The sequence below is a fragment of the Amblyomma americanum genome, chromosome 5 (assembly GCF_052857255.1).
Source record: "Amblyomma americanum isolate KBUSLIRL-KWMA chromosome 5, ASM5285725v1, whole genome shotgun sequence".
NCBI classification, from domain to species: Eukaryota; Metazoa; Arthropoda; class Arachnida; order Ixodida; family Ixodidae; genus Amblyomma; species Amblyomma americanum.
The window spans coordinates 171,168,738-171,288,687 of NC_135501.1; the positions used below are offsets into that span (position 1 = coordinate 171,168,738).

The 119,950-nt window shown below is 46.4% G+C and overlaps 5 protein-coding genes and 4 long non-coding RNA genes across 9 annotated transcripts; all 9 read left to right on the plus strand.

The window, feature by feature from the left end:
* Nucleotides 1-1,225: 1,225 nt before the first annotated feature.
* Nucleotides 1,226-3,138, plus strand: LOC144135281 (uncharacterized). The gene is made up of 3 exons (XM_077667997.1): nt 1,226-1,323; nt 2,637-2,921; nt 3,048-3,138. Exons 1-2 carry the CDS (start codon nt 1,248-1,250, stop codon nt 2,891-2,893), a joined length of 333 nt encoding a protein of 110 aa, XP_077524123.1. The 5' UTR covers nt 1,226-1,247; the 3' UTR covers nt 2,894-2,921; nt 3,048-3,138.
* Nucleotides 3,139-32,005: 28,867 nt separating this feature from the next.
* On the plus strand, nt 32,006-44,443 carry LOC144135282 (uncharacterized). The gene is made up of 5 exons (XM_077667999.1): nt 32,006-32,238; nt 33,394-33,475; nt 38,098-38,202; nt 41,143-41,418; nt 44,277-44,443. The coding sequence occupies exons 2-5, from the start codon at nt 33,472-33,474 to the stop codon at nt 44,429-44,431; spliced, it is 540 nt and encodes a 179-aa protein (XP_077524125.1). The 5' UTR covers nt 32,006-32,238; nt 33,394-33,471; the 3' UTR covers nt 44,432-44,443.
* Nucleotides 44,444-48,198: 3,755 nt separating this feature from the next.
* On the plus strand, nt 48,199-49,666 carry LOC144135283 (uncharacterized). Its single transcript, XR_013315433.1, has 3 exons — nt 48,199-48,306; nt 48,713-48,845; nt 49,616-49,666. It is a non-coding gene; the product is annotated as an uncharacterized LOC144135283 (long non-coding RNA).
* A 3,737-nt stretch (nt 49,667-53,403) lies between these two features.
* Nucleotides 53,404-71,316, plus strand: LOC144134334 (uncharacterized). Its single transcript, XM_077667271.1, has 6 exons — nt 53,404-53,498; nt 56,593-56,696; nt 61,069-61,215; nt 64,220-65,038; nt 66,170-66,298; nt 71,249-71,316. Exons 1-6 carry the CDS (start codon nt 53,404-53,406, stop codon nt 71,314-71,316), a joined length of 1,362 nt encoding a protein of 453 aa, XP_077523397.1.
* Nucleotides 71,317-73,600: 2,284 nt separating this feature from the next.
* On the plus strand, nt 73,601-75,186 carry LOC144135284 (uncharacterized). The gene is made up of 3 exons (XR_013315434.1): nt 73,601-73,802; nt 74,133-74,183; nt 75,114-75,186. It is a non-coding gene; the product is annotated as an uncharacterized LOC144135284 (long non-coding RNA).
* Nucleotides 75,187-80,235: 5,049 nt separating this feature from the next.
* On the plus strand, nt 80,236-84,228 carry LOC144135285 (uncharacterized). Its single transcript, XR_013315435.1, has 3 exons — nt 80,236-80,426; nt 82,356-82,532; nt 84,072-84,228. It is a non-coding gene; the product is annotated as an uncharacterized LOC144135285 (long non-coding RNA).
* A 61-nt stretch (nt 84,229-84,289) lies between these two features.
* Nucleotides 84,290-89,483, plus strand: LOC144135286 (uncharacterized). The gene is made up of 3 exons (XR_013315436.1): nt 84,290-84,488; nt 85,478-85,605; nt 89,274-89,483. It is a non-coding gene; the product is annotated as an uncharacterized LOC144135286 (long non-coding RNA).
* A 4,376-nt stretch (nt 89,484-93,859) lies between these two features.
* Nucleotides 93,860-103,184, plus strand: LOC144135287 (uncharacterized). Its single transcript, XM_077668000.1, has 7 exons — nt 93,860-94,092; nt 95,245-95,326; nt 95,877-95,958; nt 97,172-97,275; nt 99,678-99,771; nt 99,831-99,906; nt 102,895-103,184. The coding sequence occupies exons 3-7, from the start codon at nt 95,931-95,933 to the stop codon at nt 102,905-102,907; spliced, it is 315 nt and encodes a 104-aa protein (XP_077524126.1). The 5' UTR covers nt 93,860-94,092; nt 95,245-95,326; nt 95,877-95,930; the 3' UTR covers nt 102,908-103,184.
* Nucleotides 103,185-111,122: 7,938 nt separating this feature from the next.
* Nucleotides 111,123-113,100, plus strand: LOC144135288 (uncharacterized). Its single transcript, XM_077668001.1, has 3 exons — nt 111,123-111,200; nt 112,516-112,797; nt 112,924-113,100. The coding sequence occupies exons 1-3, from the start codon at nt 111,125-111,127 to the stop codon at nt 112,989-112,991; spliced, it is 426 nt and encodes a 141-aa protein (XP_077524127.1). The 5' UTR covers nt 111,123-111,124; the 3' UTR covers nt 112,992-113,100.
* Nucleotides 113,101-119,950: the final 6,850 nt, after the last annotated feature.

A 119,950-nucleotide genomic window follows, 5' to 3' on the forward strand; every position in this document is an offset into this window, starting at 1 on the left:
AATGCTTCATGGACATCAGGGTAAAATGAGCCCCAGGAAGGCCTCGTATCGGCCTCTATCGGTAAAGTGCGTCTCCCTGAGATTTTAAACCTTTAGACCACGCCGGCCACGATGTGGGTGCAGTTCCAGAGTTTCACAGGTGTCGTCAGCTCTTTGTGACACCGGTGTAAGGGTCTTGCACTATGGACAGAATTACCTGTAGGACATGTGATACAACTTGCGTGATTTCAAAAAGGTTTGTTTGCGTCACCTGCATTTGCGTCTGTGATTTGGACAAATGTGGTAAGTTTGGAAGTCGTAAAGCGCGCTGGCAACACTATCACAGGAAGTAAGACGGTGGTGATGGGCTACCGAGTGGGGCATGAAGCATTTGATATCGCCTCTTCGTCTCAGTGAAGGGCTAAACTAGACAATATTTCAAGCGAAACCCCTCTAACAGTGCTCCTCAATTATCATTGGCATCCATTTGTCACATGTGACATTACGAAGCCTTCCCATCCCATCAGGTTTCCTAATTTCGTTTTTCCACATGACTTTTAGCATCCTTCGACGGCGGTTATTATCCTCTTGCAATCCACATTGTCGCTTACGAGAACGACAGTTATCTTTCCTCCGGATTACTTGCCCCACAAAACGTATATTTCTTAACTGGCTTTGCGTTAGGACAACATATGCGAGAATTCCGTAATCGCCACCAGTCCGTTTAATAAGGCTGACACTAACGTGATATTTTATTCCTCAGTTATATTTCGTGTTTATATCGGCGCTGTTCCCAAAATTCTAACTCTATTTGCATTCGAGTTATATAATGAAGAAACTGTTGCCTTCCTTTCGAAGGACATCGGCAGGCTGCCGAAGGAACGTTGAGACCTGCAGCTTAAAGCACTCCGACTCACCCTAACATGCACCCTGTTTTCCTTCTCATGGTGAACATCTCCACTGTCTTTCAGAGTAGGAAATAAAGATAAGTAGGTTAGTGTTCTGCCCGTTAGAAAGAAGAGGCGGCAGGGACTGACAGAGGGGGTCAGAGGCTTAGACAGATATATATTAGAGTGCAGAGAAACAGGCAGTCGTTAGGCTGTGCTTAAGTCTCGCCACGAGTGAATCGGATGCCTACAGATTGACCTTCATTGTTTTCACACCGCATTACTCACAACCACTGCCTTCCAAAGAGCTTCCCGCAATGACGTGAGAGGAAATTTCGGAACTAATCCTGCAGGGAGGACCGCAACCACAGAACGAAGATCATGGCTGTCGTTTTCTGCCTTCTGCTGCTGGGCTTTACGGCACTCGTTACCTACTCCGTGTGGACCACAATCGACGGTGAGGACCACTTCAACAAGACAATTGTCAAATGAAGAGTGTGCATGCGCAGGACGTCAAAAGAAAGGACATACAAGGATACGGCCACACAGCACTCGCTTTAAGTAAAGTTTGTTCTTTTGGGCAACCCAGGTCCAGTTTTGAGTTAAGGCCATGCTTCACTTTGTATTTCGAACATCCCTATGCTGCTCCTTTCAAAATGCAAATCTAACAATCCCAAGCAACTCCACCATCTGCGCATAGAACAATTGATGGAGGTGAAATTCTAGAGGCCCGTGTGCTGTGCAATGCTAGTACACGTTAAAGAACCCCAGGTGGCCGAAATTTCCGGAAACCCCCAATACGGTGTGTCTGATCGCTTGAGTCGCTTTGGGACGTTAAACCCCCTAAACCAAACCAAACTAAATACTTCCAGTTGCCACGCCGCCATAAACTATACCATTTGCGACTTCTTGTACAGATGGCCACCGGGAAGGTACTTCGATTGATAAAACCAACAAAAATTAGACTGGTAGTTCAGTTCCAGCCCCTTGTTGAAGTGCAAAAACAAGGCAGTTTGCGTGGTCGTAGGCGTAAGCGAGCGATTACATCGTAGCCCTATCTTTTACAGCTGTCAATATGGCAGTGCAAACCTCCAATTGTTCCGAATGATCAAAATTATTTTTGCAACTTCAACAAAAGGGCATTAAGCCTGAGACTGCGCATTTGGTGGAACAAACAGGACCGCGAAAAAAAGTTTCTCAAGCAGTAAATGCAGCCGCCGCTATACTCCAGATGAGAAAGTCGAGAAAAGCTTATGTTAAAAACTGTCATCAGTAATTTAACCTTAATTATGATGATGATTTTTTAATAAAGATGGGCAGTTGTGTTCATAGAACTCCACGGCGCCATGACTTTTTCGTTTACATAAGGTTGGGTCAGACTACTTTTCCAAACATATGACCGCAAAGAAGCAGATCACCATACTACTGGAAACCGCTAGGTACCAGGGCCACTAGAGGTCAAACTCCGCCCATTCCGCATCCGAGTTTCATGCTCAAAACAAGGATCTGCCGTTGTGTTCCTGCGCCTAATGTAGTGAGTGTTGCTGATGTCTTCATATGAGACAAACTAAAAAAAAACCTTATTCGCCTTATTTTCAACATTTGCCGCGAGGAAGTGGTATTCACCTCTCCGGAAAGGCGGCAGCTAAAGCCCGAGAGCCCAAACGACGCGAACGCGAAACAACGCTCCGTGCTCTTTTCAAAATAATGTCTTCCACTCCTACGCCTCATGCTTGCGAGTTACATCCTACTGTCTAAAATGCCACGCAGACGCCGATACCATAGACATCGATGACGTGGACGGCGACGAGACTATGCAAATCACCTACAGGAGTGCACCGGGCACCCCCACCCCAAGAGTCGCTCCGTCCACGCAATCTGAACATCACGACACAACTCTAAGCCGCTCTTCGACGCTGTCGGTAGGTGAAGATACTACGTCATCCGGGCCAGGCATTCTGACAACCCTGCCAACGGTTCCGAGTTCAACAAACAGAAGAGGAGACCTTCCACCACACGCAGTGTAGCCTCGTCTCTTTCCTCCACAGCCGTCTGGTGAGTGTGTTATTCCAATCACCTCATTACCAAAACGGATACTGGTAATTCCGGAGGCAAGCAGGGAACAAAAGAAGGTGGTGCCTTCACATTTGCGACTTGTGTCAATTGCGCGTTTCCACGCAGTTCTTCGACTTGGCCCTTCTGAGGAACACCTTGCATGGTCCAAAGCCACGCGACCCCCACCTGCACGACCACCTTAGCAGATGCGTGCTGAGGACAAAGACGTTTTACATCATCTGCTATGGATTCCAGTCGATGGCAAGCTCTGCCTGCTCAGTGGCTTCGGAACCCCCCCCCCCCCCCCTTTCCTTGAAGAAACGCCTATGCAATGTGTATATCATACTGGGCAATGCAGCCCGCTCTGATCGTGACAGAACTGCTTTCTACGTATTGCGAATTCTCCGGCTGTGTCTACATGTTTCCTTACAACTCTTATTGCTGCTTCGCACACACTACATTGTTTATGTTTTTTATGCCAATGTTTTATGTTTAGCAACGTAATTTGTATAAGATGTGAAGGCCATACCGGCAAGTAGCCCGCTTTTCTCCTTGAGGTGTCAGCCCCAGGATTGTATCTATGCCTGATATGACAGCATCACATATGTCAACTCGAACACGTGAGTGCTATTCATTCATATTATTTCCGCTACCCTTAATAATAAATTGCCATGCTCATCGGCTCGTTGCGGATGACTGCTGGCAGACTCCTAAGGTTTGCTTCAGCTTCGCACGACACATTCACTGAAGGGAAGAGTGTCGTACATCGCGCGCAAGTGCAACGATTTTGTTGTTGTGTGCCCAAAAATCTATAGGCAGTTTGTGAGGAAAATTATATTAGCTGGGCTACATCCACTAGAGGACAGAAGGCTTGTGCAGAGGTCCGGCATTAGGTCTGTTGTGCACCTCACTCCAGCAAAATTTGTAATCTCATCTTCCCACTTGACTCTACGGCGCACTCAGCTATGTTTTTCATCTGTTTTTATTACCAGGTGCGCTTGTGGCCGCTTTCCCAAGGTAACACAGGAGTCTCATTGACATCTAGACGACGGTTCCGGAAAGCAGCATACACGTAGAAATATCTTGCGTCAAATAATCAGATTCAGTAATTCGCGAAGCTCCTCTTGTGTGCGCCACAACATTGAAAATTAAGAGCTCCGCCAGCCCCACATCTGCAGCTCATCGAGGTAAACAAAAAAACGTTATTTCTAGCGTGGTGACACGCTTAACACAGTATAGACACCTAATCTTGGTGGCATTTCTTCACCTCTGCAAAGATGCGGAATACACTACTACGTCCACTACTCACTGCACACACACACACACACTCGCACACACGTGTGTGCATGTGTGTGTATGTGTGTGCAGTCAGTTCACGGGTACGCGACGCGCCACCTTTGCTTCCCTAATATGCCATAAGTGCCTGTTGTGTTCCGTTCTCCCCGCCTCCCCCTCCCCCTTTTCCTTTTCTTTATTTTTCTTCATTTCTTTTCTTTTAAACCCTTCTGTGTGTCAAGTCCCATGCTATAAAAACAGGCGCCCTTGCACTGTATGGTCACTCTTGAAAAACATCGGTCCTCCGATCGAAACGTTGAGTAAAATAAAAATGTTTCCTTAAATGAATCGTTAACTTCGAGGTATATATATATATATATATATATATATATATATATATATATATATATATATATATATATATATATATATATATATATATATATATATATATATATATATATATATATATATATATATATATGTATGTTCCGTTCTCCCCGCCTCCCCCTCCCCCTTTTCCTTTTCTTTATTTTTCTTTATTTCTTTTCTTTTAAACCCTTCTGTGTGTCAAGTCCCATGCTATAAAAAGAGGCGCCCTTGCACTGTATGGTCACTCTTGAAAAACATCGGTCCTCCGATCGAAACGTTGAGTAAAATAAAAATGTTTCCTTAAATGAAGCGTTTACTTCGAGGTATATATATATATATATATATAAATATATATATATATATATATATATATATATATATATATATATATATATATATATATATATATATATATATATATATATATATATATATATATATATATATATATATATGCAGCACCATGCAGAAACTAGGCCCAACAGAAGTGTTATTGAAATTTATTCGCCCGCAGGTGCGATATGCCTACAAAGAACAGACTCTTTCAGAAGAAACTGAATTATTTCATATCGCGAACAAAAATCAAAATTGCATTAGTAAATCCTAGATATGTTTCTGAGATGAATAGCTCGCTTTGATTAGTGCTTCTTGATGGCTGCGCGGAGCTTTCATTCTTTTTTATTTTTATGACCTCTTGGCACTATTGTATATTTTGGGTTTTTTTCTCACCTAAACGCAATGCCTTGGAAACAAATGCTTTATAGAGGGATAAGGCCCAACCTATTATCTCTATGAACTCTTCTTACGCACTTCCTCTGCTCTGTTTGCCGCTACGAATCGCTACCAACTCGCCCAACTGACTGCACTGCTAAGCGCATTAGCTGAACAGCTTAATATCGACCGTCCAGTTTGCGCTTGTAACGAGTTGCGGCATAAAACGTTCTGAATGAAGACTGCGGAGAAAAAATGTTGCAGCGATGGTGAATGAGGGTGTTTACTTGGGCATCAAAAATTACCAAATTTTCTTAAAGTCTGTAAACTGTCCACAAATTTGCTCTATAAATTTTACACTCCTTATACACAAATCCTACAGACTAGTGTATATGCAATATAAGCCCTTTATATGCAATCTATAGACAATCTATAGATTTATGGGCATACACCTTTCGTAGACCTTTTTTCGATAGCGAATTTATAGATCATGAATAAGCAAAAAGACATATATATAGGAAGGCAATAGTTTGTGTATGATGTCTATTGGCTATTTTTGTACGGATATATATGCATGATTTTCTAACCGGAGGGGAACTTTGACAGAGAAAAATACGATGCAGGAAATGAAGATGGAAGTATAGCACGGACTACAGCCAACCATGAGCGACGAAGAAGCTGATGATGACAAATTCGAACCTTTTTTAAGAAATCCGACGTGAGTAATGGTCGTGAAAGGTTTTTAAGGAACTATTTCAAGGGGAAACAGCGTTAAGACCAAAACGAATTAATGTTTCAATGTTGGCAACGCATTTACATTGAAATTTCATTTATATTCGTGATATACGTTTTCCTGTCCTCTCTTCTTCCCTTCTACGACCCTTCTGTCTCGAGGCTTGATGGCAGTGTACAGCCGCAGCTGCGCACTACCGCCTACGAGGAAGAAGACAACTTGGTGTGGACGAGGCAAGGTGCTCAGGTCCGTTCAGCTTGTCGATCAGCCTACGTGATATTTGCTCGGTTACCTTGTCTCCAACCCCGCGCCTTTGTCTTATCGACTAACCGTCATCTTGGCCTTCTTCCGGGAAGGTCCTAAGCTCCACCTTCCTGGACATAGCCCTTCCGCCGCCTCATCCTCCGGCGGCGCCTTGCCAAACTGCAGCACAGGTGAACTGAACGTCGTCTTCTGACCGCTGCGTGTCGGGCAGTTGCGAGCGCTCACGCGATTCTTCACTCTAGCCGCTAATCGGACGGATTCCGGTAGAGATAAGGGCGCATATTTGATTACCTGCACGCAAATGGCAAGCACACCCGGTGTGAATCAGGGTTTTACGAACGTGGGCATAGGAAGCATAAACACAGAATACGGATCATTTTTACTTTCTTTTGTAGCGAGAAATTTATGGAAGAAGTTGAGAAATAGCATTACGCAAACATGTTTCCAGTGATATAAAACCACCTTGTGAAAACAGGCTTTCATTTTGCCGCACGACCACAATAACTCACCATTGCGCTTTTGTAGTAAGCAACATGTACTTTCTACTATAACTGCCAATTATTCACTGAAATATGTGGTCATTATACCCGAAAAAGTATTTTTATTTCTATCATTTTATTTTAGCGTTAAGTATTGCTGAGGCTGACAAAATATCAGAAGTCTAATCAAAGTACGCTTTCTACAACTCGGCTCGAGTTCTGAGTTAGCACCCGAATAAAAAAATTGCACCTGCGTATATTCTCTCAATAAATAATCAAGGAACGAATAAAGTAAATTGTGGTTCATTTTCTTGAAAACACCTCACTGAAAGCGGGCAATGCAGTGCAGAGTCGTGAATTCTGTGATGCGGGCATCGCTTTTGTGCCCTGCCGGGAAGCCGGCCTCCGTTCTTATCAGGTCGAATTCAACGAAAAACTATTTACTGTCGCACGCCCTTTGGAATGATTAACTGGCCAAGTAGAAGATTTGGAAAGTGATGACCGCACGCTGTTGAATATGCCAAGAGCAGTCTCTGCACCCGCCACTGGTGAAGCCGCAGCGATCTGGAAAGAACACGGCAAGAAAGAGGGTGAGAAGAGAACTAGCCTTAAAGAAAGGAAGCAGCATGGTATTGCTTGTAGTTCTCGCTTCAGCTTAAAAGATCGTCGGTGTGATTCGCTCGAGCTTTGACTTTTCAAAGCTGTTGTCAGCACTCTGCGTGGCATCGGAGATACACCAATTCGCAATTTTGCCTTTAATGTTCGGCGCATAAGAGCATGGTCCTGTAACAGGGAGCTTTAAGAAAAGACCGAATACCGTTCATAGGGTCCCGTCTGGTGCGTCGCCGAAAATAATGCTAATGCGCTGTATAGGGCGCATATAATAAAATATAGTGTTTTCGGATAGATTGGGACAACCAATATTTCAGCATGGGCGTGTGTTCTGAAACGTTGACACTAAACAATACAATGGTCAGCCGTAAAACGTTGGGCTTGATTGTATCCATGTGTATTGAATCAATGCGTGCTGAGTGTCGCTTTGGACTAGTGCAAAATAGTTTTGCACTCTTTCTCGTTACAGTCGCAATCGCAGCTCTGTGCCCTCGCTAACTTAGCGACTCTACAGGGTATTACCATAAAAGCTCCCAGGCTCTGTTATAAAACAAATTCAGTTCCCTATGTCAACTGCAATATGTTTGTGCAGGGCTTCGGCTGGTACTGCTTTTTCTAGTGGTCATCGAGAGCCTGCTGGCATTACTCATCGGATTGTGCTCCAGTACCAATGTCTCTCCCGCCTGTCGCTTTCTTGCCAACGGGCTGCTAGCACATCATCATGGGTGAGTGTACTACTAATGGCGCCTCCATGGCGTGATCACCTCAATTTGCCTTTCAGAATTTTCGAATTTCACTTTCGTATGCAAGCCCTCTCCTCAAACAAAAATATATTGCTCACACTTGTGGCTTCTTCCCCTCCCTTAATAAATGTGGCATTGGTTATTACTGCGTATGAATATTATGCTGATGTTTAAATCAAGCTGTTAATAACAAATAAAACGTTTCACTACCATTTCAAAGAGCATTCTGGAGGATGCCTTCTTTTTTAGCTCTTGAATTCTCATTCCTCATTGACCAGTTCTTACTAATCTTGATATCCGCTCCTTATTCTAGGAGACACACCGGGATTTCAGCCCGGGATGCCCCTAATGGAGGGAGAGCCTGGTAAGGATTTGCGAACCCTTAAGAAGGGAGTGAAATTGACGAGTATCAAGGCGTTCAGAAGAGTGTACACAGAAGCATTTAGCAGAGCAGGATGGCCGATTCCTCATTCAGTAGCAAAGCCGCTTTGAAAAGTATGCACAAGGACAGTTTGTATAAACTCTGGATAGGATTGTTGTTTTAAAGCGCTTGTGTTTCGGAAGGTTCTTAAGCAGTAAAGACAAAACAGGAGATAGGGCCTTCCTTTCGACTACATCTTGGTACAGCTTCCTCTGCTTACAGCCTTCATCTTAAAAGCACTACATAAATATGCCATGCAGCGGCCACTCCAATACCGAGAAGAAAAGAGGTGAAAATAGTTTGCCCGATGAGTAAGCGCTGCGTTTGATCCACAACGGTTAGCAGAGAGATGAAATTTGTACATAGTAATGGTAGCATCTCTTTCGTTTTGCAGTTATTTCTTAGCGTTAAAGATTACCCTACAGTGGTGGCCCTTATGAGCTGGGTTATCAGAAATTAACGACGTCCTTGCCTCTCTGTCTCCATCGTGCGGGTGTGTCGACCAGCGATACACAGTTAGCGCAAACGCCGGAAGCACGCAAAACACTGAGCTAACAACGGGTCTTTAACCATCATAATTTCGGATCTGATATGTTGGGCCCAAGAGAAGTTTCGGGGTTGGCAAGGTCGAAGTGCTCTGAGAGAAGATTAACATAACGCTATGACTGCGGCCCGACAACAGGCTCCGCTCATATTGCCTTCTATCCTGCCGGATGGATTCGATTCGAGCCACGGATTTCTTCTGGGAGCAATTGGTCTTGGTCGAGGAGGACAATCAATCAGTCGTTCAATCAATCAATAAATCAATCAATCAATAGGTTTATTTTCCATATAAAACTGGAGGGTTTCCTATTTAAAAGCTGTCTGAGCAGCTTGACTGGGTCCAGAAAACCCATGCATACAATATCTCACGAGCAGTACAGGAAACGTGCACATCAGTCAGTCACAAGGAACAATAGACATACAGAATACGAAAAGAAAACATCCTACATATCTTTCGGAGATTTGAAAAAATGAACAAAAGTATGGTGATACATATGTTTAGTAGAATTATTACCGACAACCAGATGATGTACAGCAAAAATATTAAATCACAGTTCAACAAAATATTTCTGCAGTTCTGTATTGCCAAGTCCTTTTTTTATGCGTGCTTAAAAAATTGGACAGGTTGTGGGATAGCATTTGTTATTTATAAATAGTACGAAGTTGTTTATTACCGTTTTAAATCGCAAATTTAACACAATATTTTCTCACGATATCTCTAAAACGTGAGAAGAGCACAGGGGGGCATGATTGCCACCATCGAAATATTTGTTTTCAAACTTATAGCTTAGAAAATGGGGGAAACAACCACACCTCTGGGCTAAATGTTGATCTGGTTAAAATGAGCTTCTGAATAAGGCAAAATCAAACTCGGCAGCCCGGTTTTCCTGCTCGAGCATAGCCGTCAACTTTTATCTTAAACACGGACGTTTAACTCACGTAGCGGCCCAAAACGCTGCCCAAACAGAGCACGACGTTAGTTCATTAAGGAAGCTTAAGAGCGACCAGTTATTATAGTACTCTTTACGGCCGAACGAAAGGAAAAACGTTTTGTGACCAGCCGCGCTTACGATGGGTTCTAAAAATGGTCGCGAAACTTTTTTCACTGGCTGTTAATCGAACTGCTTAAGGTACGGAAGCTAAGACAGTGGACAAATGCCCTGTTTCTTTAGGCGCTCAAGAACTAGCGCCTTCTAGCACTCATTATTATCAACAGACTGCTTTCCAAAAAAAAAGGAGTGCATTTATTAAGCGAAGGTAAACAAATTCTACCTTTTAGAGCCAAAGTAGGGTGTGCGTTCTTAAAGCGAGTGCAGTCATTACGCGACTGATTACTAGAACAGTTACTCGGTCACAGTTCGCTTTGCGTGTAACTGGCGTTGTGTATGTTTTTAATTGTATACAGGTCACAGATGCCAATTTGGTGACCTTTTGAAACACTGTTTCATGACATTGTTTTCATTCATAGATCCAAACGAATTAATCCGTAAGTATTGGGCAGCATTTTTCTGGAGGGCGGAATAAAAAGGGCCTCCTCATGGCGGTGTTTGCAGGCGTCTGTTAATGATCACCTGAGCGTCGATTAACTTTTGTTGCACCATTAGGCCGGGAAACTGTTGGTGCGAATTTATCGGCTCTGAAGTTGCCGCTTTCCTTCTCTGCGGTTCGATACCATAACCGCTTCGGAATACCTCTGACAGATAGCCAGCTGACAAAAGCGCTTCGGGCTCAGAAGGGCCATACAAAGCAAAAATTTCTCCCGAGCTTGTTGGCGAAAGCAATTGTGAAACTTTTCAATGATGATAACGTTGAGGGCATGGACGCTCACTTTGCGATTATATCCACACGTGGCGCAGCAAACCTCGGTAACTATTCTTCACTCATTCTTGGCTAGGGCGCAGTGCGCCGTCCGTCGCTCGTCGATATGACTCCCGTTGATACAGAGGACTTGTTAACTATAGACATTCTTTACTTGAAGAGATCTTTCTAAATGTATCTTTTGCTCTTTAATACGGAAACATGCTGGTAGTAATGATATGGCGAATATTCATGCCGTCCACTTGAGCCCATGTATGCATTGGTTGTTATTGGCCGCAGCAAAAAAAAAGGGTCTCCCATCCCCGTCAGATTATTCTTTTACTGTGCATTTAGCTCAAAACACCAGCGAAACGCAGTTCAAATGGAAAAATTGTTTATTCGCAGTCATTGTTTTTTTTTCGGATTTCATGCATTGCAGAACATCTTCGATGACGATTTCCATCTCGCGTATTACATGGCTGTCTGGGAAGAAAACTTTATCAGCAGCTTCTGCACTGTTGTAGCGCATTCACCAGCTTCCAGCCGACTGGGTACGGATATGTACTCTCAGTATTTTGTGTGTGAGCAGTCGTACTAGTGGAAACATCAGCAGGCATGAGATCTCTTCGTACACGTCATAGATCTTTTGACGGTTCAAAGTGAAGTGCAATTTTTAATGGCGACCAGAATGATACACTTTGAGGGCCATAAATTTCACTTAATTTCTGATTCACTGTCGACCGGCACACAGGGAATCAGAAGATTTTATTGATGTATTACTTGTTCTGAATATTTCGTTAAGTTCCATAATTCGCTTTAAGGACGAGTCGCCTTATCGTCACTATTTCTTCAGTGCAGCAGTGTCTTATAATTAGGCCCAGTGTATGTGCCCTAGGAATCAGAGCACAAGTTTCAGGTAATTATAACTATGCTATGGTTAGGCCTAGGTGTCATTGCTGTCGGCTACCCTCAGTGATGTGTCTTATCAGCCCATGCACAATAGCGGGCGCTTGGTGGTACGGGCTACCCTAGAATCACGCACAGCCCGAACTTGCGCTGGGCTCACATCGCTTCCTCTCTTCAGGCATGATTTTGATATTAGCCATGCAATTTCTCCCACAGCGAGAAAGAGCAATGAGGCCCTGCGTATTCCGTAACTTTATATATGATAACCGGCTTACTAAACTCAAGCAGGGACACGTTCAGCGTACGCTCTGTGCGAAATGTATGTATAGATGTTTGTAACTGCACGCAACTCGCAGTTACCTACCCGGTATCATTAAAACCATTATTTTATTCCTTCCCCTCCAGTGATAGACTTACAGGAAGAATCCAGTGAGTATTTCTTCATGTTATTGGAGAATTGCCGTTCTCTGTAATCGCAGTTTTCAACGTCGAGTAACCGTTGTTACACAACTGAACATAGAAGCCTAGAGTACATAGCATTTATCGAGATGATACGAACTCTATTTCCATTTAGTGGACTTAGCCCATGCAGGGCTTCATCAAACGCCATAATTCCGTTTTTCCCATCCCCAAACTGTGCCACATGACATAGACGAGCAATTTTTTCCAGTAAGAGAAACCACGCTGTATGACGTTCAGAACCCTCGCCCTCCTGATTCCTCATTTCAGCCATAAAAGACACGTAAGTATTTTCTACGCTGCGACATATCGCTGCCACAGGAAACCACACGCGCAACGAACATGTGTGTAGTCACTGCATACCGGCTCGGAATGCCTCTTAGAGCCAAGTAGGCTACCGGTGTCGTTAACGGGGCTTACAAAGGTCGCACACCGCTCAATTTCCAGCTGGTGGTTAGTGGAAAAAAGGAACAAAGGTGCAATGCCGATACCACGGCGGACACAGGCAGAGTCACCCAACATATGGCGTTCCGCGAGCCAAACGCAAAAGACTGTCAACAAGGGGCACACTAATCTTGTTAGGCTATTGCCGGCTTATGTGCACTGTATATACGTGCAAGATTTATGTTTAAAAACTCATAATCGCCATTGCTTTAAACGTAGCCCTACATGGGATGGCTGTGCGGTGTCTTTGACAAACAGCTCGACGGTCGACGTGACATCTGTAGGTATGACTTGTGCTGGTTAGTTAATTAGTTTCAGATTACCAACACCAATAGAAAGTAAAACGCAAGAGCAGGGGTGATGGCATGCGCTGGTTATCATTGCTATACACACTGTTATCATTGCGATTACTTCACGACAGGAGAGGATGAACTGATGTCCCTTCCTCTTTCTCTAAATTAAACCTGCCTTGTGCATTTTGCGACCCTTGAACCATTCCCGCAAGATTTCCTAATTCATCTGTCCAGGTTATTTCTCAAAAACTTCGACTGTGTTTATAATTTCGCGGAATCCTTTTACGTTACCAGACCGTCGGTTATCTTTTCTCCGCCATGCATAACACGCAGAACTCCACTTTATTTACTTTCTTGTAGTTAACATATTTATAACATATATATAATCATCTGTCTACCCAGCTAGGCTTCTACAAGGGTAATACTTTCTAGACCTCGTTGCGTTGTGGTCTTAACATCAAGCTCTTCCTACGCCTGAACCTAATGAAGAAGTTACCATTATACTTAAAATTTTAAGGACATTGTTAAGTTACTGAAAGTGCCCTCAAAGCATTTGCCGAATGCCCTTGAACTCGTTCTTCTCTACACATGCATTTTCTTCTTACCCTCCCTAATTGCCGTGAATACTTCGGCTATAGAGAGAGACAGGAGACCGGAATGGATATCCAAAGAGAGTCATCGACAGGTATTTAAAGAAAGAAAAACGGGCAGATTCCAACACTTAAGCCTCGGCACTTCCAACGTGGCGGTTCTTAAGCTCTTACACTATGAACCCGGTGCTTGTCCATAAATTTTTCACTCCGCACTTTTCAGCGCTGGTTCCTCCCAGAGAGCTGGGCGGCACTCACCTCACGTGAAATTTGGGAACGAATACCGCAGGGAGGACGACGACGACGGGTTGCTCGCGGCTATCGTCTTCTGCCTGCTGCTGCTGGCACTGGCGGTACTCTCTGCATTCCTCCTGGCTGAATGGTTCAACAGAGGTGAGAATCACCTCGGGAACATTTGAACGAGGATGAAATGTGCGGAGGCGACAAACAGGACGTCAACGAAAGTAACATACCATACCGTGCGGATATACCACTGGTGTGAAAAATAACCAATTAGATATGACGAAACAATCATTGTCCTTTCGTATGCAGAAATATAAAGGTTGTAGTTGAGACAAGCGCTGTCGTTCAAGGGGCTAAATTATTATACGTGATCTTCATACGCCGTATCGTGCAACTAATATCATCGCTCGCTTGTACTGAAAAATGCGGTCTTTCGAAAAAGTAAACCATCTATGGTGTTCGCTTCTAAACCGTATTGAGAACCCTTTCGGCACCCCTAGAGTCCAAAATATCTCCCAAGGAAAAGACCACGGTCCTCCTTTACGTTAAACACATTCAAACATTTAAGGGCGCCATATACTTTACAGCCTCCACTACTAAGAAACAAACCCTATTTCTTTGTTACATTTTGCAAGGAAGGTATGACAAGTACCTTTCTTTACCTGGCCCGACAATGTAACAGCCAAAGTCAGGAAGCCAGGAGTACGCTAATGCCAATCAATGAGGCCATTTTATCGGATAACAACACTTTTATGGCGGTGTGCGGTGCAGATGATGACGTCAGTGACACCAGTGACGTGGACAGCTACACCGAGAACGGGGACAACAGCCAGCCTAGTCATCTGCCACACATCGTAGTACGCACTTCAATCCGTGCTCTTGCAGTGCCGTCACATCCCTTTAATCCGGAGACGATTGGTGAGTGACTTACATTAGCCGGCCGATTGCCATAAACAATAGAGAAGGTTCTCCACCTGCTGTAACTGCGGGCGCTGAGTAGAAGACAGCGCGAGTGCGGGAAGAGGCCAAGAGGAGACAAGCCCAGCATCTAGGTCTACCCACACTGCATGTGTCGCAACGCCCAGTAAACGCACAAACATTTAGAATACGAGAATTGTTCATTGCAGCCAAAGCCTATAATGTAATATTGCTAAGCCAGATAAGCATTACGCACCGAGTTTATTTTTCCCCACTTGACTAGATATTAATGCTTTCAAGGGCGCCCACTTCGCGTCAAATCTGAACAGCTTGGATGGCACGTTTGTAGTGCCGCAGGGATAAAGAAAGAAGACGGGAGGCAGGTTACGGGTTCCGTTGTGAGAACATGCTGCTTCCTAACGTTTGAGCGAAAGTGAATGGTTTATTCTCAGTGGCAATGTTCAACGGCCGGCGCTCGAGACAGTTTATGAAATTACGCACATATGTAGACTTTGCAAGAAGCTCGCGGCCGAAGGTTCTGTTGCGGCCTTCAATTGGTGAAAGCTCTGTTTAGAAAAACAGCGGCGGCTGTCAGGAATGATCCTTGATATAGTGGAGGATGGCTTTGCTCCTTATTCCGGAAGCATCTCTCATCAGGTTAAAAAACGCGTCAGGTGGGAATTGGTGAAAAAGGTGACATTTAATCAAACCTGCAGGTGGTCGAATGGTTTATGAAAGGCCTCTAAATGTTTACTATCTTAAAGGAACTCTCACAGCTTGCTAATAAAATTGTGCTGCACAAAATCATCCAATATGCCTTTACTTTTGTATGAAGAAAGTCGGACTGAGGTCGGTCGAGTAAGTTCGAGCCTGTTGATAATGTGACCGTATCCGGTGAAGTACAGGAACTGTGGACTGGTAATTTAAAACGCGAGTGTTTATCGTTGTTAAATCGTTCACACTGTAACCCAATCGGAAGTGTAAATCACAGGTCCAGCTTTCCACAAACTGTTGGCACATTTGTTTCAGTTAAGGAGGCCAAAATGGCATCAGATATTTTCAAGCATGCCAAAAAAAGTAACGTTGGTGGTTTCGGTAACTAGGATCTTTCAAACACAGTTTGATGGTCGACCTCCACCAGGTCTCTCTTTAGAAAATGACGGCACAGTGTAGCGCAGCCGTGAAACCTCCGAAGTGAGGAAAAGAATAAAGGCCCTGGACGGTGGCGTTGTTTAGGGTGCGGTAATCTTCGAGTGGCCAGCAATCTATTGGGAGTTTCTTGAACATAACGTTTAGTGGAGATGTCTGTGAGCTGAACGATGGCCATATTAGGGCGAGTGCAAATATCTCCCGATATTGATGCGGGCGGCCTTATGCCGGTCTTTAACACGGCGACGAGCTTGAGAGCATGTGTTGGCGGAGCGGTGGTTGCGATGTAATGCGCAACCTTATTGCCTCTTAGCGGCTGGATTGTTGAACCCGAAGCAAGAAAAAGTATTCCTCGAGAAGTTTCCGACCAAAGCCTACTGTAGTTTTTTAGTGCATCAGGCAAGCGCCTCTCAAAGTACAGTTCTTTTACCTTGAGATTACTCGGTGCGTGCTTGAGTACACTGCAGTGCACATCTGTTAGCAGATAGTATGGTGCCGGAAACCAGCCCCAATATTAAATAGCCTTCGTCTGACATGAAAGGCTCCGACTGAAAAGCACGTAGGATTACCCAGTTGAACGTGGAGGATGAGTTAGGGACGTTGCCGTCTGTGATATGTCACCAGGTTTAAATTTTTTTCCTGAGTGGAGGGAGGGTGACAACGCATACCCGAACCTCTAGCTCCTCTTACGAGTTTGCCTCGAAACTCCCGAGAAAGCCCAGGGAGGTGCATACTGACGCGCGTCCTCACTGAAGGTGCCGTGGTACCTGTAGTCGCCGGTGTATAGGCTGGTGCAATAAAACGTCGCCAATGTGACCGCCGCGGGCCGGACGTTGAGCGATGGTGGTGTGACGGATGCTGCTGCGAAATCTGGTTATATCACCAGTGAATACGTCGCGGAGCCACTGTTCGTCTGACAGGGTGGAATCAGGTTAGAGGAGCGTGAGAGCCTGAGGGAGTGCGCCCGTAAACACCATGGGACATATTTCATCCTTGGCTCGCTCCTCGCTGAGCTTGGTCGGTCATGAGTACAGTGAGAGCAGGCAATGCAAAGAGCAGACAGGAAAGCTCAAAGATCAAACCTTGGCGAAAGCTGCAGCCTTTTCCTTCATGAAAAACAGGAAGAACTGCAACAATTTCGGAGCTTCCACTCACCAGCTTATTCTTCAGAAATAAGCTGCAGCAAGCTCTCTGGCTCTTCCGCCGCTGTTTTCTTGATCAGCTAAGCAGTTAATGTGTCGCAGGAGACCCATGTTAGTAGCGCCGAGATGAGGTACCGCACATCGACGTCATTCTCCTGCTCTATGGTCGCAGCGAAGTGCTGGGCTATTGTTTTTCTGGCCAAGTAACGTGATCCACTGGTGTGCGACAACAGTGCGAGGCTCAAGCATAGCTCGGCTTCACCTCGTCGGCTGACTGGGGGTGGAGCTGCTGCGCTCTTTTCGTTAGCCTTGATGCCAGCGTGAAAGAAAGAATGTTTATGGAGATGAATTTTGTTTCATATAACCATTACTCTAAGATGCGCGCCTTCGGTTGATGCACGTGATTACAAATGGTGCCAAGCACACGTGCCAGTCCGGGCCATAGTCAAAAATTTTATTACCATTTTTTTGAGCCAGTGCAATTGAGAAATATTTTGCGCGCATATCATGTGGCGGCAGGCATGCAGCTGAATATTTCTTTCTGCATGGGGGCCTCCTCTGCAGTGCCCACGGATTCTACGACGGCTACCAGCACAACCAGCTGGACGAGCACATTGACGAGTATCCGCACTACATCAAAGCAAACCTCGACGACTACGAAAATGACGACACCAACATCAACCACTACTCAACCGACCACACGAACAGTTGCCTCAACAGTAAACCAGACCACGGCGACAGGTAAGACTTGAAGCGAGAGAAGTGGGCATCACGCTGAGCTTCACAGCATGTGGTCTCCGGGAAGTCCGTGACAATCTCATAGGAGACAGCGGTGACCTGGTGGAGCTAACGGTATGGGCAAACATTTCGCGACAGAAGTCTTTCGGAAAGCACCATGCGGCGAGATGGCAATTAAAGCAAGACGAGAGCGCCAGGGGAGAAAGTGAATGTGAAAGTGAAGCAAGAGAATGTGAAGCCATGCTGTGAGGCCTGCGATGCTTGTAGTCGTAATCGCGCCGGTTGGCGGGCGTGTTGGCCCGGGCAATGCCGTCGTATTCAGAAGGCTGTGAAGTAGGGGTCTAAAGCAGCGCGTCCAAAGGTAAGTTGGGCTGGCGGCCATGTAAAAGGTAGAATGGTGAGTGACCGGCAGTGTCATGACGGGAGCTGTATGCGAAAGTCACGTACTGAAGAGCGATATCCCAGTCTCGATGGTCCGGTGAAACGTACATTGCGAGCATATCGAGACAGTGCGGTTGGCGCCACTCTGAGAGGCCGTTTTTTTTTAAGGCGATAGGTGGTGGTCAGCTGATGTTTAGTGGAGCTACAACGGATAATGCTGTCGACAACTTTAGACACAAAGCAGCAGCCGCAGTGGGTGAGAAGTTGGCGGGGTGCACCATGACGTAGGATGCGGTCGTACAGGAGAAAGTCGGCGAACGGTCGCGGTGCTGATGGGGAGGGCTCGCGTGACTGCGTAGCGAGTGGGATAGTCTGTATCGATTGCAACCCACCTGTTTCCGGTAGTGGACTCAAAAAACGGGCCTAAAAGATCGAAGCCTACACAACAAAAATGTTCAGGGGCAATGAAGAGGTTAGAGCATGCCCGCTGAGAGAGTGGCAGGGTGTTTCGGTGCTGGCACTGGTCGCAGGCACGAACATAGCTGCGCACAGACTGCCAGAGGCCGGGGGGGTGGGGGGGGGGGGCAAAAGAAGCGACGAAGCACGCGGGTGTAAGTACGCGAGACACCCTGATGTATAGTAGAGGGGGGTCATGGAGCTCACGGAGGACGTCCGTACGCCGATTCTTGGGCACAACGAGCAGGTCGGGGCCAGCGGGATTAAGGCTTCTGCGGTATGAGTGTCATGATGCAGCAGGAACGGGCGCAGAGCCGGGTCAGATGGGAGGAGTAGAGGAGGCGAATAATGAAACGCAGCTCGGTATATCGTCGCAGTTCATCGCCAACGTGAGTAATAGGACAGAGCAAGAGCAGGTCGGCTTCGCAGTCAAGGCCAGGATGATCAGAAGGCTCAACGGGATTTCGGGAGAGGAAAGTGGCATCTATGTGCAGCCGACCGGACTTATAGACCACAGTGTAACCGTAGTTTTGGTGGCATAAAGCCCAGTGACCGAGCCGACCCATAGAATATTTCTATGGGGAGAGCTAGCAGAGTGCACGGCGGTCTTTGACAACCATAAAAGGGCGGCCGTATAAATACGGGCGAAATTTCCCAAAGACCCACAGGAGGGCCAAGCACTCGTGTTCCGTGGTGGAGTAATTCCGCTCTGATGTAGAGAGGCGTGGGCGATGGCACAGTCAGACCCAGATTGACGCTGAGCGAAGACAGCACCGATTCCAGGACCGCTGGCGTGGGTGCGAACTTAACTGGGAGCGGCAACATTAAAGTGTGCCAAGACGGGCGAGGTGGTGAGCTTCGATATCAGCGCCGAAAATGCGCTTGCTTATAGGGGCCTCCAGAAGAAAGTCCTGTCCTTTTTAGCAGATCTCTGATGGGCGGACGATGTCCGCAAAGCCTGGCACGAATCGTCGGAAGTATGAGCACAGCCCCAGGAAGCTCCGCATGTCGTTGCAAGAACGCGGCACCGGGAAGTCTTTCACGGCTCGGATCCTAGCTGGATTAGGGTGAACACCCGTGGCGTCATCGACATTGCCCAATATTGTGATCTGATGACGCACGAATCGGCAATTGGGAGAGGAGTTGAGCTGCAAGCCGGCAAGACGGTAAAATGAAAGAATCTTGGAAAGTTCATCCAGGTGAGAGGAAAAACTGGGGGAGAAGACATGACGTCGTCGAGATTGCAGAGGCACGTGGACCATTTTAATCCGTGCAGAATAATGTCCATCATACGCTCGAAGTTCGCTGCCGCGTTGCATAAGCCAAAAAGCATAGCTCTGAACTGACCTACCCCATCATGTGTCACAAAAGTTGTCTTCTCATGGTCCTGGTCATCCGCTGCTGTCTGCCGATAGCCGGAGCGAAGATTAATGCAGGACAAGATTTTGACATCGTAGAGGCAATCAACGGCGTCTTCGATGCGTGGAAACGGGTACACATCCTTTTCGGCTATCTTGTTATGGTGGCGATAGTCAACACAAAAAACGACATGAGCCATGCTTTTTTTTTCGCAATGACGACTGGCGATGCCCAGGAGCTGTAGAACGTTCATACGATGTTCTTAACAAGCATTTTCGTAACCTCGGCGTTGATGACCAGGCACTCAAGGTGGGAGACCCGATACGGTCGACGGCGGATAGGAGAGGCATCCCAGGAGTAGATGCTGTTCTTCGCGGAGAGAGCTTGGTCCAGCGGGATGTTATTGAGGTCGACAATGTCCGAAAAAGTTTCGAACAGGTCTCGAAACTGTGGTGTTTGGGCGGCGCACGGATCAGAGGGCATTTGGTCGCGCAGGCATCCGTAGAAAGAGAGGTAGGCTGGTGATGGGCAAGCGATTATGAATGGTGATGTCGATTGCAGCAACTTGACACAGAGCAAAGGGAGAGATCGTAGCAACGCGAATGACGGACGGAAGAACTTGGGGAGAGAAGCCGAAGTTTAGGAATGGCAAAGAGTGCGTTCGTCTTGACGGAGGCGATGGTATAGGGCAAGGAAACGTTTTGGTTCAGTAGGCGCTACGAGGTACTCGCTATCGGGAACGGGGGAGAGGGGGTCAGTGCAATGGAGGCGGCTTGAGACGACAGGCGAGCATAGTCTTCACTGAACAAACGGAGAGAGGGATCGACGTTCTCTGAACCGAGTAGTGGGAGATCGAGTTGAACGACGCCTTGCGGGCAGTCGATCCGTGCTCAATGGTCGGAAAGGAAATCCATTCCGAGAATAAGATCGTGGGAGCACGTGGTCCAAACTGTGAACTGAACAGGTGTACTGCAGCAGGCAACAGCGATGCGAGCAGTACTTAGTCCGTCGACAGCAGGTGTGCCTCCAAAAGCGATGTGCACACGGGACGTTGCAGGCCTGAGGACTTAGCGGAAGCAACGGCGACGGGCGCAACTCCCCACGGATACGGGCGCACCGGTGTCAATGAGGGCGCGCACAGGAACACCGTCAGCCTGTGACGTCTAGTAGGTTTGGTCGGGTGGTCGTTAGAGGATTTCTGGTCGGGTCATTGATGCAGCGTGACCTCCGGGAGCTTCATCAGGTAGCTTTCCAAAGTGGAGCTGATGTAAAGGGCAGCTGCCCAAAGACTGGGCGACTGCGGTGTGCGTGAGTGACGGCCTTGTGGCGAGGGAGAGTGAGAACTACGGAAGGCGGGTTCAGACTGCTCTGGCTGGGAGCGGGACGAGAAGCGGCGCTAGTGTCAGGTCGGTAGTGGGAGAAGCCACCGCTTGAAGGCGAAGTCCATGGGCTGCGGCATTGTCGAGAAATGTGTCCAACGCGGGGGCAGTGAAAGTATATGGGTCTGTCGTCGGTCGTGCGCCATTCAGCCAGGTTGCGGTAACGTGACGGGTATTAGTAGGTGGCACGGAAAGCAGGGAGAGGAGGCCGGGCTTGACAATATATATGAGAGGAGAAGCGCTCGAGTGTCACTAGATAACTTCAATTAGATAGAGCGTTTTATAGCAAAACAACAGGCGAGAGCACCTACCAAGGGCGTAGACATGAAGGGGGAAACGTGAGAACACTCGCTGAAACTCGCCTCAGATGATTCGTCCCAAAGCTCGTCCCAAAAAGTCCTAAAGCTGCGATTGCTCTTGATCGCGAGATAGAGAGGCTCACCGCGATGCAGGTGTTTCCGAAGTTTTAAATTCAAGCCCCTGTCAGGGACGTAACTACGCATCATTAATTTTTGCAAAAATGAGTGCAGAATCATAGTCACAGAGATAAGCGAAAAATTTTTAAATTGACCGTCTTATTTACTCTCTTTTAAATATTGATTCATACCAGAACGCGCAAATCAGCAGTCTGCAAAGGCACTTTATAGTAATGCTACTAGACTCACAATTTCACAGGAAGAACTTTAAAAGGGCGGATTATCTAAGTTAAAGAAAGAGAGTTCTGGAAAGTGTAGTTTCCAGGCTATTTCTGAGAAAAAGAGAAATGTGTAAAGAAAATAATAAAACATGCTGAAAAAATGTCACAAATCTCTATAACCGCAATTTTTCATCGTTCATACTCCCGGTATCAGTTTTGTAGGTTTAATTATGTCTCTCGTGCTGAATAGTTTGCTAGTTATGCTCTGTATCTTAGCCCTGCCTTCAATTTTTTGCATTGTTCGCGTTCGGGAATACCTGCAAAAAACACTTTTTCAGACTTTGTGGGTTTATTACACACCACCAAAATATTCTTTCTTTTCTCCCAACCACTTCACTTCATAACATAAAAAATCTGTGTTAACCTCTGACCTTTCTATTGGCGACCATTGGTCACTACAATCTTTGCTCTACAAAAATTCGTAGTCATGGCCATCATGACCAAACCTTTAGCTCATTGCTATGACGGTCCTAAACACGCATGGTCTAAACACACATGGTCCTAAACACGCAGGATTAACGACCCACAGAACTACACCAACGACCACCTCGACAACTGATCGGCCAACCACTCAAACCATCACCTCAGCAGCCACCCAAACTCCCACTTCCACGACTCTTCGGATGACCACCCTGTTAACTAATCGCACGACCACATCAAAGAAAACGACGGCAAATACGCGAACGACGACACCAGCGACAACCTCTACGACTACTGGGTCGACAGATGGAATCATCACCTCAGCCCCTACCCGAACCACCACTTCAGCGATCCCCTGGTCGACTACTTTGATGACCACCCGGCCGAGTACCTTGATGACCAGCAGGATAACTATTCCCATGACCACAGATATCACAACGCGCCCGCCGACCCGAATGACTACGCCAAACACGACCACCCCAATCACGACAACAGCTAATCCGCACTCAGGTAAGCACATGCGTATTGTGGGAACAACGTCTCTCGAAAATTAAGACTTAAAATACGCTAGGAGAACCGCACAAGTTTCACTACATTTCTTTGATTAGATATTTTTTTTGAAAAACAATAGGTAGATGCATGCAAGAGGACAGCAAATGCTTCACAGAGGCAACTTGTTACAGAAAGTTTTTAAACGAAGCCCCTCTGCGGTGGTTCCCGAAAGTCCCGAAGTGGCACTTTCGAGGAAGATGTGTAGGAAGTTTTTAACTCAAGCGTGATATTAACACAACGAGCAAATTAGCAGCGGGGAAAACCAGTAAACGTTACCCTAGGTAAACTAAACCCGCAAATCTGCAGAAAAACTACATTTAGTAGTATTTTTTTTATTTCATATGAGTGACATAACTCAATGAAAATGAGCTGAGGAAAGTGAAGTTCATAAGGTATTTTTGAGAGAAGACAGAAATGTGTAAACATAATAATAAAGAAATTGTGTAACATTCGTTTGCAAATCTTCCACGTGTTTTGCTGTAACTTCTCAGCCTTATTTGCTCCTGTTTCTCTTTTGTCGCTTGCATTTTATAGCGACTGCATTATATTTTGTTAGTAATCGTTCTAAATCCTCACCTCGTGCTTAATTTTTTGCATTGTCATCTTTACGGAATGCCTGCATGAAACTTTGTTTCCGGAGTTTGTATTTTTCTTACACAATACTACAATTTTTTTCTGGCCTCTCGACAAATTCACCTCATAACACAAGAACTCAGTGTGGTCCTCTTACCTTTCTATCGGCCATTGTTGGTAATTGCTGTCTTTGGGCTATAAATATGCATCGTCGTCGCCGTCATGAACAAACCCTTTGCTCACTGCTATGATAGACTTGAGCATGCACTCCTTTCATGGCATCACCCTCTGAATCCGACCTTCACCAGGTATGCGCACTTTAACCTTCGACGCTTCGTGTAGGTGGATCCACCTCGTCGTTTGGGCCGCCTACCCCACCAACTCTTGTAACGGTTACTACTCGCGGCCCACGTCGTGACGACGTTGATCCGGAAATATAGGGCCGCAGCCCTTTCGCCCACAGCTGTCCGGTGAGTGAGGACCGTATTAATACGATAGCCTTAGAACGCACGTTCGTCAAGGACGCCGAATGCAAAACGAAATTCCTCCGTTAGCCAAACCACGCACGCACAAAAATGCTACATTTGTCAACGCGCTCGTGACACCACAACCACATGACCTGAAGCGAGCACCCCACAACGATGACAGAGTACTAGAGTAATGACGTCACTACACAATTTCTCATTGGTCTACAGGGTCGTGACGTATTTCCGCCAGAAAAACACAGTGCCGCTCAAGAAATAAAAACATTCATTGGAGGCAATTAGATATCTCTTAACTGCGAGAAGGTGAAAGCCGTTTGCGACTCATTGCACTGATTTGAATTTGCCGCGCTTGAATTCATTTTACGACAGATGAAAAGAGCAGCTAGCTTGAGCGTGGCACCACGTGACCTAGGTCACGTGACCTAGGTGGCGATGTAACGCACGGACGTTCACCGCGAATGTGAGTCTTTAAAGGCTATCGCCTTAAAAGAGTCTTTATCAGACCATCTAATATTGTATACTTACGAACTATATCGCATTACACTTTAGCGGCTACTTAAGCCTCCCCAGGGTGTCTTCCAATCCCAGCGGCACGGGAAAAGGAACGCGGTACTCTGAAAACTTATCCACTGACAGTAATCGACGTCAGAGCCGATGTATAATGAATGAGTTTGATATTTCTTTGATGTCGTCGCTCCGCCGACGGCGCACCTCCCACTTCGCGTCACGTGCGGCACGCAGAAAACCAATGTACAGCGTCAGGAGGAAGTCCGCGTCAACTCAAGGAGCTGGGAACGAAAGACATGGTCGAAATGTTTAAATGGCCGCCATTTCACTCGCAAACAGAAAAACTGCGTTGCTCTAACTTCAGAGCACGGGTCAGCACAATTGCATGCATGCATTGGAGTAGTTTAGGCGTATCACGGATTACACCGCTAATCGTTTACGAATTCAGAAGCTTCAGAAATTCGAATGTATAAGCCTCTCGGTAAGGTATGATTTTTATGTTGGGTGGGGGGGAGGGGGCGGTAGAGTAAGAAAGACTGTTATTGAAATTCCGGCTCCTTGACGTAACAGCAAAGACTTGCTGAGAAGCTTACTGATGACGTCAGGGACAGTGCCATATAAAATTTCTCCTGCATTCACCCATATAGAACCGTGCCTGGTGAGAAGCCGCCGATCAACGCTTAGACAGATTTGGCTTCTGTAGGGTTGCTTTTTTGCCATCAAGGCAAGCGCCTGTGCGTTGGAAACGCACAGAAATAAAAACGTATGTCTAGAACGACCAAACTGTGCGTTCCGCAGCTCCAAAAGCCGCTGAGACCAGAAAGGCAAAAAACAACCTTCAATCCTATGACAAAAAAAAAAACTTCACACGCTTACATCCAGAGCATTTGTAACCAAACGTTCAGCCCGAAACACGTAATCTAGGCAAACGTTTCCCCCTGTGTACCAACGCCGTAGATGACATATTTCATTCCTAACCAGGTCCTCTGATCTGCGGGAGAAGCCGTAAAGCCGTCGCTTTTTCGACGACTATGCCGCCATTTCAACTGCTAGCAAAAAGAGATGTTTCATACTTTACCAGAACGCATCCATCATTTGTTTGCTTCAAACTCTTTTAAATCACAAGGAGCTGAACATTACAACACCTTTTTTTTCAGCCGTAACTTTAGGATGCACATCCAGGAACCATACTACTGGCATAGCACGGCATCGATATTTGTTATGTCTGAATTCGCACTTTAATAAGAAAAGGAGGCAGGCAAAAACCAATCCGCAGGAAGCCCAGCACAAAGCGAACTCTTTGTCGTTTCTTTCCGACGCTTTGTCGGTTTGTGAGCGCAACTCGAGCGAGAAAGCTTTATCGCCTTCCCGTTCGGCGTAACTTATCGCCCACCCCGCCTCTGCGACCGCATGAATTCTAATGGTACATTGTCGAGGCTTTCCTGCTACTGGCCGTGCATTTAATTAGTTGAAAATTTGAGGCAGTCCAAGTTCATTGGTGGGAAAAGAAGGCCCACGCTGGTGAGTTTACTTTCGATGGGCAGGGCTTCTTTTTCTCATTTTTTCTTAGTCCCAAAATAATGTTTTTTCAAAGACTTGGGGGCCAATGTGCTGTAAGCGGTGCAGGCTGCAATTAATATTTCTTTTATCAGCCCATACAGCCTCTTGTCAAAGGCATGGCCGCTCGGGCTCGCAGAATTATTCGCATTCCTTTTTTTATCTGCCCACAATATTTTATTTCACTGTCAAGGAGGCTGTTGGGCTTTAGGTTGTGCGGGATAGGCAATATTATATTTATTTATTTTTTACTATCCATAATAATTTGTCGAAGTCATTACTAGTTGTACTCTGACGCCTGGCTTCATGTCACATAAACCCATGTCGCGTGAAATACAAATTTTAGCGTGGCAGCGTTATGAAGCTCGTATCGCAGAAAAGCCGGTGTCGTCGGCGTCTTTGGCCGTGAACGAAAAATAGCGCATCTCGGTGGACACTTCAACCGCGCTGTAAGGGAAGGAATTTTCCTTCCCTCACAGTGCGGTACGGGTGTCCAGCGAGAATTGTGAGACAGGGGTCCTTTCCTTTCGTTAAAAAATTTGTTTCATTTTCATTGCCTTACTGCTCGATTGAGGTGTCCTCCAAGATATGTTTCCTTTCCTTAAATTGTCCGGGCAAGGGGTCGCACCGAAGGACGATGGCATTCCGTGGAGTCCTTGGGAATGCTGCAACACGCCGTCGCATCCTGCTCTTAAAGGCGAAGCTTAATTGTCCTCCAAATTTTTTTTTAGTAATATCGAGGGACAGAAAAGAAATACACCGTTTTTCACTTCTAACAGGCGAAAAATTAACTGCGTGAATTCCGTTTATTTTTTATACCATTCAGTAATGAATGTTTTTGCAGCCGACAATCTCGATATAAAACACACAAAGAAATTCCTAGGTGACTGACGAGTGTCCAGCAGAAAAAAAAAAGACATTTCAGGATCACTAAACCTGCCTTGAGCTTAAAACGTCTTTTGCCGAAAACTCTGCACTGGAACGCTCTAATAACCAAAACGTGTGCTCAAAATATACATGCCAGGCCTTCTAGGGGACAGAGAGAGACAGATATGTTTATTTTGCAGCATCTACAGCTTACCACTTGGGCATCAATCCTGTAAGGGAGGGAAGAAGGAATGTGAAGCCCTTGCTCCTCACAAAGTGAAGCTCTGGCGGATTGACGCATTATAAATTGTCTATCCCAGAATGTCGCGGTGTGCTCCGATACAGAAAACGGATGTAGAGGTTAATAGAAACTATTATAATGCGAGGCGATTTCGAAGGTAAATGTGAAAGAACCCTCTCTAGCTTTGAGCCTCAAAAGTGGAATTAAGGGCTCATGCAGAACTGTGATTCTGGACTGCAAAGTGACTCCTGTGCCTAGTGGCTTTGTTTTCGTCTAAATACAAGTGGCCTCATATGTACAGTCTTTTTCAAAAGACCTCAGGCCAAATGCTTTTTCCCTGAGCAACATCAAGAATTCTTTACAGCCACTTTGAAGCCCAAAGTGCTTGAAATGGTAGTAGAACGTTTCTTCTCGTTGTGGAGACTCTTATTTGGAAGGCCCCTCTACACGGAACATTACAAGGGCATTCATTTCGCTACAAGTGAACGATGTGGCCTGAGAACTTAAGAAGAGGGTTTACATGCGAGACTTTGAGCGTCGTCAAAAATCGGGAAAATATGTGTATATGCGCTCACTCGACGAGGCATGGCTGAATTTGTTTTGACTGTCCTCGTCATTCGTGCGCTTCTACGCAGATCTTGAACTAAGCCTCTAGGAAGACTACCTTGTGGCACCAAAACGCGCAGCTGGTGTTGGACCTCCATATGGATGACCACGTCAGCAAATGCTTCTCAAGGGATAAGACGTCGGCCTCAATGGTTCGGAAACCTGCGCGTTCTCCGAGGCCTCACGCAGCCCCGCCACAATTGACTCTACAATCAACACGCGATACCGTATACGGTGCTACCCGCCCACGTTGTGGTGATGGCGTGTTGGTACACATAGAGAACAGCGTACTACGTAGCGCGAGTTGTGGGTGTGAACCAGCACCTTTTCTTGTGACTCTTATTGCCGCTTTGTGGACTCTGTGTTTTATTGACGCTTCTGTTTAATTTGTCTGCCATTCGCGGCACAATTTGTGTAGCCTGTTAAGACCATAACGGCGGGTGCTTGCGCTGCTGTCACCGAGGTCGCTACCGGAGATAAGAAGCATATCGCTGGACCATAGACCGCGGCTAGAATTAGAGTGCGCTATTAGTTTCTGTTATTTTGGTTATCATTATTAATACAATAGCAAGTGCATTCATCATTCGTTGGTGCTGATTATTATCACTGGTCTTTTTCATAAGTTTCCTTAAAACGTGCACGTTGCAGCTGCATTGCCTAAAAGCCCCGGTGTCGAGCATAACGTGTGGGCACTCAATCAGCCCACGAGTCATCAGTCAAATTTAATGCTGCCAGACAACGGGTAAGTGTGCAGTGAGAGTTATGCTACTGGCCAAGCTACGTCCTCTGCAATACGGACAGCACTCAAGCTGATACCTGTAATCAGTTTTATTTTTTTCTTTCGCCAGGCACGATCACACCTGCGCCACAAACACCCCCCCCCCATTATACCATATTCCCACCATAATCTATGCCACGCTCAGCTATGCTTGCGTTCTGTTGTCACCATGGGGTATGCTTGTTGGTCGTTTTCCAGTGTCACAGGCGTGCCTCATTACCCTCGCGAAGAGAAGTGTTCGTGATCGGCCACACTAAAAGGCCTGTACGTGGCACCAGTTTGCTGAACGAAATCTGTGTTTCGAAGCGTGCATTTTCGGCTGTGTGACAATGAAAGCGAGAGAAACTAACAAAAAAGCGATCAATTCCATATAAATCCGCAGCGATTCACGTAAGCGTATCTAGACGCGCCTAGAGCTGATCTCCTCAGTATAGCATTCACATCAAGCCTATCTTTCCAGCAGCTTCTGAAAAGCGTAGAGACTGGCCACCAGGTACCTGTGTGTAAGACTCGACTGTTGATGTTTCTTCCAGCTACGGGGCGAGACATTAGCTATTATGCACTAGACGTCTCGCACTACCTAACGCATTAAACGCTGCGGCCTACAGCAACTCATAAACGTGTCACCTGTCCACAACTAAAAAAGATAGCATTAGATTTGAGCAAAATCAGCCGTCCGATGTAACAAAATTCGCCGATTTATAGAGAGGTCACGTGACCTTGTGGCATCATCAAGCCCTGCCCAGCTGACGCATCCTGATAGGTTTAGTGAGGTGACGTGACCTTGTATCGTCATAACCTGCACTCCGGGTTGTTAGCAGCCTAGTTTCTAGACAGCAACCTAGATAGCCTTCCCATGGCAATTATATGTGACGAAATTCGCTGTTGAGAGGTATCACGTCACAAGATCGTGTGACCCCAAAAAATATGATCACAAACTACTTCCGTGAGAGGCTGCTACGAACTATACTGAGCTGCTTCGTCAGGGTCCTGTGTGCCTTCTATCGCTTACTGATAGCTTTTCGCTAAAAGCCACGCCCGCCTCTCGGCAATTCTTTTTCTTTCCTCCTGATTTTGTGGCTATAAACTTCCGAGTCACTGAATAAACACTCTTTTTGCACCGACTGCTTGCCTGGGTTGCTTCTTCTCCGGCGCTGCTGCCGGGCAAATTCAAAAATAGATATAAATCGATAATTGATTCTACGTTTTTAGACGGATATTAAGAGAGATTAATGTGGATTATCAAACTCATTATTAAGGACTAGTAAGTAGATAAAGACTAAAATTAAGGGTAAGTGCACAATCAATAATGGTTATCACGCCACTTCCGCCTCCAGTGAAAGGGAAATAACTGCATAAATTCCACAAGGCACGTACACAATGCTTTGGTGCCTTGCATGAAGTTTTCAGAACTGGTCTAAGACTAGCTTTGCCTTCAGGTGGTCTCACCAAAGAATGTTTTTCGACAAATCGCAACTCCTGCATAATCTTCGCTTACGGTAAGAACAAAATTTTGGAGTAAAAATGTAAAACGCGCCGTGTAACTCGACCTAAAGCCGCGCTAGAAGCGCTCTAAGAAATGATACCCTAGCGACTGTAATTTCGGAATCGGACATGAATGGAAGATAAAGCAGAAGACCCCTCGAAAGAAAACGGGATGTAGATAGATTAAGTGCCTGAGCTCGAAAAACGAAAACGAAGTAAAATTAAGAAAATAGCGATATATGCGAACGTCGACATAGCCTAGGTGATACCTGCTACTGCAGCTATCACTCCGACTACTTCACTTCATGAACCTGTTGATTCCAAAGAAACTGTTGTGAACGCAGAAGCGGTAAAAGAAGCTGCGCAAATGTTGAATCTAATGCTAACACTTTACATTTTTTAGATTACTTTATCGCCTTCGTAGTTTCTTTTTTTGGTTACGGAGGAGGCGATAGAAGAGTTCATGACTATCCAAACAGGCAACGATTCAAAGACTATTGCTTCCGAACCGTGAACGCCATGGTGGTGCAACGTGCCCCAATAAAAACTGAGCAGCGATACCTGGCCGATAATAAAATATTTTCCAGAGGGGGTAGGAGCGCCAAATAAAAGCGTGTTTTAAATTGTACCCTACAGGAAAGGTCGAGAAGGTTTGGTTTCGTTTAGGGGGGCTTAACGTCCCAAAGCGACTCAGGCTATGAGGGACGCCGTATAGCTAAGGGTTTTGGAAATTTCGACCACCCGGGGTTCTTTAACGTGCACTGCCATTACACAGCACATCAGCCTCCAGAATTTAGCCTCCTTTGAAATTCGACCGCCGAGGCCGGGATCGAAACCGCGTCATTCGTGCCAGCAGCCGAGCACCATAACCACTCAACCACCGCAGCGGCTGAAAGAGCGAAAAGGCACGATATCTCAAATTTGGTGTGCAGAGTGGGGAAATTCGGGCACGAGGGGCCATAATGGATGCGGTACAGCCTGAAACCCCAGGTGTGGTGGTGCTATATGTTCGCACACTGCAAAGCATGCGTGATTGTTGAACCTCCTGAGGGCGGTATAATGATATCAACATAAAAACGCATATATCAGCACCAATAAACCTTCCACAGACGAAGATAGAAATGGTGAGAACGAAGCCCACGAACCAGGTAAGTCGACGAGAAAAGGGATATTGAATACCTTTGGCGAAATCATATAATAGTGCTACAGCCCAACAACCCAACACGGTTGAGCGTTTCAGTTTATCCACAAGTAATTTTGGTGTCACTAATTGCAAATCGTTTTCGTTATGTTGAGCTTCTCAGCGTTTTTTCTGCCCGACATTATTCGAGATGCAATCGCAGCCAATGTAGCCACGCAAATTTTAGTGCAACGCCACGCAGGCCACGCTTAAAACACGCGTAATATTATGCATGTTTTTTTTAGTTGTAGTCGTTATAGACAGGAAGTTTTGGCATCAGTGTTATGAACGAAACCGATACATGGAGAAACATGCAGCAGTGATTACGGTATTTGTTTCGGAATTCATGAAAAACATGCTTGGAAAACTGGAGGACGACCTGAACTGGGACGAATGGAATTCTGGTGAATGCGACGAAAAATACATCAGGAGGAACATTTCACTACGTACGGAAGACAAAGGAGCAGATAACAGCGGTACGCTCGGATATCCGACAGGAAGTCGACGTGAAACGACTGTGGAAGATATTTAAAAACCTGCATAACAATCAGAAAAACACCACATCCAAGCATGCATATTCGCTTCATCGGATGCCGAAACAGTTTTCTTGTCATAATTTTCAATTATTGCATGTCATCTTTGTCCCATTTTACCGTCTATGTCGAGACTTAATCCAAGCTCGCGCGCCGTATTGTCTACGAAGCAGAAGAAGAAGAGGAGAACCGGACGAGGTGAAGCTTTAATGTCCGTAGAGCCCGTTTTGTTGCGAGACTTTGTACACCGTGGGTAACATTTGCTTCGTGTCCCCTTCCTAATTTGCTCCCAAACATCCTTCCAATCTCCTACAGTCAGCGCTCTCATCGGAGGCGTCTTCCAATAGGATTCTTAGTTCACCGGAGTCCTCACCTTCGGCCTGGTGCCATCGGTCTTCGAACTCCCCGCTTCACCAAACTGCAGCACAGGTGATCAGAACGCCTCCATCTACCTTCAGCGTTTCGGGTTAATGCATATTTGCGCTCAGGGATCGCGGACTGTCGGGTAATTTCTGTGCGAGGCCTAATTCCTGACGACTTCTCAAGCGTATAAAGTTGACTGCGATAAATGTTCCCGCACGTGACCCTTACTTGAAGCACAGATGCTGCCTTTCTGTACTCTATCGTTATCAAAGGGAACAGCGACCCATGTTTAAAAAGCGTTCACTCAGTGCAACTTCGTCAATTACGCATCGCAGTGGAGGCGTCGTAGTGATGAACGCGTCGTGTCCGTCTCTGACTAGGCACAAAAACTAAAAACTCTCTTTCCTTGTTTAACCAATGTAATCATCATAAATGCATGTAAAATATTCCAGCGACCTAACTGCATGCTGTGCTAGGCACAAAACACGATTTCCTCAGCCACCAACGTAGAGCTCAAACGGTCTCGTAGGAACATAACTATAGTAGTAGTAATTTATGAAAAGATCTATCCTAATCGAAAGATGCTGCTCGCAAAGGCTTGTAGCTCAGTGTCAGTGTCATTTGGTTCAGCATTGGCTTTACAAGGCCTGTTATTTATCAGTAGCTTAGGTCTTGTTGCAACTACACCAATTCTCAATTTCTGCTCTGAATTCATAACGCACAAGAGCATCTGCTTAGGTCGTTAGCATGCCGCCCTTACAAAAGAGAAACGCACATTTTCCTAGTCGGCCGCATCGGTCACAAACGGGTGTTAACAGGCTAAAAAGGACTTTAATAGCATATTACATCACGAATGCTGGGTATATAGCGCCATCGCTGCCTGTTATTTCAGCATCCCCGCATTCATTCTAGACACTACTCTAAAGCACCGTGAGGCAGGAGAGGGAATGTTCAGCCAGTTGGTACTGTCCCACTTTAGATTATACCCTCTCTGTGCGTGTCCGCCTTTCTCGTGTTTGGTGGGTTTTTAAAAATGTGTTGCCCATTGCAGTGATACGGTCAGAACATTCCGCAATCCCTGTTTGCGTAACAGTAGTGAATATACCTTACCAAAATCATGCACATCTGCAGTAATAACATAGTACGTGCTCGATGTTTTAACTGCAATACTTTCGTGCACGGCTTTGTAAATACACTGCTCTTGGGCTTGTCGCCGAGCAGCGGAAGCCAAGAGCGAGCGACTTGTCCTCGGACATCAATGTCGCCAGAGCCCGTCGCTGTCCCTCCAACGGACTGATTATGCGTGAGTATACTGTGAATGCTGATTATAGGTTGGATGGCATTTATTATTTCGAATAATTTACGTTTTTGTATTCCAAGGTATAACCCCTGCATGAACGGAATTAAGTAGCACACACTCAGTGCAGGTTACCTTCACAAAATAATGAAGGTACAGGTGAAACACCGACCACTGAAGACGAGTGCTTGCCGTTTCGCCTGCGGTACGCAAGCCTTCCGTTGTCATCAGTTTTCAGAGTAAAGGTGGAATAGTCAATAATACATATGATTTTTACCTCGCACTTTCATAATGCATTTAGTAACTATTATACAGTTTGTCCAAGATTTGAGGAGGGCATCATCGGCCGATCGAGCGAGGGCTGATCAAGCGAGGGCAAGTTTACGAAGAAGGTAGGATTTGAGATGCTAAAGCGTTCAGCAAAATAAATAGCGACTCTTTCAGCATACATCTGGTAGGAAACGCTAGTAGCTTGGTAGAAAACACATGTTTCGGATCTGTCGAACACGCCTCCGCTCGCAGATTCGTCCCTCCAATTTTTTTATTTTCGGTTTCATTCTTCTTTCCCAGTGTTGCAATCATACGAAGAGTGAAGTGCGTACATAGTTGAAACATCTTAGCAGCATGCGGAATAACCAGCACATACTTAAAGGCAGCATTTTATAACCTCTTGAATGTCAAATAACCGTTAATGGTCACCTTCCTGAATCGGAAACTGGTTAGGCTTCTAGACATGGTTGTGAATGTGTCAATACCATTTCATTATACGTCGAGAGCACATTCCGGCTACAACTTGTTCTAGCACTCTGCCGTACCCAGGCTCAAGCTGCGCTGCTGAACTTAAAGCAATATTTGCGATAAACACGTACTCGCTTGTATCATGCTCGGAACGCGCACTCTCTTCTTTCGCAATTTCAGCCTCAGAAATGGTGTAAGTATTTTCCTTATCCACGAGTGATTGCTAGCTGTGGAGCAATTAGAGGGGCCGACCTTTTTTATATTCACTACGCTCTTTCAGAATAAGCTACCTCTGAGACACTGCCTAACGACCCATGGTGTTACGGGACACGAGAGCGGCTTACAGTGCAGTTTCTGGGGCAATGATTGATGAAGTTATATGATTTATGTAAGTGAGGCAATATGAGGGATATGTATACGCCAACCAGATAGAACGTCAAAACCCACAGTATCGTCGTCGTCAGGCAAGGTGGCGTGGGCTCAGTTGGTATAAATAGGCACCGTGTGGTCATGTGGTTATTGACTGCACGGGCAACACTCGGGGTGCAATGGTCAAGCGTTGGTACAGACAGCTCTGTTGACTCCTCTTCCCAGGCTAAACAAGTGCCGACGTGCACAGGACCCCACCACACAAACTGAGTTGTCACACAAGTGGACGTCGCCTACTTGAGCGACGACAATATGCGCGGGACCGTTAGAGTTTCACCTATGTAAGCGTGGTATTGTGGTCTTTACACATCTACGCACAGGAGCGGGTTCTTGAGACTCTTACAGCGCACTCCAAAGAAAAACACGGGCGGAACAAGGACATCAGCGTGGGCATGGAGTCACTTCAGCGCTTCCACTGCCAACTCAATTTAGTGAAAAACGTGCCACAAGAAACGACCCCGATTCGAAGACTGTGCCAATAGAAAATATGCAGACAAAGGCAGGGACGGACAGGCAGACAGGGACAGGCAGGGGTGCAGATTGTAATGACTAGTTCTGGCCAATTTCGATAGAAAGGCTAGGGCACCGTAGCGTAGTGTATGCCCCTGGATTTGTCGCTACGTGCCGCTGACCACTGCCGCCTTCGAGGCCCTGCACGCCAGTCATGTCCGATAAAATTTGGGGACGAATCCCGCAGGGTGGACGATGACAGGGGGAAGATGGCAGCCGTCGTCTTCTGCCTGCTGCTCTTGGGCTCTACGGGACTCGTTACCTACGTGTTGTCTGGGTCGATCAGAAACGGTTAGAATGATTCCGAAAAATTTGGAACAAAGTTTAAATGCGCGACCGAATTTGTACAAGACGTGAAAGGAGCGGTCGACATGTGCATACAGGGATGGATTAAGAATGTTCTCATTAAGGAGGTAAGCACTGTAATGTTGACAATAATCCGATCAGTAGAGCGATAGAGGGCACACGTGACCCTGACTGGGCAGCTCGGTAGTTTGTAGCATTCTTCTCCCCTTTGAATCCATCTTTCCACGCGTCTACGCGCACGCATTGGACGCCGTAACTCTGGACCCTTGGGACAGCTGCTTGAACGATCCGCGCTTCTCTAAGGTTCTGTAGCTGGGGGGTCCCCAGAAACTGCACTGTAAGCCGCTCTCGTGTGCCGTAACACCATGGGTCGTTAGGCAGTGTCTCAGAGGTAACTTATTCTGAAAGAGCGTAGTGACCACAAAAAAGGTCGTCCCCTCTAATTGCTCCAGAGCTAGCAATCACTCGTGGATAAGGAAAACACTTATACCATTTCTGAGGCTGAAGTAGCGAAAGAAGAGAGTAGGTGTGTCCCCATCCACGATGCGCACGCGGGACGCTGCAGGCGTGACCACTTTGCGGAGGCAACGGTGGAGGGCACAATTGATCACGGATACGTGCGCACCGGTGTCATTGAGGGCGCGCAAAGGAGCACCCTCGACTGTGACGTCCAGTAAGTTCGGTCGGATGGTCAGTAGAGGATTTCTGGTCGGGATCATTGATGCAACGTCACCCCTGGGAGCTGCATCAGCTAGTTTTCCAAAGTGGAGCGGACGTAGGAGGCAGCTGACGAAGATCTGGGCGACGGCAGTGAGCGTGAGCGACGGCTTTGTGGCGACGGAGAGTGGGAACTACGGAAGGCGGGTTCAGACTGCTCTGGCTGGGAGCGGGGCGAGAAGCGGCGCTGAGGGTCAGGTAGGTAGTGGGAAAAGCAACCGCGGGGAGGCTTAGACCACGGGCTGCGGCATTGTCGATAAATGTGTCCAACGCGGGGGCAGTGAATGCAGATGGGTCTGCCGTCGGCCGTGAGCCATTCCGCCCGATTGCAGTAACGTCACGAGTATGAGTAGGTGGGGCGGAAAGCATGGAGAGGAGGCCGGGCTGGACAATATATATGCGAGGAGAGAGAGAGAGATAAAACGTTTATTATTTCATTGAAGTGTTCTACGAGTTCAGGACTCCGGTGGCTTGGGCGGATGCCTGGACCAGTCTGATGATGCGACACTGGTCTTCCAGACCATTGCTGGTCAGGGCTGCCTCCCACTGCTCGTATGATGTCTGTAATGTTTTTAGATGAAGTGGTTTTTGGGGACAATTCCAGGAAATGTGAAACAGCATAGGCTTTTCGCCGCACCATGGACAGAAGGGGCGGTATTAGGAAGGGTGAATGAAGCTGTACAATTACAGGTAAGGGAAGGTATTCGTTTGTATCGCCTCCAAAATGTGGCTTCTTCTGTGGTGAGTTTAATATGGGGTTGTTTTTCAATAAAACGCTCTATCTAATCGAAGTTATCTAGTGATACTCGAGCGCTTCTCCTCGCATATCGGGCAAGGATCCGCTCGGCTCGTGAGCTAACAAACCGAGCGGATCCTTGCCCGATATCCGAGGAGAAGCGCTCGAGTTTAACTAGATAACTTGGATTAGATAGAGCGTTTTGTTGTCAAACAACAGAGGGGAGCACCTACCAAGGGCGTAGACATGACGGGGGCAGCTTGTGAGAGAAGACTTGCTGAATCCCTTATGAGATGATTCCCGAAATTCCCAAACCGACTGGCGATTGGTCTTTATCGCGGCATAGAAAGGCCCACTGCGATGCAGATGTGTTGGAAGTTTTAAATTCAAGCCCTTGTCACTGATGTACTGCGAATCTATACAATTTACACAAAAGATGTGCAGAATCAGTAGTTAAAGTGATTTGCAAAAGGTAGTCTTATTTTGCGCATTTCTAAAATATTACTTGTAACACAGCGCGCAAATTAGCAGTCTTGAAAGGCACTTCATAGTTATGCAACTAGCCTTACAATTTCGCAGGAAGGACTACATTTTGTAGTAATTTTCATCGTTTTATAAGGATGGACTATATCAGTGAAAAAAAGAACTAGTTCTAGAAGGTGTAGTTTCCAAGCTATTTCTCAGAACAAGATAAAGGTATAACGAAAGTAATAAAATTTGCTAAAATGTTTCACAAATCTCCCTAACTGCAATTTCTGATCACTAATGCTCCCGTTTTCACTTTTGTAGGTTTAATTACATGTCTAGTGCAGAATAATTCCTTAGTAACGATCTTAATCCTCACCCTGCCTTCAATTTTTTGCATTGTCAGCTTTCCAGAATACCTGCAAAAAACTTTTTTCATACTTTGTGGTTTCATTACACACAACCAGAATTTTGTTTCTTCTCTCTCAACCAATTAACCCAATAGCACAAAAAAATCTGTGTTGACCTCTGAAAATTCTATCGGCGATCATTGGTCACTACTATCTTTGCGCTACAAAAATTCGGTCGTCGCCTTCACGACCAAACTCTTTGCTCAGTGCTATGACGGTCCTAAACACGCATGGTCTCCATGGAATGACCCTCTGACACTGCCACTCACCACGTGTGGAGATTTTAACCTCCAACGCTCCCTGTATATTCGTCGCAGGACCGCTTACCCCGACAACTCTAGCAACGGTTACTCCCTCCGACCACGGTGGCGACATTCCTTCACCACCAGTGGGACCGGAGTTCTTTCGTCCAGAACTGTCCGGTGAGTGAGTGAGGGCAGAATTAACTTGGTAGCCGCAGAACGGACGTTCGTCAAAGACACCGGGTGCACAATAAAATTCCCCCGTTGGGTCGACGTGGCACAACAAAATTCAACCAGTCTGCAACACGGTCGTAACGACAAAACCACAAGAAATGCTCTAGAGTTCACCTTTAGCGCAACAAAGTCACGTCTCGCGATTTTCAGCGGTTCCACTCAACAGGTGCTTACAACGCAAGGCCTTGAGGTACCCAGCCTGGCTGGCGTGACACAAATATCTAGGGGTATAAGGAGGCGAAGGACAGAAATACATCTTGAAAAAATTGAACAGTCTGTTAGGGCGTAAGGGCTGAAAGGTGCCGCGAAAATGTAGCATAGTGCATTATGAGGTCACAACCCGTATGAAGAATTGCGTGGTATTTGGAAAGAAGTTTTTGTGCCAGGCCTTATTTATGAAAATGCGGTTCTCTATCCAAGGACCCAAGTTCAGTCGCGACTAGAAATAAATTAGCTGTTGGAAGATTACCGCCAGGTTCCCTGCAGAACCCCAAATGAGGCAGTACAGGGGCACATAAAGTGGGCAGTGTGCGAAGCGCGGGATGCTCCGAGTAAAAGGTCATATGTAGAATACCTGAGAAAATTGGATGACAACAGGTGAGCAGCTGCGCTATTTGCATACTTATAAAGAAAGAACTTTAGCTCAGAGTGGCAGAAAATATTAGTAAACAAACTAGTCAGCATGCGGGAAATAAGGATGGAGAAATAAACAGCTTTAAAGGGCAGGAAAAACAGAGAAGGTAAGAATTAGATCCATTCCAAGAAATCAAGCAGATTGTAGACCTACATTGCAAGGTAAAAAGTCAAAGGGATCTCTATATGATAACTCAAGAGGCAGCGCCTTGCTCTGTGAGACTAGTTTAGGTTCAGTTAGGAAGCAAAGCTACAAAAAGAAAATAATCAAGAAGACACGCAAAGTTTGTGGTAAATCTTCAGAAACAAACATCTCTTACTTTAATGTGGCCGTAACCAACTGAATGTCGATGCAGGCTCTGTCACTCTCCCTGAGGCCCTAGGACTAAAAGATAACGGAGGCAAAGTTAATGGATATCCAGTAGAAGTTAGCAAAGAGGGATTTAAAAATTGTTGGCTCATAATCGAGGCGGTGACTTAAGGTTACAAGTATAAGATTAACACTTGTATTGAAATAAATAAGGCGTATAAATACAATAACAAAAATCCGGCATGGCGTCAAGTGCCACCACCCCGTCCATCCATCTATCCCGGGCTTCAATTTATTCAAACGGGTCTGCAGAGACAAGTGAAACTGTTGACCATCGTATACTAAAATGTGAAAGTATCCAGTCGGATATCGATGCAGGCACAAAAAAACTACCGCACGTTCTAGGATTTAAAACGTTTAGTAGATTGGTGGCTTAGAAGCAGGCCGGTTAGGCAAGATTAAATTTGCCTGTAACCGAAGATCGCAATATTACAAGTCCACGATTAAAACTGTACTCAAAGATAACTGGCGAATTCCTAAATAACATAGATAGGTTTGTTTTATTAACAATGAAGGACGATTTAGTGTGGATAAGTCAAATGCGAAATGGCCCCCTAGCACTTCGGTTTTAACTTCAGTATCATTTCCAGGCTCGGATTTCAAGTTCAAGTAGGCTTCAGACGAAGATTCGCGAAATCGGTGAGTTGGGGCACTAGTGCTAGTGCACGAAAAATTTCGAGGAGAGACACGAGACACGACAAGGGTACGAGACGATAGCTTTAATGAGTTATTCGCCATATATGCAGAACGTCATTCTATACTTTCCATTCATAGATCCTTGGGACTCGTCATATCCCTTCTGGCACACAGGTGCAGCGTTTAGGTGATTCTCCATTGCCCTGCGATGGCAGCTGCTGCCAACAGAGCACATTGCTCTTTCCGAGCAACCAATCAATTATTTAACTGCCGCCTGCCACGGTGGCCAGTTTGCCATTAATCCGGTGGGCAGGTTGTGGTGACGCTGCAAGGTCACGTGACTTACACGTGACTTGTAGGTGGCCGACGTACCTTCTAGGTTGCTCTCTGGGCACCACATGCCAAGGTCATGCTCGTGGTTTCCGCCCCCAACGCCGATTGCGGATTATGTGAATAACGGGACCTTTAACGGTATCGCGTTAGAAGTGGATGGTACTTCACTCCAAGTGGAGTGAAAGCACCAAAGCTATGCGTTATTGGTGCGGCGCGATAGAGTTAATGGATTATGGCCATCTACGTGAAAATTGGCCTTTCTCTGTTTCACATTCATAGATCGCTGGGAGTACTCATAACGCTCTTTGCTCATTGATGCAGCGATTAAGCCGGTCGCCACTACCATGCGAAGACAGATGCTGCCCCTGGAGCGGTTTGTGTGACCAAGGTTGCTCTTCCCGAGCAGCCAATCGCGACAAAATATTAATTAAAGTGACACCTGTTACGGTCGGCAGTTGCTTGCGGCTACCGGAAACAGCGGCACTGGAGCGGCAGCGGAGTGTGGGACCTGCGGCCTTGTCAAGCTGCCTTAATGACAGCTTATTCTGCAGGCCTCTAGCATCTTGTGTTTGTGATGCAAATAAAGTTATTATTATTATTAAAAACCCCGCGCATTCCGCATCCCAGTTTTATGCTCGAAACAAGTAACCACCATTGCGGTTTTGAACTTAATTATAGGGTGCGCAGCACAGCTCTTGATATCCGATAAAGTGAGGCAAAAAAAGTCATTCGCGAGAATTGAGCGTACACCCCCAGGAAGCGGTCTTTACCTGTCCTGCAAGACGGCAGCCGGAGCCAGGAATCCCAAAGTACGCGAACGCCAAGCAGTGCTCCGTGCCCTTTTCGAATTGACGCCTTTCAGACTTGCGCTTCGCGCTTGCTAGTCACATCCTACTGTCTAAAATGCAACGCAGATGACGTCATCCTTTATACTAGTGACGTGGACGGCGACGAGACCACGGAAATCCACAACAGGAGTCCACAGATGACCCCGATAGTCGCTCGATCTACGCAATTTGGACATCAAGACCGAGCTCTAGACCACTCTCCGGCAACGCCGGTGGGTGGAGATACCACTCCTTATAGGCGAGGCATCCTGACAACCCTGCCACCGGTTCCGGGTTCAAACGAAGGAGGAGAGTTTCCAACAACACCAGTGACGCTGCAACCGTTTCCTCTAAAGCCATCCGGTGAGTGAGAGAGTTATTCCAACCACCTCATAACCATAACTTAGGGACATAATTCTGCGACGGACGTCGTAATGCGCACGCTTAGTAGCAAGCTGCGTGAACATGGAACGAGACAGGCAGAGAACAACTGCCGGAGGCGCCTTCACCCGTGCGTTTGTATCCAACAACAGAACAGAGATTTCTTGTCACACTTAGAATACGAACATACTAAGCTGTATGGTGATCAACGAATGCGAGAAAATCCAGTGTGAGGGCTGGCATTACACGTAACTGGCATACGACCGAGAACCCGGAAAAAACTTCTTTGCACAGTGGAGTTTTGCGAAGGTAGTGTACTATTCAGGACAGTGTGCTTTTTTTGCTTCCTTGTACTTGAAAAAAATTTTAGAAATTTGTTTTTAACGGCTTTGGCTCTGCTATCTTTTGATCGTCAGAAATTGGCCGCTGGTTTTGACCTGACTTTGATTCCGAGTGTAGCAATAGGTAGGACTGAAACGCTAAGACGGCCGTATTTTGTCATGTCTGTCACTCCTTCAATTCCAGATTTACGCGACGGGTCTCTGTGCAAGCCACTGATTCAATCTTAAATATCCGAGTCGGTGAGAAGCAATGCTTGTTACGTTTAGAATGGTCAGAAAAAACGATTACAGACCATCACCAGTGCAGCAAGGACATCAGATTACGAAATCTTTCATAAAGTTCGTGCCAACTGTTGAACCAGTGGCTGATATCGCAAGAGCTAGATAAAACACAGGTTCATAAATTAGGCATTTAAACTTTGCTTTGCGTGAGCGTCCACAGCCATACTTGCTTGCTCGAAAAGAGACGAATCGACTATAGTCGAATGCAACTAAAGCCCAAATCGGCAAGCACCCTTCAAATTAAGCACTCCAGCCAATGGCTCGACCGACTGTCACGACGTCGCGACTTATTCAGTTTAACGCAAACCACCTGTGACGCCACTGAAGGACCGAATGCATTTGCTGAAGGGCTTGATTTTAGTTGTGTTTGCCACTTCGTTTTGGAGTTGTGAACGACTATAGTATTCAAAAGTCACCGCTCCGCTGGAGAAAAAAAAACAAGAACCATAGTCAATCATATTTTATATCTCATCAACGGATGTAACTTGGCGCACTGCTTTGCTCTGCACCTGTGGCCGGTGCTCATCGAACTCGTGACCTCTTACTACGGACTGGACGGCTATCGTGTTCAGAGTTCTCCGTAACGGCATCTAGAGACTGTTGGTCGCAGCACCACTTTATCGGAAGGTGAAACTTCCTGAATTCTGAAGTAATAGTTCCTTCCCTTGGTGAGGTGCTTTGTTGCTTCAGAGGTCGATTTACCGCGACTATTTCAGTGTAAAGATATCACCTCAAAGCAATGAACGAGCACACTATATAAGCTGAGACACGTCACAAAGTACGACAGCGACAAAATTATACGACTTCGCATGTCCTTCGAACGCTCCGGAGGAAGGGCAGCATTGCAAGTCCTCGGCCACAATACCAAATCACTTTTTGACTTTCTCTATCTACTGTAGGTGACACTGCTGTCGATATCGGCAGTTCCACGGTTTCCAGTCTCCCGAGTTTTTAAAGGTTTAGCCGCTATGTAAAAGGTGCTTACGCCTCGCCGTAACTCACAAAGCGTGGAAATAGTTTGCATCTCCTAGAATCGCACTATGGGCCTAGCGAGGCTCCTAAATTTGGTGGCTTTATAGTAAAAAGCCCATGTCGCCCAAATTTTTAAGGAGCTTGACACTCCCATTACGTGCACTGTGTATATCCGTCCCTGATTTCGCGTCTTTTTGGCCTCCGGTGTCCACTGTGGGAGAGACAGTTACAGCGCCTTTCTATTCTTCACAACCTCCGTACCCCACCACTTGGATCACGAGGGGACAGAGTTATCAATTTCGACAGTGGATGTCGGCAGCCGCGCATTCTTCAGTTCCGGCCATTACAGCCATCCTGGGGCAAAACGCCTCAAAGTAGTCGGAAAAGGAGGTGCAGCCCTTGATGCCAACTGCAACAGTCCCGATCATGTCTCGCTGTTTCATGACGCGGCCACACACGTTGTGGCTGGAAACACCTATTTCATTGTCATATCACGGGTGCAAAGAACACGACTTTCTGTTACTGGCAAATGTAAACGTAAGTCTGCGAAAGCAGCTAATCTCTTTACATAATAATGCAATCGTTGCTTTGACAGCGTATAGTTTATCCAGAAAGCACATTTGAAGAAATTTACACGTCCTTGATCATGCAGAAGCATTGACGTTACAGGAACGATAGGGCTCCCTCGTTTATAAGCCTGAACATGTCAGCCTGTATTTCATTGACCTAAGCAATTGTAAAACTTTAATCTCCGAAAAATACGACTAAATGTGCCAGGCTTAAAACCTTGGAGACAGAGGGTGAAATCTGTTTATTGGACATCATATCCATTCTTGCTTGCTGACGCATTTACTGTAAGGATGGAAACAAAAAGACACCGTCCTCCATTTGGGCGTCATGAATGGAGCAAGGGCGGTCACATAAATTGGGAAGAGAACGAGGATGTGATGATGCAGGAAAATAAACTCGCGATTTATGGCGGCTTTAAAGATACAAAAGCAGTATATCGCCTAGGCCGGAAAAAGGGCACTTGGAGCTTGCGTAGAGAGTGACTCTTATTTTCGTTGTGGTTCGGTGTATACAACTTAAGACACCCATCGACATAAAAGTGGCCTCACGTGTACGTGAGAGGTTGTGGTCTGTTGCTAAAGTCTGTTGCTAAAGTCCGGCCAAATGTGCACTCATGAGGTGAGGGGTAGCTGGCTCGCAATTAATAGGGCTCGCCATATGCGCGCTTCCACGCAGTTCTTCCACTTGACCCTTCCGCGGATCACCTTGCACGGTTCAAAGCCACTCGACCCCCATCTGCATCACCACCTCAGCTGCTGCGTGCCAAGGACAAAGACGTGGGAGAGCATCCGCAAGGGTTTTGGACTGGCCAACAAGCACTGCCTGCTTAGTGGAGTCAGAAAGCTCCCCCCCCCCCCCCCACGCAAAAATACATGTGCCGTGTGTAAGCTATACTGTACAGTGTTGTCCCGTTCGATCGATACAGAACTGCTTCCGACGAATTGCGAGTTCTGCGTCTGTGGCTGCAGGTTTTCTAGTAACTGTTATAGCTTCTCTGTGAGCAGTGATTGTTTACGTTTTGTATGGCCATGTTTTATGTTTCGCGCCAGAATTTTAATAGCATGTGCTGGATCTACCGGAGCGCACTCCGCCTTTTTTTCCCTCAGCGCAGCGCCAGGGGCATTTGGCCCACATAATAGAATCCCATACCTCTACTCGAAGACAGGAGTGCGATTCGTTCACATTATTTCGACTACCCTTAATAATAAATTGACATGCTCATCGCCTCCTTATGAATGACTGCTGGTCAAAGAAAGCAGCCATTCCTGCAAGGGGCGAGAGTCACGATTCGCCAGCAAGTGTTAACTCGGAGGCGATTTTGTAAAGCGTCGAGAAAATGTAACACATTGTGAAGAAAAGCACTTTAGCACAAAAACCTCGTGCTAATGTGAGCAATTAGTTCTGTCCTGTCCCCCGGCATAGCCACCCAACCCCAGCAAACTTTGCAACCTTAACATCCCACTTGACTCTACGGCGCACTATGCTCTGTTTTCTTTGTTTTTATTACTATGTACTCTTATGACCCCTTTCTCAATGTAACTCAGAGGCTTCGTTGACATTCAATGACGGTCACAGAAAGCTGCCTACAGCCTACACGTGCTACTAATATGCGGGAAGCAACCAACGTATTAATTATCAAAGCGCCTGTTGTCGGCTCTCCAACATGGATGGATGGATGGATGGATGGATGGATGGATGGATGGATGGATGGATGGATGGATGGATGGATGGATGGATGGATGGATGGATGGATGGATGGATGGATGGATGGATGGATGGATGGATGGATGGATGGATGGATGGATGGATGGATGGATGGATGGATGGATGGATGGATGGATGGATGGATGGATGGATGGATGGATGGATGGATGGATGGATGGATGGATGGATGGATGGATGGATGGATGGATGGATGGATGGATGGATGGATGGATGGATGGATGGATGGATGGATGGATGGATGGATGGATGGATGGATGGATGGATGGATGGATGGATGGATGGATGGATGGATGGATGGATGGATGGATGGATGGATGAGGCTGAACCCTTTAAATCGGGGTTCAAAATGTGGAGTGCCCCCAAGCGCACATATCTAACACAGCGGCGAAAACGAAGAAACACAAGCCATGCAGCACCACCAGTGCTACTTCAAAAGACGACAGGTAAGGGGCTCAGCGCTCTTGAGACCGATGGCTTTGTCACTCACCTCCTCAGATGGATGGATGGATGGATGGATGGATGGATGGATGGATGGATGGATGGATGGATGGATGGATGGATGGATGGATGGATGGATGGATGGATGGATGGACGGATGGACGGATGGATGGATGGATGGATGGATGGATGGATGGATGGATGGATGGATGGATGGATGGATGGATGGATGGATGGATGGATGTATGGATGGATGGATGGATGGATGGATGGATGGATGGATGGATGGATGGATGGATGGATGGATGGATGGATGGATGGATGGATGGATGGATGGATGGATGGATGGATGGAAGGAAGGACGGACGGACGGACGGACGGACGGTTGGATGGATGGATGGATGGATGGATGGATGGATGGATGGATGGATGGATGGATGGATGGATGGATGGATGGATGGATGGATGGATGGATGGATGGATGGATGGATGGATGGATGGATGGATGGATGGATGGATGGATGGATGGATGGATGGATGGATGGATGGATGGATGGATGGATGGATGGATGGATGGATGGATGGATGGATGGATGGATGGATGGATGGATGGATGGATGGATGGATGGATGGATGGATGGATGGCTTTGCCACTCACTTCCTCACTGGGAACTATGCGGGAGGGATTCTTTCCGCTTCAGCTCAAATCACCTCAACTGCAGGGAACGGTGAGTTAAATAAAAAGTAGCGGCTTCCGATTTGTGCGTCCTATATCAAAAGCGCACGGCTGACTACAACCTCCCCCAAGCTGCGGAGTAACAGCAGCTGGTAGCCAGGCACAGAGTGTCAAAGCGGACACCTGTGAAAGGTGCCTGGACTGTTCGGTGAAGCCAAAACTTCATCGAATAGTCTCACCATGTATGTAATGCGAAGATACGGTACATTTGCCATAACCTGGATGTGTAAGGCGGAACGCACCTTGCTGCCTCACGTTGAAATAACGCACTTCAGTGCTACAACAAGAGAAAGCAGAGCGCAACAAAGCGGTAGAGAAATGATCGTAGAAATTTCCGGTAAACAATCAAAAATCACTTCACCAACTTAACGGTGACGTCACTGAGAACGACACACGGATAATTGCACCTTTAACGAGCAAAGTGCTAAGCTACTCAGCATTGTCAAAGTGAGCTTTCTCGTGCCATATTTTGCTTAACTTCCCATTTGGAAGCCGCCAGACAGGGAGGTAAGGAGGCAGAAGAAGATAGTAATGTGGCAAGCCAAATTAGCCTTATAGCGGACACGTTTTTTTTCTCTGGTTTGTTAGCCACTTATTGAAGCACCGCTCAGAAAAACGCATATGAAAAAGAATTAGGTATTTGTAGTTGGTGGCTCATTCTCAAGCATGTAAGAAGTGAGTTGCATTGTTTCATCGAGCACAAGTGCGATATGGCAACAAAGATGAGACCCTTCGAGAAAAGACTGAAGTGAAAATCACAACTGAATTAGTAAACCTTAGCGATGTTTCTCAGGTGCGTAGCGCTTCTTGAAGGCGGTACATTTTTCATTCTTACTTTTGTTATTTCGAGCAACCACTTGTCATTCTTGGATATCTTTTTTCTCATCTAAAGGGAAGGTTTTTGGTATAAAGCCGTAGTTGAGAGAGAGCGCCCGCCCAGTGCACTATTTTCTTACATTCTTCCTCCCCACGGTTTGCCACAATGAGAAGTTGTCAACTCGCACAACTAACTGTACTGCTAAGCATCTTGGCTTAATAGCCGAATAGCGACTGGTAAAGGTAGCTCGTGAGGAGGGGCAACGCGGGAATATACGTTCTGAATGGAGGTGATGGAGGCAAATGTTATAGCGGCGAGGAATGAGGGCGTTTTCATGGACATGAGGAAGTATGCGGCAATAGGCAACGCGAGGAGAACATTTAAAATATCAAATTCAATCTCGAAATTAAGTGGAAACAATAGCACGGTGAACAATAACAAGGGACGAAAAGCGAGATTATTAGGACACACTAAGCTAATCTAATAAAAGCGTGGAAAATGATTGCGATGGCTTTTCACGAACCATTTGAGCGGTGAACAGATTAACGAGCACCTTGAGTAAATATTTTATTGTTGGCACGCATATTCTAGGCATACATTTTAATTATATTGACATAAAGTATTCCTGGCCATTCCTTTTTTTTCTCCCTTCTGTCTCGAGGCTTGATAGCAGTGTACGTCCGCAGGCGCGCACTACCACCTATGAGGAAGAAGACAAGGTGTGGACGACTTACTTGAGGAGAAGAAGAAGAAGAAGACTGAGGGGAAGAAGAAGAAGGAGGCAAGGCGCTCAGGTCCGTTCAGCTGGTCGATCAGCCCAATTGATATTCTTTGGTTTCCCAACACTTTGTCTCCAACCTCTTTACAGTTGACCTATCGACCTCTCCGTCACCTTTGGCGCCTTTCAAGACGGTTCTTAGCTGCACCACATTATCGTTAACCCTGTGGCGTTCGACCGACCGACGGCGCCTTGCCAAGCTGCAGCACAGGTGAGCAGAACATCGTCTGCTGCCATCTTCGTCGGCGACTAGGAATTGTGCTGCAGCGCATTGTGCGGCACTGACATCATATTAGTACATTATTCTTGGCTAGATGGCGCAACGTGATATTTGAGCATGGGCAGATTTTGCGATGACATCAACAATGAACGCTACAGTGGTCAAGGATACGAAGTTGAGCTAGATCATTTTCCTCTGCATTGAACCAATTGCGTTTAATGTCGATACTATCTCATGTAACGGGGTTTTGCACCCGTTTCTTGTTATAGTCGCAGTCGCAGCAATCTACACTTCTTAACTCAGCAAGTGTACAGAATATCAGGTTGGCATAAACTCTCTCAGGTTGTGTGATAACATCCGTGGGGTTCCTTTTGTCAATTATAGTATATTTGTGCAGGGTTTTGCGTGGTACTGGCATTCCGGCTTGTCCCTGAAGGCCTTCTGGCGATTGCCATCAGGTTGCGTTCCAGCACCAATGTCTCCCCAGCCTGTCGCTCTCCTACCAATGTGCTCCTAGCACTTCATCATGGGTGAGTGTACTATTGATGGTGGTTGGACGACGTGATGAGGCCTATTCGCTTTGTAGAATTCTTCGTTTTCCCTAGGGCTGCCATGCGTTCTCCATGAAGAAAAATAGCACACACTTACGGCAGATTCAGTTCGCAAATGTGCCATTATTAGTGGATGCAAATGAAGAATTGACAGCAATTTTAAAACTGATTTATTAATAATCAGAGAAGGTTTTGCGCGGTTAGGTCAAATTCGAATTAGGAGCGCTTGCACTAGGATTTCACATCGGTTTCGGTTAGAGGCGCGGTTTAAGCTGGCAGAGCGGTGTCGGTGTGGTGTGTATCCATTTCGTAAGGATAGTAGTTGATGAAAACGACAACATCCAAAACACGCCGCAAGAGAAAAGTCAAACACACGTGATGTTCGGCTGCGGCGATGACGTAGTGATTCAATGCAGTGCCCAGCGAAAATGATCTGTTTGTGAACCTGCGGTTTCGAAACAAACCGTGGCCGTACCGTGTTTTTCCATAAAGCGTTCTGCATAGTTGGCCGTAAAGCTCGCTGTTAGGTTGCCCAAAAGCCACGTTGCCACCTGTCTAACGTGGCAGGTGGACCACCTGTCCCTTAGGCTTCGAACAAACACACATTGGGGAATTCTGAGATGGAGGATTTTAGTGAACCATATGTCTGCGCATTTTGTAATTGCCTGTACTGTAATTTTGTACTGCCTGAATGTCGCTGTCTGTACTGGCATGTTCCACTGATAAATTATATATGCTCTTACTCCTAGGAGAGACACCGGGGTTTCATCCCGGAATGCCCATTATGGAAAGAACGGCTGGTAAGTGTCTTCAAATGATTGAGGACTGATTTAAATTTACACGTCGCCAAACGTATAAACTAGAGTACAAGGAAAATGTCTATGTCAGCAGACTGGAGGATTTCTCGCGTAGTTAAAAAAACGATTTGAACATGATGTCAGAATAATTCGCGTAGCATCTGGGCAGGATAGAAAATTTAAAAGTGCTTGCATAGCTCATAATCAACACCTGTGTGTAGCATTCGGTCAGTCTCTAAAGGAAAGCTAGGTGAGGAGGTTGTTCTTCCATCTTCGATATCATCTTGGTACTGCTTGCTATTGCTTACAGGAAAACAGACAGAAAAGCGAATACTCATTGTTTAAGGTAATGTCCCAACATGATTTAATATTTTTGCACTTCTTAGAATACTCAATATGAAAACGGTTTATGGTTTACGGGGTTTAACGTAATAAAGCGACTCAGGCTATAAGGGGCGCCGTAGTGAAGGGCTCCGGAAATTTCGACCACCTGGGGTTCCTTAACGTCCACGGACATCGCATAGTACACGGGCGTCTAAAATTTAGTGCATAAACGTTCTATGTAGCTGTCATCCGAGTGTGGAACAACATCACGTGATCCAAAAATATCGCTGCTGCCGGATTCGTATACATTGTATTTCGTACGCAAAGGTTATCAGGGTTGTAAAAATTTCTACGTGGTAATGCGCTCCAACGCCTTTGCTTTAGCCTGTACGTGGCGTTAGGAGACACCAATAACCGGCGGGGCCTATGAGCTGGACTGTAAGAAATTTTCGATCACCTCCTTTTCTACTTCATGCTGATGCATCGGCCAACGCTGGACAGTCAGCATAAATCCGGCAAACGCCGAAGGCACTGACCTAACATCGACTTCAGGAACGTACCGGATGGCTGATTTGATACCTGAGGACCATGACGAATTTAGCGATTGGCACGATTCAAGCGCTTTGGGGGATGACTAGCATTACAAAAAACATCGTTGCGCGAACGCAGGATCCGCTCTTAACGCCTCCTTTCTAATCAGGCAGTTTTGATACGAACCACAGATTTCATCGGTGAGCAGTGGGCGGTGGGTAGGGAAAGGGTATGTTTAGAAATGGTACCGCATTTATTGCCCTACTTACACACATAATGAGAATGAATTTTTCCCAGATACCCCTTAAAATGTGGAGTTCATTCATGGCGCGATTCAAATATTAATTAAAAAATGGTAGCGGTGAAAATGGGACAAAAAGTATGCGGCCTGGACATATACTGATAGGGTATAGATCCCTTTCTAAACGAAACAATGCCCGATATTCAATGAGACTGCCGTATCTGAGAGCTAAGTGAATTAAATTTTCTTTGACAAGCACTTCAACTCACGTAGCGTGCAGTCCCAAAGAAATCACCACCCTTCCTGCTAGCGCAGCTCACAATATTATGCGCGAAGTTTAAAAGCAACAAATTTGGGCAAACCTTAATATGACCCTCGAAAAAACCGTTTGGGACAAAGCGTGGCTCCTATTGACCCCCAGATTCCTGGCGAAACAATCTTATTGGCTGCTAGTCCCCTGGGGTAGGGCACAGAAACCTTGTAATTAGATTAGATGGCGTAGCTGTTTCGGCGTTCAAAAACAACCGCCGACAGCATTCACTATCGTCATCAGCAGACTGCTCGCCAACAAAATGGAGTGCTTTTCTTACGCAAGGAGAAAATGAATGTTCCCTTCTGACATCCAAAGTAGGGGATTCCTTCATTCTGCGAATGCGTTCATTACGAGAATAATTATTGCATATTAAATTAGTGACCCGCTCACGGCTCGCTTCGGGCGAATCCTATGCTGTGGATGTTTAGAACTGCTTAATTATTGCACGCCGATGCTCATCTGGTCACTATTAAAAGCAATGTTTCATTCTACTGTTTCCAGTCATGGAATCAAGCGAATTTCTCTGTAAGTATTGTTGCTACGTCCTAGTAGAATGCGTAATAGAAAGTGGCGTCTTTATGGTGGCGTTTGTTGTCCTTTGTAATTGACCACCATAACGTCGATCAACTTTTGTTACACTATTACGCCGGGCAGTGGTTAGTTCACTTGCTTTGGTTGCGAAGATATGCATACCGTTTTCAATTTTTTTTACGGCAAGCGACCATTTCCAGTTCTGTATCACGCTCAGAGCTAGCCAGGCTACCAATGGCGCTTGGGGGCCTTTAAGAGTCGTACAGTGGAAAACTTTTTGCTGCGCTAGTTGGTTAAACCAACTGTTAAGAATGTAACCACGATAACGCACAGCGTACAGGTGGTCATCTTGTGACTGTCCACATGGGGCGCAGCAAGCATTGGTCTTTTATGTTCGTCTATTGTCTACTAGAGCGCACTGTACCTACCTTCCCTTGCCTCCTGATATGACTACCGTTGATGCGGACTACTCGAACTATGGACATTGTTTCCCTAAAGACATCTTTTTAAATGTGCGTTCGTCCTTTACTACAGGAACTCGCTGATAGGGAAACGCCAGCCAAGGAAAGTTTGAGCAGAACATTTTCTTATTGGTGATCACTGTTCTTTTTCGGGTTTCATGCATTTCAGTACCTCGTTGATGAGCATTTGCATTTCGCGTATTACATTAGTTTCTGTGACTAGAGTTCTCTTAGCAGCTTCTGCACCGTTGTAACTGGTTCAGCAGCTCTGCACCTATTGGATACGGATATGTACAATCAATTATCTGGGTGTGAACAGATGTAGGAGGACACACCTCAGTAGACATGGGATGTCATCCTACATATTAAAAACCCGGGGGGTGGGGGAGCGGGGTTCTAACTACATTATATTTTAAATGCTGACCTGGATGCTGCACTTTCAGCTCCAGAGATTTCGTTTATACTTGCGGTTCACTGTCGTCAGCTATGCAGAGAACTAAACTTTATTCACACAGTACTTGTTCTGGATACTTTGTTATCTTGCACGTTTCGTATTACGGATGAGTCACTTTATGGGCAGTTTGGTTCAGTTTCTGAGCGTCTAATAACTAGACACATTGAATGAGCCGTCCGGATCAAAAAACATTAGCAGGTAATTATCACTAGGCTAAGGTTAGGCCTAAGTGTGACGAGTGTCGGCCACGCTCGATAATGCATCCTATCTATCTATGTACAATGATAGGCGTTTGTTCGTGCGATCCACGATAATATTACGCGCAGCCCGAACATACGCAGCGCTTCTAATGCATCCCCTTTTCAGGAATGGTTTTGATATTACGCGCGGAATTTTTTCAACTGCGGGAAGTGGGATGCGGAAAGACGAAGTCGGTAATTTTGTAAACGGTGAGCCGTTTTCTATGCTGAAGCGAGGGCACGTTCAGCGCACGGTTAGGACGAAATAAATTTGTAGATGTTTGGAACTGAACACAGCACTCAAGTGCCTGTCTGGTTTCTTTTCACACACATATTTTATTCCTTGCTTTCCAGTGATGGAATTATACGAAGAATCCAGTAAGTATTATTGCACCAAACACGAAAATTTCTATTCTCTGTAACCGATTATTTAAATGCCGACTAACCACTCTTACACCACAAAACGGGAAAGTCGAAAGTACACGAAATTTGGTCGCGATGACACGGATTTTATTCCTCTTTCCCGGCTCGAGTCTATGTAAAGCTTAATCATACGGTGGGAGTGGGAGACCTAAGAAGCGAAATATTTAACACACCAAACAAAGGAACTCCACAAGGATCGGTGATCTCACCGGTCCTGTTCAACATGGCAATGATCGGCCTCGCACTCAAGCTGAGCAAGATCGAAGGTATCCAGCATGCCATGTATGCGGATGACGTCACTGTCTGGGTCAACCAAGGGTCACTTGGCCGAAAAGAAGAACTATTGCAGAAAGCATCAACATGCGTGGAGGAATACGTCAGGGCTTGAGGACTCGCGTGCTCAACCGAGAAATCGGAAATTCTGCGGGTCGGAAAGAAGCCAACGCCGGAAGAATTGACAGTCGTTTGGAAGGACAGACCATTCCAGAACGAAACATGATAAGAATACTGGGTATGTGGATCCAAGTATGCAATAGATGCCGCCACACACTCAGTCTCCTAAAACAATCAACACAGCAAGTCAGCAGAATGATCACGCGAGTCTCACAGAAAAGGCACGGGATGAAGGAGGGAGGTACAGTAAAGCTGATTAAAAGCCTCGTAATCAGCCGGATCACCTAAGCCTCGTAATCAGCCGGATCACCTATTCCCTGCCGTATCACCACATGACAAAGAATGAGAAGGAACAAGCGGACACGCTTATAAGGAAAGCCTTCAAAACAGCGCTAAACCAAACAAGAAATACATCAAATGAAAAACTCTTGATGCTGGGCATCCACAATACCTTCTAAGAGCTACGAGAGGCGCATGCTGTATCGGAACTAACCAGACTCCAGCAGACGACCACTGGCCGTGCGCTCCTCTGCAGTTTAGGGTATAGCAGTAAAGAAACAGAAGGCAGAGTAGCAAACATACCAGACGAAGTCAGACATACCATCAGAGTCTGCCCCTTACCGAGAAACATGGACCCAAACATGCACGGGGCTAGACGAGCCGCTAGGGCAGAGTACGTAGAAAAACACTTAGCTACCAAAGAAAACGCGGTATACACGGATGCAGGCCTGTATCCGTGGAACAGGGACACCAAAGAACATAGTTACATCAGTGGTCGTCAACCAGAGCCTAGAGGCGGTCACGTGTGTAACAACCAAAAAGTGTTCGGTAACCGAGGGGGAAGAAGTTGCCGTAGCTCTGGGAGTAGCTGAAGGGAACCGACTAAATAAATCACTCACGATTCTGACGGACTCGAAAGCCGTGTGTAGAAGCTTCACGGCGGGAAGAATATACAAGGGAGCACTGCATATCATCCTCCAGGCAGGGGCTCCCAATATATCATTACAACACAAAATTTTCTGGATACCGGGACACACCGGAGTGGAAGGGAACCTGAGGGCAGACAGTCTAGCTCGCGAGATGACCCACCGAGCAGACACAATGGAGTCACAGGAACATACCACAACCGTAGAACCCACATATGCAGAAATACTAAATTACCACAGAGGAAGGAGACTGACGTATCTTCCACCACACCCGTTGCTGACACAGCACGAGGCAGTGGGATGGCGAAGATTACAAGCAGGTAGGTACCTTTACAAACCTACACACACTACATAAGATGTATCAAGGACAATACAATGACAAATGCACGTGGTGCGGGGCAACCCCCACTCTATATCATATTACAAGGGAATGTAGACACAACTATGCATTCCATAAACTAGAAAAGCCCAGTGCGGAACAGTGGGAGGGCCTGCTCACCTGCAGCGAGCTGGCGGTCCAGAGAGAACTCGTGCGGCACGCAAGCGAGGTGGCAAAGCTCAGCGGGGCCCTGGAATGAGGGCACCGACCATTGGAACTCGGAAGATGAAGACGTCCGGAATCCGCTAAACCCAAAGAAACGAAAATAAAGTTTTATTCATTCATTCATTCATCATACGCCAGCACTCCGTTATCCCGACTCCCAAACTGTGCCACATTATATAGTTGAACAATTCCTTCGTGTAAGAGGCACTCGGTTGTATGGAATTGGAAAACTCGCTTTTTCTTTTTGCATTTCAGCCATAAAAGAACTGTAAGTATTTTCTGAGCTGCGAGATATCACTTACGCGGGAAACCGCACAGGCAGTGAGCCTGTAACCTGCCGCGGTGGCTCAGTGGTTAGCGCGCTCGGCTACTGATGCGGAGTTCCCGGGTTCGACCTCGACCGCGGCGGCTGCGTTTTATGGAGGCTAAACGCCAAGGCGCCCGTGTGCTGTGCGATTTCAGTGCACATTAAAAATCCCCTGGTGGTCGAAATTATTCCGGAGCCCTCCACTACGGCACCTCTTCCTTCCTTCCTTCTTAAACTCCCTCCTTTATTCCTTCCCTTACGGCGCGGTTCAGGTGTCCAACGATATATGAGACAGATACTGCGTCATTTCCTTCCCCCAAAAACCAATTATTATTATTAAGTGAGCCTGTGTGTGGTCACCACTTACCGGCTTGCAATACTTCTCAGTGCCAGGCGGGCTACCGGTGGCGTTACGGAGCACACAATGGTCCTACACAGCAATACTTCCAGCCGGGCGGCAGTGGCCCATAGTGATGGCGTTTCGTGAGCCTAACGCTCGTGACTGTGGGCAACTAGCGCAACCATCCTCGTTTGCCCATTGCCGGATTAAGTGCACTGTATATGCGGACCCCATTTATATTAAAAAGTAACCTGATCTGCCATTACATTAAGCACTTGCGTACGTAGTGCTGCTCTCCGCCACCCTCGGCAAAGCTTCCTGTTTAGTATCTCTTGGCATCCACTTACGTTACCAAACCGTCGGATATATTTTCACCGCAATGCATACCACACTTAAGTCTATTAGAACCACTTGGTTTATGGTAACATATCGCTAATTCAAGTTCCGTAATACACGCCTATGTGTCTGTTCAGGCTACTACATCCGTAATACTTTCTAAAGCTCGTTGCGTTGTGGTCGCAATTCCAAGCTTTTCGAACGGCTGACTGCAATAGAGAGTAGCTGTCACTTGAATTTCGAAGGATATCGCTAAGTTAATGAGAGTGCCCTCAAAGTTCTTGCTGAATGCACTTGAACTCCTTCCCTACTAATGTATTTTATTCGTAGTTACTGTCTGCCGTTCTTCGTACTTACTGCCTGCCAGCAGAGTCATTGACTGACGCATACAGAAGGAAAAACACGCAAATTCCAACAGCTGGGTGTCGGTACTAGCAGCGCAGTGGCTATTACATTATGGCCTGGCACTTGTCCATAATTTTTTGCGCCGCACTCTTCAGCACTGGTGCCTCCCATAAAGCTCCGTGGCGCACACCTCACGTGAAATTTGGGAACGAATCCTGCAGGGAGAACGACGACAGGGGTACAATCGCGGCCGCCGTCTTCTGCCTGCTGCTCCTGGCACTCACGGGGCTCTCCACATTCTTCGTGGTTGAATCAATAAGCAAAGGTGAGAATCACTTCGAGAACCTTTGAAATAGAAATGGCTGTGGTTCAGCTCTGGTTAAACCTTTAGTGACGCGATAGCTACAGCTGGCCGAGGGGAACTCGCTGAGTCGAATTGCAAAGTGAGTCTTTCGCCGCTGCGTTTCACTGGGCGTTCCTCCTTCATCCTCATTCCTCGACGTGATTCACTCTCTCCCTCTCTCTACTCCCAATCCTCCCACTCGGTTTCGCCGCCACTGACGAGACGGGCGGCGTCTGCTCCGCCTTCGGCGCAGAGGCGAGGCGCGCACACCAGCTGCGGGCTATGACGTCACTCCGCGCATGCTCACAGCTGGCGGACCGGTGGTGCCACGGCTCAGCGCGCAGCCACGCTGAACTCACGAAGTGGCTGGCGTAGTGCAGCTATCGCTACAAAAAGATTGACAGAACGTCATAGAAAGGGACGTACTCTACCATGTGGATATACTGCTGGCGTGAAGAAATCTACGGCGATAGCCATTGTTGGCGACGGGACTCAGAGGGATTGTGTGCTCGCGTCACTACGTCCAGGAGTTGGTAAAGGGAGGGACGTGCATATATTTTTGGGAGACGTAAAGGCGCAGCAATTTCCTAACATTCTGTGGTTATATTAACCTCGCCGGAAGAGAACGAATGAAGGAAGGAGGAAAGGCAGGTCGAAATAAAGAGGCACCACCCAATCAAATTCCGCAGTACTTTTCACATTGTCGTCTCCTTTAATGTGCAGTCCCTATCAGAGAACTGAATAAATGAGATTGCTAATACCAAAATCTTTTAGTTATTTAATGGACGCAGAACTTCGCCGCTAGTTTGATACGGGGAAAAAGCTCCCACTTGGCCGCCACTGGCTGTCAAAAGGCATAGTGGCGGCTCTAAGTTGGGCGTTTTTTGGACCTTTGTTGCACAAGTCGCAGTTGAGAGCTTTAATTATGTATTTACTTTCATATTACTTACAAATTATGTTTGTTGAACCTTTATTTTTGTATTAAATAGGCTCAAGATCAAAACTTGAAAGAAATAATTTTGTGAAATGCAGAAGGATACTGTATATGTGCTGAAATATATTGCTCGAGTTGTTATGACTTTCTAACAAGTTTTTACGACTTTCATTTGCACATTGTACACCACCTCACTATTATCAACTCAAAGTCTAACTCAAAAATCCAGCGTCACGCTAAAATGTTGCCTCCGAACAGTTTATAGCGGCTCTTCCAGTTGTGCATTTCTTATGGATGTGAAAGACGTTTTCTGGAAAAACAGGGCAAAATTGAAGCTGGTGTCAGAAATTAAGCCGCAGGGGAAATTTTTGCTCTAGGCAGTCTAGGCATGACCGATACTGTGTGCAACCTGTATGCAAACACTTGCATATCTCTATTCCGTCCTGGAGTGCAAATGTCGCCAATGTTAAGCGTGCACGCCCAGGTTTTCGTCTTTTAGCGGGGACATTTTCGAAGGTATGTGTGGCTAAATCTGATCTCATTCATTGGATTAGAAAGCAGTATCGAGTAACATAAGCTCTTGAGCCCACCATTTTCGCGCTCTCTACAGCACAATGGGCGTCCCAGGACTGCTCCAAAGTGACTCATCCAACTGACTTGAAAGGTCCAACCTTCTATTTAACATAATGAGTGGTCTAGCTGGGAAGTGTACGTAGTCACTAACATAATTACATTTAACTAACTATCGCAATAAATTTCAGCACGCCACGAACAGAAATACGAATATCTCGAAGTGCACAGAGATATTTATAGGAGCACGTGCACGTTATAAAAAAAAACCTTCGGGCCCGGCCTCACTGCATTGTCCCTAAGTCACAATGTGACTACAGGTGTACTGCATCGCAGTCACTTCCTTTCAAGGTGAAACTGTGGTAATGATATTACGTTTATATCGTTTGCGTTCTATTTGCCTGGTACATATTGCGTACGTCGTCATAGAATGTGTATGTGAAAAGGATACAGTAGCACCAACAACATTTATTTCAACAGCCGGATGTTTATATGCCACTGTCCTTTCATTATGGTCTTCGTTGGCTAACTTTTTTTCTGGCGTTGGACGCGGGATTTTGCGCTCCTCGAACATTTTGCATGTGCACAAATGCGCCGAATGGTTTTTGAAGGAGATCCGAGCACATTGTCTAAAATTTGCTCCCATTACTCCTTTCTGGTGAATGTTGCTTTGTATGTGCTGTGCTGTGCCCTGCATAAGATCGAGGCACCATGCGCAACATAGGTGTGTCGGAGAGGCTTGTGCACAAGATTAGCACAGTATCCACTGCCTAATGAAGAAATGATACCTTGAAAAGATATTTTGCACGTTTTCGTTATTTCATCAGCCGAGGCCTCGCTTACGGGTCGAAAAATATGCTAGGAGGCCGTCGAATACCCTATGTGTAACGCCTTGCTCAAGCTTTAGTTCTCTCCAGCTTCGACTTGACAATGTCTCATGGAAGAAAAATTTCACTCACTTCCATGTGTTTTTCAAAGAAACAAACATGCAGTGAAGTTAAAGAAAAACCGCCATTTTCGTGCCGCGATGTCCCCCATTCAACACTTGCCCCGTTGAGTGTCATGAGCCAAGACGACGCATGCATCGCGGCACTCACAAAACGTTCATAAGCCACAACACGTGCAATAACGGTGAAAACTACAGCCAGTCTGCCAGGATATGAAACAATGATTCGGTGACCCGCTTCCGTGCAGTCTTCTGAGTGCCCTCAGGTGGATCATAGCACCGCCGTCACCTGTAGCAGCATACAAAGCTCTCCCATAGAGTTAAGGCCAAACTTCCTTGCCAGTAAAGTATATAAAGACTGTGCTACGTGTCATCACGCCGCACAGCAAAAGAGCGCGCTTTGAACATCATCTGTATCAAAACGCAGCCACTGCGGCCGGTCTTCATGTGCGTCGAAATCCTTACGGGATGCTGCCAGCGCCGTAGGGAGAAGGCGGAAAAAAGCTAGCATTTCTTTCCGCGTTCGCAAGCTCGAGCAGCAATCAGGTGGTAGGAAGTTGAGATACCACCCCAAGTCCTTTTCAGCACGCGAACTCGGTAGAAAAAGCTACCATTGCGGAATGCGTTACGATTTCACATGTATGACTCTCAAACATGAAGACCGTCGAATAAATCTCTGTTGGAGTTCCGAAAGGTTCTTCGTATTGTCTCCTGTATACACTTATAGAAACACCTAATATACTATCCGCCTGTTTCGTGTATTGGGCGGCAAATAATATTCAAATGGCTTTTAAAGGTGCATTAGGGAGCGCGCAGCAGGCCATGCAGGTTCGCGGTTGTCGTCGCTCTTACCTTTCAGGATACGATCAAGAACCGGGTATAAGTTTTCTTTCCGTAAACGCACTCCATTCCTGATAACAGTCGTGAGTGAAGACTCCTTTTCATTGGCACGTCGGCGTGTTTCTGCGACGCTCGCTTCAAAATGGAAAGCCAAGAGGCTGATGGACCAACATTTGTCTATACGACCATTCCGATTGTTTGAAAGGCCACCGGGGATGGAGCCGTTGTGGCCTGCTTTGAAAGATTGGCGCCGGAAGTGCCATTAAATTATAACCCAGCAGATGTAACGGATCAACCAGCGTCCTTGTTCTGAAAGATAGGTCCTGGAATATGCAAGTCATTCTTGTTTTATGACTTTATTCCTTCTTTGTCTAAACCACTTGGGTTGCCTGTGTGCTATCCTGTTGTTAAGCTTCAAATTTGAATCCGTGAAATTGTGTTTGTATACCGTATGTTTTTGTCCACTCCTGTAAAATACCAAAAAAAGGATTGACAGTATTCCGAAATAACTAAATAAGTAAATATGACCATACATCACTGTCAAGTATATGTGATGCATCAGTGTTTTTGCATAAACAAAAAGAGACAAGTTGCATTGTCGTGGAGGTAGACGTCTTTAACAGCGCCAAGTTAATGTTACATGCTCTTCAAGCGCGCTATTGTGTAATAAAAAGGGCGTTCGCGTGATTTGGAACATACCGTCTTTGTCAAAAGTAATCAGGTAACGCGGTTTTCTACCATGCCCTAGAGCAGACCCCTTATAGAATCCTTGAAGTCCACAAGATCTGCTGGAGTTAGGACAACGGTTCTCCTTACTTTAAACAAATTCTGTGCTTAAGGGCTGCCATTCGCGCTAATCTACAATGCTAAGAAACAAACATGGTTGCTTGGTTACTTTGGCAATGAATGTACACCAAGAACTTTTTGAAGGACGCAGCCACAACCAAGAAGCATAGAAGGACGCAACCGGCGATCAGTGAGGCCGTTTCGTGATGTATCTACGCTTGTATATCTCGCCACTAATGTTTTCGGGTCGCATCTCACCATTGCGGGGTACGACGCAGATGAGGACGTCAGTGAAAGCAGTGACGTGGACGGCGATGGCTCGAAAGGGGACAAGAGCCAGTCTAGTCATCTGCCAGACATCGTAGTACGCACTTCAGCCCCTTCTCTCGCAGTGCCGCCACGTTCCGTTCGTCCGCAGACGTCTGGTGAGTGAGTTGTTTTACTTTAGCCAGCCTGTTGCCATAATTAATAGAAAAAGTCCTCACCTGCTTGTAGAGCGGGCGCTGAGTAGAAAACAGTGCGAGTGCGGGGTGAGGCCAAGGAGGGACAAGACCAGCAGCTGAATTCACGTGACCAAATATACATTGCAGTTCAAGCCCAGTATATAGTGTTGCCAAGCCATGTTAATATTGCGGATGAAGTTTATTTTTCTTCACTTGACCGCATATGAACGCTTTGAAGGGCGCCGTCATCAAAGCCGAGCTGCTTCGGTGACACCCTTGTAGTATTCCAGTAATGAAGACGACGCGAGGCAAGCTGCTGCTTTCCACTGTGAGAACGTGTTGTTTCACAAGCTTACAGCGCAAGTGAATGGTTTGTGCTGAGTGACACTATTAAATGGCAGAAGTTCAAGGAAATGTATGAAATTCCTCACATATATCTGCTTTGCAAGGAGCACGCGGACGAAAGTTCTGTTGCGGCCTTCACTTGGTGAAAATTCCCGGCAGAAAACTTGCATTAACCATCCACGAATCAGAAGAGGACGGCTCCCCACTTATGTTGAAAGCATCTTAAATCAGTCGGGATTGCGCTACAGGTGTTATTTAGTGAAAATAATGACTTCTAACCAAACCGATCGAAGAGCACGAAGTAGGAGAAGAGTTGGTTTTTACCTCGCAGCATACCCATCAACGAAGAAATGAAGGTAGTCGGGTGGCTTTTGAAAACCGTCTAAAATTTTACGACCTGAATGGACCTTCCGCAGTTTGCTGTAGGTATAAGGCGGCATGAATTCAAGCATTGTCTTTTCCTTCGGAGAAAGGAGCCGGACGCAGTGGCGTTCCATTCGCTGTCAAAGAAAGTCGCGTTCAAGTCAGCCGAGGTTACGTTAGAACTTGTTGTATATGAGTCTATATCTTGTTAAGAAGCGCAAAATCGACCTATAATGACATGATATTTTTAACATGCTAGTTACTCTTGTTGCTAAAATAAAAAATAGTCACTGTCGATGTAACCCATTTTGAAGTGTAAAGCGCACGTCAATGTGAGCACAAACCGTTGAAATGTTGGTTTCAATTAAGGAGGCCGAGAGACATACACACGCATACAAAGGGGCCAGAAGAAGTAATTGTGGAGGTTTCGGGTAGGTTACGTTTTCAACCGGAGTTTGATGGTAAACCTCTACCAGGCCTTTCTTAGAGAAAATGATATCAACGTGCAGCGCAGCCGTGAAGTTTCCGACGTCAGGAAGCGCATAAAGGTTCTTGGCGGTCACATTGTTTAGGGTGTGGTAATTATCTTGGCGAGAGTCATCCATTAGGAAATGCCAAAATGCGATATTTAGCGGAGAGGCTTACGGGTTCGACTATCAAACTATGTCGTGTTCATTTATATGCTTGAACTGGTTGCGGACGCCCTTAAGTCTGTCCGAAACAAGGTGAAAATCTTGAGCATATATAGGCGGACTGATTAGCGCGACGTTAAGCGTGAGCTTAGTGTCTCCTATAGGCTGGATGGTTGATATTGAAGCAAGGAAAGGTACACCTCTAGGCGGTTGTGGCAAACGCCTACTGTAGTGTTCTGGTGAATCTAGCGAACGCCTCTCAAGGCACGGTTCTTGTGCGCTGAGGTTGCTTGTCGCATCGACGAGATCACTGCAGTGCACATCTGCCAGCAGTTTGTAGGAGCGCCGGAAACCAGCCCAAAGATTTGATAGGCGACATCTGAAACGAGAGAGACCGGTAGAAAAACACGAGGCCATGACCAAGACAAATGTGGGGAATGAGTTAAGCACATTGCTCTTAGTGATATGTTGGCAGCTTAAAATGTTTGTCCCTGAATGGCGACAGGGTTGTAACACAGTACCGCATGTATTTGGCGCTTAGTTCGGTCTTATTATCATAACGTAACGAGAGCCGGTAGCTTTCTGGGAAGAAAACAAAGTGGTCGGTCACGGCGCTGACACCCCTCGGCACATTTATGAATACGGCTCGACGTTTCGGGGAAGGGACGCGCATACCGACTCGCGTCCTCACTGAAGGTGTGGTGGTACGATAACTCGCCGGCAGTTAGGTTAGCGGAGGAGCACTTCGTCTCGGTGTCGTCTGGCGATGGGCTGTTGAGCTCGAGTAGTGTGATGACAACTGCTGCGAAATCTGGTAATTTCGTCACTGAATATGGCGCGGAGAAACTGTAGATCTGACCGGGAAGGATCAGATGACAGGAGGGTGGGAGGCCGAGAGTGCGCGCCTAGTATGAGCGTTGGACATGTTACGTCCTTGGCCGAATCCGCACGCTCGGTGAGCTTAGACAGCCGCAAGTACACAGCGGGCAGGCGATGTCAGAGCACAACGACAAACACTAAGAGCAACCCTTTGCTCATATTTGCAGCTTTTCATTCGTGACCTGCAGGAGCAGCTGCAGCAATGACGGAGGTTTCCAGTCCGCTTCTTTATCATAAATAAGCTGCGAAGAAGTCTTCCTCTGCCTCCACTGTTTTCTTGATCAGCTCAGCAGCCAATGGGTCATAGAGGGCCATGCTAGTGGCGCTGAGATGAAGTCGCGCACAACGCCGGCTTTCTCTGGACCTAGGGACGCACCAATGTACTAAGCGAGTGCCTTTCTGATCATGTAACAAGTTCGAATGGCGTGTAATACCAGCGTGAGGCGGGAGCACACCTCACTCCCACCTTCCTGTTGGCTGATTTAGGTTGGCGCTGCTGCGCTCTATCATTGCTCTATATGTGAACCTGAAAGATAGCAGAGTGCTTATGGCGGTGAAGTTTCTTCACGTAGCCATTGTTTTCAGATTCCTGCCTTTGGTGGAAGCGGATGATCACAAAAGATGCCGAATACGCGATTGTTGGAAATGTAGTGAACGAGTTTAGTAATGTTCATCGAGCTAGAGCAATGTCAAACGTGCTGTGCGCATGTCTGGGGTGGCAATTATGCAACATACTATCACCTACCGCATGGCCGTCTCATTCGCAGTGCCTGGGACTTCTACGGCGACTACCGGCACGGCCAGCTGGACGAATACCTTGTCGAGTAACCGCACTACACCAACACATTTCTCGACGACACCAAGCACACACTCGATGACTACTCAGGAGACTACCCTTACCATCACCTCAACGACGGCCCGAACCTCCTTCTCAAGGACCCCCCTGGCGACCACTCGGATGACCATCCCTACGGATACCCGGACGAACACTCGGGTAACTACCCGCACAACTCAAACCACGATGTCTACAACTAGCCAAACCACGACACCAACAACAACATCGACGACTACTCGACCGGCTACACGAAGCATCACCTCAACAGTACACCAGACCACCACCTCAACGAACTCCCAGACGCCCATTCAGACAACAACCTGGACAACATTAGGATTAACCACCCACAGAACTACACCAACGACCACCTCGACAACTGCTCGGCCAACCACTCAAACCATCACCTCAGCAGCCACCCAAACTCCCACTTCAACGACTCTTCGGATGACCACCCTTTTAACTAATCGCACGACTACACCAAAGAGAAGAACGGCAAATACGCGAACGACGACACCAGCGGCAACCTCTACGACTACTGGGTCGACACATGGAATCATCACCTCAGCCCCCACCCGAACCACCACTTCAGCGATCCCCCGGTCGACTACTTTGATGACCACCCGGCCGAGTACCCTGATGACCAGCAGGATAACTATTCCCATGACCACAGATATCACAACCCGCCCGCCGACCCGAACGACTACGCCAAACACGACCACCCAAATCACGACGTCAGCTAATCCACTCTCAGGTAAGCATATGCGTGTTGTGGGAACAACGTCTGTCGAAAATTAAAACACTCAAAATACGTCAGGAGAGCCGCACGAGTTTCACTATATTTCTTGGATTAGATAGTTTCTTTTTAGAAAAACAACATATAGATGCATGCAAGAAGGCAGTAAAGACTTCACGAAGCAACTTGTTAGAGAAGGTTTTTGACCGAAGCCCTTCTGAGGTGGTTCCCGAAAGTCCCGAAGTGGCGCTTGGTCTTTATAGTGGGACAGAAAGGCGCGCTTCGACGAAGATGTGTTGGAAGTTTTAAGCTCAAGCGCGGTCATTCGTACCCTGCTCTTCTATGAGGCATGGGAAAATAATGTACAGACTCAGTAGTTAGAAATATGTGCAAAATCAAAAAAACTGACATTTTATTTTAAACAGTAATCTCTTTTTCGAAAAAGAAAACAACTCTTAGCACAACGAGCAAATTAGCAACGGGGAAAGGCAGTAAACCTTACCCTAGGGAAACTATACTCGCAGATCTGTAGCAAGAACTACATTAAGTAGTATTTTTTTTTTCATTCTATATGAGTGACATATCTCAATGAATAAGAAGAGCTCTGAAATTTGAAGTTGGTGACGTATTTTTGAGAGAAGAGAGAAGTGTGAAAACATAATAATAAAGGAATGCGTACCATTCGATTGCAAATCGTCAACTTTTTTTTAATTGTAACTTCTCAGCATTATTTGCTCCTGTTTCTCTTTTGTCGATTTCAGTTTATAACGACTGCATTATATTTTGCTAGTAATCATTCTAAATCCTCACCCCGTGCTTAATTTTTCGCATTGTCAGCCTTTCGGGATCCCTGCATAAAACTTTGTTTCCGGATTTTGCATGTTTGTTCTACATTACAAGATTTTTTTTCTGACCTCTCGACAAAATCACCTTATTACACAAGGACTCAGTGTTGTCCTCTTACCTTTCTATCGCCCATCGTTGGTAATTGCTGTCTTTGGGCTATAAATATGCATCGTCGTCGCCATCATGAACAAACCCTTTGCTTATTGCTATGATAGTCGTGAGCATGCATGCCTTTCATGGCATGACCCTTTGAATCCGACCTTCACCAGGTATTCGCACTTTAACCTTCGACGCTTCTTGTAGGTGGATCCACCTCGTCATTTGGGCCGGTTACCGCGCCAACTCATGCAACGGTCATTACTCCCGGCGAAAGTGGTGGCGACGTTCCTCCGCCACCAATAGGGCCGGAGTCCTTTCGTCCACAGCTGTCCGGTGAGTGAGGACAGTATTAACGCGATAGGCTTAGAACTGACGTTCGTCAAAGACACCGAATGCAAAACAAGATTCCTCTATTGACCAAACCAGGCTCAAAAATGCTACATTTGTCAACGGGCTCGTAACGCCACCACCACATGACCTGACGCGAGCACCCCACAACGATCACAGAGTACTAGAGTAATGACGTCACTACAGAATTTCTCATTGGTCTACCGTGTCGTGACCTAATTCCGCCAAAAAACGCAGTGTCTCTGAACAAAAAAAAATATAGTTGGAAGCACTTTGCTATCTCTTAACTGCGGGAAGCAGAAAGCGTTTGCGACTCATTGCACTGATTTGAATTTGCCGCGCTTGAATTGATTTTACGGCAGAGGAGAAGAGCAGCTGGCGTGAGCATGGCGCCACGTGACCTAGGTCACGGGCTGCTTTTCTGCCTGCAAAGCAAGCGTTTGTGCGTTGGAGATGTACAGAAGGAAAGACGAATGTCAAGAAAGACCAAACTGTGCGTTCCGCAGCTCTCAAAGCCGCTGTGACCAGAAAGGCAAAAAATGATATTAAGTCCTATAACATAAAACTGCACAGGCTTACATCCGGACCGTTTGTAACCAAACGTTCAGCCCGAAAAACGTGTTCTAGACAAACGTTTTACCCTCTGTACCAACACCGCAGACGACATATTGCATTCCTAACCATCTGCTATGGTCTGCGGGAGAAGCCGTAAAGCCGTCGCTTGTTTTTCCGACGACTACGCCGCCATTTCAACTGCTAGCACAAAGACAGGTTTTATACTTTACAAGAAAGCATTTTGTTTCAAACTCGTCGAATTCACAAGGAGCTTAACATTAAACCACCTTTTTTTTTGATGAAGTCGAGAGTGTGACGGAATCCCGTCTGGCCGGGGGGATACATTTCAAAACAAAGAGACGCCGACCAGTAAAACAAAAAAATTGTATTGACGTTTCGGCGCCCAGAACGGGGGCCTTGTTCACAATGGAAACACACCAAGAGGGTTCGTCTTTTTAAAAGCTATAGTAATCGCCGTAAAGATCGCGCGTAAATCGGGTTAAGATTGCCCTCGTTACGATTAAGCGTGTGAGCCGTTGTCTGTATCACCAGGGACTCGAGATGAAGCCGTGATGTTGTCAGTTTCTCTTTTTCGATGATTCTTGCTTTTTCCCAATCTATTCTGTGATTTGCCGTCACCGCGTGCTCTGCCAAGGCGTTATTGCGGGTATCTTCTTTCTGCACATCACGAGCATGTTGCTGTAGGCGCTTCTTGTAACTTCTTGTAAGTTACAAGAAGCGCCTACAGCAACTTCTTGTAAGTTACAAGAAGCGCCTACAGCAACATGCTCGTGATGTGCAGAAAGAAGATACCCGCAATAACGCCTTGGCAGAGCACGCGGTGACGGCAAATCACAGAATAGATTGGGAAAAAGCAAGAATCATCGAAAAAGAGAAACTGACAACATCACGGCTTCATCTCGAGTCCCTGGTGATACAGACAACGGCTCACACGCTTAATCGTAACGAGGGCAATCTTAACCCGATTTACGCGCGATCTTTACGGCGATTACTATAGCTTTTAAAAAGACGAACCCTGTTGGTGTGTTTCCATTGTGAACAAGGCCCCCGTTCTGGGCGCCGAAACGTCAATACAATTTTTTCGTTTTACTGGTCGGCGTCTCTTTGTTTTGAAACCTTTTTTTTTCAGCCGTAAGTTTTGGATGCACATCCACGAACCGTACTACAGGCTTAGTACGGCTTCGATATATGTGCTGAACTTCAAAAATTAAGGGAGGTGGGCAAAACCAATCCGGAGGAAGCCCAGCATAAAGCGAACTCTTTGTCGTTTCTTTCCTACGCTTTGTCGGTTCGTGAGCGCACCTTGAGCAAGAAAGCTTTATCGCCTTCCCGTTCGTCGTAACTTATCGCCTACCCCGCCACTCCGGCCACATGAATTCCAACGGTACATTGTCGAGGCTTTCCTGTTACTGGCCTTGCATTTCATTAGTTGAAAAATTGAGGCAGTCCAAGTTCACTAGTGGGAAAGGAAGGTCCACGCAGGTAGTGCTACTTTCGATGAGCAGTGATTCTCTTTCTCAAAGTTTTTTCTTGCTGTGAAAATAATGTTTGTCAAAGTCTTGGAGCCCGTTGTGCTTTAAGCGCGGCAAGCTGCAATTTTTATTTCTTTTTTATGCCCACCTCATTTCAAAGGCATGGCGATGCGGGTTGGGCACAATTATTCGTTTCCTTTTTTTTGTCTGCCCACAATATTTTATTTAAATGTCAAGGAGGCTGTTGCGCTTTAAATGGTGCGGTATAGGCAATATTTATTTATTTTTTATTACCCATACTAATTTATCAAAGTCATTGCAAGTTGTACTGTGTCACCTGGTTTTATGTGAAATAAACCCTTGTCGCGCGAAGTACAAATTTTACGCGACAGCGTTAAGGAGCTCGTGTCGCAGAAAAGCCAGCGTCGTCGGCGCCTTTGGCGTGAGCGAAAAATGGCGCATCTCAGTGGACACTTGAACAGCGCATTAAGGGAAAGAATTTTCCTTTTCCTTACGGCATGGTACGGGTGTCCAGCGAGAATTGTGAGACAGGCGTCCTTTCCTTTCTTTAAAAAGTTTATTTTCATTTTCCTTGCCTTACGGCGCGGTTCGGGTGTCCATCATGATATGTTTCCTTTCCTTAAATTGCCCGGCAAGGGGTCGCACTGATGGACGATGGCATTCCGTGGATTCCTTGGCAATGCTGCAACACACTGCCGCGTCCTGCTCCTAAAGGCGAAGCTTAATCGTCCGCCAATTTTTTTTTACAATATCGAGGGGCAAAAAAGAAAAACACCGTTTTTCGCTTCTAACAGGCTAAAAATTAACTGCATTTTTACATGCGAGACTTTGGGCGTCATCAGAAATCGGGCAAATATGTTTACGTGCGCTCACCAGGCGAGGCATGGCTGGATTTGTTTTGACCGTCCTCGTCCTCGCTCGATTCTGCGCAGATTTTTAACGAAGCTTCGAAGAAGACCACCTTTTGCCACCAAAAGGCGCACCTGGTGTTGGACGTCCATATGGATGACCACGTCAGCAAATGCTTCTCAAGGGCTAAGACGTCGGCCTCAATGGTTCGGAAACCTTTGCTGTCTCCGAGGCCTCACACAGCCCCGCCACTAATGACTGTGCAATCAGCACACAATGCCGTATACGGTGCTGCCCGCCCACATTGTGGTGATGGCGTGTAGGTACACATAGAGAACAGCATACGACGAAGCGCGAGTTGTGGATGTGAATCAGTACCTTTTCTTGTGACTCTTATTGCCGCTTTGTGAACTCTGTGTTTTATTGACGCTTCTGCTTTATTTGCCTGCCGTTCGCGACCCAATTTGTGTAGCCTGTTATGGCAATAACGGCGAGTGCTTGCGCGCTGTCACCGAGGTCACTGGAGGAGATAAGGCACATTTTGCTGGACAATGCACCCCGGCTAGATTTAGAGCACGCTATTAGTTCCTGTTATTTTTGTTATCATTATAATACAATGGCAAGTGCATTCACCATTCGGTGGTGCTGATTATTATGACTGGTTTTTCATAGGTTTGCTTAAAATGTGCACGTTGCAGCTGCATTTCTTGAAAGCCCCGGTGCGGAGCATAACACGTGGGCACTTAATCAGCCCACGTATCATCAGTCAGTTAAATTTCATGCTGCCCGAAAACGGGTAAGTGTGCTGTGAGAATTAAGCTACTGGCCAAGCTACGTCCTCTGCAATACAAAGACCACTCAAGCTGATACCTGTAATCAGTTTTCTTCTTTTCTATCGCCAGGCGCGATCACTCCTGCGCCACTAACATCCATTATACCATTTTCCCATCATAATCTATGCCACTCTCAGCTGTGTTTGCGTTCCGTGGTCACCTTGGAGTGTGCTTTTGGGTCGTTTTCCAGTGTCACAGGCGTGCCTCATTACCCTCGAGAAGAGAAGTGTTCGTGACCGGCCGCACTTGAAGGCCTGCCCGTGGCATCATTTTGATGAATAAAATTTGTTTGTGTTGCGAAGCGTGCAGTTTGGGCTGTGTGACATTCAAAGCGACAGAAACGCAAAAAAAGATCAATTCTATGTAAATCCGCGGCTATTCACGTAAGCGCAGCTGGACGCGCCTAGATCTGATCTCCTCCGTATAGCATTCACATCAAGCCTTCCTTTCCAACGACTCTGAAAAGCGTAGAGACTGGCCACCAGGTACCTGTGTGTAAGACTCGACTGTTGAAGTTTCTTCCAGCTACAGGGCGAGACATTAGCTTTAGCTGTTACGCACTCGACGTCTGGCACTGCATAACGCATTAAACGCTGTGGCCAACTGGAACTCACACGCGCTTCACCTGTCCACCACTATTAATACGATAGCATTAGATTTGAGCAAAACCCGCCGTCCTATGTGGCAAAATTCGTCGATTTATAGAGAGGTCACGTGACCTTTTGGCGTCATCAAGCGCTGCCCAGGTGACGCATCCTGATAGGTTTAGAGATTTGACGTGACCTTGTATCGTCATAACCTGCCCTCTGGGTTTTGAGCAGTCTAGTTTCTAGACAGAAACCTATACAGCCTTCCCGGGGGCCATCCGATTTGACGAAATTCGCTGTTTTGTTGAGAGGTTTCACGTCACAAGGTCACGTGACCCTAAAAAGTGTTGTCACTACCCGTGAGAGGCCGCTACTAACTATACTGAGCTGCTCCGTCAGGGTCCTGCGTGCCTTCTATCGCTCTATTGATCTCTTTTCGCCAAAAGGCTTGCCCGCCTCTCGATAAATCCCTTTCTTTTCTCCTCCTCCTTTTTTGCCTCTAAAATCCCGTGCCCTTAAATAAACGTCGTCATTTTGCACCGGATCCCTGCCTGTGTTGGTTCTGGCCTGGTGCTGCCGTCGGGTCGTTTGCTGCAGTGGCGACTTGCATTCACCGGACACAGTCTGTCAACAGCATTCAGGCCGAGGACCTTCGGCAGCCGTAGGCCACCACCTGCCAGAGTTTTACGAAGGAAGAGATAAGATGCAATCATACCTCTAAAAGTTAAAGGGTATTTCGGAGCGAAGCAAATAATTAACGATTCCAAGAAAAGATCTCACGGACCACACAACGGTACTTCTTCAATAAAGACTTTCGTACGTTCTAGCTTCTGTTGGCCCGGTTGCGATAAAGATAATCAGCGAGTAGCGACTAAGTGTCAGAGCTGTGTTCAATCCCTCCCAGTGCCACTTAGCCCGACACCGGTGAGCTGGCCAAACAGTCAAAAAAGATGGTCGCTGTTGCACATAGATTTTACGGGACCGATTCAAAACAAGATGGTACTCGTCGTCGTGGATTCGCACAGCAAGTTAATCGAGGCCACCTCTCGTACCACACTTGAGGCCCTTCGCATGATCTTCAGCCAGTTTGGTCTGCCACGTACTGTGGTGTCTGTCAATGGAACTCCTTTCACTGGTTGGGAATTCCGCCCATTTCTGGCGCGATACTGTGTGACACACCTTCCAACGCCACCGTAGCATCCGCAAAGTAACGGCCTAGCTGAACGGGCCGTGTGGGCGATGAAAGATGGCCTAAAGAAGTGCTCCGAAGGTGCCTTGGCCAACGCACTGGCGAGACTATTGTGCAACTATAGAAGCACTTTTATGTCCTCGTGACGCTCGCCATCCAATACCATACTCGGATACAGCTTGCGCAGGAGCCTGGATGTGTTTCCCGGCCAGGACCCAGACCGTCGACGAGTCCCAGTCACAGCCAGACGCCAGCTGGAGCTTTATTTGCCCCGGTATACGTCCTTAACTACGGCCGTGGAGAAAAATAGATTTTTGGAAAGGTCAAGCCAACAGCGGGCGCACAGGTTGTCAAAGCCGACTGATAACGGGATTCTTCATCTTCATACAAACGAGCTCCAGAGGAGAAGCACTGATTAAGCCGTTGCGACATCGCCGCACCTGCTAGCCCTGGATTCTGTGCGGACCAGCCAGCAACCAAACTGGAGGGTAACCAGGCTCCTCCTAGCAGCTGCCCCCCGAGGGTCCAGAGTTACGGCGAGGGAAAAGGATGCATAAAACTACTGAGCTGCTCCGTCAGGGTCACGTGTGCCCTCTGCCACTCTACAGATCGGATTTCGACAAAATCATGCCCGCCTTTCCTTCCTCCTCCTTCTTTTTTGGGTATAAAATCCCGAGCCACTTAATAAATGTTGTCCTTTTGCACCGACTGCTTGCTTGTGTTGCTTCTCGTCCGCTGCCGAGGCCGGGCCGTTTGTTACAAAGGCAAATTCAACAATAGATATAAATCGATAATTGATTCTACGTTATTTTTAGATGGATTAAGGCAGATTACTGTGGATTATCAAATTCATTTTAAGGATTAGTAACAAAAATAAGACTAAGATCAAGGAAAGTGCACAATGAACAATGCTCATCACGCCATTTCCGCCTCGAGTAACCGGGAAAGAACTGCATAAAGTCCACAAGGCACGTGCACAATGTTTGGTGACTTGCACAAAGTTTTCACAAACGGTTTAAGGCTAGCTTGTTCTTCAGGTGGCCACATCAAAGAATTCTTATAGACAAATTGCAACATCTGCATAATCTTCGGTTTCGGTAAGAACATTTTGAAAGAAAAATGTAAACGACGCCGTGCAACTCAACTTAAAGCCACGCTAGTAGTGCTTTAAAAAATGGTGCCCTAGCGACTCTAATGAATGGAATTTCGGAATCGGACACAGAGGAAGATAAAGTTGAAGACCACCCGAAAAAAATAGGACGTAGATAAATTGAGTGCCTGAGTTCAAAAAATGAAAAGAAGCGAAATAAAGAATCAGAATAAGTACGATATGTGTCAACGTCGACACAGCATAGCTGATACCTGCTACTGCAGCAATCAGTCCGACTACTTCACTTCATCTACCTGGCAAGTGCAGTGAAAAACGGCCGTGGAAGGTTTTTAAGGAACTATTTCACCGGAGAAACAGCGTTAAGACCAAACCAAATTAATGTTTCAATGTTGACATCGTATTTACATTGAACTTTCATTTATATTCGTGATATAAGATTTTTCTTTCCGCTCTTTTTTCTTCCTACGACCCTTCTGTCTCGAGGCTTGATAGCAGTGTACGGCCGCAGGCGCGCACTACCGCCTACGAAGAAGAAGTCAGCTTGGTTGGGACGAGGCAAGGGGCTCAGGTCCTTTCAGCTGGTCGATCAGCCTACGTGATATTTGCTTGGTTACCTTGTCTCCAACCCCCCCCCCCCCTCCGTTTTGGTCTTATCGACTGGCCGTCACCTTGGCCGTCTTCCAGGAAGGTCCTAAGTTCCTTCTTCCTATGTCAACTCCAAAATGTTTGTGCAGGGTTTCGCCTGGTACTCATTTTCCGAGTGATCTTTTAGAGCCAGCTGGCATTATTCATCGGATTGTCTGCCCCGCCTGTAGCTTTCTTGCCAACGAACTGCTAGCACATCATCATGGGTGAGTGTACTACTAATGGCGCCTACATGCTGTGATGAGCTCAATTTGCTTTTCAGAATTTTATATTTTCACTTTTCTAGCAAAACCTTCTCCTGAAACAAAAACATACAGCTCACGCTTGTGGCTTCTTCCCCTCTGTTAATACATGTGTCATTTGTTATTACTGCGTATGAATAATATGCTGATGTTTTAATCAAGTCGTTAATAACCAATAAAACGTTTCACTACCATTTCAAAGATCATTCTGGAGGATGCCTTCTTTTTATTTCCTGAATTTTCCTTCCTCATTCACCAGTTCTGGTAAATCTTGATATCCGCTTCTTCTTATAGGAGAGCCACCGGGATTTCACCCTGGAATGCCGCTTATGGAGGGAGAGCCTGGTAAGTATTTGTGGACTATTAAGGAGGGACTGAAATTTACGTGTATCAAAGCGTTGAGAAGAGTTTACACAGAAGCATTTGGGAGATCAGGATGGCCGATTTCTCTTTTAGTAACAAAGCGGCTTTGCAAAGCGTGCGCAAGGACAGTTTTCATAAAGCAGGATCGTTGTAATAAAGCTCTTGCGTATCTCGGAGTGAAAATTTACGCATGACCATCGGTCAGTTAGTTTCTCAAGGTCCTTTAGAAATAAAGACAGACCAGGCGATAGGGCTTCCCGCAGCAACTACATCTTGGTGCTGCTTGCTCTGCTTAGAGCCCTCATCATAAAAGCACTACACAAATATGCCATGCTGCGGCCATCCCAAAACCGGGAAGAATAACGGGAGTAAATAGGTTTGCCCGATGTGTCCGCGCTGCATTTGATTCACAGAGCTTATCGGGAACATAAAATTTGTACATAGTGATGCTACACTCGCTTTTGTTATGCGATTTTTTTGTAGCGTTAAATGTTACCAAGCAGTGGTGCCCCTTATGAGCCGGGTTATCAGAAATTAGCGACGTCCTAGCCTCTCTTTCTCCATCATGCGGATGTGTCGGCCAGCGCTACACAGTTAGCACAAACGCCGGAATCACGCGAAACACTGAGCTAACAATGGGTCTTGAACCATCACAATTGCGGATCTGATATGTGGGGCCGACGAGAAGATTCGGGGTTGACAAGATCGAAGTGCTCTGAGAGAATATTAACATAACGCTATGAGTCCATCCCAACATCAGGCTCCGCTGATATTGCCTTCTATCCTGCCGGAAGGTTTTCATTTTTGCCACGAATTCCTTCCGGAAGAACTTGTTCTTGGGCAAGGAGGACAATCATTCAATGAACCATATAATTAATTAATTATTATTTATTGAATATGTTCGTTTTTCAGATACAACTGGAGGGTTTCCTGGCTAAAAGCTGTCTGCGCGGCTTGACTGGGCCTAGAAAACCCATGCATACATCTCACGAGCAGTACATGAAACGTGCACATTCGTCAATTACAATGAACAATGGCCATACAGAATCCAAAAAGCACATCCCACATCTTTCGGATATTTGGAAAAATGAACAAAAATATGGTCAGACATATATGTTTAGTAGAATTATTACAGACAACCAGATGATGTACAGCAAAAGTATTAAATCGAATTTCAACAAAGTGTTTCCGAAGATATTCATTGTCATATCTTATTGTGTTTTATGCGTGTTTAAAATATTGGACAGGATGTAGGATAGCATTTTTAATTTGTAATTAGCGCGATGTCGTTTACGAACGTATTTAATCGCAAAATGAACGCAATATTTTCCCAAGACATCCCTAAAAGGTGAGAAGAGGGGAAAGGGGCGTGATTGCCACATCAAAAAAATTTATTTTAAAAATTACAATTAAGAAAACGGAGGAAACAACCAGACTTCTGGGTTAAATGTTGATCCGGTACGAATGAGCTTCAGAATAACGCAAAATCAACGTCCTAATCCCGGTTTTCCTGCTCGAGCATAGCCGTCACCTTTTATCTTAAACACGGACGTTTAACTCATGTAGCGGCCCAAAACGCTGCCCAAACAGAGCACGAGGTTAGTTCATTAAGGAAGCTTAACCGCGACAAGTTTTTATACTCCTTATTACGGCCGACCGAGACGAAAAACATTTTGGAACCAGGCGCGCTTTCTATGGGTTCTAAAAATGGTCGCGAAACTTTTTTTACTGCCTGTTCTTCGAGTTTGTTAAGTTACAGAAATTAGGACAGTGGACAAATTTTCTGTTTGTTAAGGAGCCAAAAACTAGCACCTTCTAGCACTTATTATTATCAACACACTGCTTCCAAAAAAAATGGAGTGCATTTATTAAGCGAAGAGAAACAAATTCTACTTTTTTAGAGGCAAAGTAGGGTGCGTGTTCTTAAAGCGAGCGCAGTCATTACGGAACTAATTAATAGAATAGTTATTCGCTCTCAGTTCGCTTCGCGTGGTTACTGGCGTTGATATGTTTAGAATTGTACACAGGCCACAGATGCCTATTTGGTGACTTTTTGAAACACTGTTTCATTCCACTGTTTCTATTCAAAGATCCAAACGACTTAATCTGTAAGTATTGTGCAGCATTTTTCTGGAGGGTATAATAAAAAGAGCCTCCTCATGGCGGTGTTTGCTGGCCTCTGTTAATGATCACCTGAGCGTCGATTAACTTATGTGGCACCATTAGCCCGGGAAGCTGTTATTTCGAATTTATCGGCTCTGAAGTTGCCGCTTTTCTTCTTTGCGGTTGGATACCATGACCCGTTCGGAATGCCTCTGGCAGATAGCCGGCCGACAAAAGCGCTTCGAGCTCAGAAGGGTCATACAAAACAAAAATTGCTGCCGGGCTACTGTGAAACTTTTCAATGATGATTACGTGGAGGGCATGGACGCTCACTTTGCGATTCTCCACGAGTGGATAATATTCGCCCATTGTTGGCTAGTGCGCAGTGCACCGTTCGTCGCTCGTCAATGTGACTCGTTGATACAGAGAACTCGTTAACTATGGACATTCTTTCCTTGAAGAGATCTTTTTAAATGTGTTTTTGGTCTTTAATACGGCAGCCTGCTGATAGTAATGGTATGGCCGAATATTCACGCCGTACACTTGAGCCCATGTATACATTGGTTGTTATTGACAGCAGCAAGAAAAAAAAAGATCACTCATTCCCGTCAGATGACTCCTTTACTAGCCATATAGCTCAGAACACCAGCGAAACGCAGTTCGAATGGGAAAATTGCTTATTCGCATATATTGTTTTTTTTTTCGGGTTTCATGCATTACAGCACCTCTTCGATGACGCTTTCCGTATACCGTATTGCATGGCTGTCTGGGAAGAAAACATTCTCAGCAGCTTCTGCACTGTTGTAGCGCATTCAGCATCTCTCAGCTGACTGGGTATGGATATGTGCTCTCAGTACCTTGTGTGTGAGCAGACGTAGTAAGAGACACATCAGCAGGCATGAGATCTCATCGTACACGTCATAGATCTTTTGGGGGTTCTAAGAGCAGTGCAGTTTTTAATTGTGACCAGAATGGTACACTTTGAGGTCCACAATTCCTGGTTCACTGTCGACCTGTATACATAGAAGCAGAAGATTTTTCAGATTTTATTTGTTCTGGACATTTAGTTATGCTCCATGATTCGCTTAAGGGACGAGTCGCCTTATGGGCTCTATTTCTTGAGTGCAGCAGCGTCAAAAAATTAGGCCCAGTGTGTGCCCTCGAAATCCAATCATAAGATCCAGGTAATTATCACTATGCTAAGGTTAGGCCTAGGTGCGATTGCTGTCGGCCACCCTCGATCACGTGGCTTATCTGGCCATGCACAATAGCGAGCGCTTGATGGTACGGGCTACGCGGGAATTACGTGCGGCCCAAACTACAGCAGCGCTCAAATCGCATGCTCTCTTTGGCATGATTGTGATATTAGCCACGCAAATTCTCGCACAGCGAGAAAGTGGAATGGGGCCCTACGTAGTCCACAACTTTTGTTTATAGTAACCGGTTCACTAAAGTCAAATGGGGACACGTTCAGGGGACGCTTTGTGCGAAATGCATGTATGGATGTTTGTAACTGCATGCAACTGGCAGGTGCCTACCCGGTATCATTCAAACGATTTATTTATTCCTTCCCATCTAGGGATAGAATTACAGGAAGAATCCAGTGAGTATTGCTCAACCTTATTCTGGAATTGCCGTGCTCATTAATCGGATTTATGTACGTCTAGTAAGCGTTGTTACACCACTAAACATGGAAGCCAAGTCTCCATAAGATTGATCGAGATTATAAAAATTCTATTTCTGTTTAGTGGACTTAGCCCATGCAGGCTTCATCAAACACCAGCGTTCCGTTATCCCCATCTTCAAACTGTGCCACATTACACAGTTGAACAATTTTTTCGAGCACGGGAGACCCGGTTGTATGACGTTCGGAACCCTCGCGGTCCTGATTCCGCATTTCAGTCATAAGAGAAACGTAAGTATTTTCTATGCTTCGATATAACGCTACCACAGGAAACCGCACGTGCAAAGAACATGTCTGTAGTCATTACATACCGATTTAGAATACCTCTCAAAGCCAAGTAGGCTACCGGTGCCGTTATGGGGGCGTAGAAAGGTCGCACACTGCTAAATTTCCAGCTGCGGGTTAGTGGAAAAGAGTATCAAAGATGTAATGTTGATAGCATGGCGGGCAGAGGCAGTGTCACCCAAGTTATGGCATTCCACGAGCCAAACGCTTAAGACTGTCGACAAGGGGCACACTCACTTTGTTTGGCTATTGCCGGCTTATGTGCACTGTGTCTACGTGCCAGTTTTATGTTCAAGAAACTCATAATCACCACTGCGTTAAGCGTAGCCCTACATGAATCGGCTGTGCAACGTCTTTGACAAACAGCGTGACGGTCGACGTGATTTCTGTAGGTATGACTTGTGCGGGTGAGTTATCTTAGTTTCGGATTACCAACACCAGAAGAAAGTAAAACGCAAGGACGGGGCTGATGCCATGCGCTTGCGACGGGTGCACACTGTTATCATTGCTATTCACCACAGGAGAGGGTGAACTGGTATCCCTTCCTCTTTCTCTAATTTAGACCTGCTTTGTGCATTTTGGGTTCCTTGAACCATTCCCACAGGATTTCCTAATTCATCTGACCAGATTACTTCCCAAAAACTTCAGCCATGTTTATTATTTCTCGCAATCCTGTTCCGTTACCAGAACGTAGGTCATTTCTCCGCAATGCATAACACGCAGAAGACGACTTTATTTACTTTCTTCTCTTAAACACATACATAACACAAGTTTTCTAATACTCCATCGCCGTCTATCTATCCAGGCTTCTACAAGGGCAATACTTTCTGGAGCTCGTTGAGTTGTGGTCTTAATTCACAGTTCTCCCCACGCCTGAATCTAATGAAGAAGTTCATGTTATATTTGAAATTCGAAGGACTTTGTTTAAGTTGCTGAAATTGCCCTCAAAGCACTTGCCGAATGCACTGGAAGTCGTTTTTCCCTACTGATGCATTTTCGTCTTACGATCCCTATTTGCCGTTAAAAATTCGGCTATATAGAGAGACATAGGAGACCGGAATGGATATGCAAAGAGAGTCTTCGACTGGCACTTACAGAAAGAGGAACGGGCAGAGTCCAACACTTAAGCCTCGGCACTTTCAACGCAGCGGTTCTCAGGTTCTTACACTATGCCCTGGTGCTTGTCTGTGAATATTTTGCTCCGCACTATTTAGCGCTGGTTCCTAGCAGAGAGCTGCGCCGCACTCACCTCATGTGCAATTTGGGAACGAATGCTGCAGGGAGGACGACGACAGCTGGTTGCTCCCGGCTGTCGTCTTCTGCCTGCTGCTGCTGGCACTGGCACTGGCGGGACTCTTAGCATTCCTCCTGGTTGAATTGTTCAACACAGGTGAGAATCACCTCGAGAACCTTTGAACGAAGATGAAATGTACGGAGGCGACAGACAGGACGTCATCGAAAGGGACATACTATACCGTGTGGATATACCACTGGCGTGAAGAACCTATTAGATATGACAGAACAGTCATTGTCATTTCGTGTACAAAAATATGCAGGTTGTCGTTGAGACAAGCGCTGTCTTTGAGAGCGCTAAATTATTAAAAATGCTCTTCATACGCCGTATCGTGCAACAAAAATGTCGCTCGCGTGTATTGAAACATGCGGTTTTTCGCAAAAGTAACCCATCAACGGTACTCGCTTCTCAGCCGTATATAGAGCCCTTGCGGCATCCCTAGAGTCCAAAAGATCTCCCAAGGATAGGACCATGGTTCTCCTTACATTAAACACATTCAAACATTTAAGGGCGCCATATACTTTACAGCCTACACTACTAGGAAAGAAACCCTATTTCTTTGTTACATTTGGCAAGGGAGGTATGCCAAGAACCTTTCTTTACCTAGCCCGACAAGGTCGGCGCCAAAGCCAGGAAGCCAGGAGAACGCTAGCGCCAATCAATGAGGCCATTTTATCGGATAACAACGCTTCTATGGCGGGGTGCGACGCAGATTATGACGTCAGTGACACCAGCGACGTGGACAGCGACATCGAGAACGGGGACAACAGCCAGCCTAGTCATCTGCCACACATCGTAGTACGCACTTCAGTCCGTGCTACCGCAGTGCCGTCACATTCCTTCCATCCGGAAACGTCTGGTGAGTGACTGTCACATTAGCCGGCCGGTTGCCATAAACAATAGAGAAGGTTCTCCTCCTGCTCGAACAGCGGGCACTGAGTATAAGACAGCGCGAGTGCGGGAAGAGGCAAAGAAGAGACAAGACCAGCAGCTAAGTCTACTCCCACTGGATGTGTCGCAATGCCCAGTAATCGCACAAACATTTAGCCTACGAAAATTGTTAATTGCAGCCCAAGCCTACTATATAATATTGCTAAGACAGGTAAACATTATGTACCGAGTTTAGTTTTCCTCACTTGACCAGATATTAATGCTTTCAAGGGCGCCCACGTCGCGTCAAAGCTGAACCGCTTGGATGGCACGCTTTTAGTGCAGCAGGGATAAAGAAAGAAGACGCGAGGCAGGTTACGGCTTCCGTTGTGAGAACATACTGCTTTGTAACGTTTGAGCGAAAGTGAATGGTTTATTCTCAGTGACAATGTTCAACGGCCGGCGCTCGAGACAGTTTATGAAATTACGCACATATGTCGACTTTGCAAGGAGCTCGCGGCCGAAGGTTCTGTTGCGGCCTTCAGTTGGTGAAAGCTCCGTTTAGGAAAGAAGCGGCGGCTAACAGGAATGATTTACGATTTAGTGGAGGATGGCTCCGCTCCTTATACCGGAAGCATCTCTCATCAGGGTAAATAGCGCGTCGGGTACACTGCAGTGCACATCTGTTAGCAGATAATATGGTGCCGGAAACCAGCCCCAATAATAAATAGCCTACGTCTGACATGATATGCACCGACTGAAAAGCACGTAGGAGGGCCCAGTTTAACGTGGGGGATGAGTTAGGGACGTTGCCGTTTGTGATATGTCAGCAACTTTAAATTTTTCTCTAAGTGGAGGGAGGGTGACAACGCATACCCATACCTCTAGGTCTTCTTACGAGTATGCCTCGAAGCTCCCGAGAAAGGCCAGGGAGGCGCATACTGACGCACGTCCTCACTGAAGGTGCCGTGGTAACTGTAGTCGCCGGTGTATAGGCTGGTGCAGGAAAACGTCGCCAATGTGACCGCCGCGGGCAGGAGGTTGAGCGATGGTGGTGTGACGGGTGCTGCTGCGAAATCTGGTTATATCACCAGTGAATACGTCGCGGAGGCGCTGTGCGTCTGGCAGGGTGGAATCAGGTTAGAGAAGCGTGAGAGCCTGAGGGAGTGCGCCGAGAAAGACCATGGGACATGTTTCATCCTTGGCTAGCTCCTCGCTTTGCTTGGTCGGCCATGAGTACAGTGAGAGCAGGCAATGTCAAGAGCAGACGGGAAAGCTCAACGATGAAACCTTGGCCCAAAGCGGCAGCCTTTTCCTTCATGGACAACAGGAGGAACTGCAACAATTTCGGAGCTTCCACTCCTCAGCTTCTTCATCAGAAATAAGCAGCAGCAAGCTCTCCCGCTCGTCCGCCGCTGTTTGCTTGATCAGCTCAGCAGTTAATGTGTCGCAGGGGACCCATGCTAGTAGCACCGAGATGAGGTACAGCACATCGACGTCATTCTCCTGCTCTATGGTCGCAGGGATGTGCTGGGCTATTGTTTTTCTGGCCAAGTAACGTGATCCACTGGTGTGCGACAACAGTGCGAGGCTCAAGCATAGCTCGGCTTCACCTTCTCGTCGGCTGACTGGGGGTGGAGCTGCTGCGCTCTTTTCGTTAGCCTTGATGCCAGCCTGAAAAAAAGAATGTTTATGGAGATGAATTTTGTTTTATATAAGCATTACTCTAAAATGCGCGCCTTCGATAGATGCACGTGATTACAAATGGTGCCAAGCACACGTGCCTGTCCGGGCCGTAGTCAAAAATTTTATTACCATTTTTTTGAGCCAGTGCAATTGAGAAATATTTTGCGCGCATACCATGTGGCGGAAGACAGGTAGCTGAATATTTCTTTCTGCATGGGGGCCTCCTCTGCAGTGCCCACGGATTCTACGACGACTACCAGCACAACCAGCTGGACGAGCACATTGACGAGTATCCGCACTACATCAAAGCAAACCTCGACGACTACGAAAATGACGACACCAACATCAACCACTACTCAACCGACCACACGAACAGTTGCCTCAACAGTAAACCAGACCACAGCGACAGGTAAGACTTGAAGCGAGAGACGTGGGCATCACGCTGAGCTTCACAGCATGTGGTCTCCTGGAAGTCCGTGACAATCTCATAGCAGACAGCGGTGACCTGGTGGAGCTCACGGTATGGGCCAACATTTCAGGACAGAAGTTTTTCGGAAAGCACCACGCGGCGAGATGGCAAAGCAAGACGAGAGCGCCAGGGGAGAAAGTGAATATCCTTTAGCGGAGGCCGTAGTAGCCATGTTGTGAGACCTGCGATGCTTGAGTGACGGCCTTGTGGCGACGGAGAGTGGGAACTATGGAAGGCGGGTTCAGACTGCTCTGGCTGGGAGCGGGACGAGAAGCGGCACTGAGGGTCAGGTCGGTAGCGGGAAAAGCCACCGCTTGGAGGCGAAGTCCATGGGCTGCGGCATTGTCGAGAAATGTGTCCAACGCGGCGGCAGTGAAAGTATATGGGTCTGTCGTCGGCGGTGCGCCATTCAGCCGGATTGCGGTAGCGGGACGGGTATTAGTAGGCGGCACGGAAAGCAGAGAGAGGAGGCCGGGCTTGACAATATATATGCGAGGAGAATCGCTCCAGTTTCACTAGATGACTTCAATTAGATAGAGCGTTTTATAGCAAAACAACAGGCGAGAGCATCTACCAAGGGCGTAGACATGAAGGGGGAAACTTTTGAGAGGAGACTCGCTGAAACTCGTCTCAGATGATTCGCGAATGTCTCAAAGCTCCGATTGCACTTGATCGCGAAATAGAGAAGCTGACCGCGATGCAGATGTCTCCGAAGTTTTAAATTCAAGCCCTTGCCAGGGACGTAATACGTATGTTTAATTTTTGAAAAAATGAGTGCAGAATCATACTCACAGAGATAAGCAAAAATTTTAAAAGTTGACCGTCTTATTTAACACTGTGTTAAATAATGATTCTTAACTGAACGCGCAAATTAGCAGTCTGCAAAGGCACCTTATAGTAATGCAACTAGACTCACAAGTTCGCAGGAAGGACAATACTTTGAAGTAATTTTCATCCGTTTAAAAGGGCGGATTATCTGAGTTAAAGAGAGTTCTGGAAAGTGTAGTTTCCAAGCTATTTCTGAGAAAAAGAGAAATGTGTAAACAAAATAATAAAAAGTGCTAAAAAAATTTCACAAATCTTCCTAACAGCTTTTTCATCATTCATACTCCCGGTATCAATTTTGTAGGTTTAATTATCTCTATCGTGCTGAATAATTTGCTAGTTACGCTTTATATCCTCGCCCTGCCTTCAATTTTTTGCATTGTTCGCGTTCCAGAATACCTGCCAAAAACACTTTATCATACTTTCTGGGTTTAATGCACACCACCAAAACTTTCATTCTGTTCTCCCAACCAATTAACTTCATAACATAAAAATCTGTGTTAAACTCTGACCATTCTATTGGCAATCATTGGTCACTACAATCTTTGCTCTACAAAAATTCGTAGTCATGGCCATCATGACCAAACCTTTTGCTCATTGCTATGACGGTCCTAAACACGCATGGTCTAAACACACATGGTGCTAAACACGCAGGATTAACGACCCACAGAACTACACCAACGACCACCTCGACAACTGCTCGGCCAACCACTCAAACCATCACCACAGCGGCCACCCAAACTCCCACTTCAACTACTCTTCGGATGACCACCCTGTTAACTAATCGCACGACCACATCAAAGAAAACGACGGCAAATACGCGAACGACGACATCAGCGACAACTTCTACGACTACTGGCTCGACACATGGAATCATCACCTCAGCCCCCACCCGAACCACCACTTCAGCGATCCCCCGGTCGACTACTTTGATGACCACCCGGCCGAGTACCCTGATGACCAGCAGGATAACTATTCCCATGACCACAGATATCACAACCCGCCCGCCGACCCGAACGACTACGCCAAACACGACCACCCAAATCACGACGTCAGCTAATCCACTCTCAGGTAAGTATATGCGTATTGTGGGAACAACGTCTCTCGAAAATTAAGACTTAATATACGCGAGGAGAACCGCGCAAGTTTCACTACAATTCTTCGATTAGATAGTTTTTTTTTTTAGAAAAGCAACAGATAGATTCATGAAAGAGGGAGTAAATACTTCACGGAGGCAACTTGTTCAAGGTCGTATTTACCCGAAGCCCCTCTGAGGTGGTTCCCGAAAGTCCCGAAGTGGCACTTGGCCTTTATAGTGGGAAAGGCTCGCTTCGACGAAGATGTGTTGGAAGTTTTTAACCCAAGCGTGATATTAACACAACGAGCAAATTAGCAGCGGGGAAAAGCAGTAAACGTTACCCTAGGCAAACTAAACTCGCAAATCTGCAGACAAAATACATTTACTAGTTTTTATTTTTCATTTTATATGAGTGACATAACTCAATGAAAACGAGCTCAGGAAAGTGAAGTTCGTAAGGTATTTTTGAAAGAAGACAGAAATGTGTAGACATAATCATAAAGAAATTGCGTCACATTCGTTTGCAAATCTTCCACTTTTTTTAGCTGTAACTTCTCAGCATTATTTTCGCCTGTATCTTTTTTGTCGCTTTCATTTTATAACGACTGCATAATATTTTGTTAGTAATCGTTCTAAATCCTCACCCCATGCTTAATTTTTGCATTGTCTGCCTTCCGGAATGCCTGCATAAAACCTTGTTTCCGGATTTGTTTGTTTGTTACACGTTAGTAGATTTTTTTTTTGGCCTCTCGTCAAATTCACCTTATGACACAAGGACTCAGTGTTGTCCTCTTACCTTTCTATCGGCCATCGTTGGTAATTGCTTTCTTTGGGCTATAAAAAATGCATCGCCGTCGCCGTCATGAACAAACCGTTTGCTCACTGCTATGATAGTCTTGAGCATGCATGCCTTTCATGGCATGACCCTTCGAATCCGATCTTCACCAGGTATGCGCACTTTAACCTTCGACGCTTCGTGCAGATGGATCCACCTCGTCGTTTGGGCCGGCTACCCCGCCAACTCTTGTAACGGTTACTACTCACGGCCCACGTCGTGACGACGTTGATCCGGAAATATAGGGCCGCAGCCCTTTCGTCCACAGCTGTCCGGTGAGTGAGGACCGTATTAATACGATAGCCTTAGAAGGCACGTTAGTCAAGGACGCCGAATGCAAAACGAAATTCCCCCGTTGGCCAAACCACGCACGCACAAAAATGCTACATTTGTCAACGCGGTCGTGACGCCACTACCACAAGACCTGACGCGAGCACCCCACAACGATCACAGAGAACTAGAATAATGACGTCACTACACAATTTCTCCTTGGTCTACAGGGTCGTGACGTATTTCCACCAAAAACAGAGTGCCTCTGAACAAAGAAAAAAATTCGTTAGAGGAACTTAGATATCTCTTAACTGTGGGAAGGCGAAAGCCGTTTGCGACTCATTGCACTGATTTGAAATTGTCGCGCTAGAATTCATTTTACGACAGAGGAAAAGAGCAGCTAGCGCGAGCGTGGCGCCACGTGACCTTGGTCACGTGACCTAGGTGGCGATGTAACGGACGGACGGTCACCGCGAATGTGAGTCTTTAAAGGCTATCGCTTTTAAAGCGGCTTTATCAGACCTTCTAATATTGTATAGTTACGAACTTTATCGCGTTACACTTTAGCGGCTGCTTAAGCTTCCCCAGGATGTCTTCCAATTCCGGCTGCACGGGAAAAGGAACGCGGTACTCTGAAAACTTATCCACTGACAGTAATCGACGTCAGAGCCTCACACTTCGCGTCACGTGCGGCACGCAGACAACCAATATACAGCGTCAGGAGGAAGTCCGCGTCAACTCAAGGAGCTGGGAACGAAAGGCATGGTCGAAATGTTTAAATGGCCGCCATTTCACTCGCAAACAGAAAAACTGCGTTGCTTTATCTTCAGAGCACGGGTCGGCACGATTGCATTCCTGCATTGGAGTAGTTTATGCGTATCACGGATTACACCGCTAATCGTTTACGAATTCAGAAGCTTCAGAAATTCGAATGTATAAGCCTCTCGGTAAGGTATGATTTTAATGTTGGGTGGGGGGGGGGGGGGGGGGCTCTAGAGTTAGAAAGTCTGTTATTGAAATTCCGGCTCCTTGACGTAACAGCAAAGCCTCGCTGAGAAGCTTACTGATGACGTCAGGGACAGTGCGATATAAAATTTATCCTGCATTCACCCATACAGAACCGTGCCTCGTCAGAAGCCGCCGATCAACGCCTAGAGAGCTTTGGCTTCTGTAGGGTTGCTTTTCTGCAATCAAAGCAAGCGTTTGTGCGTTGCAGATGTACAGAACGCAAGACGTACGTCTAGAACGACGAAAATGTGTGTTCTGCAGCTCCCAAAGCCGCTGCGACCAGAAAGGCAAAAAATGACCTTCAATCATATGACAAAAAAAAACTGTACACGCTTACATCCACAGCATTTGTAAGCAAACGTTCAGCCCGAAACACGTAATCTAGGCAAACGTTTCACCCTGTGTACCAACGCCGTAGATGACATATTGCATTCCTAACCAGGTCCTCTGATCTGCGGGAGAAGCCGTAAAGCCGTCGCTCGTTTTTTCGCCGACTATGCCGCCATTTCAACCGCTAGCAAAAAGAGAGGTTTCAAACTTTACCTGAAAGCCTCCATCGTTTGTTTGCTTCAAACTCGTCGAATTTGCAAGGAGCTGAACATTAAAACTTTTTTTTTTCAGCCACAAGTTTTGGATGCACATCCAGGAACCATAGTACAGGCATAGCACGGCATCGATATTTGTTATGCGTAATTCGCACTTTAAAAAGAAAGGGAGGCAGGCAAAAACCAATCCGCAGGAAGCCCAGCATAAAGCGATCTCTTTGTCGTTTATTTCCGACGGTTTTTCGATCCGTGAGCGCGCATTGAGCGAGAAAGCTTTATCGCCTTCCCGTTCAGCGTAACTTATCGCCCAACCCGCCCCTGCGACCGCATGAATTCCAACGGTACATTGCCGAGGCTTTCCTGCTACTGGTCGTGCATTTCGTTAGTTGAAAATTTGAGGCAGTCCAAGCTCAGTAGCGGCAAAAGAAGGCCCACGCCTGTGACGTTACTTTCGGTGGGCAGGGCTTCTTTTTCTCATTTTTTCTTAGTCCCAAAATAATGTTTTTTTCAAAGTCTTGGAGACTGTTGTGCTTTAAGCGGTGCACGCTGCAAATATTACTTCTTTTTTCTGCCCTTACCACCTGATGTCAAAGGCATGGCCGTGCGGGCTGGATAGAATTATTCCCATTCCTTTTTTTTTTGTCTGCCCATGATATTTTATTTCACTTTCAAGGAGGCTGTTGTGCTTTAGGTTGTGCGGGATAGGGAATATTATTTTTATTTATTTTTACTACCCATAATACTTTGTCGAAGTCATTGCTAGTTGTACTCTGACGCCTGGCTTCATGTCACATAAACCCATGTCGCGTGAGGTACAAATTTTAGCTCGACACCGTTATGGAGGTCGTATCGCAGAAAAGCCGGTGTCGTCGGCGTCTTTGGCCGTGAACGTAAAATAGCGCATCTCGTTGGACACTTCAACCTCGCCCTAAAGGGAGGAATTTTCCTTCCCTTCCCTCCAAGATATGTTTCCTTTCCTTAAATTGTCCGGGCAAGGGGTCGCACCGAAGGACGATGGCATTCCGTGGAGCCCTTGGGAATGCTGCAACACGCCGTCGCATCCTGCTCTTAAAGGCGAAGCTTAATTGTCCTCCAAATTTTTTTTTAATAATATCGAGGGACAGAAAAGTAATACACCGTTTTTCGCTTCTAACAGGCGAAAAATTAACTGCGTGAATTCCGTTTATTTTTTTATACCATTCAGTAATGAATGTTTTTGCAGCAGACAATCTCGATATAAAACACACAAAGAAATTCCTAGGTGACTGACGAGTGTGCAGCAGAAAAAAAAATGACATTTCAGGATCACTAAACCTGCCTTGAGCTTAAAACGTCTTTTGCCGAAAACTCTGCACTAGAACGCTCTAATAACCAAAACGTGTGCTCAAAATATACATGCCATGCCTTCTAGGGGACAGAGAGAGACAGATATGTTTATTTTGCAGCATGTACAGCTTACCACTTGGGCATCAATCCTGTAAGGGAGGGAAGAAGGAATGTGAAGCCCTTGCTCCTCACAAAGTGAAGCTCTGGCGGATTGACGCTTTATAAATTGTCTATCCCAGAATGTCGCGGTGTGCTCCGATACAGAAAACGGATTTAGAGGTTAATAGAAACTATTATAATGCAAGGCGATTTCGAAGGTAAATGTGAAAGAACCCTCTCTAGCTTTGAGCCTCAAACGTGGAATTAAGGGCTCATGCAGAACTGTGATTCTGGACTGCAAATTGACTCCTGTGCCTAGTGGCTTTGTTTGCGTCTAAATACAAGTGGCCTCATATGTACAGTCTTTTTCAAAAGACCTCAGGCCAAATGCTTTTTCTCTGAGCAACATAAAGAATTCTTTACAGCCACTTTGAAGACCAAAGAGCTTGAAATGGTAGTAGAAAGTTTCTTTTCGTTGTGGAGACTCTTATTTGGAAGTCCCCTCTACACGGAACATTACAAGGGTATTCATTCGCTACAAGTGAACGATGTGACCTGAGAACTTAAGAAGAGGGTTTACATGCGAGACTTTGAGCGTCGTCAAAAATCGGGCAAATATGTGTATATGCGCTCACTCGACGAGGCATGGCTGAATTTGTTTTGACCGTCCTCGTCATTCGTGCGCTTCTACGCAGATCTTGAACTAAGCCTCTAGGAAGACTACCTTGTGGCACCAAAACGCGCAGCTGGTGTTGGACCTCCATATGGATGACCACGTCAGCAAATGCTTCTCAAGGGCTAAGACGTCGGCCTCAATGGTTCGGAAACCTGCGCGTTCTCCGAGGCCTCACGCAGCCCCGCCACAATTGACTCTACAATCAACACGCGATGCCGTATACGGTGCTACCCGCCCACGTTGTGGTGATGGCGTGTTGGTACACATAGAGAACAGCGTACTACGTAGCGCGAGTTGTGGGTGTGAACCAGCACCTTTTCTGGTGACTCTTATTGCCGCTTTGTGGACTCTGTGTTTTATTGACGCTTCTGTTTAATTTGTCTGCCGTTCGCGGCACAATTTGTGTAGCCTGTTATGACCATAACGGCGGGTGCTTGCGCTGCTGTCACCGAGGTCGCTACCGGAGATAAGAAGCATATCGCTGGACCATAGACCGCGCCTAGAATTAGAGTGCGCTATTAGTTTCTGTTATTTTGGTTATCATTATTAATACAATAGCAAGTGCATTCATCATTCGTTGGTGCCGATTATTATCACTGGTCTTTTTCATAGGTTTCCTTAAAACATGCACGTTGCAGCTGCATTGCTTAAAAGGCCCGGGGTCGAGCATAACGTGTGGGCACGCAATCAGCCCACGAGTCATCAATCAAATTTAATGCTGCCAGACAACGGGTAAGTGTGCAGTGAGAGTTATGCTACTGGCCAAGCTACGTCCTCTGCAATACAAAGACCATTCAAGCTGATACCTGTAGTCAGTTTTCTTCTTTTCTATCGCCAGGCGCGATCACTCCTGCGCCACTAACTTCCAATATACCATATTCCCACCATAATCTATGCCACGCTCAGCTATGCTTGCGTTCTGTTGTCACCATGGGGTATGCTTGTTGGTCGTTTTCCAGTGTCACAGGCGTGCCTCATTACCCTCGCGAAGAGAAGCGTTCGTGATCGGCCACACTAAAAGGCCTGTACGTGGCACCAGTTTGCTGAACGAAATTTGTGTTTCGAAGCGTGCATTTTCGGCTGTGTGACATTCAAAGCGAGAGAAACTAACAAAAAAGCGATCAATTCCATATAAATCCGCAGCGATTCACGTAAGCGTATCTAGACGCGCCTAGAGCTGATCTCCTCAGTATAGCATTCACATCAAGCCTACCTTTCCAGCAGCTTCTGAAAAACGTAGAGACTGGCCACCAGGTACCTGTGTGTAAGACTCGACTGTTGATGTTTCTTCCAGCTACGGGGCGAGACATTAGCTATTATGCACTAGACGTCTCGCACTACCTAACGCATTAAAGGCTGTGGCCTACAGCAACTCATAAACGTGTCACCTGTCCACAACTAAAAAAGATAGCATTAGATTTGAGCAAAATCAGCCGTCCGATGTGACAAAATTCGCCGATTTATAGAGAGGTCACGTGACCTTGTGGCATCATCAAGCCCTGCCCAGCTGACGCATACAGATAGGTTTAGTGAGGTGACGTGACCTTGTATCGTCATAACCTGCACTCCGGGTCGTTAGCAGCCTAGTTTCTAGACAGCAACCTAGATAGCCTTCCCGGGGCAATTATATGTGACTAAATTCGCTGTTGAGAGGTATCACGTCACAAGATCGTGTGACCCCAAAAAATATGATCACAAACTACTTCCGTGAGAGGCTGCTACGAACTATACTGAGCTGCTTCGTCAGGGTCCTGTGTGCCTTCTATCGCTTACTGATAGATTTTCGCTAAAAGCCACGCCCGCCTCTCGGCAATTCTTTTTCTTTCCTCCTGATTTTGTGGCTATAAAATTCCGAGCCACTGAATAAACACTCTTTTTGCACCGACTGCTTGCCTGGGTTTCTTCTGGTCCGGCGCTGCTGCCGGGCAAATTCAAAAATAGATATAAATCGATAATTGATTCTACGTTTTTAGACGGATATTAAGAGAGATTAATGTGGATTATCAAACTCATTATTAAGGACTAGTAAGTAGATAAAGACTAAAATTAAGGGTAAGTGCACAATCAACAATGGTTATCACGCCACTTCCGCCTCCAGTGAAAGGGAAATAACTGCATAAATTCCACAAGGCACGTACACAATGCTTTGGTGCCTAGCACGAAGTTTTCAGAACTGGTCTAAGACTAGCTTTGCCTTCAGGTGGTCTCACCAAAGAATGTTTTTCGACAAATCGCAACTCCTGCATAATTTTCGCTTACGGTAAGAACAAAATTTCGGAGTAAAAATATAAAACGCGCCGTGTAACTCGACCTAAAGCCGCGCTAGAAGCGCTCTAAGAAATGATACCCTAGCGACTGTAATAAATAGAATTTCGGAATCGGACATGAATGGAGGATAAAGCAGAAGACCCCTCGAAAGAAAACGGGATGTAGATAGATTAAGTGCCTGAGCTCGAAAAATGAAAACGAAGTAAAATTAAGAAAATAGCGATATATGCGAACGTCGACATAGCATAGGTGATACCTGCTACTGCAGCTATCACTCCGACTACTTCACTTCATGAACCTGTTGATTCCAAAGAAGCTGTTGTGAACGCAGAAGTGGTAAAAGAAGCTGCGCAAATGTTCAATGTAATGCTAACACTTTGCATTTTTTAGATTACTTTATCGCCTTCGTAATTTCTTTTTTTGGTTACGGAGGAGGCAATAGAAGAGTTCATGACTATCCAAACAGGCAACGATTCAAAGACTATTGTTTCCGAACCGTGAACGCCGTGGTGGTGGAACGTGCCCCAATAAAAACTCAGCAGCGATACCTGGCCAATAATAAAATATTTTCCAGAGGGGGTAGGAGCGCCAAATAAAAGCGTGTTTTAAATTGTACCCTACAGGAAAGGTCGAGAAGGTTTGGTTTCGTTTAGGGGGGCTTAACGTCCCAAAGCGACTCAGGCTATGAGGGACGCCGCATAGTGAAGGGTTTTGGAAATTTCGACTACCTGGGGTTCTTTAACGTACACTGACTTTGCACAGCACACGAGCCTGCAGAATTTAGCCTCCTTTGAAATTAGACCGCCGCGGCCGGGATCGAAACCGCGTCATTCGGGCAAGCAGCCGTGCGCCATAACCACTCAGCCACAGCGACGGCTGAAAGAGCGACAAGGCACGATATCTCAAATTTGGGGTGCAGAGTGGGGAAGTTCGGGAGCGAGGGGCCTTAGTGGATGCGGCACAGGCTGAAACCCCAGGTGTGGTGGTGCTATATGTTCGCACACTGCATAGCATGCGTGATTGTTGAACCTCCTTAGGGCGGTATAATGATATCAACATAAAAACGCATATATCAGCACTAATAAACGTTCCACAGACGAAGATAGAAATGGTGAGAACGAAGCCCACGAACCAGGTAAGTCGACGAGAAAAGGGATATTGAATACCTTTAGCGAAATCATATAATAGTGCTACAGCCCAACAACCCAACACGGTTAAGCGTTTCAGTTTATCCACAAGTAATTTTGGTGTCACTAATTGCAAATCGTTTTCGTTATGTCGAGCTTCTGAGCGTTTTTTCTGCCCGACATTATTCGAGATGCAATCGCAGCCAATGTAGCCACGCAAATTTTCATGCAACGCCACGCAAGCCACGCTTAAAACACGCGTAATATTATGCATGTTTTTTTTTAGTTGTAGTCGTTATAGACAGGAAGTTTTGGCATCAGTGTGATGAACGAAAACGATACATGGAGAAACGAGCAGCAGTGATTACGGTATTTGTTTCGGAATTCATGAAAAACATGCTTGGAAAACTGGAGGACGACCTGAACTGGGACGAATGGAATTCTGGTGAATGCGACGAAAAATACATCAGGAGGAACATTTCAATACGTACGGACGACAAAGGAGCAGATAACAGCGGTACGCTCGGATATCCGACAGGAAGTCGACGTGAAACGACTGTGGAAGGAAAGTGTACAACAGCATAATCTTACCGGTACTCACCTATGGGGCAGAAACGTGGAGGCTAACGAAAAGAGTTCAGCTTAAGTTAAGGACAACGCAGCGAGCCAAGGAAAGAAAAATGATAGGTGTAACGTTAAGAGATCGGAAGCGGGCAGAGTGGGTGAGGGAACAAACACGGGTTAATGACATCCTAGTCGAATTCAAGAGAAAGAAATGGGCTTGGGCAGGGCATGTAAAGCGAAGGCAAGATAACCGCTGGTCTTTAAGGGTAACGGAGTGGGTTCCAAGAGAAAGTAAGCGTAGCAGGGGGCGGCAGAAGGTTAGATGGGCGGATGAGATTAAGAAGTTTGCAGGCAAAGGGTGGATGCAGCTGGCAAAGGATAGGGTTAATTGGAGAGACATGGGAGAGGCCTTTGCCCTGCAGTGGGTGTAGTAGGGCTGATGATGATGATGATGATGATAACAATCAGAAAAACACCACAGCCAAGCATGCATATTCGCTTCATCGGATCCCGAAACAGTTTTCTTGTCATAATTTTCAATTATTGCATGTCATCTTTGTCTCATTGAACCGTCTATGTCGAGACTTAATCCAAGCTCGCGCGCTGTATTGTCTACGAAGCAGAAGAAGAAGAGGAGAACCGGACGAGGTGAAGCTTTAATGTCCGTAGAACCCGTTTTGTTCCGAGACTTTGCACACCGTAGGTAACATTTGCTTCGTGTCCCTTTCCCAATTTGCTCCCAAACATCCTTCCAATCTCCTACAATCAGGGCTCTCATCGGAGGCGTCTTCCAATAGGATTCTTAGTTCACCGGAGTCCTCACCTTCGGCCTGGTGCCATCGATCTTCGAACTCCCCGCTTCACCAAACTGCAGCACAGGTGATCAGAACGCCTCCATCTACCTTCGGTGTTTCGGGTTAATTCATGCTTGCGCTCAGGGATCGCGGAGTGTCAGGTAATTCCTGTACGAGGCCTAATTTCTGACGGCATCTCAAGCGGATAATCTTGACTGCGATAAACGTTCCCGCACGTCACCGCCACTTCAAGCACAGATGCTGCCTTTCTGTACTCTACCGTTATCAAAGGGAATAGCGGTCTATGTTTAAAAAGCGTTCACTCAGTGCAACTTCGTATGTTACGCATCGCAGTGGTGGCACTGTTGTGATGAACGCGTCGTGTCCGTCCCTGCCTAGGCGCAAGAAACTAAAAACTCCCTTACCTTGTTTAACAGATGTAATCGTCATAAATGCATGTAAAATATTCCAACGACGTAACTGCATGCTGTGCGAGGCACAAAACACGATTTCCTCAACCTCCAACGTAGAGCTCAAACGGTCTCGTATGAACATAACTAGTAGTAGTCATTTATGAAAAGATCTATCCTAATCGAAAGATACTGCTCGCAGAGGCTTGTAGCTCAGTGTTAGTGTCATTTGGTTCAGCATTGGCTTTACAAGGCCTGTTATTTATCAGTAGCTTAGGGCTTGTTGCAACTACACCAATTCTCAATTTCTGCTCTGAATTCACAACGCACAAGAGGACCTGCTCAGGTCGTTAGCATGCCGCCCTTACAAAGGAGATAACGCACACTTTCCTAGTCAACCGCATCGTTCACATCCGGGTATTAACCGGCTCAGAATGACATTAATAGCATATTACATCATGAATGCGGGGTATATAGTGCCAGCGCCGCCTGTTCTTTCAGCACGCCCGCATCAATTCAAGACGCTACTCTAAAGCACCGTGATGCAGGAGGGAAAGTTCAGCCGGTTGGCACTGTCCCACTTTGGATTATACCCTCTCTGTGGGTGTCCGCCTTTCTTGTGCTTAGTGGGTTCTTCAAAATGTGTTGCCCATTGCAGTGATACGGTCAGAACATTCCGCAATCCCTGTTTGCGTAACTGTAGCGAATATTCCTTACCAAAATCATGCACATCTGCAGTAATAACATAGTACGTGCTCGATGTTTTAACTGCAATACTTTCGAGCACGGCTTTGTATGACACTGCTCTTGGGCTTGTCACCGAGCAGCGGGAGCCAAGAGTGAGCGACTTGTCCTCGGACATCAATGTCGCCAGAGCCCGTCGCTGTCCCTCCAACGAACTGATTATGGGTGAGTTAACTGTGAACGCTGATTATAGGTTGGATGTCATTTATTCTTTCGAAAAATTTACTTTTTTTGTATTCCAAGGTATAACCCCTGCATGAAAGAAATTAAGTAGCACACACTCAGTGCAGGTTACCTTCACAAAATAATGAAGGTGCAGGTGAAACACCGACCACTGAAGACGAGTGCTTGCCGTTTCGCCTGCCGTACGCAAGCCTTCCGTGGTCATCAGTTTTCACAGTAAAGGCGGAACAGTCGGTAATACATATAATTTTTAACTCACACTTTCATAATGCACTTAATAACTATTATACAGTTTGTCCAAGATTTGAGGAGGGCATCATCGGCCGACCGAGCGAGGGCAAGTTTAGAAAGAAGGTAGGATTTGAGATTGCTAAAGTGTTCAGCAAAATAAATAGCGAATCTTTCAGCATACATCTGGTAGGAAACGCTAGTAGCTTGGTAGAAAACACGTGTTTCGGATCTGCCGAACACGGCTCCGCTCGCAGATTTGTCCCTCGAAATTTTTATTTTCTGTTTCATTCTTCTTTCCCAGTGTTGGAATCATACGAAGAGTGATGTACGTACATGGTTAAAACTTCTGTGCAGCATGCGGAATAACCAGCACATACTTAAAGGTAGGATCTCATAACCTCTTGAACGTTAAATAACCGTTAATTGTCACCTTCCTGAATCGGAAACTGGTTAGGCTTCTAGCCATGGTTGTGAATGTGTCAACGCCATTTCATTATACGTCTAGAGCACATTCCGGCTACAACTTGTTCTAGCACTCTGTCGTACCCAGGCTCAAGCTGTGCTGCTGAACTTAAAGCAATATTTGTGATAAACACGCACTCGCTTGTATCATGCTCGGAACCCTCACTCTCTTCTTTCGCTATTTCAGCCTCAGAAATGGTGTATTTTCCTTATCCACGAGTGATTGCTAGCTCTAGAGCAATGAGAGTGGACGACCTTTTATTTTGGTCACTACGCTCTTTCAGAATAAGCTACCTCTGAGACACTGCCTAACGACCCATGGTGTTACGGGACACCAGAGCGGCTTACAGTGCAGTTTCTGGGGCGATAATTGATGAAGTTATATGATTGATGTAAGTGAGGCAATATGGAGGATATGTATACGCCCACCAGATAGAACGTCAAAACCCACACAAACGTCGTCGGCAGGCAAGGTGGCGCGGGCATCAGTTGGTATCGAAAATATGCCCCGTGTAGTTATGTGGTTATTGACTGCGCGGGCAACACTCGGGGTGCAATGGTCAAGCGTCGGTACAGAGAGCTGTGTTGGCTCCTCTTCCCCGCCTGAATAAGTGCCGACGTGCACAGGACCCGACAACACAAATTAAGTTGTCACACAAGTGGACGTCACCTACCTGAACGACGACAATATGCGTGGGAACGTTAGAGTTTCACCCATGTAAGCGTGGCATTGTGGTCTTTACACATCTAGGCACAGGAGCGGGTTCTTGAGACTCTTACAACGCACTCCAAAGAAAAACACGGGCGGAACAAGGACATTAGCGCGGAATTGGAGTCACTTCAGCGCTTCCACTACAAACTCAATTTAGTGAAAAACGTGGCACAAGAAACGACCCCAATTCGAAGATTGCGCCAATTGAAAATATGCACACAAAGCAGGGAGGGACAGGCAGACAGGGACAGGCAGGGGCGCAGATTGTAATGGCTAGTTCTGGCAAATTTCTATAGAAAGGCTAGTGCACCGTAGCGCAGTGCATGCCCGTGGATTTTTCTCTAAGCACCGCTGACCACTGCCGTCTTCGAAGCCACTGCGCGCCAGTAATTTCCGATAAAATTTGGGTACGAATCCCGCAGGGTGGACGATGACAGGGGGACGATGGCGGCCATCGTCTTCTGCATGCTGCTCCTGGGCAGTACGGGACTCGTTACCTACGTGTTGTCTGGGTCGATCAGAAACGGTGAGAATGAGTCCGAAAAATTTGGAACAAAGTTTAAATGAGCGACCAAATTTGTGCATGACGTTAAAGGAGCGGTCGACATGTGCATACAGGGATGGATTGGGAATGTTCTCATTAAAGAGGTAGGCACTGTAATGTTGACAATTGTACTGAACTAAAACCACATTTCTTGGAATTTCCTCATCTTCTGTGCAGCTCATTTCACAAGCGAAAGCTAACTAGCGTTAATATCAGCAGTTCTGTATACAACCATCCCAGTAATGAGTGCCAAGCCGCACAGGGTGGCGCCCATTGTGACTTCTTTGACAGAGAGTCTCCGTAAATGATTACCAATCGGAAAAATTATTTCACGGCTTCGGTTTAGCTTTTTTCTTATCCTCTACTCCTCGTCAGCCTAACTAATAATGTTAATTGTTAACTTTTTGTGCACCACCGCTGTTTTTGGAATGTGCAATCACAATTACAGCTTTTGCGGGTAGCTCTGCAAATTTATTTTTACCGTCTGCTGTGAAAAGTGCATAGGGTACGGTTTACCGTTTATTTTTAGCGAACACTGTGAAAAACTTACACGTCATGCTGAACACTTTATTCTAGGCGGCTTTTAAGACGTCTCGCTTGAGCACTTAGGTCTGATGTGTCCCGGTCTCAAGTACAGGAAGTTGAAGGAGCAGTACCTGTCCGCCGCGGCATGACTCGGCGTGTTTCCGGCCTTCGCTTGGTGGATAGATGAGAGGCGCTGCGCTTGTTACCGCACATTTAGGCTTCAGAAGGCGGGCACCTGGATGATCTTGCGTGGCTTTGGATTCGCAATAGGTCTTGGCACCTCAGATTACCTTACGCGTCAGCGTATAACAAAGGAGGCGATTGGGCTCACGACATTCTCACAGACTTGCCAAAATTTGGACCTTTTTACTGATCACAGTCCGCATTCATCATTCGTACCACTTAAATATATAGAGGCTATTTCAGTCCCCAATATTTGTAAGATCTACTCTAAACTAAATTAGTCTGTAAACACACGGTATATGACTGCGGTTCCAACTTGTGAACCTCATGGTTCGTGAATCAAACGTTCACATATTTCGGGTATAAGTAAGTGAATGATCAGAGTTATCTACTGTTGTCTTGTCTTCTTAATGGGAACTAACTGCACTTCGAGAGGTTAACATAACGCAATAAGCCTAATGTGGTTCAAAGCAGAAAAAATTGGATACACTTGTACCTAACGCTCCAAAGACGTGCATTAAGAAGACATTGCGCAAAGTTACTGAAAGAAACGCAAGCTTCTTTCCTTTCGTTATGGAAGTGAACAGCTTCATTGGCGTGGTTCTTGATTCGATAGGCTGACAAGCAAGCGTGAACGCCTAAACTAACAGCAGCATTGTAGTGAACTTATGAGCGTTGGTGGAGGTACACATAGACGTTCGAGTTAATATTTCAGCTCTTATTCCTGGCCAGGTTATATTCTGTGCCTCTTTCAGCACTGCGTTCTTCCTGTTTTGCAATCAGAACAATCTTCCCTGCAGATCAAAATTTTTAACAAACAGTAGTTAAATGAAAGGTATATTCATATACATATTAAAAATCAACGGCACATGCGTGAGATTGACTAAATCTGTAATCTTTAAAGAAATAATTGTTGCAAACGAAGAAATCCACAAAGATAATGCGTAAGTATGCAGTTAAATCGGAAACGTTTACTGCACATTGAACTAATTTCCTTATTTACAAACCGGAGCTTGCAGCCATAAAGCGATTGCCGCGATACATTTGCCTATGTAGGCAAAGTCGCAGCGAAAGCGAGAAGGATAAAAGAACATGGTCGCCAATCAGTGAAAAATAACGTTTTTCTATCTTGCGGCGACGTGTGGTTATGGGTCACACTGTTACGCGCTGTTACGCAGATGATGACGTCATTGACATCAGTGACGTGGATAGCGACGGCATGAACGCGGACGAGAGCATCCCCAGTGTTCCGTCGCGCGTCGATTCCAGAAGTCCACATACAATGAGATCCCAAAGTATTACCGTCTTAATCGCAGGGTTTACGGTTTGCCTCATCCTAAACTAAACAGGGCTCAGGCACTTAGATTACGCTTACTACAGACTGTTACTTATCCTTGCCCACGGAGGTTGAGCATGTTTTATCCTGAGACGTATACGGAGCCTTATTGCCAGTATTGTGGTGATTTATCCACGCTCGAACACATGTTCTGGTATTGCGCAAGAATTGAAGACTCGGCGATCAAGGACGCCTCCAAGTGGGAGGCTGCACTTCGCAGCCCGGAACTGGATGAACAATTCTGGGCTGTCCAGCAGGCCCACGACGTGGCCGTAAGGCTTGGTCTTCCGGTCCCGACGTGGGAGCGGCCCGCTTAGTGGCTACTTATCACTACTTGCAGGACCCAGTAAGGTTCTCCATCCATCCATCCATCCAGAAGTTCTCATACCACCATGACCATTGCTCCGTCTACGCTCCAGTCTCCGACATTGCCGGTAGGCATAGCCACTCCTGCCTACCTACTCCTACAGTCATATCCCCTACTCTCCCACAGGTCCCTCCTTCAGGCTCAGGAGGAGACATTCCAGTGCTGCCAGTGATACAACAGATGTTTCTTCCTCAGCCATCCGGTGAGTGAACGTGTCAATTTGCGCGCCTGACCATCATAATGAATTGCGAGTGTTCCGCGAGTGGAACTGTAGCGCGGACGCTGAGTAGACAGCTGCGCAAACATGGATGAAAGCCCAAAGGGTACTAGACCAGGTGCAGCCATTACCCGTGCTGCTTGCATCGCCAAGCATAAAAAAAATCACAGGATGGTAACGAATGTGTAACGTGAGATTCAGCGATAGCTGTTTAGGCGTTTAGCTTAGGTGTAAGGTGACCACGTGCTTAGTCACGTGAAAACTGGTGTAGTGGTCACGTGATGCACCCTGCACTGGCAGGCAGCTGTTCCAAACAGAGCCACCCGTAGGCCTATGCGACCCAGGTTGACCGGCGCAACCGATGGATGGTAGCGCATCCACCTGTTGCGCCAATGACGCCAACGACGACGGCGGACGACAACGCGGAAGCCAAGGACGGGCGCCTAACAGCTATCGCTGTAAAAACCTATTAGCGCCGCAGAGTTAAGGAGCTCGTGTCCCAGAAAAGCAGGTGTCGGCGTTGTTGGCGTTGTCAGCGTAGTAACACCAGAACCTCCAAATAAAAAACCGGCAGTGGCTTAGCTTGGCTATGCCGGGGTAAACGTAGCGAAAGCTAATGCATAGCTTAGTTGGAAGCCGACGGCGCGGCGCATGGCTTCTCTGACGTCCCGCCAGATGTCGAGGAGGTGGTGCCGTGGCCGATAACGTGGTTCGTTAGGTGACCAGTCACGTGGTTGGTCACGTGGTGCGGTGCGATAAAGATGGGACTGCGAGCACCGCGAAACTCACGTGCTCGTGGCCAATGTAGCTGTCGCTACAAAAAAAAATATGGATATACGGGGATTCGAACCGAAGTCTTTCAAATCGCGAGGTGAGCACGCACCGAACACTCTACAAAGGCTCGTTCGTTCGCCCTGTATCTTGCATCGTGGACCTAGAAAATTCTTTCTCGTCTTTGACTTCGTGAAGAGTATTTGTGTACTCAAGCGTACATAAGTAATACCCTGGCAGCGCTGCAACACGCTGTCGCGATCCACTTTTGATGGCGAACCTTAAGCTTCCTGCAATTTGTCACAGCTTTTGAAATGCGAGCAATCTGTAGCCGAGGCATATATAAGCAAGCGCTAGAAACTAGTGCAAGCGGCGCCATTACGCGAAATCAGTCTGCGTCACTCTTTGGTAAGGCTCCAGAGCAGTGCGCACCGGGCCAGGAAAACGAAAATTTGAGAGCAGCCTATAGTTTCCAGGAGTCCTGATCGTATCACCATTGCTTGCAGGTTTATTTGGCTCTACTTCCGCACAATCGTTGTCTCTTATAGCTTGGAGCAACAAACGAGGTGCCGACTTTTAGACTGTTATTATTTACTATATATACTATGCTATATATGCTAATATTACAATACTGTAGTCGATGGTCTGAAACTAACTCTGAAAAAAATGCATAATTTCTTCCCCAGAGTCATTAGAAAAAACTAAAATTTCAGGAGTGCAGCGGCTATATACAGCATTTACAAATTTAAGAATACATTTAGATGGAAGTTTGATCAATCAAACGGGGAAAAAACGTACAAGTCACCACAATACCGAGAGACTGACATATGTTTATATTTCTATCATCTTCACCTTTTTGCGTTGCCAAAGTTTTTGTTGAGGGGTCTGGGAAGACATAGTTGGGAAGTTGCACTTTGCGCAAAGAACCACTGGGCAGATTCACTGCTCATAGCTTTTCTGCGTTAGAATATCGTGTTATTTTCCTGCATAAAGAACCGGGGTGTGCTCACGAAAGGAAGAAATATTGAAACGAGAGACGGTTTCTGAATGGTTTAAACAGCCAAGAACACCCTATTACCTATGGGTGCAACAAACAAGATTTATGTAGGATTTGCCCCTGTTTTGCAAAGTTGTTACTGTGTACAACACATTTAGGTACGTCAACTTTCCAGTGGCTTTGTGAGTGCTATAAGTATCAATTCACATAGGAACAAGAAAGCTGTGAGCGAAATCAATAGCGAAAGTATTACATACTGAAGAAAAAAGAAAATTTGCAGTGGCTCAGCTAGGCTGTGCCAAGATATACGTAGCGAGAGCTAACGCATAGCTTGGTTGGAAGCCGACGGCGCGTCGCGCGGCTTCTCCTCTGACATCGCGCCAGACGGGGAGGAGAAAGCGCCGTGGCTGGTCATGTGGTTCGTCACACGGTTGGTCACGTGACCAGACACATGGTTGGTCACGTGGTGCGGTGCGAGCACGATGGGACTGCTAGCATCTCGAAGCTGCGAGTTCGTGACCAATGTAGCTTTCGCTACACAATTACAGCATTGCACTTAAGTGGGCTTAAGACGAGAAATGCACCCGAAATCCTTACCCTTTTGCTCTCTTTCACCCTCCCTTTTTCAATTCCCACGTACGTTACGGGACTCCAACCCTCAACCTTCACGAGACTCCAACCCACGTACTTTACGGGTCCGGAACCCACGACTTTGCTTTCGCTACCACCATTACCATCATCACAACTAGCATCATCATTTCTATCAACAACTATCACTATCGCTGTGATCATCACTATCACCTTCGCTGTCTGCAACTATCACTATCGCTATAAGAATTGATGAACGACGACCCCAGCGACATCACAGGGGAGCAACTTCAGACGATGGTTTGCGGACACTGCCGTTGTCAAAATGGCCGTCTAATGCCTTCGCAATCATAAAGGCATAGTCAATGAATACGTCTATGCATGACGTCACATCATACAAGTTAAATTTAAATGTTCCAATATTCTGTCATTCTACCAAAAGCTTTGACTTTGGTTGTCTCAATATTATCACTTTGTACGCGTTTCATTTCACGCTGACCGTAAACGTTATATTTTGTCCGTTGCCAATGTCCGACTAAATGTGTGCGTGCATGAAGCAGCGAGGCGAATGGCAGACTTCTTATTGATATGCTTGCCTATCGCCATTTTCCACGCAGCTTTTGGACTTAGCGTCTCGGCTGATCAGCTTCCACAACCGATTGTCGCCTCTGATGTGCGGTGTCCTCCCGGCCGTCGACGTCAGCAAATTCCTCTCAACGATTGAGATGTCGTAACAACTCCAAGGCATTTCAACGACCCGGCAGGCTCTGCTCCATGTATGGCATCAGAAAAGCTCTCCAAGTGTGCTGGGTGCGCGATACGCAACGATGCAGCCCATTCAAACTGATGACGATGGGTAGCTGCACCTACAAAGAACTGCTTAGAATATACCGCCAGTTTTACATGTTTATCCACGGGCTTTCTTATGACTGTTATTGGCACTTCGTGAAAAATGTACAAATGCATTTCACGTTTATGTGGTGTTTCGCGCCTTTTGTGCAAGATAGATAAGGACCTCACTGAAGATCTGCACTCCCTTTTCTGAGATCCCTGTCAGGATTCAGGCAGAGATGATCGGAGCAAAGACCATTGTTGCAGCAATTGTGCGTTATTTCTTGCTGACATGTGTGATGTTTTTAATCCTATGGTACAAAGTGCGTCCCTTTGCTGTTTTGGATACCGCTCGCGGACTTCGTGGGTTTGCTTGAGTGTGCACTTCACGGCTGCCTTTCTTGAAGAAGCCGATACCGCCCATCCCACAAAAGCACTCAGGCTCTGGTGGGTATATTGTTACGGTGCCGGAAAAAATATAAATATGTGGTATATTGTCACCCAGTTTGCTTCCACTGCGAGTATAGGGCTTCTCTTGATATCAGCTTTCCAAACCCAAGTCCAGAACAAGATCTTTCCTGTAACTCTATGTCACCCTTGGCCATGTTTACCTTCTCTCTTTATCGACAGTTTACATGCTAGCTTTTTACCATGGTAACACGGTTGCCCCTTTGGTGTCCCGACTTAAAATTTATAAATCGTCCACACAATGCGGCCACAAGTTCCAATAGCTCCCTGCTACCAGTCAGTTAACTTGAATGGTAAAACAGATGTCATGCGTCATGTAAGACTCAAAGTTATACTAACGCTGAGCTAATACACGACAAACAAAAATGACTACAACATTCCAGTAATAGCATAAAAATCTGTACCACTTTAAAAGGTAACCGATAGGCTAAACACCAGCATAAAGTATGGACTTCTCACCCCTAGCTTTTGCTGCAAGTGGCAATGCAACCGCGTTACCACCTCTGCTCGAAAGAGACAGGAATGTTCATTACAATAATTTTTGTTTTTGAAGGCAGTGTGAGATTACCTGCCAATGCCGACCAGTAGAAGGTTGCTGCTGGGCGCCAAAGGTGCCAAAGCTTCATGGAACACTCACCGTACTCTGCGAAAAGACTGTATACCCTGGCCGCAACTTGATTTTCAAATTGCAAATTTCGGGCTTACCAGACCTCTAGCGCGATCAAAAGGCACACCGAGAGAAAAGAAAGCAGTAGGAAAGATCGAAGAGAAATGGCCGTAAATAAACAAAAAAGAAAGGGAGAGACGCTTAGGCAACACCGCCGTTACTGAGGAAGACAGCAGGAGGAAGGAATTGCTTCTTGCGCCCTCAGTATCAAGCAGTGTGAAAGAATGCTTGTCGGACCAAGGCTGACCCTACCTTCCGCAATACGCCAATAGTCATGCCAGCAGTAAAAGACCGCGTGAGCGAAATGAGGGGATTGGATAGCGAAGGCGTCGGAGAAAACGATGTTCAAAATTAACCTACACAGAGAGGAAGTTTGGGGCATGAGGGTGGGAACAGAGGCGATAGAGGTATAAAACTGAAGAGGTAATAAGGGCACTGGTACGACATAGTACTCCAACTTCTGACTTCGCCCCTGTTCCTTTGACAGCTTTTTAAGCGACAAATGTGGCTGCTGAACATCTTAAGAGTGCTAAGTAAAAGGCAACGCGCACCCTGAGGAAGATCATAGAATATTCGTGAGCAGGTGATTGATGAAGCGGCTATGAAAATAGTTAAAAATGCATTAGGTCTGCATAATTTAAGCGGTCAATTTTGCTCTAAATTCCGCTGAACGCTTTGCTATGAAGAAAGTCAAGAGAAAGTATTATTAAACACTGGGTAGAACGTCTTAGGCTTTCAAAGAAACACACCCCTAATCATTCCGCCACAGGAGCAACGAAAAGAGCGGATTTTAATTGGTCTGTCGCTCTCTGTCGAATATCCTCGCATTTTTCAGCATTCGCAGAATAGAAGATCGCGCGCCGGGTATTCTCTAGCGCGGCCTGCATGTCCAGCGGCAAAAGCCAATGGCCTCCTGGAATGAGTGCCTACACAACTAATCACGATTTATACTTTGCATTAAATGTCTTTCTCACTCACTCAGCGACCAAATAATACCACTAAATATTTTATTCTTTCCGCTAAACGCGCTTCTCGTCAGAAATTTCTTTTTTGTCTCTATTTCTCGGCTCTTCTACTTTTTTTCTGAATGTACTCATCCCGTATCGAGACAATCGCAGCCGGAGCTCACAGGCACGCATCGCCGTTCACGATTGATCGACCGGAGTTCTCTATGATCATCCTTTGTGAGTCTTGTGGCGAAATTGTGTCCATACATCACTCTTTCTTCTTTTGCCAGCGGTTCGCTTTTCTCCGTAGGATTTACTTGGAGGCCCCCCTCCTGTTCCATTAAAGTCTCTCCTCCTCCCCCTCACTGGACCAGGGCTTCCACTATCTATTCAGATTCTACTCTCCTTCGGGACAAGCCCGAAGAGACATGGGCTGCAACCTGTGCGGCGAGTATATTCACGACCATGTAATTACATCAGGTAGGTTCCTGTGCTAGAAAGAATTTCACCGCTTTTTCTTTTCCGTTTCATTGTTAAATTTTTTTTGTACAAACAATAATTTAAACAAAAAATTATAAAATGCTCCACTCCTTGTCCATGAGTGCGTTTGTATCCGCAATGCACCCGGGCCAATTCCCCGCTTTCGGTATGTGCCTCAAGTCTGAGCTCTAGGACATCATCATCATCATCACAAGTGAGAAGAAAATGAGATGTGTACGAGGCAAGGCGATCATGCCCAACCAGCCCTTTTGGTTCCCTGACTGTTGCTCAGCCTAAGGCATATATGCGGAGTGCGTCCCATAGCATAGTCTATAGCGTCACCTTCCTTGCTCTCACGCACCCGCCCTACACTCCATCTTCTTTCAGGAGGATTCTTAGGTCTCGACCGATCGGTCTTCTGACGGCGCCACGGCACTTCGCCAAGCTGCCACTCAGGTGAGCGGAGCGCCGGTTTCCGCCTTCTGCATTTCAGGCTACTAACGCACTTTCAGCGATGGCAGGATGAAAGAGCCACGCGCCATTGCTTCGTTCTCGCAGCTCTGCAGACGTACTCTGTCAAAACTGCATCATATATTCGAATTTAATTTCGCAGGAGAGCGTAGATGCGTTGGCTCTGCACTTTACAGGCACCGATGAGGATTCCGGCCCAGGTTAAATGGCGCGTCATGGCCGCTGAAATTGCCATGATGCGCATTTCGTTGTCGCCTAATCAAGGAGGCATCGACACAGCACCATTACCGCGGTGCGCGTGTTCGGTCCGCTTCTACAGACCAAATGCGACTAAAACGCCCTCGCCTCGCTTGCTTAAATAATGGTGTAGCCATGTTAAATTCTCCGCCTGATTAAACCGAAAAGACTTTGTTGCGCCAGAAACGATCTCCGCAACCGCCACCGTGGTGTTGAAGCGTTCTGCTGGGAAGTCAGCAATCAAGTGGGTTAGGAGAGTGCTTGCCTAAACACAAAGTAACAGCGCGGTGGTGTTCGTAGATGGCTCTGGGCTCAAAACGTCATCTGTGTCATTTCCTAAATGTATGTATCTTGTCAGCAGTCCGTGTGTCATCGAAGCTACACAACATTCAATTTGTGCGCGTAATGCTTGCGCACGAGCTTTGCGGCGCCGATCATGTAACATGCAGCCGTAACTTTTTTAACCGGCTGCATCGGCACAAGCAGGCGTCCTAGTGTGCACAAAAAGGTTTTAGTAGCATGCTACCGCACGGTCCTTACCATGACAGCACCCCCTAATCTTTCAAGATGAGCGCATTTTCTCAAGACGCCCGCAGTACACGGCAGAGTGGTACAAGCAACAGTTCAACTACTAGGTATTGATTATTTTAGATCAAACGCTGTGTGTTTTTTGCGTCTCTGTCGTGCTCCATGTTCTTTGCAATGCTTCCAATTAGAGCGCCACAGTCAAAGCCCTCTGGACTCGCTACCTTTTTACTGCTTCAACGCTACCTGCACAGATCATGAGCTGCCAATTTTATTATCACACCAGTTCTGGTTTCCAGCTTTCACATTTGTGCACTGTTGTTCCTGGTGCAGATTTTTTGGCTTACCTCTGGGGGGGCCGATGATTATATCATTCTGGCCGTGCTCCGACAGCAACGTCTCCCGAGCTCGTCGCTGTCCCTACAACTGGCTGCTAGCATAGCGTCATCATGGGCAAGTATATTTCTAATGCAGAATCGATCAAGAGGTTTCCGTTATTACATTTCCAAACATTTCCCTTTTATATCCATTATTGTCGTGCAAAAATTTTGAAAATTGGAAAATTGTAATATACTGTTGTGGAAATATTAAAGGTAATGGTTCATTCGTATGATATGCAGCAAAAACTTTCTTTTACAGCCTTTCCATCTATCGCATCGAACAGTTAAGGCTGCCATAGAAATCAATTCGGAACGCTTTCGACGATAGCAAAAACTTTAATAGAAAAAATGCAATAGTGCCGTCGGGTGATTATACATACATATTGGTTGTAATAGTGAAATGTTACATTATATGAAAAAATAGCGCTCATAAACAGCTTCCCGCTTAAAAAAGTTTTTCTCTAGAATTGTTGGGCATGTACTAACGCGAACGAAACTAACGCGAACAACAAGGCGTCTACACGCTCTCAGTTCGAATTTCTTTTCATCGCGCTTTTACTTGTATGATGGCAAAAAGACGCTAGAGCCGCCCTGGAATGTGTCAGTGACGGCTGTAGGGTCTCTTTGTCATCACCCAAGAAGAAACGCGATGCAAAGAGTTTGGAACAAACAGAGTGTAGGTGCCGTACATAAGGGAGGCATGCCCTCTGCAGCAGTTTGGTCCTTTAAAGCGAGATTAGCTGCTTTGGTATTGATTGACTAGGCCTAATTTTAATAACGCATTCCGAGCCTAAGAACTGAGGTGTAACACCAATTTGACAACGCAATCTAGAGGATGCCATCTTCCTGAATGCCTCAGTTTTGCTGTCCCTATCGGCGAGTCCCATTTGCACTAACACTTGGTAACTGCTTTTCTTTCTAGGAGACGCATCAGGGTTTCAACCTGGGTTGCTCCTCGCAGAGAGGTCTGGTAAGTGTCTCCACACGGTGGACTGGGCGTTGAAAATAAGACACCTCAAAATGTAGAGGGTAGTTACAGGTACCACGTGTGTTCCTTATGCAATGCAGCGCACATTAAAACGGGACACTAAGAAGAAAAGACTGGAAGAACACGACCGCTATTGGGTACTTAACTACACTTCATTTCTCGTTCTTTGGGATCCTTTATACGTCAACTTCCACGCCCGCTCAAGTTTGCCAGTCTGTTCGTTTCTTCTTACTGTTCCTTGCTGTGCGCTGTAGTACGTAACGACCAACCAACTATCCCCGTGCTGTACGCTACTGAAGACGTCTAGGTCAGCAGGCTTGCTGAATTCGCGCCTGTTAACACAGCGCATTAAAGGTGACGCCAGGATAATTCCTGTAGAGCCTGAAGATAACTGAAGATCGTAAACTAAATCGATTATGGAGCTCCGAGTCAAGAATAACGCACTATTTAGCGTGGTAAGGCCAAATGCGAATTAGGCGTGCTAGCAATTCGGTTTTCATTTCGGTTTCCGTTTCTACTCGAAGCATGGTTCTTGAAGCCAAGCAGGCGTCAAAGAAAGGTCGGCGAAATTGGTGACATATATGAGTATAGGTAACGAAACAGAAATACAAAATAAAATTGCCCAGCCCACACCGCCTGTGAAATCCGTGACAGTAGGCATTTGTGCTAGCGCACTAAAATTTGGGGGGGGGGGGGGGGGGACTCAGGGCGTGGATTAACACCACCACGATGGGAGAACACCGCCCGTGCATTGTCCGTCGTCACCCCCTGTTTCACCGAATGGCTTCGACCTTGCTGACGACATTCTTTCCATAGCGGGTGACGGACCTTCGTGAGACTTCTGTTACACGTTCTATTATCGCATTTGGCGAAGCGTGCGCCCCGATGACTCTCCATATGTGTGTTTTAGTCCGTTTTCTCCAGCCATAAAGTGAAGGGAATTCTCCAATAAGTGCTACTGTGTAACGTTCTTTTTATGCGAAAAAAACAGCGCGATCCTCAAATTCGTGTTTTCTATTTTTATAACTGACCAAAAAAAGTCAATTAACCATTGCTACACCACCAAACCAGAACGTGTTCATTGCATCGGATGTTAAGGCATGAATTCCATCGTCATTTCTTACGACTAGAAGCCCGTTCATGCTCCTATACACGCCACCACTGTATTGTTGTAGTTTAAAACTCTGCAATTTAACTTAATTTTTTTCCAAATGAGGCGTGCATAATTGTGTTACGTACGGAACCTCACACAATTTTTTTTTCATTCCAGTCATAGAAGACAGGTAAGTGTTTGCTTAGCCACATAAAGCGTTACTGCGGAAAAACCATAGATAAAGTGAGAGCGTGTGTCCTCATAAGGCACCGTTCAAATTACATCTCCCAGCCCGCGTGGCTGTCGATGTCGTGACGGCGAGTGAAATGGCCGTACAGTGGTAACTTTTGCATCGTTGTAGTTAGAGTTACTGCTCAAACGTTTAAGCGCGTTAACATGGCGCATACGCATGGATGCGCCAGCGAATTAGTGTGTAGAGGGAGAAAAACCTTTCATTGCGGATAACTGGCACAGAAATCTTCATTCGTCAATTACCGTATATGCGCAATGCATATGCACACCAGATCCTGTAGCGAAACTGCTTCATGGACATCATGGTAAAATGAGCCCCAGGAAGGCCTCGTATCGCCCTCTATCGGTAAAGTGTGTCCCCTTGAGATTTTAAACCTTTAGACCACGCCGGCCACGATGTGGGTGCAGTTCCAGAGTGGCACAGGTGTCGTCAGCTCTTTGTGACACCGGTGTAAGGGCCTTGCACTATGGACAGAATTACCTGCAGGACATGTGATACAACGTGCGTGATTTCAAAAAGCTTTGTTTGCGTCACCTACATTTGCACCTGTCATTTGGACAAATGTGGAGAGTTTGGAAGTCGTGAAGCGCGCTGGCAATACTATCACAGGAATTAGGACGATGGTGACGACATGGGCTACCGAGTGGGGCATGCAGCATTTAGTATCCCCTCTTCGTGTCAGTGAAGGGCTAAATTAAACAATTTTTCATGCCAAATGCCTCTAACAGTGCTCCTCAATTAGCATTGGCAACTACTTGTCACATATTATATTACGAAGCCTTCCCATCCCATCAGGTTCCATAATTTTATTTTTCCACATGACCTTTCACACCCTTCGGCGGCATTTATTTTCCTCCTGCAATCCACATTGTCGCCTTACGAGAACGACAGTTATCTTTCCTCCGCATAACTTCCCCACAAAAGATAATTTCCTTAGCTGGCTTTGCGCTAGGACAACATATGCGAGAATTCCGTAACCACCGCCACTCCGTTTAATAACGCTGACACTAACGCGATATTTTATTCCTCAGTTATATTTCGTGTTCATCGCTGCGCTGTTCCCAAGTTTCTAACTCTATGTGCATTCTAGTTATATAATGAAAATACTGTACCTTCCTTTGAGCAACATTGAAAGCTCCTGATTAATGCACTCCGACCCACCCTAACATACTCCCTGCTTTCCTTCTTATGGTCAGCATCTCCAGTGTTTTCCTTGTGGTAGATAGACATTCGTAAGGGTAGGAAATAAAGATGTGTAGGATAGGGTTCTCCCCGTTAGAAAGAGCAGGCGGCAGGGAATGACAGAGGGGGTCTGAGCCTTAAACAGGGAGACGTGCGGCTGCGCTTAAGTCTCGCCACGAGTGAATCAGATGCTTAAAGCTCCACCTTCAGTGTTTTCACACCGCATTACTCGTCGCCGCTGCCTTCCAAAGAGCTCCGCCCAACCACGTGAAAGGATATTTGGAACTAATCTTGCAGGGAGGACCACAACCACAGAACGAAGATCATGGCTGTCATTTTCTGCCTTCTGCTGCTGGGCTTTACGGGACTCGTTACCTACACCGTGTGGACCACGATCGATGGTGGGAACCGCTTCAACAAGACAATTGTCAAATGGAGAGTGTGCATACGCAGGACGTCAAAAGAAAGCACATACTATGATATGGCCATGCAGCGCTCGCATCAAGTAAAGTTTGTTTCTTCTGGGTAAACCAGCTTCAGTTTTGAGTTAAGGCCATCCTTCACTTTGTATTTCGAGCGTCCCTATACTGCTCCTTTCAAAATGTAAATCCAACAATCCCAAGCAACTCCACCATCTTCGCATAGAACCTTCGATGGAGGTGAAATTCTACAGGCCCGTGCGCTGTGCAATGCCAGTACACGTTAAAGAACCCCAGGTGGCCGAAATTTCCGGAGACCTCCAATACGGTGTGTCTGATCGCATGAGTCGCTTTGAGACGTTAAACCCCCGTAAACCAAACCAAACCAAATACTTCCAGTTAAGACTGCCACGCCGCCATAAACTATGTCATTTGCGACTTCTTGTACAGATGGCCACCGGAAACGTACTTCAATTGATAAAACCAGCAATAATTAGACTCCTTATTTCAGTTCCAACCCCTTTTTGAATTGCAAAAAGGGGGCAGTTTGCGTAGTCGTAGGCGTAAGCTAGTGATTACATCGAAGCAGTATCTTTGACAGCTGTCAATATGGCCGTGCAAACCTCCACTTCTTCCGAATGATCAAAATTATTTTTGCAACTCGCACCAAATGGGCATGTAGCGAGAGACTGCCCATTTGGTGGAACAAACAGGACCGTGAAAAAAAGTTTTTCAAGCAGTAAAAGTAGCCACCGATATACTCCAGGTGAGTAAGTCGAGAAAAGCTTTTGTTCAAAACGTCATCTGTAATGTAACCTTAGTTATGATAATGTTTTTTAATAAAGATGGGCAGTTGTGTTCATAGCCCTCCACGGCACCAGGACTTTTTCGGTTACATAAGGTTGGGCCAGACTCCAAACATATGACTGCAAAGAAGCAGATCACCAGACTACTGGAAACCGCTAGATACCAGGGCCACTAGAGGTCAAACTCCGCCCGCTTCGAATCCGAGTTTAATGCTCAAAACACGAATCTACCGTTGTTTTCGTGCGCAAAATGTAGTGAGTGTTGCTAATGTCTTCATATGATATAAAGTTAAACAAAACCGTAATTCGCCTTATTTTCAACATGTGCCGCGAGGAAGTGGTTTTGACCTGTCCGGAAAGGCGACAGCTAAATCCCGAGAGCCCAAACGACGGAACGCGAAACAACGCTCCGTGCTCTTTTCAAAATAATGTCTTCCAGTTCTAGGCCTCGTGCCTGTGAGTTACATCCTACTGTCTAAAATGTAACGCAGATGCCGACACCCTGGACATCGATGACGTGGACGGCGACAAGGCTACGCAAATCACCTACAGGAGTGTACAGGGCACCCCCACCCCAAGAGTCGCTCCGTCCACGCAATCTGAACATCAAGACACAACTCTAAGCCGCTCTTCGACGCTGTCAGTAGGTGAAGATACTACGTCATCCGGGCCAGGCATTCTGACAACCCTGCCAACGGATCCGGGTTCAAATGGTGGAGGAGACGTTCCAGCACCACCAGTGTCGCCTCATCTCTTTCCTCCACAGCCGTCCGGTGAGTGTGTTATTCCAATCACCTCATTACCAAAACGGGTACTGATAATTTCGGAGGCAAGCAAGGAACAAGAGAAAGCGGTGCCTTCACCCTTGCGACTTGTGTCAATTGCGCGTTTCCACGCAGTTCTGCGACTTCGCCCTTCTGCGGAACACCTTGCATGGTCCAAAGCCACGCGACCCCCATCTGCATGACCACCTCAGCAGATGCGTGCCGAGGACAAAGACGTTGGACAGCATCTGCTAGGGATTCCAGTGGGCGGCAAGCTCTCCCTGCTCAGTGGCGTTGAAAACCCCTCCCAACCCCCCCCACCCCCAACTAAGAAAAAACGCCTCTACTGTGTGTATATGATACTGGGCAATGCTGCCCGCTCTGATCGTGACAGAACTGCTTCCGACGTATTGCGAGTTCTGCGGCTGTGTCTACATCTTTTCTTGCAACTCTTATTACTGCTACGCTCACACTACATTGTTTATGTTTTGTATGGCAATGTTTTATGTTTCGCAGTGGAATTTGCATAAGATGTGAAGGCCTTACCGGCGAGTAGTCCGTTTTTCTCCTTTAAGTGTAAGCCCCAGGATTATACCTATGGCTGTTATGACAGCATCACATATATCAACTCGAACACGTGAGCGCTATTCATTGATATTATTTCCACTACCCTCAATAATAAATTGCCATGCTCATCGGATCGTTGCGAATGACTGCTGGCAGACTCCAAAGGTTTGCCTCAGTTTTGCACGTCATATTCATTCACTGAAGGGACGAGTGCCGTACATCGCGCGCAAGTGCTAACTCAGGGACGATTTTGTTGTTGTGTGCCCAAAAATTTGTGAGCAGTTTGTGATGAAAATTATATTAGCTGGGCTACATTCAGCAGAGGACAGAAGGCTTGAGCTGAGGTCGGGCATTAGGATTGTTGTGCACCCAACTCCAGCAAAATTTGTAATCTCAACTTCCCACTTGACTCTACGGCGCACTCAGCTACGTTTGTCTTCTGTTTTTATTACCAGGTGCGCTTGTGGCCGCTTTCCTAAGGTAACACAGGAGCCTCATTGACATCTAGACGACAGTTCCGGAAAGCGGCATACACGAGCAAATAACTTGATTCAAAGACTCAGTTTCAGTAATGCGCGAAGCTAACCTTGTGTGCGCCCCAGCATTTAAAATTAAGAGCTCCGCCAACCACACATCTGAAGCACATCGAGAGAAACGAAAAAACAACGTTATTTCTAGCGCGGTGGCACGCTTAACAGAGTATAGACACCTAATTTTGGTGGCATTTTTTCACCTCTGCAAAGATGCGCAATACACTACTACGTATTATTCACTATATGGTTTTCGCCTGCAACAGCCAAATAATTTATAATCGAATTTTTCTGCTATGCTGTTTCGGATAGCTGTGACGTCAAAGTAGGGTTGCCATGACTTTATGCATGAAAAAACGTCGATATAATCGTTGCTTCCTCGTTTTAATTCACTAGAGTGCTGAAGCCAGCCTTCGTCAAGAGCCGAAATATTGCAGTTTTTCCACAGCTCACGTGACCTACAGCCACACACTAACGTCACTGACGTCGTTCGGCTGCTGAAACCGAAACCTAGGCAGCACAAGAAAGAAATTCGATGATAGATTATTTAGCGGTCGTAGGAGAACACCACCTCGTAATCCATGTGTAATAATGCCTTAGGCATCGTTACAAACAAGAAAACACGCAGCCTTTAAGACATCTAAAAGCCCACATGAGGGTCGCTCAGCAGCCTCGGGAATTAAGGCTTTGTCATCCTTCTTCTCTTTGGGAACTACGAAGGGGGACTATTTTCCGACTGAACCTAAGCCACTGCAATTGATGGGAAGAGGAAGAGTAATAAATGAATTTTGCCTTTCGATCTGGTCTCCTCGTTTCAAAACCGCACGGCTGGCTGCAACAGAAGCTGGCACTTTGGCACAAAACATCCCAAACATTCTCACCTTGTAAAAGGCCAACGACTATTCGATGAAGCCCGCACACACTGTATGCTGTGCGAAGGGGCTGCATACTTGTCATAACTTGGTTGTGTACGGCGGAACTCGCTTTGCTGCCTGATGTTAGTTTAGGCGGGCTTCAATGCTACACCAAGAGGGAGCAGAAGACAAGAAAGCTTTAGTCAGTTTGTGGCTAGGAGGAATATCCGTAAACAACAAAAAGCCTTGACTGACGCCTCCAAAACTGTCACGCCAGTGAGAAGAACATGAAATATACTCCGCGTTTTAACAGCACAGTGCTGTGCTACTCGGCGTTGTGAAAGTGTGTGCCTTCTCTTGTCATGTGTTTCTGATCGACCTGTTTGCAGGGCACCTGACAGGCACGCCAGGAGGCTGCTGATCGGATTACAAATGCGGGGAGCCAATTTAGCTTAACAGTAAACGTGTTTTTTTTCTTGCTTCGCTGCTGCCCGCTTACCCGAGCCCAAATACACATATCAAACAAAAATAGATAATTAGATCTGATGTTTCGTTCTCAAGCACGCAACAAATGGTTACGTCGTTAAATCGCACGATAAAACTACAAAAGATCGATATGTTATTGAAGTTTAATCGCACGTAGGCGCGATATGGCTACCAAGAACACACTCCTTCTGAAGAAACTGAAATAATTCATATCACAAAGAAAAATCACCATGGCATTAGTAGATCCTAGATATGTTCGTGAGATGAGCACTGGCTTTGCTCAGTGCTTCTTGATGGCTGCGCGCAGTCTTCATTCATTCCTTCTTTTTTTTTGTATGACCACTTGCCACTCTTGTATCTTTCAGGTCTTTTCTCACTTAAACGCAATGTTTTGGGAATAAATGCCTTATTGAGAGATAACGCCCACTCCAAAACTCTATAAACATTTCTTCCGCACTTCCTCTGCTCTGTTTGGCGCTACGAATCGCTACCAACTCGCCCAACTGACTGCACTGCTAAGCGTAGTAGCTGAACAGCTGAATAGCGACCGTCCAGTTTGCGCTTGTAACGAGGGGTAGCAGGTGTATAAGACGTTCTGAATGAAGATTGCGGAGAAAAAATACATTGCAGTGGTGGTGAATGAGAGTGTTTACTTGGGCCTTATAAAATACCAAAATTTCTTTAGACAGTCCACAGACTGCCCATAAATTTTCTCTTTAAATTTCATAAACTCTCTATACATAAATCCCACATACTAGTGTATAGGCAATATAAACCCTGTATACAATCTATAAACAATATTTAGATGGGAATACACCTGTCGTGGAGCTTTTTTCCGCAGAGTGTTTGCAGATTAAATTAAACAAAACAAAATATATATTGTCAGGACTCGGTAGAACCCCGAGGAGAGTTGAAGGTAACACGGTTTACTGGTTAACCAGAAAAAGTCCCTGCGCACTTCAGCTTCTTCTTCTTCTTGCCTCGCGCTCGTAGAGCAAGTCTTCATCTTTGGCGTCTTCTTGCATGCGGCATTTGCCCCCCTCCTCAGGAAGCATCGGCTCGATGGTGACAAAAGGAAGTAAGAGGTCAAGATCGGTCCAAGTAGTACGGCTTCATATGTACAACATGGACGACTTCGACTTGTTGCTGGCGTCGCTTGGATGTCGATAACTCGTCCGGCGCCACCTCATACGTGACGTCGGTTAAACGTCTCAGCACAACATAGGGCCCGAAGTACCGCCGCAATAATTTTTCGGAGAGTCCACGACGGCGAATAGGCGTCCAGACCCACACTTTGTCGCCAGGTTCATACATGACATGTCTGTGGCGAAGATTGTAGCGTCGTGCGTCAGCCTCCTGCTGAGTACTGATGCGCACACGTGCTAGTTGGCGAGCTTTCTCTGCGCGCTGCGCGAATTCCTCGGCGTCCTGATCGACATCGTCGCCATCGGCATTCGGGAGCACCATGTCATCTAGCATAGTTGTCACTGGGCGGCCATGAAGAAGGCTGAAAGGCGTCATGCGAGTGGTGTCTTGTTGTGCCGTATTATAGGCGAACGTGACGTAGGGAAGAATTTCGTCCCAATTCTTGTGGTCTACGTCCACGTACATACAGAGCATGTCTGCGATTGTCTTATTGAGGCGTTCCGTCAATCGATTGGTTTGGGGGTGATAGGCCGTCGCTTTACGATGAGTGGTACCGCTGAGGCGGAGAACGGTTTCCAAAAGCTCGGCCGTAAAGGCAGTTCCTTGGTCAGTTATAATGAGTGCCGGAGCGCCATGCCTGAGGACAATGTTCTCAACGAAGAACCGAGCTGCATCGGCGGCGGTACCCCTGGGCAGAGCCTTTGTCTCCGCGTAGCGAGTTAGATAATAGGTGGCGACAATTATCCATTTATTCCCGGCAGTAGACGTCGGAAATGGTCGCAGGAGGTCCATGCCAATTTGCTTGAAAGGTGTCTTTGGCACTTGAAGAGGGTGGAGTAGACCGGCTGGTTTTTCAGGGGGTGATTTACGACGTTGGCAGTCTACGCACGTCCGTACATAGCGCTTCACTGTCGCCGGTAGTTTCGGCCAGCAGTATCCGCGCTGTACTCTAGCCAACGTGCGGGTGTAGCCTAGGTGGCCGGCGGTTGGCTCGTCGTGACACGCTTGCAAGACTTCCGTGCGAAGAGCTGTTGGACGACGAGTAGATGACTGTTCCCCCCAGGACGGAAGTTCTTGTAAATTACGTCCTTGCGAAGAAAGAATGACGAGAGGCTGCGGGCGAAAATCTTAGGCACATCCGTAGTTCGCTTCTCCAAGAAACCAATAAGAGGGAGCAATTCCTGGTCCTCTCTCTGCTGTTGGGCAAGAGTTGCGTCATCTATGACTTCTAAAAAAGCAGTGTCTTCATCGGTCATTGTGGAGGGTCCGACTGGTGCTCGGGAAAGGCAGTCAGCATCCGCATGCTTCTTTCCGGATTTGTAAATAACCGTCATGCCGAACTCTTGTAACCGAAGGCTCCAACGCGCGAGTCTCCCTGAAGGGTCCTTTAAGTTCGTCGGCCAACAGAGAGAGCAATGGTCGCTAACGACTTGAAAGGGGCGAGCGTACAAGTAAGGGCGGAATTTCATAAACGCCCATACAACTGCAAGGCATTCTTTTTCTGTTGCCGAGTAGTTCACTTCAGCTTTAGACAGAGTCCTGCTGGCATAAGCAATCACTTTTTCCACACCATCCTGGCGCTGCACCAATACAACACCTAAACCCACATTGCTTGCATCGGTACGAAGCAGGGTAGGGGCGTCGTCATCAAAGTGCGCCAGGACAGGTGGCGTCTGTAGGCGGCTCCGGAGTTCATTAAAAGCTTGGTGCTCTTCTTCACCCCAGCGAAAGACAGCGTTGTCGCGTGTCAGTGAACTTAATGGCCAGACAAATCGTGAGAAGCCAGCAATAAATCAAAGGTAATAGGCGCAAAGCCCCAGGAAGCGCCTGAGCGTCTTTTTGTCCGTAGGTGTTGGGAACTTGGCGACTGCGGAGAGGTTTCGGGATAAAGCCAGGCACCTTCTTGGATAACAACGTGTCCTAAGAATTGCAGCTCCTCGTAACCAAAGTGGCACTTCTCGGGTTTTGGTGTGAGGCCCGCAAATCGTATGGCCTGAAAAACCGCTACCAAACGGCGTAGATGCTCCTCGGAGGTTGCCGAAAACACGATCACGTTGTCAAGATACACCAGGCATGTTTCCCACTTGAGTCCTGAGAGCACAGTGTCCATCAGCCTCTGAAATGTTGCTGGTGCCGAGCATAAACCAAATGGAAGAACCTTAAACTCATACAATCCGTCAGGAGTGATAAATGTTGTATTCTCCCGATCCCTCTCATCTACTTCAATTTGCCAATATCCACTTTTCAAATCCATTGAAGAGAAGTAACGTGCATTTCGTAGCCGATCAAGGGAATCATCGATGCGAGGGAGGGGGTACACGTCTTTTTTGGTCACTTGATTGAGCTTGCGGTAGTCAATGCAAAATCGTAAGCTGCCGTCCTTTTTTTTAACAAGTACCACGGGGGAAGCCCAGGGACTCTGTGAACGGTTTACTGGTTTACCAAAAACGCTTTACTGGCGGTTTACTAGGCGAAAACGGTTTACAGGTTAAACAGAAAAAGTCCCTGCGCAGTTCGGCTTCTTATTCTTCTTGCCTCACGCTCGTAGACCAAGTCTTCATCTTTGGCGTCTTCATGCATGCGGCAATATATTAACGCAATATAATGTGTAAGATGTCTATAGGCTATTTTTGTACGGATATAGGCATGATTTTGTAACGGGAGGAGAACCTGAACAAGAGAAAATGCGATGCAGGAAATGAAGATGGAAGTATAGCACGGGCCACAACCAACCAGGGGTGACGAGGAAGATGATGATGACAAATTCGAAACTTTTTTTAGAAACCCGGCGTGAAAAACGGTCGTGGAACGTTTTTAAGGAACTGTTTCACGGAGGAAACAGCGTCAACACCAAAACGAATTAATGTTTCAATGTCGACATCGCATTTACGTTGGAATTTGATTTATATTCGTGATATATGTTTTTCCTGTCCTCTCTTCTTCCTTTCTACGTCCCATCTGTCTCGAGACTTGATAGCAGTGTACGTCCGCAGGCGCGCACTCCCGCCTACGAGGAAGAAGACAACTTGGTTGGGACGAGGCAAGGCGCGCAGGTCCGTTCAGCTTGTCGATCAGCCTACGCGATATTTGCTCTGTTACCTTGTCTCCACCCCCCGCCTTTGTCCTATCGACTAACCGTCATCTTGGCCTTCTTCCAGGAGGGCCCTAAGCTCCACCTTCCTGGACGTAGCCCCTGCGCCGATTCATCCTCGGGCGGCGCCTTGCCAAACTGCAGCACACGTGAGCAGAACGTCGTCTTCTGACCGCTGCGTGTCGGGCAGTGGCGAGCGCTCACGCGATTCTTCATTCTAGCCGCTAATCAGACGGATACCGGTAGAGATAAGGGCACATATTTGATTACCTGCACACAAAAATGGCAAGCATACCCGGTGTGATTCAGAGTATTAAGAACATGGGCATAGGAAGCATAAACACAGAATACGGATCATTTTTGCTTTCTTTTGTAGCGAGAAATTTATGGAAGAAGTTGACAAATAGCATTACGCAAACATGTTTTCAGTGATATGAAACCACCTTGCGAAAACAAGCTTTCATTTTGCCGTAGGACCACAATAACTC

Bases quoted from the DNA above. Each gene is read 5' to 3' on its own strand.
- LOC144135287 (XM_077668000.1), top strand. From the start codon at position 95,931: ATGCGGAATAACCAGCACATACTTAAAG. The intron at 95,959-97,171 runs GTAGGATCTCAT...CGAATCCCGCAG, and splicing joins TAACCAGCACATACTTAAAG to GGTGGACGATGACAGGGGGA. The intron at 97,276-99,677 runs GTGAGAATGAGT...CACTACTTGCAG, and splicing joins GTCTGGGTCGATCAGAAACG to GACCCAGTAAGGTTCTCCAT.
- LOC144134334 (XM_077667271.1), top strand. From the start codon at position 53,404: ATGGCAATGATCGGCCTCGCACTCAAGCTGAGCAAGATCGAAGGTATC. The intron at 56,697-61,068 runs GTGAGAATCACT...GGTACGACGCAG, and splicing joins GGTTGAATCAATAAGCAAAG to ATGAGGACGTCAGTGAAAGC. The intron at 61,216-64,219 runs GTGAGTGAGTTG...TCTCATTCGCAG, and splicing joins CGTTCGTCCGCAGACGTCTG to TGCCTGGGACTTCTACGGCG.
- LOC144135288 (XM_077668001.1), top strand. From the start codon at position 111,125: ATGGCTGTCATTTTCTGCCTTCTGCTGCTGGGCTTTACGGGACTCGTT. The intron at 111,201-112,515 runs GTGGGAACCGCT...AATGTAACGCAG, and splicing joins CGTGTGGACCACGATCGATG to ATGCCGACACCCTGGACATC. The intron at 112,798-112,923 runs GTGAGTGTGTTA...GTTTCCACGCAG, and splicing joins CTTTCCTCCACAGCCGTCCG to TTCTGCGACTTCGCCCTTCT.
- LOC144135282 (XM_077667999.1), top strand. The intron at 38,203-41,142 runs GTGAGTGAGTGA...AATGCAACGCAG, and splicing joins CTTTCGTCCAGAACTGTCCG to ATGACGTCATCCTTTATACT. The intron at 41,419-44,276 runs GTGAGTGAGAGA...GCTTCCACGCAG, and splicing joins GTTTCCTCTAAAGCCATCCG to TTCTTCCACTTGACCCTTCC.
- LOC144135281 (XM_077667997.1), top strand. From the start codon at position 1,248: ATGGCTGTCGTTTTCTGCCTTCTGCTGCTGGGCTTTACGGCACTCGTT. The intron at 1,324-2,636 runs GTGAGGACCACT...AATGCCACGCAG, and splicing joins CGTGTGGACCACAATCGACG to ACGCCGATACCATAGACATC.